The 133,097-nt window shown below is 33.4% G+C and overlaps 5 protein-coding genes across 5 annotated transcripts; 3 read left to right on the forward strand and 2 right to left on the reverse strand.

The window, feature by feature from the left end:
- The first annotated feature begins 2,181 nt into the window (after positions 1–2,181).
- Positions 2,182–8,000, forward strand: Lsm12a (LSM12 homolog a). The gene is made up of 3 exons (XM_090118715.1): positions 2,182–2,598; positions 6,241–6,378; positions 7,151–8,000. The coding sequence occupies exons 1-3, from the start codon at positions 2,296–2,298 to the stop codon at positions 7,262–7,264; spliced, it is 555 nt and encodes a 184-aa protein (XP_089974841.1). The 5' UTR covers positions 2,182–2,295; the 3' UTR covers positions 7,265–8,000.
- Positions 8,001–12,732: 4,732 nt separating this feature from the next.
- On the reverse strand, positions 12,733–46,181 carry LOC149895602 (intersectin-1-like). The gene is made up of 28 exons (XM_090118718.1): positions 46,062–46,181; positions 43,699–43,821; positions 41,534–41,632; positions 41,040–41,118; positions 39,137–40,054; positions 38,315–38,405; positions 37,449–37,600; positions 36,229–36,331; positions 35,420–35,549; positions 32,861–32,971; positions 31,572–31,636; positions 30,038–30,220; positions 29,332–29,443; positions 28,987–29,064; positions 27,223–27,418; positions 26,436–26,513; positions 25,615–25,715; positions 24,277–24,340; positions 23,828–23,932; positions 22,412–22,474; positions 22,076–22,208; positions 19,868–20,012; positions 18,629–18,685; positions 17,595–17,761; positions 16,677–16,812; positions 15,462–15,551; positions 14,153–14,261; positions 12,733–13,234 (listed from the first exon to the last, which is right to left on the reverse strand). The coding sequence occupies exons 2-28, from the start codon at positions 43,819–43,821 to the stop codon at positions 13,173–13,175; spliced, it is 3,750 nt and encodes a 1,249-aa protein (XP_089974844.1). The 5' UTR covers positions 46,062–46,181; the 3' UTR covers positions 12,733–13,172.
- A 268-nt stretch (positions 46,182–46,449) lies between these two features.
- On the forward strand, positions 46,450–51,675 carry galla-2 (MIP18 family protein galla-2). Its single transcript, XM_090118716.1, has 2 exons — positions 46,450–46,827; positions 50,475–51,675. The coding sequence occupies exons 1-2, from the start codon at positions 46,554–46,556 to the stop codon at positions 50,663–50,665; spliced, it is 465 nt and encodes a 154-aa protein (XP_089974842.1). The 5' UTR covers positions 46,450–46,553; the 3' UTR covers positions 50,666–51,675.
- Positions 51,676–68,362: 16,687 nt separating this feature from the next.
- On the reverse strand, positions 68,363–106,856 carry LOC149895604 (cytoplasmic aconitate hydratase-like). The gene is made up of 22 exons (XM_090118719.1): positions 106,722–106,856; positions 105,090–105,185; positions 103,828–103,991; positions 103,103–103,248; positions 98,803–98,872; positions 98,172–98,234; positions 97,463–97,589; positions 96,915–97,045; positions 96,222–96,393; positions 95,721–95,821; positions 94,911–95,027; positions 81,136–81,298; positions 79,872–79,972; positions 78,879–78,998; positions 77,509–77,665; positions 75,949–76,055; positions 75,542–75,670; positions 74,644–74,780; positions 74,297–74,470; positions 73,725–73,821; positions 69,687–69,872; positions 68,363–68,939 (listed from the first exon to the last, which is right to left on the reverse strand). Exons 1-22 carry the CDS (start codon positions 106,726–106,728, stop codon positions 68,829–68,831), a joined length of 2,676 nt encoding a protein of 891 aa, XP_089974845.1. The 5' UTR covers positions 106,729–106,856; the 3' UTR covers positions 68,363–68,828.
- A 2,844-nt stretch (positions 106,857–109,700) lies between these two features.
- LOC149895605 (ran GTPase-activating protein-like) lies at positions 109,701–119,820 on the forward strand. Its single transcript, XM_090118704.1, has 12 exons — positions 109,701–109,904; positions 110,220–110,407; positions 110,994–111,128; positions 112,613–112,765; positions 113,298–113,467; positions 114,266–114,368; positions 114,853–114,964; positions 115,739–115,834; positions 116,347–116,475; positions 117,968–118,077; positions 118,927–119,112; positions 119,622–119,820. Exons 1-12 carry the CDS (start codon positions 109,793–109,795, stop codon positions 119,811–119,813), a joined length of 1,686 nt encoding a protein of 561 aa, XP_089974830.1. The 5' UTR covers positions 109,701–109,792; the 3' UTR covers positions 119,814–119,820.
- The last annotated feature ends 13,277 nt before the right edge of the window (positions 119,821–133,097 follow it).

Consider the following 133,097-nt stretch of genomic DNA (forward strand, 5'->3'; position numbering starts at 1 on the left):
GGATATATTTTGCTGGTCTCATCGTTTTGTCATAAGTCTATAATTTTTGGTTTTGATTCGGTGTGTTCCAATTATTTTGTTTTAAATGTGAAAGTACCTGGTTTGGCTCCTGGGCTATAATAATAATATATTATAAAATAATTTATGTTAAAATTTTGCAATTATGCTAAATTTAATAGCACTTAATATAAAATTGTGTATTAAATTCAATTATTTCTAAAAAATATTGTTTTTGATTTGCATGAAAAGTATAATTTTGGTTTCTTGTAAAATTTCAAGGTTTTTTTTATTATTTTTTGTTCTTTTGTGGTTTATTTAGCGGAACACAATTCTAAAAACGTTGCCATATAAAAAAATCTGTCAGTTTAATAGAAAAATCTAGAAAAAATGTAGTAAAATTACTGTGATGTTACTGCTTTTAATACCATGCGTCTCAAATGGAAATTGTTTCATTTTTATATATTATTATTATATAATTATAATATATTTTATTTAGAGAATATAATATTTAAGTTGTAGTTTTAGTTAATATTTATGTTACGTGTCGTGTGATAGCCCTTTTGAAGTTTATCGAAAAAAATAGTACTTTTGGTCGGTTGTTAGGGAGCGTTTAAGTATTACGTATTAAGTAATTTTAAAAGATTTTTGAATCCCCCTTAGTAATCATAACGTTTTACGAGGACCCTCCCTAAATTGCATTACGTAATACTTGAACGCCCCCTTACACAAATAATGTAAATATATGTCACACTCATAATCATTAATGTTAAGCGCTTGAAGTAATTCAATAAATACGCATTTTAATAAATTGAGTTTTTTATTTGGTGACTACTAACTGCGCCCCGCGGTTTCACCTGCATTGCTCCGATCCTGTTGGTCTTAACGTGATGATAACTAGCCTTCGTCGATGAATGGGCTATCTAACACCGAAATAATTTTTCAAATCGGACCAGTAGTTCCTGAGATTAGCGCATTCAAACAAACAAACAAACTCTTCAGTTTTATAATATTAGTATAGATTTATACATTACCTAATACAAAACTTCCGTACACATTTAGAGAGGTTTTATCCATCCGTTTTTATTACACATAAACACCATTGAGATATACATATGGAGACGACACCGCCTACATAACTTATGTTCCGCTCAACATACGCCATATGGCGTAACTGCACGCTCATTTTTTATTTGTTTTAAAGTGAAACGCATCAAATATGCCTTCGTGTGTGTTACGATATTGCACAAATAATACGGAAAAGTGCAAAGGAATAACTTTCATCGGTAAGTAGTAAGTACCTAACTAGATAATAATTTTTAAAACTTAGAGCAAAAAAATGGCGCACAGATTTTGTTCGTGGTGTCTCCTCCATACGTAGTAATATTATCTCAATGATTTAAACAAAAACTATATAACTAGGCGCTAATAATCGAATTCTTTCAGTCGTGAAATTAAATAATATTTTCCATTACCACGGACCACCTCCCATAATCGATTCATAAAGCGTGAAAAATAAACATAAATCGTATAGGTACATAGCGACGAATTCACAGGACGAATTGTTTTAGCGTTGAGAGGATGGATGTAATTTTTTCACACAAAGTCTACTAAAAGGATTTTGATGTTCCTGGCTTTTACTGCTAGTTGTATTATTAAATATACATGTAAAAGGTTGTTTATTGTCTTTCTTTCGCATCACAACTTCAATTTTTGTGTTCGGCAACCTTAAAGCATTAAACCATGCTCTAAATCGGCAAGAGATGTTATAAGTATACCTAGACATTTTTTTTACCGCAGGAATACCGCAGGCTACATCTGTTTCAGTTCTGGTGACCCTGCGGACGAAACCGCGGGAAATAGGAAACTAAAAATTATTCAATCCCAACATTTGTTTATAAACGCATAAGCGCTGTGTTAAATATATGAAATCAATAAATAACACTTTAAAAACTTGAATGATAATGAAGAATTAGCGTGGATTTAATTCATTAAAAGGCTTTTATCTACGTTTTTACGCTATAATCGATACAAAACCTACGCCATAAAATAAAATAAACCGTTCTTGCTAAGATTCTTGCTGAAAAAACCTTTTTTTATATTTATCAAAGACAATTATTTTTAGAACTGGCAACTCAACACAACTTTTTTGTTATCTGTTGTTATTTAGACCATCCCTTCACTGTCACTTCCAAACCTATCATTAAAATTGATATTGCCATCACTCCATGGCGGATAGAAATTAGAAGTTACAACAAAACATTTAAACACAACAAATTGTTCTAAATTAACAAAAAAATGTCCACAGTCGTGTCTGACTGTTTCACTATCGGCAGTATAGTTGCGACTCGGACGTGTTACAATGAAGAAATCGAGGGTGAAGTGTTAGCTTTTGATCCCCAAACGAAAATGCTCATACTGAAATGTCCCTCTTCCAGTGGTAATCCGAAGCGCCACGATGTAAATATCGTCAATTTATCGCTTGTGAGCGACGTGCAGATTAAAAAGGAAGTCACTACAGTGCCAGAGCCACCCCAATCTCTCAATTTGCACAGGCTAAACACACGAGTTAGAAATTCGATAGAAAACAAACGCAGATTGGTAAGCAATACATAACCATTAAGATTTAATGACTTTTACGAACTTAAATGTTACATGATGTTCGAAATGACGAAAGATACGATGTTTTTGTGATATAAAATGTGTTTGTTCCATTGATTTATAAATTAAATAACATCGATTTATTATGGATCAAACTCAATCAATTTTATACTTTTTAAATACTTTTTTATGTAGACGAACACTGCATTCAGCTTTCTAAAGAATAAAATCTGTAATATCAATAATAATTGACCACTATGTCTACACTAATATTATAAAGAGGAAAACTTTGTTTGTTTGATTGTAATGAATAGGCTCATAAACTACTGGACCAATTTTAAAAATTCTTTCACCATTCGAAAGCTTCATTATCCACGAGTAATATAGGATAGGTTTTATCCCGGAAATTCCACGGGAATGGGAACTATGCGAGTTTTTCTATGAAATCGCGGGCGGAGCCGCCGGCGGAAAGCTAGTCTTAATATCTGTGGTGTTTGGTATATACCTCGTAAGTGCAAAAATGGCCATTTTTTGTTTTCTGGCCATCTATACTGATAAAAACGTCCTCTTTCGTTTGGTCTATGTCACATAAGCCTACTGATAGTAGAAATACCTTAAATAGGTTGTATCAAAACCCCTTAAGTACAAAAAAAAATATTTTTATTTGATACAAATATATTAATATAACTTAACATAGACTTTTAAAACGAATACTCAATCAACGAACGGCCATTTACAACGTAAGAGCACTTAACATAATTAGACCAAACTTGAATAATTATTATCATCACTTATCTTATTTGTACCAAATCAAATAAAATTATTTGTGAACTTACCAGGTCTTCTCCCGTATTTAAATATAACGTTATTTGGCACATAATTTAAATCTTCAGACATTAGGTCCGAAGCCTGGACTGATCTATAAAGAAACATGCATGTGATGCAAGATCTCTTAGACTTAGTGTGTTCAGAAACGTTTACCAATCTTTAAATCGATTTAAAGATCGGAACATAAGGCAACATTTCACTATGAAACTAAAAGATAAAGCTGTTTGTTTACAGATTCCAAATTTAACTGCATCTGTAGCCTTTTATAAAAGAAACTTTGGACTTTTAATTTAAAAATCCGCAAAGTTACTACTAAACGAACATTCCATTATGTTATGTATGAAGGTGCAGGTGCTCAAAGAGGTGCGGATGAAATCGCATCATGCTTATAGCATTTTATTAACGGTTTGGCAGAAGAAGTAGAGTAGCTTATTTTATATTCAGTGTTGTCCAGGTCAAAAACGGTATAATATCTTGCTTGTTAAGCAGATATTGAAAGATTCATTCAAAAAAGAAACAGCACCATCTCCGTTCCCCGAGATAAATGAAAATGATCAGCAATCGCCATGATGTAAAATTAATGAATGAATCTGACTTCTTTCCAGTTTCGAAACTATTGGCTACCTACTCATTTTATCAAAAGAAATACTGCAACAGACAAAACTATATTTGGTTAGAACTTTTTTTTCTGGTTGTTGTATGAAAAGTCTAATGACGTAGATTTTAAATACTCCTTGAGTGAAAATGAAGAGTTTCTGTATTTCTGGTTTAAGAAAACTGAGAAAAGAGAGAAGTCTCCGAAGTGGCTTTGCCATTGGCCTCTAATGAGCCTATCAATATCGATGCTCTGGAATTCAAAGATCTCTTAGATCTCCTGCCAATAAGTGATCCAATTTATGATGATTATTTCAAATCATTGTCTCATGGTCCAACTAGAAACAATCTTATGACTTTCAGTGACAGTGATGACGACTATGAATGAATGTTGTAGTGGTAGTGGTGGTGGTGGCTCGTAACTATTTGCAGGGTAAGGGCATCTTCTCACAAGGAGAAGGCATGAGCAGTAATCACCACGCTTGTTCACTGCTGGTTGGTGATTTCAGACTAAAATCCCGGTTTCCATCACGATGTTTTTCTGTTATTAGAAATGATGATGTTTTCTTGTTATAGAAGATGTATCTCTGGTTATTAGAGAATCTACTTATGCATCCGAAAAAGACACATTGGTACATGTCGGTTGATGGGATCGATCCCGCAGCATGTAGCACGGCAGGCAAGCGAACTACCGTGACTTCTGAACCACACACACACACACACTACTTTTAGGATTTTACTTTGTAGAGAGAGCATTAGAGAATTGCATATTGCACGAAAATCACAAAATTTCCTGGCTTTTTTATGTGTAGGTACTTATTTGTGGCAAATCACACTCCTATTCGTTTTTGTTATTATATAAGGTTAAATCTATTTGTATGGAAGACGTTTCCCCATAATATTTGTTTTTTAATGTCTGTTTATGTCTCCGTCGAAAAAAAATGAAAAATCCTTTCCATTAAGGTAAAAATAGGAATAAATACTAATTAAGAGTAGAAATAAATATGCTCTAATCCACTTAAGTACACACGTTTTAGACATTTTCACATCATTTTCACATTTTTTTCTTTTGGTACAAACATGTTAAGTAACAATTACTCTTGAACTAGAACATTTTTTTTATTTTTTTTATAAGTGTTCAAAACTTGAACATAATAAACATTTAAATACCATAAATTTGTTTTACTCAAGATTTTATTCCGATCTGTAGCAACAGGGTGGCAACCGTGAAAACTTTCAAACGCTTATACTCAAAAATCACCATTTTGCACTTAAGTGGTACGTACCAAATACCACAGATATATATAAATCTCGTGTCACAATGTTTGTCCTCAATGGACTCCTAAACCACTTAACCGATTATAATAAAATTCGCACACCATGTGCAGTTCGATCCAACTTGAGAGATAGGATAGTTTAAACATGTAGGTACCACGGGCGAAGCCGGGGCGGACCGCTAGTATTATATAAAAATATACTTTCACTTAAGACAACATAATAATCTGATCATCTTAGAAAGTATTTTATCATAGTAATCGATTTGTCATGATTACATTTGTTTCTTCCCATTGGAAATATTGTAAAAGCATTGACTATTCATAAATTGGTGGAATAGAAAAGTAAGCTAGGTGTGTGGTACTTGGTTTAATATATTAAGACCTGTATTTACTATGCCGAATTATAGAGAAAACTGATTTTGGAAACTCAAAGAATTTGCATGTGTAGTTTATTTTATATGAAAACTAAACATAAAATTAAAGAACAATATTACAGAGAGGACAGGTTTGATTGTTGTTTTTTTAAACTATTGTGCCAATTTGAACAATTTTCATCCACAAGCAAAGCAAATGCCTAAGCGGGCATGAGTGGTCAGTTTTTAACAACAAAGTGCAGTTGGCAGCATTGCATGTTGTAGTTGATTATGAAATGTTCTTGTCTGAGAAGCAACAACATTTAAACATAGTTTCTACCAATAATGTTGAAAAACTGTTCTGAACTGTTCAACAATTACTTACTATAACTAAAAGGCTATTTTCAATGCAATATCATTTAATTTTTTTCCTTATTCCATTGTTGCCTCTTTTGCTCACAATAGTTGAATCACGCCAGCTCACTTTGACGTCTCATTGTGTGTGTAAGTGTGACGTTTTTGAAGATCGAATTTTGTGCTGGTAACCTTTTTACTTATACTATCATTGTAAACATATATTTCATTTGCAGGTATCAGCGCTCTCCGCCTGCCTAGACCCAGAAGGTCAGAGGCTATTCCTCGCGATCGCTCGAGTGATAGACAATGTCTCGTGGGCCGGCCAGAGCATAAGAGTGTATAACGAAGTCACCATCACACCCCCTTATAAAGTATGTACTTGTGTATTAATAAATTTATTTTGTGTGTGAGTTTGTCACTGAATTTCTCGGAAAATGGCTGATGAATGGTGATTATTCAATTGCTTAAGTGCACTTAATGATAGTTAAAATGGTCAATTGGTTAAGTGCATTTTAATAATAATCTGGTATTGAAAGTTAAGCTATTGAGTAAAGATAAATCAACTTTTTAAAATAATAATTTGAAAATATTAAAAAAATTAATTCTTGTTTGTGCGATTACACTGTAATAATTATCTATGAAAATTAATCTATACAATTTTTGTCTGTGTTTGTTCCGACTATTCTCTGTAACTGCTGGACCGATTTGACAGGACTTTCACTGACAGATAGACACTATAATAAGCATTAACTTAGGGCTACTTTTTATTCTGATATTTTATTAGGATTAAAAGGAAAAAACTTATTTACACGGGTGAAACCGAGGGATGCTATACTTATACCCCGGCTGAATCTATACTATAATATTATAAAGCTGAAGAGTTTGTTTGTTTGAACGCTAATCTCAGGAACTACTGATCTGATTTGAAAAATTCTTTCGGTGTTAGATAGCCCATTTATCAAGGAAGGCTATAGGTATAGACTATATTATATCATCACATTAGGACCAACAAGAGAGGAGCAATGCGGGTGAAACCGCGGAGCACAGCTAGTAAACGATAAAAAAACATACAGCAAAATCATATTATTTATGAGATTAAATTTAATTTATTATTCAGATATTTTTATCACTTTTCCATTCCAGGTAGAGAATGTAATAGGAGAACACGATTCGAAATCGTTCAAGTATATAAAGAAATTCGTCGAGAGACACTGGCGGGACCATCGCGAGCACGCAGCGACGTCGGCAGCGCAATAATTATTTAATTAACGTTTCATTTGTAATGCTGAGATTTACAATAAATAAAGATATCTTTTTGTTCTGTTACAATTATTGAAAAATCGAAAAAAAAAAATTTTCAAGTTTGACATACGTCATGTCATTTTGACAGATGACGTTTTGTTTGGCGGGAATTTTAGTTTTTTTTTTTAGATGAAATTAGATTAAAATTTCAGTAAATGAAGCAATTACTTTTAGAAATAGTTTCCGTTCAGCACAAAATTTCTTAGCATTACAAATGAGATTATATTTTATTTTCCAAAGATGTTTTACGGGACAGCTAATGAATTGTTAAATCAATGAGTATATTTATTTGGTTTTTATTTTTTAATGTTCTTGCATGTGTTTTCTGCAAAATGAGTTTTTCCGAAAAGTAAATATTTCTTGTTCACTGTTGAACAGTGAAGTTTCAAAATATTTTATTGTATATATCTAATCTTTTCTGTCATTCATCTAAGTGCTGTGTTAGAGAGAGATGAATAGCGTTCCTTGGTTTGTTCAAAAACTCAGCCCTCCATCTCTTTCTAGCTAAGTATATTATTAAGTGATGGAAAGAGATAGATATCGTATTAGTTGAAATTATGGTTCTTTGAACTTTAGTACTTTTTAATTTTTATTGTAATTAAACTATTTAAATTCGTGTAATTTTAGTTTTAGAGTTCCGTAAAATGTTATCTTCAACATCAAAACAAATAAATGTACATATTTATTATCATGCTGCAGTTTTATTACGTATTTTCCTCTTCACTACATAGTATAAAACAAAGTCGCTTTCTCTGTCCCTATTTCCCTATGTCCCTTTGTATGCTTAAATCTTTAAACTACGCAACGGATTTAGATGCGGTTATTTTTAATAGATAGAGTGATTCAAGAGGAAGGTTTTAGTATATAATTTATTAGGTTTTAGACAAAGCGGGCGAAGCCGCGGGCGATAAGCTAGTTTTAGTAATTTACTTATCCTATCAAACCTACAATATCTATGTTTGATTATGTACCTTATTTACTTCAAGACATATGGACTGACATTTTAGAATCTACGAGATATACATAATTACTTAATAAAAAAAAATAGGTATTTGTTTTCCCTTCCATCTATGATTATGTCACCGTAAAATTGTTAACACGGTTACATTACCTTCACGCAGAAATCTATTCCTCGTATAAAAAAAATTGTGTAAGTTACACCACTCGAGAACGGCTGAACAGATTTTGATAATTTTTTGTTTTGTTGGTTTTGTATCTGCTCGGATTTGCATAATAATAATTAATACTGTAGAATATTGGAAGATTTATAATAAATAAGTTCACACAGCCGGAGCCAGGGTGAGCAGGTAGTTAATAATTAATTTTGGAAAAACGAAAAATCGACATCATCGGTGGTTTTGTAGAAAAAAAATATTCAAGAAAAAAATTGTACAATCCACAACAAACCTCTTACGGCTCACCATTAAGAATTATTATCAAATTTCATACTTCTCAAACTGGATCATTCTAGAAAAGTAAATAAATACAGTAGGTAGTTACTCATATTTAAATAATACATAGGTTCTATAATTAATATACAACTTAAAAAAAAATACAAATATGGCGCCTATTATGTATTTTGAGTTGACTAAAACATTCGCGTCACAAGCAAATTCATAGTTACAACATGGTTACAACTTTTCCAATCATCATTAATCAGACATAAAAAAAAATCCTGGTAACCCCTTTACATCTACAGCCTACCTAAACATTTAAATGATCAATCTTTCTTTACCATATCAAACTACATAAATAATAAATAAAACTGCCTCGGTAGGATTCGGTGAACCTAATCATTAAATTAATATTAAATATATACATCTGTTAAAAGTAAGCTGTTTTTATTTTTTGGTGCTTCTAACTTCTACAACAATCACATCACTGAAAATAAAATTACATAATGAACGATCGTTTTAAACATTTTATTCTATTTTTACGTTCTATTTTGTACGAAACCACAGGGTTACGAACTGTATAACTGATGGTTTTCGTATTAGAAGGTCCCCAATAATATCGCCGCCAAAATAATTATGAAAATCATTCAAGTTTGCCCACAGTAGCACAGATTATTAAAGTCGTTCGGTACTCTAATAAATTGAGTGTTGAGATACTGAAGTACCTACACTTATTTTCGTTTTGAAATTTTTAATCTACGATCCAAAATTATTGATTTGCCTCGCCAAAATGTGGCTACGCTTTTGTACTAGGTACCTACTCAATCTCCTGGTAAAACCCTGCACATTGTGTATACTGTATACTATCTTGGTTGATGTAAAATTGCATGATTTCAAAATGATGATTTTAAAAGGGCAAGTAATTACAGAATTTCCAACCGGCTCTTGTATGTAGAAACTGCTTTCTGAACCGGTGATAAGATTTAAATTTGAGTTGAGTTTTGACGATTCAAAAGCGCTTCTGAAGGAAGTGTAGTTAATTTAATAAAATATGTTTGAGTTTGAGATTTGAGTTTTATGATGAAATTTTGTTGACTTACTGATAAATTTGCTTACTCTATCAATCTTTTTTTCTGATTTCTTTCATCCAATTTTTACATGGGGTCATATACCATTCACCATACATTAAAAAGAGCTACTTTATCATTACATAAACTAATATTTTAATATATTATTTTGATATTTTTGTTTATTGCTTACTTTTCTCGTTTGATAAAAGGTGGCGCTGTATGTTTAAGCTGTGTGTTTGGGGAAGCTTTGATGAAACGCGAATTTTGTCAAATTACATCTCCTGAGAGTTATGTATTGGTAATTTTGAGTGTAAAGCGCGTCACACACTTATATTAAAGTATCTTAAGTATCCGGTATCAGCGTTCTGACCATCATTTTTCTTTTTGTCATTGCGTACTAAGACCCCTGTAGAACCGCCATCCTGTTACAAATGACCCACAAAATTTCGGGTCATATTCGGGTGCTTAAGAATTGTATATACAGGGTGTAATCGTTAAGTGTGCACAGGCGATTATTCCGTAACCATTACAGATATCAAAAAACTTAAAACTGATATTGAAAGTACTTAACCTAATGAGTAAAATGGCCATAAAATTTTTTTAAAAATAAAACGAGAAATATCTAAAAAATTAACTTGAAACCCTCCCATACATTTAGTATGAGAAACGAATATCCCATGTACATGGGTTGATCCAAAAGTAATGATAATCAATATTAAACGAGGTCATTACAATTAAAATATGTAATTATGTATTTCACTAGATAGTCTTCTAACTAGATAATATACTTTGATATTTTTTTTCCTAAACTTAGAAAAAAAAACTTTGACTTCATCCACAAAAACCCCTCTACTACGGTCATCACTTCGCTGTCGTCATAAAATTTCTTGCCTAAGGTGTTTCTTGTGCCCAGGAAAGAGATAGAAATAACTAGGAGCTAGATCTAACAAACAGGGTGGGTGTTAAAGCATTTGGAATGCCGATTTTTGAATGACAGCCATTGCAACTGACGCTTTATGGTCTGGTGCGTTGTCTTGGTGAAACAACACTCAAGCCCGCAGTTTGCCGTGTCTCTTTTTTTTACTAACCTACCGCAATCTTTTAATTTGGTCTATGTAGTAAGAGCCCAATATAGTGGCTACCTTCTTAAAATATTCCACCATACTTATGCCTTCAGCGTCCCAAAAAACTACAGCTTTAATCTATCCCACTAATTTTCACTGTGAATTTCTTCATCGTCACTTTGGAAGCTCGCATCCAAGCCATTGATGGTTTCTTGGATTCAGCATTAACATGGTGAACCTGGGTAACGTCCATGGTCACAAATCGTGACAAAAAAATATTCTGATCTTATTAAAAATTTAGAAATTCACTCTTTAAATGTCGCATCGTTGTTTCTTCTTTTCGTCGGGAAACATTCTGGCACTCACGGTTCACATTCAAATTAATCTAAATACTTGGAGACGTGGCCTGTTTATATGATTTTTTTGTGATAACTTAGTGAGTAAATGAGCAAGCAAAAAACATTTATTTTATATTTTTATGTGCACAGGAAATACCCAATTATCATTACTTTTGAATCAGCCTAGTACATTTGATATGAAACATTTTAGTTTTTTCTTAATTTTTTGGTTTTCTGCTTTAATAACTTCGCAAATTTGAAGGGAAGTTCATTTAGAAACTGTAAATAGAGCTCCTCATTGTATTGCACAATGAGGACATGACTTCTAAAATCTCCTATGAATACAAAATGTATGGGAAATAAAATGTATGGGAGCGTTTAATGTAACATTTTTAGATATTTCTCGTTTTATTTTTTAAAATTTATTATGGCCATTTTACTCATTAGGTTAAGTACTTTCGATATCAGTTTAAAGTTTTTTGATATCTGCAATAGTTACGGAATAATCGCTTGTGCACACTTAACGATTACACCCTGTATACTCTTTTTTAATGTTTTTTTAAGTATATGGGAGTCTTTGTTTGTTTTATGTCATATCCATATTAATATAACAAATACAAAAGCGTGTTTTAAATGTTGGTTGGCTTTCACATTGCATTGGAGAGATTTAATGATATGATTTTAGTGTCTGGAGATAGTCAGGACTCAGGAGGCTAGTTTTTATCGGAGTGTAACATCTTATTACCATGAAAATATCTATCACGATGAGCATTTGATTCACTTCGGAATTTATAAATTCCGATAGATGGCGCTTGTTCTGTGTTCCTTTGACCAATACCTTCCTAGTTTAAATAAATTAGTTTCATTTATAGCTTTTGTGTAAACACATTAACATGAAATATAACATACTTCTGGTCAGCTTTGAAGTGAAACTTCTTTAGGCTCGTTGAGAGTTAAATTTCAAGGTCATGGCAATACCGCACGTAATGGAGTAAGGGTACGATTTTGAATCTTGCCAAAGAGTTTTACTTTTGACACGTGTGCTCGGCACACACGCTTTTTTATATACTAAAACTAACGGTTGGCCCCGGCTTCGTCTGCCGTTCATACATCCTTTAGTACCCAGCGATCACGTGCTTATTCAATAGTGAGATAATTTATGAAATTGAAAAAGCAGTTCTTGAGATTAGCGTGTTCAAACATACACTCTTTAGCATTATATTAAGTATAGAAGTTGAGTGAAGGTATCCTATCCTATCCTACTATGTAATTAATTATTATTATAAATGCGAAAGTTTGTGAGGATGGAATACATCCATTAGTCTTAATCGGTTAAGTATTTGCGCATTATACACATACGTGTATAATGCGCAAATACTGAACCGATTAAGACGAAATTTAGCACACATTTAGAGGGTAACTTGGATTAACACATATAATAGGTTTTATCCCGGAAATCCCACGGGAACGGGAACAAGGCGGGTTTTTATTTGAAAACGCGGGCGAAGCTGCGAGCGGAAAGATAATATAAATAAAACACACAAAATTCATTTCTAATCATTTATTTCGAGTAACATCTACACAAACTTCTACATATAAGATAAATTATGAATGAAATTTGAAAGAATACAATATTATAATACTTTTATTCAAATACAATAACATAGTTCCAACTTCTGGATAGGTTCTTTTTAACTTATCTGTCAGTTACGTATTTTAACATCAAAATGTGTTAGATAGGCTATCAGTAACTTTATCAACAAGACAAAATGCTTTATTATAATATTTTAATGGTGAAAAACAGGTACATTTCTGATTACGCAAAACGCATTTTTTGCTTATTTTTCATTATAAAATGAACATTTATTTTTTGTTGTCTATAATTTCTCTAAAATAGCATATTTTTATTCAAGCTATATTAATTATTTTTAACATGACAATGACTAAAAGCGAAGTGATTACTAAATAAATATTATAATTATATAATATTAATAGGTTTAATTCACTAATTTCGTCACGTAGTTGCTTGGAAACAGACCCGTCATGCCTCGTAGTTCCCCTGTAAAGAAAAATATATTATTTTTAAACATTTTCACATGAATTAATGAATGAATGAATGATTGAGTGAACGATTTTTCAAGAAGAGAAATTTATTCTATTATGACAAAAATATCAAAATTCATAGTATGTATTTTCTTGTGTTTGATTTTGCGCGAGTGTTTGACATTTGGAAATTAAAGATGTTAACGGATTTTAAACGCGGTTTTTTCGCGCGGAAATAAATCGCATTTAAAATCCGCTATTAATGTTTTTTTTCTAAATATCAAAATACACCATTATGTATATTTATTATATTAAAGTTTTAGTTAAGAAATAAAATGGATTATCAAATAATTAAGAGAATATCAAGGTTTACATACATGATAATATGTTATTTTAGAAGCGCAGCTAAGGCAAGGTTAGTAAAATGATAAATTATTTTAGTTTTAAGATATTTGTGAATAATTCATTATTCACAAAACGAAAAATTGAGTATATATAAATTGAACGAAAGAATGAGTGATACATTGAATGACTGAAGTTTGTGAGAATGAATGATCGAATGTGTTAAGGAATTAAAGGATGAATAAATGACTGATTAAATGAAAGAATTAATAGATGAATGATGACTAATTAATAGAATAATTAATGACAGAATAAATAAATTTATACATGAATGTCTGGCAAATAAATAACGATGATTTGGTGATGATATTTAATTGTAAAGCGTCAAGTATGAGAGAACGAATTTTTATTTATTTATGTATAACACTTTATTGCACAAACTAAATTATGATAAAAATAATATAATTACAAATTAATGAACGAATGAATCTCTGTGTTGTTAATAATATAATAAAATCACGAATAAATTAGCTAGACTGCATGACAAGTTAATAATTCACCGAATGAACGAACGAATGAATGAATGAATTACCTTGCCACCAGTCCGGATCTTGACTGCGGTCGGTAACAGCTATAATATCGTCCTTCTCAAAACTTAATTCGTCAGCATTTTGTGCCGTGTACGGGTATAGAGCTATCACCTGTTAGTGAATGAACGAATGAGTTAATAAGCATCGGTCTTACCACAAAACAATTTAAACACAGTCTCGTGAAGATACTATAATATTTTATGTTAAGATTCGCTAATATAAAATATTACAGTATCTTAAGGTATCCGGTATCAGCGTTCTGACCATCATTTTTCTTTTTGTCATTGCGTAGACCCCTGTAGAACCGCCATACTGTTACAAATGACCCCAAATTTTGTATCAGTATCTCCCGGCCTATAGATGGCTTATCGCTTGGTATCTTTATTGAAGGTAAAATATATATTATCTTCGTCGTGTGTTATGGCTCATAGGATTTGTATGGCGAGCGATAATCGGAAATATGCTCTAAGATAATGTATATTTTACATTATCTTCACCGTGTGTGATGCGCTTAACTTTAAACCAGGGATCAGGGGCCTTAGACAAAGTAACAATTAAAAAACGATAACGAAGTTAGAAAAGGCAAAAATGTATGGGATTGACATACGCCGCGTTAGATCACGTGGTCTATCTAATGTCAATCCCATACATTTTTCCTTTTCTAACTTCGTTATCGTTTTTTAATTGTTACTTTGTCTAAGGCCCCTGTCACTTTAATAGTTGTCTATGTGAAACACGACAAAACAGATTAGAGAGAATCCGCGCGAAGTTAAACCCTGTCTAAAGTTTTTTGTGGTAAGACAGTTATATTTTATTGAAGTGAAACTTCTTTAGGCGCGTTGAGAGTAAAATTTCAAGGTCGAGCGTCACGTCATGGAGTAAGGTGATTTTGGTATCTTTGAATCATGCTAGAGAAGTTTCACTTCTGACACGTGTGCTTAGCACACACGCTCTTTTTTGTTAACACGAGTTAGTTAAAAAGCATACAATATAAATAAGATTTAGGAAGATTATAGATTGAGTGAACGAATGATGTTATAAATAAATTATGTTTGGTAATATCTTGGTATTTGCATTTTTATAGCATAGAATATATATTTTTTTAATCAATAGCATGTATGCAAGTGTGAAATTAGTCACTTATTATTTAGTATTTAAATTTAAAACTATCATGATAGAGAATTTCTTAAACCATAATATTGACCAAAACCTTTCCATTCTTTTTTTAATGGGTTAGGTACAGAGCTTAAAAACTAAAATTACATAGATTTTATTAATTTTAAATACATGATGTTATATTATCAATTTTACCTTATCGATAACAGTTTCCGCTGGCAATGCGTCCATTTTGGATGAAACGGGCGTAGTCCGACCTGAAGTGCGTCCAGACGATTGTAATACCTGAGTAAAAATAACGGGTTTAAATCGGGATTTTTGTGTTTTTTTTTGACGTCATTTTTGAAATATTTTGTAAAAAAAGGCAGTGTGTTGTGATAGTGTAAGCTTTTATCTTAATTTATGTGTGTGTGTGCTTTTGTTTCTCAAAATACACAGAACTATCTGTTGAATTTGATGTTTTTTTCTTTTATGGCATTCAAATCTACATATATATAAATGAAACCCAATTCGCGTTGTCACGGCATCACGTGTGAACGGCTGAACCGATTTCGATAATTCTTTTTTAATATAATCCTTGAAGTACGAGGATGGTTCTTATGAAAAAGAAACCATATATATTTATCACGGGCAAAGCCGGGGCGGACCGCTAGTGCTTCATAAATATAAATTTATAAAGAATAGATAAAAATCGATCACTCCGATAGATCTTTCATCTCCTTGGTACAGTGGTTGACGCGTGAGCGTAGAACCGCGGGGTCCTGGGTTCGATTCCCGGTGGAGACGAAGAAAAAATTGTCTCGGTCTGACAGGACACAGAAGGCTGATCACCTACTTGTCTCTAAAGAAAATCGATCAGTGAAACAGATGTATAATGCATCTGCCCCTTACCCCACTAGGGGACATGGGACTTTGCTTTGTAATAGACTACAGGCTCATGTTGAAAAATTTATGGGTCATTTGAAATTACCTATTCTTTCGAATTCTCATCTGCACTCAGTTGGACAGCTTAGAAGTGACGGTATAGTGCTGAATCTTATTATTTTATGCTCTTACTAGCTTTCCGCCCGCGGCTTCGACCGCGTTTTCAAAGAAAAACCCGCATAGATCCCGTTCCCGTGGGATTTCCGGGATAAAACCTATCCTATGTGTTAATCCAAGTTACCTTCTATACGTGTGCTAAATTTCATTGTTATGGGTTCCGTAGTATTTGCGTGAAAGAGTAACAAACATCCATATTCCATACATCCATACATCCATACTTACAAACTTTCGCCTTTATAATATGTAGTAACAGGATAATAGTAATAGGATAGGATATCGTTCTATATAGGTCACCTGGTGGTTCAAATGACCCATAAATTTTTCAACATGGGCCTGTAGTCTATATGTGTGTGTCTGTTTACTCACCTTCACATAGCTGGCTGGAAACCAGCCACTTTGCCGGTTTCTACCCTTTGCCTGCAACTCCCCCTCCCACCACCCACTATCGGCCTTCTTGCGGACGATTAAAAGCTGACCCTTCATTAGGGACAGTTGTTCAGCGCTGAAAATTATACGGAATATTAAAAATCGTATGGAAACCATTGAGTTACTATGTACTACGTACTAGAGAGGACATCGCTACTACACTATTTGTTAAACGAGAGCGTCAATCGTCTCAAACCAATTTTTGCGCGAAATTCTACAATTTGCCTGCGACATATACATTCTATAGTAGAGCCATTTTAATAGGCAACATTTGACAGTTCAACAAAATTCAACAACGTAACCTAGTAACGACGACATAGAATAACATGATATTTCGTTTTGTTAGAACTGCAAATTTGCTTAACTTTTTTCAATTACGATTACATATTTATAATAATAATGACCGATACAAGTAATTTTAAGATTTCATTTTACTGATAAACCATTCTAAACATAATAAACAATTTCTGAATTTAAGAACTGACGTCGCTACAATTTTGTGTCAATAAACCTTTTTTCTTTTTAAATACCAGAGATGTTACTTTAAAAATCGAAATCTGACATCTATAATCGAATGCATTGAATAATTATGAATAAAAATCATCATAAATTAATAAATTCGATTGTCAAATGTTTCAAATCCGTATCGATTAATTCACTTTAATCGATGTTTTTAAGCAGGTTACCTCTCTTCGAAGATAAAATTGATAGACGTCAAATGTTGCCTATTAAATTGGCTCGACTATAGTATCATATTGCTTTGTGTAGTATTGTGTAGTGTTGCAGTGCGTAGTGTAGTGTGGCTTCGTGAAGTGAAATATGTTGTGACATTGTATGTGTATGTGTGTACACACTTACCTAGTGGCCGTATAATTAGCAAGTGCCTGTGCGACTTCCTTAGCCCGTCTGCCGGCAGCGGAGTCCCGGCCGGAGTCCCGTCGCATCGCTGACGAAGGCCTAACGACACTGTCTGTTATGTTGGCTACCTCTGATGATATGGGCGTGGAGGATTTTTGTTCCTCCCTCTGGAATATTATTTGTTAAATTAGAAAAATCTAATTTCAATGAATACCGGATTCACCCAGTCGAAAGTTATGAGGTAACAAACAAAAAAATAAAAAGACGTGTGGCACTCGGGGACTGCCGCGGTAAAGCTATTGCATGCTATGCCTTCAAGCCACACCTCCGAGCCCGTCGGAGTGGGGAGCGTGAGGTTTTTTCGTTACGGAATTTCTCGATTCGGTCCCCGCGCTCAAGGCCCGCGATAGAAGCTATGCAATAGCTTTAAAACTCAATCGCATATATTTATTTATATTTTTTTAAGTAAATAGATAAATTAGTAAGGTTAGTTGGAATAGCTGGGGCCCCAGACAGTTAATAAAATACAGAAATATATCTTCAAATGCCCGTGCTTTAAAGAACTTAACATATAAAGAAACCAGAAATTTATTGTCAATAGGTGCACATTAGGGCTCATAAAATCTAAATACACTAACGAAAAAAAAATTTGTTAATACAATAATTTTAAATGCAGGCGGCATTATTACCATATAAATGCACAAAAGCGAGGTTTATGGTAATAATGCCGCCCTAATTACATTTTAAAATACCTTCTGTTAGTATTTTATATAATTATTCAAATTCAAATTAAAATTCTTTATTGAAGTGAAACTTCTTTATCGGGGTTGGAAAAAAATTTAGTGTAACATTTTTCCGTTACGCGCCATCTTTTTCTTATCCCTACCACGTGTGATTCGACGTATTTCTGTAAAGTTGCATATAGTAAATTATTTTTTGAAAAATATGGTCATAAAGAAGTTTCACTTCTTACGTGTGTACACTAGTACACGCACACATTTTTTTATTCATTCATTCATTCGTTCACAACTAACCATTATATCCACGGGTTCATGTTGGGGCTCCGCCACAGACTGCGCCGGGGGCTCCAGCTGAGGTACCAATATGTTTATTTTAATTATTTTATAAATAAGCTTTTCGCCCGCGGCTTCGCCCGCATTTGCAATACCCACACAGTTCTCGTTCTAGTTGAGTCAATTTTATCTTTGTAAATTTCATTCAAATCGGTTCATTAGTTTCGGCGTGAAGAGTTAATGACATACAGACAGAGTTACTTTCGCAATTATAATATGTTTAAGCATGGTAGGGAAGTAAGGGTAACAAACTTAACTCTTTATGAGCATTAATAAAGGCCTCTTCGAATTAATATGTATAAAATAACAACACAAATAAGTCTAACAAGCAATTCATACGTGGTAAATGCGAAATCTTCATAAATTTTGACTTCAACATAATGAGATGAATGTAAAATTTAATACTAACATACGAAATACTGTAATTTTATCTCACTTTCTCCCTAAATCTTATGAATTGGCTTTTCATTTTTCAATTGGAATTTTTTACTGCCGGTTTTTCACCGACTTTCAAATCACAACGATATTAAAGAAGCTTACACATCAACAAACACTTTCACATCTATTTCATAATAAATCTGTAGAAGGGTCAATTCTGTACATTGAAAATATTGAAAAAATAAATAGTAGGGGGTGTTACTGGATCGATACCAAACTTAAATATGTGAATGCGCGGCTGAAACCGCGCGGAGCAGCTAGTTATAAATATACATAAGAAAGAAAGAAAGAAAGAAAGAAGAAAGAAACATTTTGGTTATAAAAAATAACATTTTGGTTTCATCAAAAAAACTGTGAACGCACTGATCCTGCGGTGGGAATTAGTACTACCACGATACCTTTTCTATAGTAACGTAAATACAACGTAGTAATGATATCACCTATACATTGAGGTATTATTACTAGAGAGGACAAACAAAATCTGATGGCGGAGCGGTCCCGCTAGTGAGTCACACACTTTGTAGATATTCTGCCTCTTTATCTTATTAAAAAAATATGAATAAACTTATCAATTAAAACCAATCAATGTAACAAAAACAATTGGGTTTGAGACGATTGACTCTAACTCCTGTTAAAAATAGTGTAGTACCGATGTCCTCTCTAGTACGTAGTACATGTAACTCAATGCTCTTATACTACTTATTTCAAAACGAAAGGAACATCCTACAAGTGACATAGACATTCATTCACTCATTCACTCACCGGCATCTCGGGCTCCGGTTGGGGCTCCGCTTGCACCTCAACTTGGGGCTCCGGCTCGGGCTCCCGGGCCTCCGGTATCGCCGACATTAGTTCATCACCCGTCGTTGTGTCTTTTGTTACGTAGTTTGACGGGAATATACCGGTTCTGGAATTTTTTTTAATAACTCTATTGTGTCGTGGACCGATCGGGCCGTTCGGGGCTCAATGGGTTAATATGTATTTCATGCATTCAAAAAATATCGTAAGTACATAGTTGTTTTTTTCTTACAATTCATTCAGTCACTTATAATGATGCTCAAACTGACAGACTGACAGTAAAAAAAAAACATTATTAGATAAAAGCGTAAAATACTTTTTTAAAAATATTTTTAAAGTCATTAAGTGCCATATCACACTAGCGGATTGCGAGCGGTTTCAAAGCGGAGCGGGTGCGCAACGAATACGTTGCGGGCGCGCAACGAACACGCCGCGGTTGCGCAGCGAATTCGTTGCGGACGCGTCATTTTGTATACTCTCGCACAAAAGCCAGCCCTTCCGCCTTGCCTAACTTCCATTCAATATTTCCATCGTTTCTGTAGCACTCAATTTTTTAACCGTACTGTGGAAATGCACTTACTTAACAGTTAACTAAAGATGTAATAACAACTGGAGTTGTTAAAAAAAGGTGCTATAAAATTGAATTACTAGGACTTTTAGAATGTACCATACATTCCAAAAGTATGTAACGACTGACCAGTATAATCTCTCCCATAGCAACGTATGTTATAAAGAGATTTTGTGAACCTAATTATGAGCAAAGTGATAGTGAGTTGCTGGTTGCTTGATAAAATTTTCTATTCACTGCTATTTATCTAATAATAAGATAGCCCTGTTTTAGTTAAGGAGCTTTAACATTTATTTCACTAATGAACTTTCTTAATGAGCAATTAAGTTATCTGATTGCATTTCGACCAAGATTTAATAGATAAAACAATACCCTAAACATTAACATGTTATGAAACTCGTAAAAAATAATGATCTCATAATTATTATACTATCACAAGTTATAAGTAACAACCAGCACGGATTCCATTTTGTTAATGAGTGTACATGACTGCGACGTAAACGTTGCGCATCTGCCACGCGTCCGCAACGAATTCGCTGCGCAACCGCAACGTATTCGTTGCGCACCCGCTCCGCTTTGAAACCGCTCGCAATCCGCTAGTGTGATATGTCACTAAATCATTTATGCACGTATAAACCTTTGTAATGTCACTCTGATACTGCCGGAAAAAATTGATTTCTTTTCATTCATTCCAAATTACCTTAATTAACGATTTATAATTAATGCTTTTTCTCTTAGTTTAATATTTCAAAAGTCTGTATTAGTTTTAAGTATTTGGCTCCCTTGCAACAGATATCAATTGTACAAGTGAGTTTTTTCTTTTACTTTTTCTATTTATGTTCGCTGTGAGACGTAGAAGAAACAATTGTAAATGTTATCATTGTTTATGTCATTCATTTATGTATATAATTGTTTCTGTAAGGGCCGATTTTTCAATGCTTGGATAAAACTTATTCGTCGAATAATGTATAAAAATACCATTTTAAAAACGTATTCTAATTGCCCGTATTCGACAGTTTACTTGACATTTTAATATTATCGTGTAATACTTTATTGGACGGATAAGTTTTATCCAAGCATTGAAAAATCGGCCCTAAGATTTCCAAATAAATAAATAATTTCATTCATTCACTCACCTGATATACGATACCGGACCTGACAGTATTTTATGATTTTTATAAAAAAAATCTCATTCACACAATCAACCAAAGCAAAACCCATTGAAAACCATTAAAATTGAACGAACGAATGAACGAAAGACTTTCATTCATTCATTCATCAACTGCTGAAATTATGTCTTTATTTTTTTTCTGTATTCACTCATTTAATTGTAGCAACATTAAAACTGAATCGCGCAAGAGAAATGTTTTCGCTACAGAGCATAAAATATACAACTTTCCGACATCATTCATTGGGGCTTTAGCGGCCGGTCAGTCGAGTACACTGGTCGAGGATCCTGGCTTTTTCAATGGATGAATTCCACCTTTTCACACGATGCTAACTTGTAGAGAACTTTCTTTCTTTAAGTCACTCATTAACTCACCCCACCCACTCACTCACTAACTCACCCACCCACTCACCCACTCACCCACTCACTAACTCACCGCACGCCAATCCTGCCGGTCCACCAGTCCCCATCTCTCCGTATCACCTCTATTCTCTCTCCGGCCTCGAATGTCAAGTCCCCGGGTTCGGTTGAAGCGTATGGATACGCGGCTATGTAGAAATCTCCGCCTTCTAGAGAGAGAGAGAGAGAGTTTAATAATAAAAGATGTATAAATAGAGGTTCAAGGCTAGTTACTAATAATTTAAAAGATTGAATAAACAGTGAAGAAACAAAATTATTAAATATCATATTCAATATTACACTATTTAAAATTAGTCCAAGAAACAATAATAATCTTTTATATAAAGTCGGTTAAAATTAAAAATAAACTCACCAACTGCAGGCATGGCTCCACCCAAATCGCTTGCTATTTCTGGCTCTGGCACTTCCGCTATACCTGAAAACATTTGAATGAATGAACGAATAAATGAACGAATGAAGGAGCGAATTGATGAATAAATTATTGAATAATAGTTCAAAAAAACTTATTGCAATAACTAAATTACAATTTATAAAATGTTTTCACAAACTTAAATTGTAATTTCAACTAAGTTTTTGAAGTGAAACTTCTTTATCGGGATTGGACAAAAATTTAGTGTAACATTTTTGCGTTACGCCGTCCGCGTGACATTTTTGCGTTACGCCGTAGGAGTGACATTTTTGCGTTACGACATACTCGTGACATTTTTAAGGTCATAAAGAAGTTTCACTTCTTACGTGTGTACTCTAGTACACGCATACATTTTTGTTATTTATGCAGTGATTGTAACGATAAATACTTCAATACCGACGCACGGAGAAAGATGGAGTGAGTTTAAATTTGTGATAATGATAAAAATCATATACTATATGTATATGATTTTTATCATTATTTATATATAATTATAATTTTAATAATTATAATTTATAATTAATATGAATACCTAACATAATTGTTATAAAATATGTAATTATTTGATGTCGTAGCTGCCCATAATTTTTTTTAACAATTTAATATGTTTGTCAAGCAATGATGACAATGATGAGGAAATACTTTTACAGCTTTAAAAACATGGTCGTGTTCGCAAAAACATGTGTTTGTGTAGAATTTATTAAAGTTCTTGTTATTAATATAACTAGCGACCCGCCCCGGCTTCGCACGGGTGCAATGCTGATACTAAATACACTACAGAAAAACTGTGAACGTTGTTTATAATAACATAGCGGCCCGCTCCGGCTTCGCACGGGTATAAAATAAAATCATACGGTGTAAAGGGCCATATAGATCTATATTAAATGATCAATGTATTCAAGGTATTTAATTGGTTAAGGATTAATGCTGTATTGGTTAAAATCGCTTCGAAAATTAGCCATTATTTGTCGTAAAAAGTAAATGACAAAAAAAAGTTATTGTGGGTTATCCATAAGAGATAGACATATACCATCGCGGACTTTTCTGTAGACCTTTTCAATGTGTATAATACTTAGTACATTATTTTGATAAAACTCGTAGGGTTCAGCCTGCGTTTGCAATGTAAGCGGAATAAATGTAATTATTTACGACATCACATTAGAAACCTCAAAAATAACAGTACTCCTCCACTATTTAATGGATGTTATTATACATATAAACCTTCCTCTTGAATCATTCTATCTATTAAAAAAAACCGCATCAAAATCCATTGCGTAGTTTCAAAGATTTAAGCGTACAAAGGGACATAGGGACAGGGAAAGCGACTTTGTTTTATACTATGTAGTGATATCCACCTACCCTCCAATTGTGTTTTAGTTTCCACAGGCTCTAATGTTTCTGTGTACACAGAGGGAGTAGTTGTCAAATCTTCCACGTAAGACTCCGGGAACCAACCGGTTTGACCTGAAAATATATAATATTGAAATAAGTATATCTATACTAGTATTATAAAGCTGAAAAGTTTGTTTATTTGAACGCACTAATCTCGGGAACAACTGGTACGATTTGAAAAATTCTTTTGTTGTTAGATAGCCCATCAATAGTTGTTTTCTTGATCACTTAGTAAATGAAGTAAAGAAAAGAATTAGCAATAGAGTCAAAAAAAATAACCACTATTTTTAATAAACACTGAAAAATTACAAATAATTTGTATAAGCTTACATTTCGTTCATTCGCTCACTATTACACGATATTAATTAAATAAAAAAATAATAAGTAAATAAATAAATAATTTAATATTATCTAACCTCTAGCGGAGCCCCATTTCCATCCGGGCTCTGCGTCACCCCTCGGGGCTTCGGCTTCGAATACCTTAAAAAAAATACAGAATAAAACATTGAGATATACATATGGAGACGACACCGCCAACATCACTTATGTTCCGCTCAACATACGCCATATGGCGTAACTGCACGCTCATTTTTTATTTGTTTTAAAGTGAAACGCATCAAATATGCCTTCGTGTGTGTTACGATATTGCACAAATAATACGGAAAAGTGACTAACATAACTTTTCATCGGTAAGTACCTAACTAGATAATAATTTTTAAAACTTAGAGCAAAAAAATGGCGCACAGATTTTGTTCGTGGTGTCTCCTCCATACATAGTAATATTATCTCAATGCAATAAAATTGGATTTTCTTAGTAAGTATTGTATTTAAAAATAACATGCGTGCGGTGTGTCCCTTAGACACGTAAAACTGAAAGAATAGAATAAATTCGATCGCTCTGGCGGGTCACGAGTGGCTGAGTTGGTCAGGCATCCGCCCCGGAATGGCGCGAAAGGATGCGGGTTCGAGTCCCGCTGAGTGATCGAATTTTTTCTAAATTTATATTTATAAAGCACTAGGTTTCTGCCCGCGGCTTCGCCCGCGCATAGAAAAACCCGCATAGTTCCCGGTCCCGTGGGATTTCCAGGATTGCGTCATTTTCCCGGGATAAAAAGTAGCCTATGTCCTTTCTCGGGTATCAAAATATCTCCATACCAAATTTCATGAAAATTGGTTCAGTAGTCTAGTCGTGTTTGAGTAACAGAGAGACAGACAGAGTTACTTTCACATTTATGATATTAGTATGGATTTGAATGCCATAAAACCAAAAATATCAATTTCAATCTCAAAAAATCTTATAATAAATCATCTAGATTCAAGGTAAATGAATAATACCAAACCAAATATCTCTGTTCCTAATACGTTTCGAGATTTATGTCCATAATAACTTTTGCTCACAATATATTGCTCTTTTAAAAAATCCAAGTATCATCACTGGCCGCGAAAGTTCATCACGACGCCATCTTTACCCAAATCTCTTTCTGTGTGTATCATCTACACTAATATTACAAATGCGAAAGTAACTCTGTCTGTCTGTTTGTTACTTAATCACGCCTTAACTACTGAACCAATTTGCATGAAATTTGGTAAAGAGATATTTTGAAAGGACATAGGATAGGTTTTATCCCGGAAAACCCTCGGGAACGGGAACTATGCGTATTTCTCTTTGACTGCGCGGGCGATGCCGCGGGTGGAAAGCTAGTAGGTTATATTTTATTTTGTTTTATAGTGTCTATAGTAATAATTAATCTTACCAAATCACCCGGCTGTAAGCTCAACTCGTCAACCGTTCTCGCGGCGAATTCATACACGCACCGCCATCTTGGATTCGCTTGTGACGTCACCGCTTCTGTTGCTGTTCACATCAAATCAAATATCAAAATCAAATGTTCAATGTATTGTATAATTGTTAAGGATATATATTTTTATATTTATGAAAGATACTTTATGCACGCGTAATTTTTAACCGACTTCAAAAAAAAGGAGGAGGTTATCAATTCGGCCAGTATGTTTTTTTTTTATGTATGTACACCGATTACTCCGTGGTTTCTGAACCGATTTACGTGATTCTTTTTTTGTTCGATGCGGGATGGTGTGAGAATTGGTCCCATAAAAATTTTATTCGGATAGGCCCAGTAGTTTTTATTTTATGAGCATTTTTGTCTATATTTGTAAATGTTGCAAGTGCAAGTTTGAAGTCGGTTGTTTTTGACGCAGTTATCACTTGTTATTTATTTAGGTACATTAGGAACATTAATAGATTGTTATAATAATGCACGTTAGAATCAGTCATAGCTGTAATAAGAATGTAGAAACTAACATTATTATTTTTTCGATTTCTTGAATAATTTTGCATCTTATGTAAAAGATGATGATTATATGAAAAAATTATAATTATAAAGTTGATTCCAGACAAAATTAGATCACAATTTTATATTCTATCTGTGTTTGTGTGCATAAATGTGACACATCTGTGCATACATTATTTTGTGTCTCAGTGTGTGTGTATGGGGTGTGACCATTTATATGTCTGGGTATATATACATATTTGTTTGTATGTCTGTCTGTAACTCACCAGTAGTGGGTTCAGCGTCACCCCAATCGGCAGCGGCCGGTGTTGCCCACGCTTCTTCATTCGTACCCCATGCTGCGTCTGTTTATATTTGTTTATTTATTTTCATTATTTGTTATCAAAGTAATTTTTCTAGTAATAAGAGAAAGGGTCCAATAAACTATCACGGCCTTACTAATAAAAAGTTAAACAATGGATAAATTTACCACTAACAAAACTTATTATTTTACTTGACTTTTGCACGCCTCATAAGCGAAGCGTTGAGGTGGGTACTACTGTCACTTCGCGCAAAACATCTGATTTTTCAAACTTAAAATGTCTTTATGTATCATACATTGCACTTGTAAGATAATACATATACACACATATTAAGAAAAAACACTATTTTTAACGTTCATGATATTTTTGATGTCATTTTTGTTATTTAAACTAGTTAAAAAACAGTTTAAAAAAGTTCTGTCTTGGACGTCCGTGTGTCTGTATGTGCGGATCCTTTTTCTTGTTAACACGATAGCGACCGAAATACTTTACTAATCGAGTCTTTTTTTTTCTCTTACGCTTGAGTATGCTCAGGAATAGAACCCTTTCATTTTTCAGGGTCTGATTCGATGTGGTTTAATTGTTATTAAATAAACAAAAATAATAATTAATAAATAATTATTAAAAAAAAATTATGAGGCGTGCACTTTTGGATTTTCCAAACTATTTATTTATTTTAACTACTCTAAACTCTCTAACTTTATTACTCACTAACCAACTAACTCAATCAATCCCTAGCCAACTAACTCACCAGAACCCCAAGCCGCCTCAGCAGGTGCAGTGCTCCTGCTAGCTTCGTATTCGCTTCGCTTCGCTTCGTATAACTGCCAAACGGCGCTACACTTCTCGATGAGTTGTTCAACATTCGCTGATAGATCGGCGAGTTGTTGTTTGTTCGTTTCGAGGTCGGAACGCTTCGAATCGACTATCGCTTTCGCTGCTTCGACCTTGTGGAGAAATAAGTATACATAAATAGTGTTATTTTTTGGTATTTAAACCAATTTATATGAGAAAAGAATGCGTAAAGACAGAAATTTTTAATTTCAGAAGCATTTTTTTTAAATTAAAATTGACAACATTTCAAAATTTTAAGCTACTTATTTTTTTATTTTAATGAAAACTAGATCAAAAATTATTATACACGTATTTTTTGCTTTTTCTAAATATGGAAGTTTTCATTCATCTTTTTGGGTTTTAAAATCATCTCATTCTAAAATGTCGTAAGCGCCAAATGACGTCATACATACGGAGGAATACATTTTTTCCTTTGCCACATACCTAGTTTAAATTAAAAAAAAATCTTGACAGTTTACATTTTGGCACATTTGTCACTTTGATTCGTCAAGCTTTGTAAATATTGTTATTTGTTATTTGCTGATCCAAATTTTAAACAAAAGAAACTTATTCACAAGTACTGATGATGATGACTTTATGCAGGATTTGTTAAGGGGTGCTGAAAATTTCTGGGAAACAAATATACTATCCCAAAAACGTTGGAAAGTGTTAAATAAATACAACTTTTAGTAAGTAAACAAAGTCTTTTATTTCAAGAAAATTATGAACACTATAGGCACTATTTGTATAATATAAATGAATTGGTCCAACTCCAATCAAATAAACATCACGCTAATGAGATTAAATTAGAAAACCAAAACACAATAACACGATTTAAAAGTTTGTTTACATGAATAATTCACAAAAATGACATTAATATGAAATTTGACACATGCCATACCCTGTAAATGTCAGTGATAGTTTTTTTTTTTAAATTAGGCTAATGCGCATTTTTATTCCTCCGTATGTATGACGTCATCATCACATTTATCGTTTTTATTTAATTTCTCTTAAAATATGCGATTAAAAAATGAAATAATTTTTTTTCTGTAATCGCAAGAGCAAAATAAAGAAACGGTTTTTTTCTTTCATGGCCTTATAAAAAATGAAATGTTGTCAATTGTAAAATACTATTTCCGTCATAACTTTTATTTTAATAGCGTAATAGGTTTTGATAAATTTAAAACAATACAATAATTAAGTCCCGAATTGCAATTTTTTTCTATTCTTTAAATTATCAAAAACCAATTCTTTAGTCATCCACATTATAAATAATTTTATTGAAGTGAAACTTCTTTATCGGGGTTGGAAAAAAATTTAGTGTAACATTTTTTCGTTACGCGTGATATTTTTCCGTTACGCGCCATCTTATTCTTAAGAACAAGATAGGGTTAACCCTACCACGCGTGATTCGACGTATTTCTGTCAAGTTGCTTATAGTAAATTATTTTTTGAAAAATAAGGTCATAAAGAAGTTTCACTTCTTACGTGTGTACACTAGTACACGCACACATTTTTTTTATTGTAGTGTTTAAATTATAAAAAATAGTTTTATCCATTTAGCAGTATATTATTTGCTTTTTTTAACTTAAGACAAGTAATAAATACAAAAAACCAAATTCAATTTAAAAACTAATTATTGTTTTGACAAAATAATATCAAATGAAAATATAAAACTTACCTTTTCACGAAGCTGTTTCAATGTAACCTCCATCATGCTTAATTTCCCATCTTCACCGGCGCCTTCTGATGCTTTGGCCTGAAGAAATAAAATAAAATAATATATTTTAACAATATACATAAAACATTTTTCATATTCAGTATTCATATTCACAGTTCCTCTTAAAAGCAGTCTGACATTTTCAATAATTAATTGTTACGAAAACAAATTTTAATATACCTTCAAATATTTTTTTTTAATTTCAATTTCAAATAAAAAAGAATTAGAAATTGTTTCAAATCTGATTTGAATTTGAATTCAAATTTGTTTTTTTTTTATTTGAATTCAAATTCAAATTTAATTTACCTTAGCGTCCAAATCAGCTTTCTCTTTGTTCAACGCAATTTGCTTCGCGTTCAATTCCTTCACACGAGCTTTAAGTTGTTGCATTTCGGACATATTTGCGTCTCTGTCTGACCTGTAATATAAAATTTGAATTAAATGAATGAAAGAATGAATTAATGAACGAATGAATGAATGACACCATTTGCACATATTTAAGGCGGTTCAATCTATACTAATGTTATAAAGCTGAATAGTTTGTTTTTTTGAACTAATCTCGGGAACTGCTGGTCCGATTTGATAAATTCTTTCAGTGTTAGATAGCTCATGTATCGAGGAAGGCTATAGGCTATATAACATCACGCTAAGACCAACAGGAGTGGAGCCAAGCGGGTGAAACCGCAGAGCGCAGCTAGTGTATGTAAGTAATTGTGAAAAATTTATTTATTATTTATTTATTTAATCATTTATTTTACCACATCATTTAATATTACAAAGTACAGTATAATATATATCTGTTTGGATGCGAAGTACAAAAGGTGAACTTATCGCTTAAAAGCGATTTCTTCCAGGCCAAATTTGTATGTCAATTGTTTGCCAAATTGTGTGGGGTAATTTTTAAATGATGTGATCTTGTGTCTAGTGTACAGTGTAGTGTACAGTTTAGTGTACAGTGTAGTGTACAGTTTAGTGTATAGTGTAGTGTACTATGTCATGTCACTACACTTACCGCATAGCGTCTATAGTGCACTTGGCGGTAGCAACCGCAGTGCGAGTCTCCCTTATATCCTTGGCCAAGTTCCCGGCTCTAAGGTTGACTGCGCCAAGTTCGCCGGAAAGCGCTTGGCTACGAGCTTTCAGACTGAGCACTTTGCTTTGCTCCTCTGTACGGAGGGATTCTAGTTCCCGCGTTCTGGAGGCGAAATTATTGAGTCAAACGATGGAAATGGAATTAAACCGAACAATTAAATCAAGGGAAACGCAATGGTATTGAAATTAAATCAACAAATGAGACAATCGAAAAAAAGACGTGTGTCACTCGGGGACTGCCGCGGTAAAGCTATTGCATGCTATGCCTTCAAGCCACACCTCCGCGCCCGTCGGAGTGGGAAGCGTGAGGTTTTTTCGTTACGGAATTTCTGAATTCGGTCCCCGCGCTCAAGGCCCGCGATAGAAGCTATGCAATAGCTTAAAAAAAGCATTTATATTCGACGCCGAAACCGCATCAAACATTCATAATTTGGAAGGTAACCCTACATCCATTTAATTAGATAGGCCCTTGATTGAATACAATCAATTCATTTAAATTCGATTCGATTCCAATGAAATCGAACGAGATGAAATTAATTGTTTATTTCACACACTATCGCACATCAATTTAAATCTTATCAAATGGAAAACAATTAAATAAAATCAATAACCAAATTTATAAAGTAATGGACAAATTATAGAATATGATATTGCACGCCTCATAAGCGAAGCGTTGAGGTGGGTACTACTGTCACTTCGCGCAAAACATCTGATTTTTCAAACTTAAAATGTCTTTATGTATCATACATTGCACTTGTAAGATAATACATACACACACATATTAAGAAAAAACACTATTTTTAACATTCATGATATTTTTGATGTCATTTTTGTTATTTAAACTAGTTAAAAAAACAGTTTAAAAAAGTTCTGTCTTGGACGTCCGTGTGTCTGTATGTGCGGAGGATTTTCTTGTTAACACGATAGCGACCGAAATACTTTACTAATCGAGTCTTTTTTTTCTCTTACGCTTGAGTATGCTCAGGAATAGAACCCTTTCATTTTTCAGGGTCTGATTCGATGTGGTTTAATTGTTATTAAATAAACAAAAATAATAATTAATAAATAATTATTAAAAAAAAATTATGAGGCGTGCACTTTTGGATTTTCCAAATTATTTTTGTTTTATGGCATTCAATAAACGTAATCAAAATGTTTCAGATGTAGAAAATGTCAATTTTAATTTTTAACCGTTTATCTTTTAAAGTGAAATTTCAACTGAAAGGCGACTTTTTTGGTATCTTGAATTGCCAAATACGTTTCACTTCTGACACGTGTGCTCGGCTTACACGCTCTTTTGGTGATATGTACAAAAATTTCATAATTTTAACCCTACAATATGTTTTTGTTAATTTATTTAACTGTATAATAAATATAACTTAATAAAAAAATAACTTAACTAAAACTTAAATAACTTAACTTATTAATTTATTTTATAATAAAGTAATTATCACCTCTTCTTCTCCCACTCCAATTGACACTGTCTCTCCATCTCTTTTCTAGCCGCTTCACGTTTTTCCTGAAAAATGATTAAACCTATACAGCCGTACAAATAAACGAGTTATAACATTTTATGCAAAGAATAAACTAAGAACAAGGAAAAATCATACAAATAAACACGAAATAAATGTAACCTAGTATAACTTCGTAATAAGTATTCATACTAATGCTATTCCGTCCTTATTACGGCTACCACCCTAGTATAAGTCTGACATAACCGAGTTATAACATATCTTTTAATACATTGTGCTGTGTTTTACAAGTTTTAGAAGCAATTTTCAATCTAAATTTGAGATAATAGCAATGAGAGTAATACGAGAAGTAGAAAAAGTTGAGCAAATTAATAATTTCATTACGTACCTATTGAAATGGATAATTTTGTATGAAATGTCAAAATATACGAAATTATGAAAAACCCTTTTGATATTTATAATGATTTATTTATTTACAACATGCGCCAAACCATACATACTGATACATAAAACTTATTTCTAAACTTATCACAATAATATACACTTTCGTTGAAAATATAAATCTTCTAAGCTTGGAGTTGTATGTTTTGAGTAGGTACCAGTTATTTGGCAACTCTCTATCTCAAGGTGGGCTTATCTTCTGTTCTCCAGATATTGGATAGCGTTATCTATCATTTGCTTGCATATTTAATGATATATATATGTATTTAAATTATTTCCAATAAATATTTAAAAAATAAATAAACAGAACATCGTATGATGAAACTTCACAACAAATTCGATGAAGTCAAACGAGCGTCAGCAAAATGACAGCACCAAGGCTTAACCGTAGACAATTTCAATGTTTTTCATAATTTTGTGAATGAATTGCGACGTTGCCGCTTTGCGCCTATTGCATAGCGTGAGCATAGTTACATCGAAGTTATTCCAAATTTATTTGTAAGAAATTATGACATCCTTATTCTTTATTTATTCTTATCATATCTATGCATTGCATAAGGTTTGAATAAGCAAGTTTTTATTTGTACGGCTGTTAATATATATAAATGGAAATTTCTAATCGGAGAAACCTTTATTTATTTATTTATATAAAACCATTTCTACCGATGACTGACTGATTTTTCTGTCTTTTGATTGAAATTTAACTGATATAGATTACATTTTTATTTGAAAGCTGGCGCTTTCCGCTAAATCTCATTTAAAATTTACTGATATTTTGAAAGCGATTTATTTTTTTGTAAAAAAAATAATATTTTATTGTAATCACTAACCTGTTCTTCTTTCTGTTTCCTTAGCAACTCTTCCTGTTCCTTCTTCTGCGCTTCGAGTCGCATCTTCTCTTTCTTCTCTGCTTCTTCTCTCTCTTTCCGTTCTCTTTCCGCCTGTTAGAAGAGTTAGTAAGAAAATGTTTGATATAAAAAAGGATACATTTGCTTTAAAGAAACCGTATCTCAATAGTTGCAATATTGGACGTTGTACATTGGGTAATAGCTAAAAACCACAAAATATATATTTTTTTTATAAAATTTTTAATATCACAATAAATCATTTGAATTTGAATTTTCTAATAATTTCTAATAAAAATTTTCTGTGATCCTATATTACTACACTATTTGCTCTTATGACTATTTCCAATCCTAAACATGCTTTAGCAGATAAACCTAGAAGTGTATTATAAAACCCACACTCAAAAATATTTTGTATTAACAATACTTTATAAGTAACTCCAGATATAAAGAAATTTAGTTGAGAATATTGCTATAATTTCAACAAAATAATAAACATCATTCAAAACGGTTTAATCTTTCTTGAGTGATAACTGATAACTATAATTGTATAATTTTTCATAATTTAAGTTTTTATTTTATTAAAATAAATATCTCATAAAGCATTGTTATAAAAACTAAAAAAACCTAATAATTAGAAATTAATGATTTTAACGGATTTTAAACGCGATTTATTCATTCTATTATTGGAGTGAAACTTCTTTATCGGGGTTGGAAAAAAATTTAGTGTAACATTTTTTCGTTACGCGTGACATTTTTCCGTTACGCGCCATCTTTTTCTTATCCCTACCACGCGTGATTCGTCGTACTTCTGTAAAGATGCATATAGTAAATTATTTTTTGAAAAATAAGGTCATAAAGAAGTTTCACTTCTTACGTGTGTACACTAGTACACGCACACATTTTTTTATCCCTACGTATCGCACACTTTGAAGCGAGCGTGGTCACGGTGATAATAATATAATGAATATACCGTGTTGAAATCAGTTTAAATCATTAATTTTTAAAGAAAATACCAAGACCTAGTAAATGTTTCGTGCTTAAAACGTAAATGAAACCTAAATAAATCTATGTGCAACTAGCCCAAATGTGACACTAAAATATAGTTATACTTTTATACATTATTTTTAATTCATGTTTAGTTAAGCTATTGCGTAGCTTCTATCGCGGGCCTTGAGCGCGGGGACCGAATAGAGAAATTCCGTAATGAAAAAACCTCACGCTCCCCACTCCGACTGGCTCGGAGGTGTGGCTTGAAGACATAGCATGCAATAGCTTTCCCGCGGCAGTCCCCGAGTGACACACGTCTTTTTTTTATAGAACTTTGAAGTGTTGTTAACAAATATCGAATACATTTTGACATTTTATTAATATATTTGACTAGCTTTCCGCCCGCGGCTTCTCCCGCTTAGTCTTAAAAGTAATCTATACTAATATTATAAAGCTGAAGAGTTTGTTTGTTTGAACTCGCTAATCTCGGGAACTACTGGTCCGATTTGAAAAATTATTTCGGTGTTAGATACCCCATTTATCAAGGAAGGTTATAGGCTATATATCATCACGCTAAGACCAACAGGAGCGGAGCCACGCGGGTGACCGCGAAGCGCAGCTAGTAAGTTATATACTAAAACCTTCCTCTTGAATCACTCTATCTATTAAAAAAACTGCATCAAAATCCATTGCGTAGTTTTAAAGATTTAGGGCCGATTTTTTAATGCTTGGATAAAACTTATCCGTCCAATAAAGTATTACACGATAATATTAAAATGTCACGTAAACTGTCAAATACGGGCAATTAGAATACGTTTTTAAAATGGTCGTTTTATACATTATTCGACGAATAAGTTTTATCCAAGCATTGAAAAATCGGCCCTTAAGCATATATAGGGACAGAGAATGCGACTTTGTTTTATACTATGTAGTGATTTTATAGGCACAAATAATTTTCAATATCAAAGATAAACTAAACATGAATTAAACGTATGTTAAAGTGTTATATTAAATCTACGTTCAAACGTTCACCTCCTCCTCCTGAATGCAGAAAATTTAAACAATCTTGAATAAAACACGATTAAAATATCTCAAATATTTTTAAATAATACTAGTTTGGTCTCTTATAAAATAGTCACAAAAATTAAAAACAAAATGAGAAAAAAAATATTCACTCTTATTATCTCTTCTTGCGAAAAGGTCGATATTTGATACATTTTTTCCTGAAAATCGTACATTAAATCAATGTCGCACTTATTTGCACAACTCCACAATGTAACTCTTCTTTTCTCTTTTTTTCGATAATTTTTTATACCATACCATCACATATTTCATCTTACACTATGCATATACCAATATTTTTATGTAGAATACCAAATATAACATCATACGTCAAAACCACACAATTGTACACACTTCCTACAATCTCTTCTTAACTCCTACCATATCTTTTCAAATCTTATCATCTCCAACTATAGCAACATTTTCGTTCATCTTCAAACATCTTACCATCCCATCTCCACCCATCTCTTACTATCTCTTTCCATCTCTTACCTTCTCCTTCATCTGCACATCAGCCAATTGCGACCGTCTCCTCTCCAACTCCGCCTGTCCTCTCGCCAAGTTCTCTTTCCTTCTCTCTTCGTAGGATTTAGCGCTTGTGTTACTTGTTACTGAATCGCGTCTAAAAGTTAAATAGAATTAGACTTATTGCTGATTTTCCGGGATATAACCTGGGAAATGCTGCTTACTATCTACAACACGTGAGCTATTTGACTATGTTAGCCTAAAAATAATAATAATTTTTTAATATTTTAATCGTTAAATACTAGCTTTTGCCTATAGCTTCGCCCGCGTAAAAAAAGGAATACCCATATAGTTCCGGGCTAAAACCTTTGCTATGTCCTTTCTAAGGTCTCAAGCTAGCTCTGTACCAAATTTGAAGTAAATCCATGCAGTAGTTTCAGAGTTTAGCCAGGACATACATACGAACATACAAAAATTCTAAAAACTATATTTTTGGCTTCGGTATCTATTGTAGATCACGCCCCAAGTATTCTTTTGAAGTAATATTCAATGTATAGTTTTGACTTTCCTACGATTTTATTTTATGTATAGACTAGCATTCTGCCCGCGGCTTCACCCGCGTTTCCAAAGAAAAACCCGCATTGTTCCCGTTCCCGTGGGATTTCCGGGATAAAACCTATTCTATATGTTAATACAAGTTACCCTCTATATACGTGCTAAATTTCATTGTAATCGGTTCAGTATTTGTATATATTTGCGTGAAAGAGTAACAAACATACATACACATACATCCATCCTCACAAACTTTCGCATTTATAATATTAGTAGGATATTACCTAAAAGTGGGTGGTATCATTTCCGGCGGTAGTTTAGCCGGTGGGGCTTCACCTTGAGTCGCTCGTTCACACAAATACATCGCTAATACGAATTCTTCGCAACCTGTGAACAATTCAACATTTATAGGGTTCCGTACCCAAACGGTAAAACGGGAACCTTATTAATAAGCCTCCGCTGTGTGTCTGTCTGTCTCCAGGCTGAATCTCATAAACCGTGATAACGCTTAAAAGCTGAAATTTTCACAAATGATGTATTTCCGTTGCCGCTATAACAACAAATACTAATTTTTTTTTTAAATTAAAATTAAGGGGGTTGGTCCATTCGTACGCAAGTCCGACTCGCACTTGGCCGGTGTTTTTATTTTTTTTTTTATTTATTTTTATTATTAACATGAAAATTATTTACAAATCTAGTTATGTTCGCTATCTATAAACAGACATAGATAGATCTTTTACGCACGCTTATATTAGCTTCACCTGTATGGTTGAAAAATTGTCAGAGCTGCGTTGTATAAAAAAAAAGCCGGGTTGCACTGGGGGAGTGCCGGCAGAAGTGAAAACTTGATTATTAACGTTGAGCATGTTTGATATTTTGGAATGGTATCCGTCTTACGCTTTTTCGATCAGGTCACGTGTCCTGACGCGAGTTTAAGATTTTATACCCATTACAGAAAAAGTGCTCAACGCCGCTAAAGAAGTTTTCACTTCAAAAAAACTTGAGCGATGTCAAGGGACATCCGGATGGAACGAAGTGTTAAGTTAGAGAGAGACAGACAGAGAACCACGCGCACGCCGCACAACTCTAGCAAAAAGTGTCGTGACAACTTTTCGTAACAATTTTTTCTGTCTAGCCCCCTTTCACAACACGCTAAGGAACTTCGTTCTAACACTCATTGAAATTGAATTCAATTCAATTCTCTCTTTAAAAATTAGCACCTTATTACGTTGCAGTAATTTTCAAAAGCTATTATTTAAGGCAATTAGGAAACTCTGCCTTATATATGTGTAGGCAGAGTTTTGTTTATTGTACATCAATGATATTAAATATAAGAACTGTTTCATAAAAAAGTAACTAAAAACCCCATTTTTAACTCGCATAGTTCTTTATCAATAAAACCTAACCAAAATCGCCTATTTTCGATTTCGAATCGACTTTGACTGACCACAAAAACACTTGCCAAAAATGGCCTTTTTTTTCGTCATCGGTTAATACAACTTACCCAACTTCCCATCACAGTCCAAATCAGCCAATGCCCATATTTGGGCCAGCGTTTGTTGCGGTAGTCTCGACTGTAACATTATGGACCTGGCTTGAGCGCCGGAGACTGAACCAGATTTGGCCTTGTCTGTTGCGTTGAAGAGTTGTGTGTATCTGTAATATTCAAAATCTAGCTGTTGGTCTTATTGTGATGATATATACCCTATAGCCTTCCTCGATAAATGGGCTATCTAACACCGAAAGAATTTTTCCAATCGGACCAGTAGTTGCTGAGATTAGCGCGTTCAAACAAACAAACAAACAAGCTTTATAATATTACTAGCGGTCCGCCCCGGCTTCGCCCGTGGTACATATTTACGTTTTCTCTACATAAAAACCATCCTCGTACTTCAAGAAATATAATATAAAAAGAATTATCGAAATCGGTCCACCCGTTCACGCGTGATGCCGTGACCAAGGAAAACGGGTTTCATTTTTATATATATAGATTAACATGGCACATCTAAATATGGCTAATTAAGTAATTAGCTACATTTTTTGAGTCACTTTTTTTTTAAATAGAATATATACAATATAAAATAGTATTTGAATGTTGAAGCCACATTTTGTGTGCCGTTTGAAGATGGAATGTTGTGTTTATAATCTATCTACACATTTATAGACAAAATATCATAGTGTTCAAAAATATTAAATTAAAGTCGGTGGCATTGAATATAAATCTATAAAGATTATATTTGTATAATATTTAAAAGATAACTAAATATTTGACAAAAAGTATGAGAAAGGGTTAATTTGACTTTGATCCCCTTCTTAGGTGAATTACATTATAGTAAATATACCAAAAACGATGCGATTTTATATACTCACTTCAACTTCTGTTGTTGCGGTATATTCCACTCCACGGGGGGTGGACTGACCACACCCATAGGCACGTCTGTAGGACTTGTCACTACAGACCCTGTTAGTTAAAAAGTATTATTTATAAGTATTTATTCGTATAAATAGTATGGTGAGAGTTATATCGAAAGTATTATCTATATAAGTATTTATTTAAAATTATATATGTCTGTTTATCAGCCATCTGGTTTCCATAACACAAGCGAAAGCTTAGTATGGGATCAGATCGTGCCGTGTGGGAAAATTATCCTGAAATATTTATTAATTATCTTTAGAAATTAAAGATTTTAACGGATTTTAAACGCGATTTATTCATTATATTATTATTCCGACGCACACTTTGCAGCGAGCGTCTACGTCTTGACGGTCATTAAAAAAATGCTATTTTTGTATATTTTTACTCAAACCTAAGAGCTCCCAACTTTTCAGTCAAACTTCGAACGTAAATTATTCTGTTTCGGTTTTGGCCTAGTCAATTCTAGAAGTGACCCCAAAACTCGGTCAAGCGTCGACCTAATTTTTTATTGAAACAAAAAACATTAAAATTAATGCCTCACCATGTCAGAAAAATTATTAATTTTTCATTTTAAATTACTTATATACTTTAACAAAATATAAATGTTTGTAACGAATTGACTTAAAAAGTGCTGGACGTATTGAAATTAAATTTTACAGTAATATATGTCTATACTTCAGAATAACACATGAGCAATAGAAATAATTGTTTTCGAAACCGCGATATATACAGCTATTTAATAAATAAATAAATAATATTAATTAAAAAAAACTCACCAGGCTTAGAAAACGACTCGCTCTTGACCGCCGTAATAGGCGTAGACGTAATTGGTTGTCCGGGAATCGAACCTACTACACTTGGCGTACCATTCTTCGGTGGACTAACTATAGATGCAACTGTTGTTCCAGATGGCAGGGGTTGGCCCATCGCTAGTGGCGGATTGGCCATTGTTGGCGATTGGCCGAGCTGCGGCAGTGGCGAAGGTTGGGCCACCGGTTGGGCCAACGGTGGTGTCGGTTGTGTTAATGGTACAACTGGAGGTTGGGCCAAGGGTTGGACCACGGGTTGGCTCATGATTGGAGCTGTGCTTATCAAGGATTGCGACATTGGCACAGTTTGGGCAAGCGATGTCGACATTAACGGTTGCGAAGTTGGTATTAGGGGTTGGGACGACGGAATAAGCGGCTGTGACGTCATTAGAGGCTGTGACGTCATCATGGGCTGTGACGTCATCATGGGTTGTGACGTCATTAGGGGTTGTGACGTCATCGGCATTGGTGGTATAATTGGCTGGCTTGTGTTTACAAGCGGTTGCGATGACATGAGTGGTTGACTTGTCATTAGGGGTTGATTTGACATAAGGGGTTGTGATGACATAGGTGGTTGATTTGTCATTAGGGGTTGATTTGACATTAGGGGTTGATTAGACATGAGGGTTTGATTTGACATGAGGGGTTGAGATGACTGAGTTATACCCACTAGGGGTTGATTCATTAGGGGTTGCTGGTTAATCAGGGGTTGCGGGGGTAAAGGTGGGGTTGGTTTGACCCCCGATATCAGATCTGGGACCGGTTTTGGGCCAAGGGACATATCTCCGAGGAGCGATTGAGATGGGGACAAACCAGATATAAGGGGTTGGGTTGCTGGCATTGGTGGGACGGGGGGTTTTGGAGGGGGAAAGTTCTGTTTTGGCCCTGTGAATGAAAAGAAAAATATATCAATATCACTTAATTATCTATTACATTTTACTGTACGGTTAAATAAAATAATATAAAATAGTTGCCATGAAATAATATTGTATACTACGTACTTAGTAACATGTACTTTTTTATATTATTATGCTATACTAGATTTCCGCCCGCGGCTTCGCCCGCGTTTTCAAAGGAAAACCCGCATAGTTCCCGTTCCCGTGGGATTTCCGGGATAAAACCTATCCTATGTGTAAATCCAAGTTACCCTCTATATGTGTGCTAAATTTCATTGTAATCGGTTCAGTAGTTTTTACGTGAAAGAGTAACAAACATCCATACATCCATACTTACAAACTTTCGCCTTTATAATAATATTAAGATATACTTGCGCTAAAGTATTATTTTTGGAATTAATCTATACTTAATAATACAAAGCTGAAAAGTTTGTTTGTTTTAACGCGCTAATCTAAAGAACTACTGGTTCGATTTGAAAAATTATTTCGGTGTGGGATAGCCAATTTATCTAGGGAGGCCCGAGGCTATTGGCTAGGCTATATCATTACGCTAAGACGATCAGGAGCGAAGTAATGTGAGTTAAACCGCGGGGCACAGCTAGTCAATGATATATTTGCGTTAAATTATTATTTTTGTAATTAATGATCATATGATAAAAAAAAAATCTGATTAACTACACGGACATTGTGTATATTTGCATGTCAATATATGACTCATAATATAACTCATAATCCATACTAATATTATAAATGCGAAAGTAACTCTGTCTGTCTGTCTGTTACTCAATCACGCCTAAACTACTGAACCAATTTGCATGAAATTTGGTATGGAGATATTTTGATACCCGAGAAAGGACATAGGCTACCTTTTATTGCGAAATAATAATATGTACCACGGGCGAGGCCGGGGCGGACCTCTAGTAGTATATACAGAATTTATTATTTCTGATACATATTATTAAATAGGTACTTACCAGTAGGACTGAGAGAGGCAAGTAAAGATGGCGGAAGGCCCTTCGGTATTTCGATGCCGCGTAGTTTTAAATTGATTATCTGTAATCAAAGAAATAATAATACTTTAGTAACCTTAAATTCCAAATAAGTAAGAACCATGTTAAAGTTATATAATATTTGAATTCATGTTATGTATTTATAAATATAAAAATGGAGCAAAATGGTTGCGTACAAAGCTTTTTGAAGTGAAACTTCTTTAGGCGCGTTGAGAGTAAAATTTCAAGGTCGCGTCATGGCAATACCGTCACGTCGTGGAGTAAGGCGACGATTTCGATATCTTTGAATATTGCCAAGGAAGTTTCACTTCTGCCACGTGTGCTCGGCACACACGCTCATTTTGTTTTATATCTACCTAATTTAATATTTTATAAAAAATATTTTTTTTCCTAACTTACAAAATGAAAAATGTTGTCTTTCTTATTAACATAATATTTGTGTAAGTGTATGTGCATACCTTGCAAGCGATAGAAAATTCTTTCAAATCCAATTTCCCATCAGCATTGGTGTCTGCTAACGTCCATATCTGCCCCAATATTGGTGGAGGCAGTTGGGACTGAAAACATAAATTATCGATGTAAATGTAAAGAGAAAATATATTTATACTGCACTAGCTGCGCTCCGCGGTTTCACCCGCATGGCTCGACCGCTACTGTTGGTCTTAGCGTGATTATATAATATTATAGCCTTACTCGATGAATGGGCTATCTAACACCGAAAGAATTTTTCAAATTGGATCAGTAGTTCCTAAGATTAGCGCGTTCAAACAAATAAACAAACAAACTCTACAGCTTTATAATATTAGTTTTTAGATACAAATAAACGCAAATCAAATATTTTCTCCATCTATTGTTAGTTTACATTCTTAATAGTTAACTCATTAATTTACTCTTAAGTACGTACAGCAATAATATTTTCACTTGATCCTTCATAATATTCACTTTAAATAACCTCCTTCCCCAAAATAATATCTATAGGTAGGTACATAATATTATAATAATTAATGGCGCCGATATGACGAAGCGCAATATTCATCGTCAAACTATTATCGACATTGTCCTCATTGAAATAAGATTCAAAAACGCGCAGCGCGCTACCTTTCGCGTGTGACACATCGATGCTCCCCGAAATAAATTGTTATTTGATTTTGAATTTTATACCAATGAAAACTATGTCGAAAATAGTTTGACAATGAAAAATACGCTGCGATGCGCTTCGCCATAATTATCTGCGCCGAGCCTAAAAAAAAAAAGAATTTGGTCGACAACATTTTACATAAGACCGCGCGGCAACAGCGCACTAGCCGCGCGAAAAAGGCGCGGACTGGCAACGTAGCATGTAAGGTAGCATGCGTATTGAAATTGCATTGTTTGAAGTTGCAATAATATTATTAAAACATTCTAAAACTAAATGTTATTAGTGTTTTGTCCAAATTTGAAATTGTATTTTGCTAAATAAATTGTGAATTGTAATGAAGGTATTGTTGTCGTATTGTTACTATTAGATACTGTATCAAAATATTATACTTCAAGCATTTCGACTTTCCAAATATCCAATGCACTTTTCATTCAAATTTATCCTCAATAGCCTTTAAAATAATAATAATAATAATTTCTTTCTTTCTTTTCAGAACAAAAAAAAATCTCTCATTCATAGGTACTTAGCTATTTATTTCACTTCACTACATATAGGTAGTAAATGTTAAAATATGTTATGACGGACGATTTTAAGTGCCTCTAGAAGTCTAATTGAATCTATACTAATATTATAAAGCTGAAGAGTTTGTTTGTTTGAACGCGCTAATCTCAGGAACTACTGGTCCGATTTGAAAAATTCTTTCGGTGTTAGATAGCCCATTTATCGAGGAAGGTTCGGCGCTCTGCGGTTTCACCCGCATGGCTACGCTCCTGTTGGTCTTAGCGTGATTATATAATATAGCCTATAGCCTTCCTCAATAAATGGGCTATCTAACACCGAAAAAATTTTCAAATCGGACCAGTAGTTCCTGAGATTAGCGCATTCAAACAAACTCTTCAGCTTTATAATCTATACTTATAATAAATCTGTAGAGAGGCCAATTCTGTACATGAAATATATTTAAAAAAAAACTATGAAGGGGTGATAAGGGATCGCTACTGATGCCAAAAATGCAATCAGTAAAATTTTTGTCTGTCTGTCTGTCTGTCTGTCTGTCTGTATATTCGTTATAGAAACAAAAACTACACGACGGATTTTAACGAAATTTGGCACAATTATTCTTCATACTCCTGGGCAGGTTATAGTAAAAGAATCATGTAAATCGGTGTAGAAACACCAAAGTTATACATGAAATTCGCTATAAGTCATCGCGCGTGAATAACATGCCATAAGGATTATTTTTGTGTATCAGTTGCCGCGTTCGACGCGCTTCGCGGCGGGAGCTATAAAAAGGCGGCGGGTCCGCACCCGTTTCGCGTTGTCACGGCATCACGTGTGAACGGCTGAACCGATTTCGATAATTCTTTTCTATTATATTCCTTGAAGTACGAGGATGGTTCTTATGTAGAGAAAACGTAAATATGTACCACGGGCGAAGCCGGGGCGGACCGCTAGTATTAGTATAAATTCGTTCACTCCACATACCTGCAGCATGAATCGTTTCGCCTGTTCTCCAGTAAGGATTCCATTAACGGGCCCCAAATTGCGGAAATGTTCCGCAAACTTTGCATGCTCGTGCGGTAGAATTGTCCAGGGGTCGGCCGCCATCTGTAAATAATAATGACAACTAATGAGCCGCAATTCACAAAATGTAGTGTGATTATTTATATTTTATTTTATTGTTTGTAACCAGGGTATGTGTGGTGTGGTGGAGTTGAAGACAATAAATTATTTCTTTCATTCCTTCTAATTACAAAGATCTCTTTATAATAAACTAGCGGTCCGCCCCGGCTTCGCCCGTGGTACATATGAAAAATAGATGTTGGCCGATTCTCAGACTTACCCGATATGCACAGAAAATTTCATGAGAATCGGTCCACCCGTTTCGGAGGAGTATGCAGACTAACATTGTGACACGAGAATTTTATATATAAGAAGAAAGATAAATTATACTAACAATAAAATTGGAGTGTCTGTTTGTAATATTAAAATAATAACCACTTCTGACTAAATGCATGTGGAATGTGGATGTATATATGGTAAATACACCAAAAATTTTAATTTTATGAATTTTTGTCTATCCTTCAGATCCGGCCGTTCTGGAATGGCTGGACTGATATTGACGAAACTTTCAGTGATAGCTGATACAATAAGCAGTAACTTAGGCTACTTCTTAACTTGATAATTCATAAGTATTAGGGTTAAAAGGAAAACTTATTTACACCAGTGCAGTGTAACCATAGGACGCAGCTAGTAATGGAGCTTAAACCTCATGAATTATGGTATTATCAACAATCCTTGATAAGTGTACAAAGTTTGAATTAAATCTGTCCGTTTAAAGTGGGCCAATATCAAGTGTAAAGGTAAATCTAAGTCGGTTACATACAAACATACAGGTGAAGCTAGCAAAAGTGTGTAAAAAATTAAAATGTGTTGAGTGTGAGTCAAAATTGCATCATTTTAAAAATTTAGAGCAAACGGACCAATCTGACAATTGACTGATCATCTATATCTGTATTAAACTCAAAGGTGACTGATATAGTGATCTTTCAACGCACAGCCCAAACCACTGGACATGCAGGTAGATGTTAGGACGTAGGCATCCGCTAAGAAAGGATTTCCCGAAATTCTTGCGGGAACAGGGATGCACATACAAAGTCGTGAGCGGAAGCTAGTTTTTAATAAAGTTTTAAATGATTTTGTTTTTATCATTCTTTGTGTTTGATTAAGGCTTATAAAGAAATAAATTTCATAAATATAAGAATTGAGATAAATGAGAACCTTCAAGTTTAAGCTGGGTGGGGCTGTGATCATGGCCATTAGATTGAATGTGAAATGTCTTTAATTATAATTGTGTTACTTTTATCTTCACAGATTCATAGAATACTAGATTGACTATGTTCTAAATATTTTAATAGAAATGAACTTATGCAAAATGCCTATAAAACATACACCTTTTATATTTACTTACCATTTAGTTTTTGAAAAAGGAACTGGTTTTTTTTTTCTGGCGCAAAAATTAAGAATATACCAAAGCTGTTAGGTTCGAATTTCGAAACAGTTATGGTCCGGGAGCCAGCAGCAGATTTTATGACCAAGTTCCTCTCAAGCGGTAATTAGTAAAATGCATCAAAGTATAGTATTATGAAGCCTCGTGAACGTCAGCTGGAGCTCGGTTGGGGGGAAGAGCGGTTGTAGCCTCCCGTATCAGCTGACGGTTTTTCCACCAAGATACAGCCAGCTGACATATATATTTATCCACAGTTACATATAAGCTATCATCAGGTAAATTTTTGTTTGAGAGGAAATAACGGAAAATAAATTTTTCTTTAAATTTAACTTTCATGTTCGAGACACCAGCTGACGTATAATACACCATGTTGTAACCAGCTGACTATTTTTTTTCGTTGAGATATTGGGTTAGCTACAATTTGACAAATTTTTAGCTGAGAGGAAATGAATGAATGAATGTATTTTTTTCCTATGTGCGTGGGAGGCTCACCCCCCCAACCGAGCGCCAGCTGACGTTCACGAGGCTTTATAATACTATACTCTCATGCGTCTGACGAATTATCTCTTGAGAGGAAATAGTTAACCAAATTTGCACCTGGCTCCCTAACCATTAGTTAAGAAAACGAGATATTTTCTCATCAGCCAAACTCTACCAGAAGACTAAAGCACTTATTATCCTAATTTCTAGCATTTAATATTAAAAAGGTATACCAAGTCACACCCTATAAATTTGGTACTGCGTAAACATTAACAAAATTGAAGTAAATTGTGTTTTGGAATTCAAATTATAATGTACTGTTACTAAAACACTATTTAAATATCTTATCTAAACTTACATTTTATTCTGTATCCTCTTGTATCAACAATAACGCCCCTTTTAACACTTTTTAAAAGTTTAAAGAGAAATTCTGGAATCTGGGCTTTCTCGAATCTGTATTGATCGGACTTAACTGTCATATTCGAATGACATAACAGCTGATAACGTTTAAAAATTATTGTTTTGTGTTTATCAAAAACATTTTTTTAATTTCTAATTTTAACATCATGGCAAAATGTTAATTGACAAATTATATATACGTAACGAAATTTAAATAATATTAACTGAGAAATACTTGAAATGTAAATTAAAAAATATTTAGTTTTATATCTCGTCCGTATTTCTAAATTTCTGAACGTTTCCGATCCCTTCTATGTCAATCACACGCCTCGGCTATTGACAAATGACAATTGACATATTTTTATTTTCAACTTTGATCAGCATTTCGTCTCATTGCGTTTGCATAATTTTGAAAAATATTACCCTATTAATAAAGCCGATAAACACAAAAATGAAAGTAGCAGACAACGTGAATCCAAATGTGTACGAAAAAGGTTCAGCCAGAGAGCTAACTCGAGCCGATTTTGACGAAAATATCGCAGATGAATTTGACACTCGAGAAGTATTTGATTTAATACGCAATATTTGCGATCCAGAGCACCCTTTATCATTGGAGGAGCTTCGAGTTGTAGAAGAAAGTAACATCCAAGTTGATAATGAAAATAATGCCGTGCATGTTTTTTTTACGCCGACTATACCACATTGCAGTATGGCCACCTTGATCGGTATGTTTAATTGTTTAACCTTATTTAATAACTAGCCGCTCGTCAATCCCGGGCTAATCCGTAATAGAAACGAAATAATATAGCATATGTGACTGTGACTAGGGACTCGGATTACTGCTGTTGAAAGAATTTTAAAATCGGTACCTACATTAGCTTTTTTTTTGTTATTCATTGGGTACATAAATACTATAGGCGGCAAGTAACTATAGCGTTAAATTAAATGTAGAGATGATTATTGTGCAATGTGCATAGTTACTGTCGCGCCCATCATTATATTATTCAGATGCCTTATATTTAACTTCTTACTTAGGTTTGGGCCAGCACTGAAATATTATGCTGAAAATTATTGCTTATAATACAAACAAAAATACAATGTGTGTGTCCCTCTGTTTCTCTAGTAGATTTTTTACAAATGGGATGATTTGTTTGCTCATAATTGTAAAATGTAATTGTAAAAGTTTGCAGGGTGTAATCGTTAAGTGTGCACAGGCGATTTTTCCGTAAGCATTACAGATAACAAAAAACTTTAAACTGATATCGAAAGTACTTAACCTAATGAGTAAAATGACCGTAATAAATTTTTAAAAATAAATCGAGAAATATCAAAAAAATTATCTTTAAACCCTCCCATACATTAAGTATGAAATATGAATATCCCATATACATTTAATAAGAAAGATTTTAGCTTTCTTTTTCTTTTTTGGTTTTCTGCTTTAATTACTTCGAATTATTGCAAATTTGAAGTGGCAATTTCCACGCTCTTTCCGGACATTTTCACGCATTTTCCGGATATTTTCCGGGGATTTTCCGAGCATTTTCCGGGCATTTTCCCACGCTTTTTTCAGACATTTTCACGCATTTTCCGGATATTTTCCAGGCATTACCCAGGCATATTCCAGGGATTTTCCAGGCATTTTCCCGCCTTTTCCGGACATTTCCACGCATTTTCCGTATATTTTCCAGACATTTCAATGACATTTTCCGGTTATTTTCCGGGATTTTCCCAGGCATTTACCGGGGATTTTCCGAGCATTTCCCTGGGATTTTCCGGATGTTTCCAGACATTTTCCGGACATTTCCCTGGCATTTTCCGTAGATTTTCGAGGCATTTTCCACGCATTTCCCAGACATTTTCCGGACATTTCTCAGGCATTTTCCGGGGATCTTCCAGAAATTTCCCAGGCATTGTCCGGGGATTTTCCGAGCATTTCCCGGGGATTTTCCAGGCATTTTCCACGCTCCTCCCGGACATTTTCACGCATTTTCCGGATATTTTCCGGACATTTTCACGCATTTTCCGGATATTTTCCAGACATTTTCACGCATTTTCCGGATATTTTCCAGGGATTTTCCAGGCATTTTCCACGGTTTTTCCGAAAGTTTCCACGCATTTTCCGGATATTTTCCGGACATTTTCACGCATTTTCCGGATATTTTCCAGGCATTTTCCACGGGTTTTCCGGATATTTCCACGCCATTTTCCACGGTTTTTCCGGAAATTTCCACGCATTTTCCGGATATTTTCCAGACGTTTCCGAGCATTTCCCAGGCATTTTCCGGTTATTTTCCGGGAATTTCCAAGGCATTGTCCGGGGATTTTCCGAGCATTTCCCGGGGATTTTTCGGATGTTTTCCAGACATTTTCAGGGAAATGTCCGGAAAATGCCTGGAAAATATCTGGAAAATACCCGGATAATTCATACTTAATGTATGGGAGGGTTTAAAGATAATTTTTTTGATATTTCTCGATTTATTTTTAAAAATTGATTACGGCCATTTTACTCATTAGGTTAAGTACTTTCGATATCAGTTTAAAGTTTTTTGTTATCTGTAATACTTACGGAAAAATCGCCTGTGCACACTTAACGATTACACCCTGTGTATTATAATTTGTCTGGACGTTAATCTATACACATATTATAAGGCTGAAGAGTTTGTTTGTTTGCACGCGCCAATATCAGGAACTACTGATATATAGCTTCCTTCCTCGACGAATGGGCTATCTAACACTGAAAGAATTTTTCAAATTGGAACAGTATTTCCTGAGATTAGCGCGTTCAAACAAACAAACAAACTCTTCATCTTTGTAATATTAAGTATAGGTAATTGAATGTTGTACCATAGAAATTGATAAGCTATTAACTATTTGTGTGTATCAACCGCCTAGAAATAAATTGGATGATCAAAATCTGTTCTTTCGAAAGTTACTGTCCTAATAAGAAAAAATAGTAATATGCTGTGACTTAAATATATACACTCACATTTTATAAAATTTTTCAAAACAGATCAGTAGTTCCTGAGATTAACGCGTTCAAACAAACATACAAACTATTCAGCTTTATAATATTAGTATAGATACAGGAAGTTAGGAAGATATGTATTACTTTTTATAACATATAGCACCATATAGAAAGTTTTTGAACGAAGAACAACGTATTAGAGATTAAGCATTATTTCATACTAGCTTCCACCCACGACTTTGTACGTGCATCCCCGTTTTTCCCCGTTCCCGCAAGAATTTCGGGAAATCCTTTCTTAGCGGATGCCTACGTCCTAACATCTACCTGCATGCCAAATTTCAGCCCGATACGTCCAGTGGTTTGGGCTGTGCGTTGATAGATCACTATATTAGTCACCTTTGAGTTTTATATATTTAGATGTAAGTAATAGAACACTCGTTTATCTAGTTTTATAGGAAATTTCTAAATTTTAATCAAACGTAACTAGCTTAAATTAATAAAATTAAACATCTTTTAAGTGAAGTCTGACTTCTGAGTGTTGGCAGTCTGGACAACAAATTAGAAACAGCACGGTTCGGGTGTTCCAAAGTCAAAACGGAAAACCTGTTGAAATACCGCCAATATTTCTTTCTTCCACAAATATATTCAACGTTTTTTAACATGGTTAATTATGGTGTTATATGAATTTGCCAGTCACTTCAATTCACGGCGTAAACTGACTGGGAATAAGAGGCCATAATAAGGCCCCAGATCGTGGCGTGTGTGAAAATTGTATGTTAATTATTATTATATGTATATACTAGCTTACCGCCCGCGGCTTCGCCCGCTTTGTCTAAAACCTAATAAATTATACACTAAAACCTTCCTCTTGAATCACTCTATCTATTAAAAAAACCGCATCAAAATCCGTTTCGTAGTTTTAAAAATTTAAGCATACAAAGGGACATAGGGACAGAGAAAGCGACTTTGTTTTATACTATGTAGTGATTGTACATTTATAATTATATTTTGTCTTTTCCTAACGCCTTATTTTTTGCTCACCCTCCTCCTTTAAATGTCTTTCCCGCATTACTTACGGTAGCCTGGAAGAGATCGCTACCTAGCGATAAGGCCACCGTTTGTAAATATTTTCCTCTTATCTTTATGTATCTCTATTTATTTTGTGTGTTGAATTAAATAAATCTATACCTATTAATATTATAAAGAGGAAAGGTTTGTCATTATGTATGTATGGTTTTCACGCATAAACTACTGGACCGATTTTGATGAAATTTGGCACAGATAATCTTTAGACCCTGAGAAAAAACATAGGCTACCTTTTATTGCGAAATATGTACCACGGGCGAAGCCGTGGTGGACCGCTAGTAATAAATAAAATTGTCCTGATATATTTATTTCTAATTCCAGGTCTATCAATCCGGGTGCAACTGCTCCGCTCTCTGCCGAGCCGTTTCAAAGTGACAGTCGAAGTGACAGAGGGAACACATGTATCGGAACATGCAGTTAATAAACAATTAGCGGATAAAGAAAGAATCGCAGCCGCTTTGGAGAACAAGAATCTGTTGCAAATTATAAATCAGTGTGTGAGGTCGTTGTGATTTATTAATACTAGCTGTGCCCCGCGGCTTCGGCCGCTTTGTCTAAAACCTAATCTATACTATCTATGCTAATATTATAAAGCTGAAGAGTTTGATTGTTTGTTTGAACGCGCTAATCTCGGGAACATTGCTCCGCCTGTTGGTCTTAGCGTGATGATATATTATAATATATACTAGATTTCCGCTCGCGGCTTCGCCCGCGTTTTCAAAGGAAAATCCGCATAGTTCCCGTTCCCGTGGGATTTCCGGGATAAAACCTATCCTATGTGTTAATCCAAGTTACCCTCTATATGTGTGCTAAATTTCATTGTAATCGGTTAAGTAGTTTTTACGTGAAAGAGTAACAAACATCCATACATCCATACTTACAAACTTTCGCCTTTATAATAGTACTAGATTTCCGCCCGCGGCTTCGCCCGCGTTTTCAAAGAAAAACCCGCATAGTTCCAGTTCCCGTGGGATTTCCGGGATGAAACCTATCCTATGTGTTAATCCAAGTTACCCTCTATATGTGTGCTAAATTTCATTGTAATCAGTTCAGTAGTTTTTGCGTGAAAGAGTAACAAACATCCATACAAACCTTTATAATAGTATTAAGATAGCCTTCCTCGATAAATGGACTATCTAACACCGAAAGAATTTTTCAAATCGGACCTGAAGTTCTTGAGATTAGCGCGTTCAAACAAACAAACTCTTCAGCTTTATAATATTAATAAAAATATAGTATAAATAAGATTTTTTTAATTGCAGAAAAGAGCATAAATGCAATAGAGATACATAAAGATTAAGTAATGCGTAATGCGTAATGAATTGAAATATTAGTATTTGTGATATATGTCGCAGTGAATTGATTAAACCAGCCGTTTCATTAATAACCTAGGCCCTTTCGGTACTATTTATTATTTAATAACTATTTGAACGATCTCTGGACCAATTTGCAACTACAGAACTGATTTGAATGAAATTAGGTGCAAAGATAGTTTGACCTAAGGCAGGACTACACCTGAGAATATCGTGTATGTATTTTAAAATAATTTGGAAAATCCAAAAGTGCACGCCTCATAATTTTTTTTTAATAAATATTTATTAATTATTATTTTTGTTTATTTAATAACAATTAAACCACATCGAATCAGACCCTGAAAAATGAAAGGGTTCTATTCCTGAGCATACTCAAGCGTAAGAGAAAAAAAAAGACTCGATTAGTAAAGTATTTCGGTCGCTATCGTGTTAACAAGAAAAAGGATCCGCACATACAGACACACGGACGTCCAAGACAGAACTTTTTTAAACTGTTTTTTAACTCGTTTAAATAACAAAAATGACATCAAAAATATCATGAACGTTAAAAATAGTGTTTTTTCTTAATATGTGTGTATGTATTATCTTACAAGTGCAATGTATGATACATAAAGACATTTTAAGTTTGAAAAATCAGATATTTTGCGCGAAGTGACAGTAGTACCCACCTCAACGCTTCGCTTATGAGGCGTGCAATATCATCTTTTAAGAAATGTCAATAAAGAGCCTAGGCTATTAATCAGTTGACTGTGACATACCCACTCAAGCATACCAACACACCGTTTTTACAAATTTGATTAAAAATATTATTGTATAGCTGACTGATGATATATGACTGACCGGTTGGCTTGGTTGGTAGTGACCCTGTCTTCCAAGCCAGAGGTCGTGGCTTCAATTCCCACCCGGGGCAAATATTTGTGTGATAAACATAGATGTTTGCTCTGTGTCTGGGTGTTAATTATCTATATAAGTATGTATTTTTTTTTTTTTTTTTTTTTTATGTATGTGTAAATGCAATCTGTTCATAGAACATTCAGCACTTGGTTATGAATGTATTGAGACTTGTAGGGCGAGCGATCCAGTGATGCCAGCCGTTATTACTTTTTTTTTTTTTTTTTTTTTTCTTTTCTTATAAATCTATGGGAGCTTTTCTTTTAAGTCTTTGGAATCTTGTGTCGTTTTTCATTAAATCCATGGCCAAAGCATTGGGATGTTTATCAAGTCTTTTTTTGTAGGAGCTCATAGAGTGCTTGATTTCGTCTTTAACTGTTCGAATTTTAAGATCGTGGTGTAACTGTTGGTTTGTAACATACCAAGGAGCGTTTGTGATTAGTCTAAGCATTTTCGATTGAAACCTTTGCAAAATTTCGATATTGGAGTTGGAAGCAGTTCCCCATAACTGGATCCCATAGGTCCAGATTGGTTTAATGATGCTTTTGTACAAAAGTAATTTATTTTCCAACGAGAGTTTAGATTTTTTGTTGAGGAGCCAGTACATTTTTCTCAGTTGAATGCCAAGGGCTTTACGTTTAGTAAAAATATGTGTTCTCCATGTGAGTCTGCGATCCAGATAGATGCCAAGGTATTTCGCGCCATCGGCCTGAGGAATAGGTACACCATTGAGAGACACTTGTGAGCACGAGCCGTAACGAGTCGCAAATGTTACCTGTACAGACTTCTTTTCATTGGCTTTAATTCGCCAGGTTGATAACCAATCTGTAATTTTATCAAGACAGACTTGGAGGTTTTCACTAGCTTGTACTGGATTTTCGTGGATCGCTAGGGCTGCAGTGTCGTCAGCAAAAGTTCCAATTACCACGCCATCTGTCATGGGCAAATCTGCTGTAAATAGCAGGTACAGTGTAGGACCGAGTACACTTCCTTGGGGAACTCCGGCGTGAGCTTTGTGAAGGGTCGTAACATATTCTCCTTGCCTTACTTGGTAGTGTCTGTCCTCTAGATAGGACTTGAGAAATATGAAGTGATTCGTTGGTAATTTAGTTTTTATTTTATATAGTAGGCCCTGATGCCAGACTCTATCAAAAGCCTGTGATATGTCAAGAAACACTGCACTGCAGTATTTTTTGGCCTCGTAAGCTTTGTGAATTTTTTCTACCAGTCGGTGAATTTGTTCTGTGGTTCCATGTTTTTGTCTAAATCCGAATTGGTGGTCCGGTATGATTTTGTTTTCTTCTATAACTAAGTTCAACCTTTTCAAGTAAAGAATCTCTATTACCTTGGAAAGAGTAGGAAGCAAACTTATCGGCCTGTAAGACGACACTTCTTCTGGAGCCTTACCAGGTTTCAGGATCAATATGACCTGTGCCACTTTCCATTGCCGTGGGAAAATGCCTCTCGATATTATACAGTTGAACAACTGAGTCAAAAATATTAATGCTGAGTCTGGTAGTTCTTTCAGCGTTTTAACAGTTATGAGGTCATATCCAGGAGCTTTATTCTGTTTCAGAGTTTTTATAACTGCTATAAGTTCACCCTTTTTTATTTTCTTTATTGGGAGATCAAGCTGGTAGGGATCATCAATGCTTTTAAGGCGATTCATCATATCGGTTGTCATAATTTTTTGACAAGGATTTGGAACAAAGACTTCCTTTAGATGAGACGCAAAGGTTTCTCCCTTCTCTGGATCACTCTTTGCCCATGTGCCATCTTTTTTCCGATTAGGGTGCTTGTGACTGATGGGTCTTTTCAGCTTCTTTACGGTTTTCCAGAGCGAATAGTCACTTGAAGCCTTGGCGTCCAGATTACGCAAGTGACATTCGATATTGTCGTCTCGTGCAGTTTGAAGTAGTTTTTTGAGCTTGGCTGATAAGGTATTAAGACGTCTTTTGTCATTTGGGTATCTGGTTTGCTGCCACAGTTTACGCGCTCTTCGCTTCTCCGCTAACAGCTCACGAATGGGCATTGGACAGTCCACTTTGTCATACCTTTTCGAAGCAGGAGTGCTGCTCCAGGCTGCATTCTGAACACAGTAATTAAAATGTTCTACACCTTGTTCTATGTCTTCTTGGGTTTTCAGTGGTAACTTAAGGTTTATACAGGACTCTACACTTCTGCGAAACATATCCCAATCAGTATTTTTACCATGCAGCCGTGTCACAGGTTCAGTTCTAATAATTTTTTCAGATATTTCCACCAGCACTACACTGTGATCTGATGACAGATCTAGAGAGGATTCGCATTTACAGTTACTTAATGGAATGCCTTTTATGACACAGAAGTCTACCAAGTCTGGAATTTTTCTTGGGTCTGTTGGCCAGTAAGTTGGTTCACTACTAGACACCGTTTCTAATTGGAGGTCATTTAAGGCTGCCTGAAGCTGTCTTCCTTTCGGAGTGGTTAAGCGTGATCCCCAGAGAGTGTTTTTGGAGTTGTAGTCCCCACCTGCAATGAATCTGGGTCCCAATGATCTGAAGAAGCGGATATAATCTTCTTTTTTTAAATTATGTTTTGGTGGAGAGTACAGTGCAGTGACTGTAAGATTACCACGCCAGTCTTCAACAACTACACTTGTCCCTTGTATTTCAGGAGTGCTATATTTATGTGTCTCATAGTGTATTGTCTCATAGTCTCAAGTATGTATTTAAAATTATATATGTATATTTATCAGCCATCTGGTTTCCATAACACAAGCGAAAGCTTAGTATGTGATCAGATCGTGCCGTTTGTGAAAATTGTCCTGAAATATTTATTTATTTTTCAGCAAACTACATAGCATATGTAAAAATATAGTACTTTAAGTAAAAACGAATCTTTTTTAATACAAAAAGTATTTTTCAGTTTTGCAAAACAATCAAAATATATATTTCTGGTAAATCTTTTGTAAATGTATGGAATATTTAGTAGTGTGATAAAAAATTGATTAATTATAATGAATCTACTATGTATAATAGTTATATAGGTATGTAAATAAAAGACAAATAAAAATAACGTGTGTTTTATTTTCAACAAAAATTTCACACAAATAATGGATAATTGAACGCACGAAGCGATGTAACTGCTGCGCCGAAAATGATTGCGTCCACGGTGAAGTGATAGCCGCTGTTCGGAGTTGGTGTCTGTAAAGTAAAGTATACACATGTAAGTTAAAAAATAAAGGTCAATCTATAAATAAAAAATGGTATTGAATAGTGAATTTGTATCTTTCTTCTTCATAAAACTAGCTGTGCTGTGCGGTTTTACCCGCATTGCTCCGCTCATGTTGGTCTTAGCGTGATGATATATAGCCTATAGCCTTCCTCGATAAAATGGGCTATCTAATATCGAAAGGATTTTTCAAATCGGACCAGTAGTTCCTGAGATCAGCGCGTTCAAACAAACAATCTCTTTAAAATACATATTACTATTAGTATAGATAAGGGAAAGTTTTTTTTTGATCTTTTAAAATAAACTCAAAAATTATTCGAGCGATATTAAATTTTAAGTACCAAGGAAGCTCTTTTGAATCTCAAATACATTGAAATAGTACACAAGTCCTGCTAATATTATAAATGCGAAAGTTTGTGAGGATGGATGTGTATGTGTATGTTTGTTACTCTTTCACGCAAATACTACTGAACCGATTGCAAAGAAATTTAAAACACATATAGAGGGTCATTTGGATTAACACATATGATAGGTTTTATCCCGGAAATCCCACGAGAACGGGGTCTATGCGGGTTTTTCTTTGAAAACACGGGCGAAGCCGCGGGCGGAAAGCTAGTAATGTAATAAAGAAATACTTACAGTAGCAGAAAGTTTATTTTTCTCACAGCTGATGTCGTCTACAGAAGTTCGAAACAGCTCGATGTCCTTTTTGCTGTTTGTATTTGGTTGGAATTTAAAACTGAAAAAACAATGAAATATTTAAAGCAAGAGTGTATGAAAAAATATATGAGCTACAGACGCATTATTTTTTAAAGTGAAACTTTTATTACATCGTCTCAAACTTTTTGGTCTGTGTAGCGCATGTCGCGTGTATCGCGGCTGCCGAGTAGGTATAGCTACTCGGCAGCCGACCGTCACGCGACATGCGCTACACAAAGCAGTGTTCGGAACTGTTCGAACAGATTCACTTTTACCGTGGTTTCATAAAACCACACAACATTTTTTATTGATCAGAAATCACTACATAGTATAAAACAAAGTCACTTTCTCTGTCCCTATGTCCCTTTGTATGCTTAAATCTTTAAAACTACGCAACGGATTTTCATGCGGTTTTATTTAATAGATAGAGTGATTCAAGAGGAAGGTTTTAGTATATAATTTATTAGGTTTGAGAATTGACAAAGCGGGCGAAGCCGCGGGAGATGAGCTAGTACTAAACTAAGTTTCATAAATTAAGATTGATGAAAAGTCATATTTTGTTACAGAATTTTGTCTACAGTCTTCGAAAATACACGAATTATAAAAAATACCACGTAGTAGACCACGCGAGCGATGTCGTGGGCGGGAAGTTAGATTTTAATGACTGCACTAAAAGAAAATAAAAAAATTGCAGTTGATTTTAGAACCTTCTTTATTGAAATCGATTTAAAATAGACTGATGATGATAAATTTAAATAAAATAAATTAAAAAACGCATACTTAGTCCGCATTCTTGCTACGGGTTTTTCTACAAAAACAGTCGAATTGTCTGTTGAATTCGTCTTCTCGATCATATTTTCACCGCTGTCGGATTTATAATCTACAAAGAAGTAATTTATTAGACTAACTAGTTTATCGCTTCAATTTATATAAATATACAACTAACTGTGAACTATATCTGTGAACGAAATTTCATTAAAATTGGTCCAGTTGTTTAGGTGTAAATGCGTAACAGACACATAGTTCGATTATTTCGCATAAATTATTATAATGCACAGTAAGAGCAAGTGAATATAAAATCGACAAGTACATATCATAAAACTATGGAGGAGTTCAATTGAATAAAAACTAAAAATAATACCCATAAGTGGTCATACCCATAATTTTAAATTATTGTTGTCTTTCTGTCTGTTGCACGGTATTCATGCAAAAAGTACTGGACGGATTTTGATTGTACTTTTTTTGTTATATTAGTAATAAGTCCTCAGCAACATAACTTTACGCTATAATTAATTATTTTAATTATTTAATTTTCGCACCCGCGAATGGCACATCTCGTATTAAATCACTACATAGTATAAAACAAAGTCGCTGTCTCTGTCCCTATGTCCGGGTCCCTTAAAAATACACAACGGACTTTGATGTGTTTTTTTATGTTATAAAGAAAGGTTTTAGTCTATACTAATATTATAAAGAGGAAAGGTTTGTATGTATGTATGTATGGTTTTCACGCATAAACTACTGGACCGATTTTGATGAAATTTGGCACAGATAATCTTTAGACCCTGAGAAAGAACATAGGCTACCTTTTATTGCGAAATATGTACCACGGGCGAAGCCGGGGCGGACCGCTAGTATATTATAATTTATTATGTTTTAGACAAAGCGGGCGAAGCCGCGGGCGGAAAGCTAGTACCTAATATAATTTTTGAGTGATGTAACTACATACAAATATACAATTTTTTTTACATGTAGTAAGTACCTATATTGTAATTACCAGAAGAATCCTTGTAAATTTCAGCGAGTTCCTTTTCAATTCGCGCCTCTTCGTCTTCTTGACTAGCGCCATCTAGTTTGTCAATGTCCTTTGGTTTATTTAGTTCCTGAAAATATAAATTGAAGTTGGTCAAAATCAAAAGGAGTCGGTTACATACAAACACACAGGTGACAGGTGAAGCTTAAAAGCGTGTTAAAAACATCATGTACAAAGCAAAATTGCCATTAAATAAAAAAATAATTATAAAATAGCTAAGACAAAGAAAAAAACGCTTTTATACAGTTTAAAAGCAACAGCTAAATTGGTCACCCATCCAATTTATGACCGTGCCAAACGTTGCTTAACCTTGATTTTTATTATAAACTAGCGGTCCGCCCCGGCTTCGCCCGTGGTACATGTTTACGTTTTCTCTACATAAGAACCATCCTCGTACTTCAAGGAATATAATAAAAAAAGAATTATCGAAATCGGTCCACCCGTTCTCGAGTTATGCGCTTACCAACACATTTTGCGATTCATTTTTATATATAAGAAGATTACTTTAGAGCGACAATAGAAATTCATCATCACTCGAAGTAGTTAGTAAAATAATTTTTAACTAAAAAATAAAAAATTACATTAATTAGGTATTTAATTTCAAAGACTGCTAAAGTACCTAGGTACTTATAAAATTATGTACGGTAAGATTCACGAAAGAAAAATGACCACGGCGCAGAAGGCATATTTTAGGTTCCTATGTACAACATTAAAATATTATTTTGTCTTAAGTCTTTTCTTCATGAGTGAACGTGTGCAGACGGCCGCCATTTGTTGTCATCTTTTGTGAATCGTACTGTACGTTATCGACTTTTTACTTTTTAGTATTTAACTATGTGGTGATATTCTGAACCGATTTTAATAAGGTTTTCTTTATACACAAGTATTTTACATTCAACTATTTCGTAGCTTACCGGTTGTCTAGCTATATCCTTCTTGGTGGCAACTTGTATGGTGGTAGATGTTACATCGTCATCATTTTCGACGGATGGCTCCTCTTCCAAGTCCGCTGGTAACTCTGTTTTATTGTAGAATTACGATGTAGAAAGGATTTAAAATATAATCATTCTTCCTACTTCCTACTATCCCTACTAATATTATAAATGCGAAAATAACTCTGTCTGTCTGTTACGCTTTCCCGCTTGAACCTCTTAACCGATTTTGATGAAATTTGGCACAGACAATCTTTAGACCCTGAGAAAGAACATAGGCTACCTTTTATCAAAATACCACGCGGGCGAAGCCGCGGGCGGAAGCTAGTAATAGGTACATATTATAAATGCGAAAGTTTGTGAGGATGGATGTATGTGTATGTGTTTGTATGTTTGTTACTCTTTCACGCTAATACTACTGAACCAATTCAAATGAAATTTAGAACGCCTAACTTGGATTAACACATGGGATAGGTTATATCCCGGAAATCCCACGGGAACGGGAGTTATGCGGGTTTTTTTTTGAAAACGTGGGCGTAGCCGCGGCTGGAAAGCTAGTATATATTATAGACTATTCACAACTGTGAATGTGTGTTTGTAAATTTATATCTTGCATTTACGTCGGGATTGGAGCGATTTTATGGTATTATACATATATCTAGTCACAAAAATCTATGTACTTATAGGACAAATTAAAAAAGTTGACATGATATTTAAAGAGCAACTAGAGTTTCTTGCCGACTCTTCTCTATAGAAAATGCGTTCTGGTAAATTTAAAATTGTGTGTTTTGATGATTCAACAGCTTCTGAAGGAAGTCGAGTTGAATGAAACGTCTGAGTTTGAATATATATGTCGCAGGCAAGTTGTATAATCTCGCCGTTTACAAATGCTCGGCATTTTGTAAAATGCTTAGGATTTACTTTTTCAAAAATTCTACAAAAATACGGTCGCGAGCCGACGGAGCCCCACTTTGTGGGGCTTCTATTTCTGTGTAGTTTTAAAAACAAGAACTTAACCTAACCCACCCCCTTATCCAAACAAAAAATACGGCATATTACAAAATGCCGAGCTTTTGAAAACGGCGAAATAATACAATTTGCCTGCGACATATACATAAAAGCTAACATACCTTTTACAGGAGCGCCAATTTCAATTATCTCCCTACCCAAAGATTCGGTAAGTGATTTGGTATTCGTCTTACAATGTACATAACTTGTAATACATATAAAATATATTATTAACACACGCATTGTTATTTTGTCGCAGTGGGCAATTGTTTTCGAAACCAACTGGAGTTTAGTTTTTGTAATTGATATTTTTTATTTTGGTATCACAGATTCAGTGATTTACCTTTTTATACTTGTATGTATTATCTGTGTAAGGGACGTTATCTATACTAGAATATTATAAAGCTGATGAGTTTGTTTGTTTGTTTGAACGCGCTAATCTCAGGAACTACTGATCCGATTTGAAAAATTCTTTCGGTATTAGATAGCCCATTTATCGAGGAAGGCTATAGGCCATATATCCTCACGCTAAGACACAGGAGCGGAGCAATGCGGGTGAAACCGTGGGGCACAGCTAGTAAAAGATAAAAGTGATACTTAGTTATAAGGAAAGTAAACTTAATAACAGTCTATTGACAACGCACAGTGCAAAATACTATGGTTAGGAATTAGGATCTTTAAATTGTTTACTATGTATTCTATAGTATGTACTTACAAGGTATGTTTTTATCAATCAACTAGCGGTCCGCCCCGGCTTCGCCCGTGGTACCTACATGTTTATGTTTTTTTTCATAAGAATCATCCTCGTACTTCAAGGAATAGATACCGCAGCGCACGCGATGACAGAATTTTTATTAAGGAATTTTTTACACCTTGGGTTACATTATTGCATTTTTGGTAAGGATCTCTAATTTTTTGAAAATGCAATATAGCCTATGTTGCTCAGTGAAGATGCAGCTTTCTAATGGTAAAAGAATTTTTGAAATCGGGCCAGTAGTTTATGCGTGAAAACCATACCTACATACATACATAATTACAAACCTTTTCTCTTTATAATATTAGTATAGACCTTTTTATAATATGCCAAATTAATCAACTAAACCAAGATTGTCAGGAATATTTGGGGCGTGATTACAGTCGATATCGAAGCCACTGGCGAGAAGATAGTAAGAAAAAGCAAAATTTAATTTAGCCCATGCAACGTAGTGATTGTTAAATAAAAGGTCCGAGAAAATATGATGAGCGGTTTTATTGAACAACGAACAATGAATAATAGCGCAATCGTACAAGTGTCAAAGAATCAAAGTGACAACAGATAATATATGAAATGAAAACTATTTATTATCTATGTTTATACTTCACATCTCCCTTTCTTTGTAAACAAACTAAACAACCATAACAAACCAAACTTTTTTTTTTTTTTTTTTTTTTTAAATATATGTATACACTATGAATGAACATTTTTATTTAAAGTATTAAATTTCTTTATTTTTACTTATCCAGTAATTAAAAAATTATATCTATCATATGATTATATAACAAGATACATGGCAAAGCATTCAGTTCTAATTAACAATGTTAATGTAAATGATTACTGAACAAGTTCTTATAAAATTATAGTAAACAAGTTATAATTAACTGATACTTAATGTTAATGATTAAGATACATGAAATAGTACTACAGTACTTATTGTTTTTTAACAATATTAGAGATTGAGTTTATTAATAGGTTTTATAGGTCTACCATATCTTGAGACTTGTGGTGCAGTCGCTGGTTGTGTCACCATATTAGAACTCTGTGTATTATTAGAGCTAAGCATCTCTCGCATCTCTGATGGATGTGTAGTTGTTGGGGTTGTTGCAGGAACACCCGGTGATTGAGTTTGAGCTGGCATCTGTTGTACTACTGGTTCTTCTGTGTATTTAGTTTCAGGTACAGCTATTCTGTTGCTGGGAATATCAGCTTGTGTCTTGTGCAAATGACTTAAGTTTCTTCGTAAAATTTGTCCTTTATCTGTTTGTATAATAACAGATCTTGGTAGATTTTTGGGCTTCTCTATTACTCTCGCCCCTTCCCAGTGTTGGTGAGCTACCTTGTGTCTGATTTTATCATTAATTTCCAAATTTACTGGTCTTGTAGTATGTTTATTACTGTAATTGGCCTGTTTCTCTCTTAATGTCTGTAGTTCAGTTGTGACTCCTTGTATGATTTTTGGTTTTAAATATTTGTCACTTACAGGTATTGGTGATCTTGTAATTCTGCTGAAAAGTCGTTGGTTAGGTGAGCCTAATAGGTCATTTCTAGGTGTATTTCTCCAGTTCAGTAACGCAAGCTGCACGTCTGACTTGTCAATGCTGCATTTTTTTAGTATGTTTTTTGCTGTTTGAACTGCTCTTTCAGCAAGTCCATTACCTTGATGGTGATGTGGACTAGATGTGACATGGTTAAATCTCCATTCTTTTTGAAAGGTCTTAAATTCTCTAGACATATATTGTGTTCCATTGTCAGTTTGTAACTCTTCTGGTATACCATGGGTAGAAAACCATCTTTTAAGTTGTTCAATCACTTCATATGACGACTGGCTTTTTAGCTCTTGAAAATCAATATATCCAGAGTAGCTGTCACATATAACAAGGTAAGTTTTTCCTTTTAATTCAAATAAATCTGAAGCAATTATTTGCCATGGAAGTGTAGGAAGCTTTTTAACTAAGACTGTGTCTTTAATGTTATCTCTTTGTGTTTGTTCGCAGACGGTGCACCCTTTAACTAGCTTTATGATATCATTATATTGTCCTTTCCAATAAAGAAATTGTCGAGCTCTTCTCAAACAGCTGTGTATACCAAGATGTCCTTGATGAATATTTTTTAACATTTTAGGGATTTGTGATGCCGGAACAACAATCTTATCACCTTTGAATATAATTCCTTTCAGATAGCTCAATTCTTCTTTAAAGTTAAAATAGTGTTGTAGTTCTGTAGGTAGTTCTTTCATGGTTTCAGGAAATCCTTGCTTTATAGTCTTCATTAGTAACTGTAAATGTTGATCTTCTTTAGTAGCCTTAATTAATTCTTCTTTAGCATCTAGAGACATAGGTAGTATAACTGCGATTTTTAAGTTTTCTTCTGGATCATATCTCAAGTTAGACGCATCACAGTCTCGACTAAGGAAGTCTGCTAATGGAATTTCAGTTCCCTTTTTGAATAATACCTTGGGTGAGTATGGTGCTAAGTTAAACATTATTCGTTGAAGTCTTGCGGGGGCTGATTGTATGTTTTTCTTAAATATTGTCTCTAGTGGTTTATGGTCGGATTCTACTGTCAGTTGTTTACCATAAACATATTCATGAAATTTCTTACATCCAAACAGTATGGCGAGCGCTTCTTTTTCTATCTGTGGATAATTCTGTTCAGATTTGGTCAATGCTCTTGCTCCATAGGCTACTGGTTGTCCTTCTTGGAGAAGTGCAGCTCCGAGATTTTTTGAGCTTGCATCTACAGACAATGTTACAGGTTTGTTGACATCATATAGTCTCAATACTGGGGGATTTTGAAGCACTTGTTTTATTTTATCAAGAGCTTTTTCATGATGAATTTCCCATGTAAAGCTTGTATTCTTGTGTAACAGGTCTCTAAGTGGATTTGTCAAATCCGACATGTTAGGGATAAATTTATTGAGATATGTAATCATTCCTAACAGTCTCTGTAACTCGGTTTTATTTGTAGGTTTTTTCATTGCCTGAATAGCTTCTACTTTGCCTGGGTCTGCTTCTAAACCTTTAGCTGAAATAATGTGTCCCAGAAATTTTATCTTGGTTGCTTCAAAGATGCACTTGTCTTTGTTAAGTTTGAAGCCAGATTTCTTTAATATTTCAATGACTTTGTCAACAGTTTTGCGTAGTTCTTCTTTAGTTTTTGCATGTATAAAAATATCATCGATCGATACTCTCACATTTTTTATATTACTGAGTAGATTTGTTAATATTTCTTGGAATATTTCTGGTGCTGATGAAACTCCAAATGGAAGTCTCTTGAAAGAATATCTTCCCCATGGGGTAGCGAATGTTAATATTTTTTGTGTTCTTTCTGATAGTCTAATTTGCCAGAACCCCTTTGTGCAGTCTAATAATGCAAAGAATTTAGAACCTTGAATATCAGCTGAAATTTCTTCTATAGTTGTGAGTGGAAAATGACGTCTGAGGATATTTTTATTGACATCTGATGGATCTATACAGATTCTTATTTTGTCCTTTTGTCTGACAACTACCATAGGACTCACAGCAGGAGTTGGCTCCGTTTCTGGTTTTATGACATCTAACTTTACCATCCTGTCAAGTTCTTGCTTAACTTCGGCTCTTATAGCATGGGGTACTCTTCTTGACGGTTTAATCTCAAGCTTTGGGTTCTCAATTAGGTCAATATCATACACATAATCTTTATAACAGCCTAATCCTTCAAATATATTATCAGTATATTGGCTCACCTTCAATGTTTTGACTCTTGCGACAAGTCCTAATTTTTCACAGGTCTCAAGTCCTAGGATTGGAGAAACTTTTTCTTCAACTACTTTGAATATTATTTTTGTTTCTTCATTCTTTAATTTACATAGTAGCTCTGTTTCACCTAGAACTGCCATCTTGTCTTCTGTGTAGCTTATTAAATTTTTTGTTCGGCTTGGTTTCAAAATTGCCTTTGTTTTGTTCATCAAGTGTCTTGGTAACACATTGCACTCTGCTCCTGTGTCTAGTTTGACTGTAATCCTTAAATTGCCAACTTGTAATTTTTCTGTCCAGTTTTTCTTTTCTCCAGACCTTATAGCGGATATGTACACTTCATCTTCGGATTGAGAGCTTTCTTCTACTGCGTTTACTCTATTTTTCTGTTTGTAATTATTATGTTTCATTTTTGTGCGACACATATTAGCAAAATGACCCTGTTTGGAACATTTGGTACAAGATTTGTTAAAAGCTGGGCACTCTCTACTTTTATGGTTAGTACCACATCTTCGGCAGTCAAAAGTCTTGTTTTCGTTAGATCTTTTATTTTTCACAGCAAAAACTTTATTTTTACTATCAAATTCATCTAATTGTTTAGATGCTTGTTCACTAGTTTTGCAGATCGTTATTGCTTTTGTCAAGTCCAAATTTTCTTCCGTTAGTAATTTTTCTCTAACCTGATTTGATCTAATTCCAAAAACGATTTTATCCTTTATCATTTCATCCAGTAAGTTGTTAAATTCGCATTTACTTGCTTGAGTTTTTATTTTGATTAAAAATTCATTAAATACTTCGTCCTCGTTTTGTTCGATCTTAAAGAATACATATCGTTCAAAAGATATGTTCTTTTTCGGCGCGAAATATTCTTTGAATTTATTTTTAATGATTTCAATATCATTTTTTTCCGCGTCGACAAGGTTAAAACTGTTAAATATTTCGATGGCGTCTGGGCCTATGACCGCCATAAAAGTTGCTGCCTGGATTGCGGCTGGTTTTTTGTCTAATTGTATTGCTGTGGCATACCAGTCAAATTGTTGCACCCACCTTGTCCAACACGTTGACTTGTCGGCGTCAATTAATTGTAGGTTAGCTGGCGGCTTTATTCCAGCCACTGCGTCGGATGTCGTCATTTCACAGCTTTCTCATATATTTTCTTATTACATACTTTACAACCGCTTCTGACACCATGCAACGTAGTGATTGTTAAATAAAAGGTCCGAGAAAATATGATGAGCGGTTTTATTGAGCAACGAACAATGAATAATAGCGCAATCGTACAAGTGTCAAAGAATCAAAGTGACAACAGATAATATATGAAATGAAAACTATTTATTATCTATGTTTATACTTCACAGCCCAGCTAGTTAAAAATGATATTTCAACAGTGGAAAACCCACCACCACACACTCTACCGGAAAAGTCAGTCAACGACAACCGTTTGTAGTTAAATTAAATAGGTTTTAAAACAGCGTAGCTATAGTTTAATGTCGTCTTGCGTGTGATCGCTTTTGAGTCGTGTTGGTGTTCGATCCCGTCAGTTTCTTTCATTTATTTACTCTTTAATACAACTAAACGGACTTAGGTACTAAAATTAAAAATATATTATGTATAAACTATGTGAGATTGTTTATTGTTATTGGAATAATGTATTGTTATATATATCTAGATTCATCATGTTCAATTTATTAACAGGTCTATGTGTAATATAACTATTTACTGATTTAAAGCATTTTCATAATTTATCAGTGCGTCCACCATGCGTATAAGGTACATGAAATTTTTAACTAGATGGCGCTGAACGCCTAAGATTATATTTCTATGCATGTTTATCTACAACTAGCGGTCCGCCCCGGCTTCGCCCGTGGTACATATTTACGTTTTCTCAACATAAGAACCATCCTCGTACTTCAAGGAATACAATAAAAAAGAATTATCGAAATCGGTTCAGCCGTTCACACGTGATGCCGTGACAACGCGATTCGGGTTTCATTTTTATATATTTATCTATAATATAAAAATGAATCGCAAAATGTGTTGGTCGCCTATGACGACAACCGCGGTTGAATCGATGTCGTTAATTATTTTTTTATAATATTCCTTGAAGTACGAGGATGGTTCTTATGGCAAGAAAATGTAAACATGTACCACGGACGATGCCGCGGCCGGGGCGGATCGCTAGTAGATTATGTAGTAAGATTACTAGTCCTAAGTACTTCAACTTGCTTCTAATATTATTAGAGCTAGCGCGCACGAGCAACTTTGTCTCCGCAACTATTTTGTCTCTCCACCTATGGGCTAGTATGAAAGTGCGCGCATGTAGCGACGCAACTCCCCATACAATTGATGGGAGAGACAAAATAGTTGCGGAGACAAAGTTGCTCGTGCGCGCTAGCTCTTATTATTTGTGAAAATAGATGAATAGTAATAATCCAATGTTTTTAATGTGTGTTATCAAACTAGGCTAGGTTCATATTATTTTCTAGTATACCGGTGCTTTTCCACCAATAATGTGCGAGGATTTGTAGCGAGGAATGTTTGTAAATAACCAATAGTATCGTTTCAAACGCTAAACGCTTTTAAACTAAATGAAGCATGAATGGTTTTTACAAAAACATTCCTCGCTACACATTCTCGCACATTTCATTACAAATTGGTTCAGCAGTTTTGCCGAAACATTTTTTTTTTATAAGCCTTTTTAACAACCAATTCATTTGTAAGTAAAGCAAAGGATAGGTTTTAAGGTAAGGAGAGAGATGAAATAAAACACGTAATAACAAATTAATAATTTTATTTCTAATATATTTCACTTATCCTAATATCCACTACCAATAAAATATTTTTATAACAAGGAATACATATAACTTTATAAAAAGTATCTTAAAAACTGGCTTACCACAAAAAACTTTAGACAGGGTTTAACTTCGCGCGGGTTCTCTTTAATCTGGTTTTGTCGTATTTCACAAGTGACAGATCCCTGGTTTAAAGTTAGACTGTTTTTAAATTGTTTTGTGGTAATGTCATTAGTATTTAATAAAAGATATTCGTTCATCCAGAACTTTCGACTGGATGAACGAATTTTGGTAATAAATTTTTGAAGTGAAAACTTGTTTAGCGGCGTTGAGCACTTTTTCTGTAATGGGTATAAAATCTTAAACTCGCGTCAGGACACGTGACCTGATCGAAAAAGCGTAAGACGGATACCATTCCAAAATATCAAACATGCTCAACGTTAATAATCAAGTTTTCACTTCTGCCGGCACTCCCCCAGTGCAACCCGTCTTTTTTATGTGAATCTCACTAAAACAGTTTTTTGAATTATTAATATTGGCACAGAACTAAATTAAAAGAAAAAATAGTCCCAACTTTATACCCTTAAAATTTTAACTACATTTCTAAAGTTAAGCAACGTGACGAGCGGTTTAGAAATGGATGGGTCTTTAAATATATTTTTTTGTTTTGAATAAATAAAATAATTTATTTGTACTAATAGTTGTGTTTGGTTAGATCATTATAAATTCGTTTTTTAAGTTAAGAAATATAAGAAAAAATTGAGTACCACTTATACTAACGTATTTTTTTTATTGAGCCCATTAAGCGCGTCACACACGGTGAAGATACTATAATATTTTATCTTAAGATACTGTTATATTTTATATTACAGTATCTTAACGCATCCGGTATCAGCGTTCGGACCATCATTTTTCTTTTTGTCATTGCGTACTAAGACTCCTGTAGAACCGCCATCCTGTTACAAATGATCCACAAAATTTCGCGTCATTTGTAACAGGATGGCGGTTCTACAGGGGTCTTAATATCCGTAGGGGTCCGAACGCTGATACCGGATGCGTTAAGATACTGTGATATAAAATATAACAGTATCTTAAGATAAAATATTATACATAGTATCTTCACCGTGTGTGACGCGCTTTATGAGAAATAAGGTTATAATAGTTCCCGTATACTTTTGAATATTTTGCATTTGACACAGAAACACCATTTTTTTCGTAATTTCAAAATCGATTATAATTTTTATATATTATGTTGATATATTTAAAATGTTCTAGAACTGTACATGTTGAATTGTGTTTCTTTAAATATTTACGTATTGTATAAATTCCGATGAAGTTAAACTATGGTGTTTATCATTTTTATTCATACAAAATACTAGTTTTCACATACAAAAATAATTCATACATAAAAACCATTACATAAATGAACCAATATTTTTTTACAAATATGAAGTTTAATCAATTACAAAAAAACCAATACACCAAAAAAAAAATTTTTTTTTTCTCAAAAAATGTGGGTAGTTTTACAACATCTTCCTTATCATATTGTTCAAAATGCCGCCATGTCTGAAGTAACTGAGGTCCACTTCAGTATCGTACCGCACTTTCACTTGGAAGGACGTTCCGTTGTCCACCTGCAGAGAAAATAATAAATAAATAATAGGCATAAATTTATATTTATAAAGCACTAGCGGTCCGCCCCGGCTTCGCCCGTGGATGTACCACGTATTTACGTTTTCTCTACATAAGAACCATCCTCGTACTTCAAGGAATATTATATTAAATTAGAGAATTATCGAAATCGGTCCACCCGTTCACGCGTGATGCCGTGACCAAGGGAAATAGGGATTATTTTTTATATATAGAGAATTGAATGCCATAAAACAAAAAATACCAAATATTTTTATGCAGTTTTTCAATTACAGTACGATTATTCGAATTAATTGGGACCGGGCTAATCTCAGGAACAACTGGTCCGATTTGAAAAATTCTTCGGTGTTAGATAGCCCATTTATCGAGGAAGGCTAGGCTATATATCATCACGCTAAGACCAACAAGAGCGGAGCAATGCGGGCGAAACCGCACAGCACAGCTAGTAATATAATAATCACACAAATATTAATGATAACCACACTATTAAACTTACAGCAAACTAAACTCACTCTTACTCTAAAACACACTCATTCCACAGAAAATTTACTCCAACTCACACTCACTCTAAAAATCTCACTTTGACTCATATTAATTACAATTCTAATTTCTATACAACTTATTAAAATCTAACTTTAAAAATACACTCATTCCACAGAAAACTCCAACTCACACTCACTCCATAAAATCTCACTCCAACTCACACTAATTACATTTTTTTCTTTTTTTACCTTAACATCAAGCAACTGATGAGTTTTCAGGTTTTCCGGCACTTCAATATTGAACATTTCCTTCCCGGTCAGTCCCAGGGTATCCGCGTTTTGCCCGGGCAGAAACTGTAGGGGCATAACGCCCATACCGACTAGGTTTGACCGGTGAATTCGCTCGAAAGATTCGGCTATAACTGCTTTTATGCCCTGGGAATAGAAAGAAGGGAAAAATTAGATTTTTTTTGTGTAAGAAGGCTAGGGTATTAAGTATTGGAAAATTTTAAAACTAGGTTAGTTTTTTTATGAGACTTTTTTTTAAATAGAAGGCGGGATTCGAACCCGCGTCTTTCACCTTAGTTTGTTATGTTAAGGGTTAGGTATAAGTGGGTTACTGATACATTTATTTAATATTAGAGGTCCGCCCCGGCTTCGCCTGTGGTACATATTTCGCAATAAAAGGTAGCCTATGTCCTTTCTCGGGTATCAAAATATATCCATACCAAATTTCATGCAAATTGGTTCAGTAGTTTAGGCGTGATTGAGTAGGGAATGCAATCCCGACTCGAGATTGCAAATTCGGGATCCCGCGGGATTAGAAATATCAATCCCGCGGGATCCCGGAATTTTCGGGATCCCGTCTAATTTAAAAAAAATGTTGAGTTCAGATGACTGAAAAAGCTAATAACTGCTTGTTTGTCATTTGTAAGGTTAACTCAAATAACATATTACTCGAAAGAAAATAAAAACCTTTATTTTTTAATCTTACCAACTAAATAATAATCAGGTTGTAAGGAAATTAACGAAGGTAAATTAGGTAATCAAAACAATAAGCTTATTTCAAGGGAATTAGGAAAAAGAGTGATTTTGAAAATGTTAAATGACTCCTTAAAAAACAATGGGTATTAATAGTTTCATCTGCTAAACGGCATCTAATGTCCGTTGCAATGTACCCCGCTGCTGAGAATGCCCTCTCCGACTCAACGCTGATTGGCAACAGCGTGGCGATTCGCCACTGGCGAAGCAATTATACAGGGTGTAATCGTTAAGTGTGCACATGCGATTATTCCGTAACTATTGCAGATATCAAAAAACTTTAAACTGATAACGAAAGCCCTTTACCTAACGAGTAAAATGACATTATTAACTTTTTACTAATAAAACGAGAAATATCCAAAAATGTTACTTGAAACGCTCCCATATATTTAGTATGAAATATGACTATTTCATACATTTAATATGAAAGTTCATTCAGAAACTGTAAATAGAGCTCGATGTGGAATACAATGGTATTCCATATCGAGGATGCCATTTCGAACATTTGCTTTGAATACAACATGTATGGGAAATCAAATGTATGGGAGCGTTTCATGTAACATTTTTGGATATTTCTCGTTTTACTTTAAAAAAGTTCTTATTGTCATTTTACTCATTAGGTATAGTACTTTCAATATCAGTTTAAAGTTTTTTGATATCTATAATAGTTACGGAATAATCGCCTGTGCACACTTAACGATTACACCCAGTATGCAAACTGCAAAAATCGCCCCCTTGTTCCTCCACACTCAAACAAATCCATTTCTTTTAGATTCTAATTGGTAGATTCTAATTTGTCTAAGCTCGTGGACGTAGATATACGTGCAAAAGGACTTTTAGAAGCCGCTTGCGCCCCGAGTGGTTGTGTGTTGCGTCGCTGACCACTGCCACCCAATCCCGTCAATCTCGAACGGGATCTCGTCATATGATGCGTCGGGATTGATCCCGAAAAATTACACGAGATCTCGCGAGATCGGGATCCCGCGGGATCGGGATTGCATTCCCTATGATTGAGCAACAGACAGACAGACAGAGTTACTTTCGCATTTATAATATTAGTATGGATATACTAATTAATATTAATAAATCCGACTTGTATTAAAATTATAAATTGCCGTATTATTAAGAATGAAAAGAGAAAGTCATCAAAAAGTGAAAGATTCTTGGATAAAACACTGAACTAAACAAATTTTTCACACATATCTTGAAAGAATTTCTTAAACTTAATAAAACATTATTTTTTTTTTTAATATTTTGGGACAATTTTCACACAAGGCACAATCTGATCCCATACTAAGCTTTCGCTTGTGTTATGGAAACCAGATGGCTGATAAACATACATATACAGGGTGTCCCAAAACTCAACGTCAAGCCAAAACAGGGCGATAGGATTGATTGTAACCATCATGAGAAAAATCTGAAAAAAAATCTATTCCATGCAGTTTGAAAAATATGGGCATTTAAGAAAAACCTAAAAATTTGGTCAACCTGTAACTATTTTTCGGTTATTTTGGTTAATTTTTATTATTTTTGTTCATTTAAACTTTGGAACCGTAACCCTAAATAACATTTCTAGAACCACAGTCAAAAATAATGACACAATTGCCCCAAGTTTCCTTGAATTGAAGACTATTTGTTAAACTATGAATTTAAAATTTTCAAAATTTGTCGACTTTGACGGCCCCTCCTTTAAAAAAAATGTACTAGAGTATCTTGGCAAGTGCCATTAAAAGTTGGCGCATTTAATCAGGATTGTAAAATAGTACAATACTTGTTAGTTTCATACTAAAAAAAATGAATGAAAAAATAAAAACCTCAAGTAACCCGATTTTTGCTAACCCATTTTATTTAGTTAAAATGTTTTTCATTCGCACAAACTCTTTGTAGGTTCTTAGTTTTACGGCAAAATGATGAGAGAGATGGATAGTGGACATGTTTGCCATGAGTGAGCGAGACAGATAGTGACGCCGTTTCGTTCCGATCGTGTTTAGTGCAAGTAAGAGATTTCCTTGACCAGGAATATCCGGGAAGGTGGATTGGACGTTCAGGCACTATCTCGTGGCCAGCCCGTTCCCCAGATTTAAATCCCCTGGATTTTTTTATTGGGGCGTTCTCCAAGAAAAAGTTTATTCAAAGCCCATTGAGCGAGTAGCCGAGCTGCGTGAACGAATTTCTCAAGCTGCTGAGGACACCAACTCTCGAGGATATGCCCGGCTAATAAGTAAATCTTTTTTAAGAAGATGTAGGGCGTGTATTGAGGCTGATGGTAAACAATTTGAACATTTATTGTAATAAAAAATGTTATTTCCCTATCTGACTTTTATTTCAATAAACCTAAAGTAAACTAGGTCAAGATTTTTAATTATTTTTTTAATTTTACTTACTTTTGTTGACTTTGGTAAAAGTGGCGTCACTATCTGTCTCGCTCACTCATGGCAAACATGTCCACTATCCATCTCTCTTATCATTTTGCCGTAAAACTAAGAACCTACCAAGAGTTTGTGCGAATAAAAAACATTTTAACTGAATAAAATGGGTTAGCAAAAATCGGGTTACTTGAGGTTTTTATTTTTTCATTCATTTTTTTTAGTATGAAACTAACAAGTATTGTACTTTTTTACAATCCTGATTAAATGCGCCAACTTTTAATGGCACTTGCCAAGATACTCTAGTACATTTTTTTTAAAGGAGGGGCCGTCAAAGTCGACAAATTTTGAAAATTTTAAATTCATAGTTTAACAAATAGTCTTCAATTCAAGGAAACTTGGGGCAATTGTGTCATTATTTTTGACTGTGGTTCTAGAAATGTTATTTAGGGTTACGGTTCCAAAGTTTAAATGAACAAAAATAATAAAAATTAACCAAAATAACCGAAAAATAGTTACAGGTTGACCAAATTTTTAGGTTTTTCTTAAATGCCCATATTTTTCAAACTGCATGGAATAGATTTTTTTTCAGATTTTTCTCATGATGGTTACAATCAATCCTATCGCCCTGTTTTGGCTTGACGTTGAGTTTTGGGACACCCTGTATAAATATAATTTTAAATAAATACTTATATAGATATTCAGCACCCAGACACAGAGCAAACATCTATGTTCATCACACAAATATTTGCCCCGGGTGGGAATCGAACCCACGACCTCTGGGCTTGGAAGGCAGGGCCACTACCAAGCCAATAGGTCAGTCAAATTTCCTACATAAGCTCACCAATATAAAAACCTATATTTCTGACATGAAACTTACCAATAAATATGGACCCTTCGCTGCCCAGTCTCGACTCGAACCGCTACCATAGTCTTTGCCCACTATTGCAATTAGGGGCACATTTTCTTTCGCGTATCTAGAAGGAATATTTTTAATTATTAATAGCGGAAATATTATTATAATGCGGGAATCATGGTGTTTATAAAATGTTTATTTAAATATGTATATGATTACAACGGCGAAATATATTTTTTTTATTTAATATTCATATTTGGCTAATTATAAATTAGTGCAAATTAACAGTTTCCCCAAGTGCCTATACACAAAATTGCCCCAAAGTGCCCCTAACCCAAAATAGCTACCAAAATTGCACGTTATACGAAATTGCCCAAAGTGCCCCTAATAAAAATTTGCCCCAATAGTGCTCCTAAACACAAATTTGCCCCAAAGTGCCCCTTAACATAATTATGCCCCAACGTGCCCACAAAACACAAATTTGCCCCAAAAGTGCCTTCTTATCCATATCTGCCCCATAAGTGCCCCTAAACACAAATTTGCCCCAAAGTGCCCCTAACACAAATTTGCCCCTAATTTTGCCCCAATAGCCTTACCTCTCAGCAGCATCAAATATATCCATACTATCGCCACTCGGTATATGAACAGTTTTCGGTCCCGGCGCGGCGGCCATCTTGTTCACGATACGAATGTTCGCGAACGTGCCTCGCGACATTACCGCGTCGTTGCCTCGCCTCGAACCGTACGAGTTGAATTCGCGGGGGGTTAAACTGGGCATAAAAATATCATATTTGATAAGACAGTAATTAAAAAAAAATTGACGTAATTTTGTTGTTTAAGTATTTTTTACGTGATGAGTGTATGCAAAACTACAAGTCTCTTCGCGCTTAGTATACTAATAGTGGGACACCCTGTATAAACATGTAATAAATAAATAACTCACCCTCTACTAGCTAAATATCTAGCGGCCGGCGAGTTTCTAGCTATAGAGCCGGCGGGTGAGATGTGGTCTGTTGTTACAGAATCACCCAGTAAGAGCAGACACCTGGCGCCTACTATACTTTTGATTGGGGGTAATTCCTGAAAATGTTTAAATATTGAAGTTTTATGTGGTGTTATAGTATTAAAATCTGAATAAAATGCTTATTTTGAGAACTTTTGATGAGTAGACAATTTATGTGTTCATATTTGCGGGTAGATGCTGAAAATTTTATTTAAAAAGTATTTTTTTATGGGTAAGTTTGTGATATTATTTATAGTTTTGGGGGTAGTTGCTAAAACGTTCATTATTTATGAGTGTATGCATGTGTGCATTATGTGATAGTTGGTCAAAATAGTTTTAAGAATAATTTAAAGAAGTTGTTTATTTAATTAAAAGCAAATGTTAGGATGCTGGAGTTGCTCATTTTTTTATTTGTTTTGTTATTTTTATGTATTTATTATGCACACAGGGACACGTTGATGGTGCAATTTAGATTTAAAAACCAAATGTGTTACGATAATGTTGTATTATTATTTTTGAAATTGTACCTGTGTGCTCTCCAAATGAATTAATAAATAAATAAAATTTTATTGCAATAATTTACTGCAGCAGCTAGCAGTTTCGAGTTATTGTATAAAAAATTTATTATTAGGGTGGTACTTGAAAAATTAATCTTTTTAATTTGGGGGTAGCTGTGGAAAAGTTTTTCAATACATTTATTTACTCCACGACATTTTAACTGATAAACACAAACATTATTTTTTTTTATAAAACAAAGTATCCAATATAAAAAATCTTTACCTATTTAAGTGTAAATACAAATAAAAATATTAATCGAAAAAATTATATTTTCTTATACCTTAGTCATGCCATCGAAAAATGGTGGTTTCTTGATGTATGTGGAATTAGGGTCCCATCCGTACAATTTTCCTTTCGGCACGTCCAGGGTCTGCCATGATGGAGAGCCTTGCTCTATTTTCGCGTATACCTGTTGAAAGTAAGTAGTTAGTTGTAGTAAGTAGTAGTTGTTGGTAGTGGTGGGAAGTAGTAATAATCTATCTATACTTCTATACTAATATTATAAAGAGGAAAAGTTTGTAATTATGTATGTATGGTTTTCACGCATAAACCTCTCAACCGATTTTGATGAAATTTGGCACAGACAATCTTTAGACCCTGAGAAAGAACATAGACTACCTTTTATTGCAAAATATGTACCACGGGCGAAGCCGGGGCGGACCGCTAGTATTAATAAATAATACTTACCTCCTTAAACATGCCGGGAATGACGTATTTATTTTCGACCTCTTGAATTTCAGCGCGAGTAGGCCAAATGTCCCTCAGGAACACAGGAGAGCCGTCAGGGCGCTTACCTGTTGACAATTTATTATTTTTATAATATTTTTTGAAACTAACTACCTTCATATTTGGAAATTAATTTCTACCAAGAATCGGCGAGAAATAAAGTTTCTTTGTACAATGTTCATACAAGTCAATGGGGTAACTTTTTCAACATCTTGATATTTCTAGTAAACTTATGTGTCAGTTAAAATGATAATTTATAGAAAAATAATCCTAAATAGTCTCACCAAAAGTTCTTGTTCATCAAATTTTTAACAAAAATTTTTTTTTATCATTCTAGATCGCGCATCATCTTTGCAGAAATACCAGGACACCGAGGTTGTTATAATTTCTTCATATCTTTTAAAATAAAAAATGTATGCGTGTACTAGAGTACACACGTAAGAAGTGAAACTTCTTTATGACCTTAAAAATGTCACGAGTATGGCGTAACGCAAAAATGTCACGCGTACGGCGTAACCATGGAACTATAGTCATGGCGTAACGCAAAAATGTCACGCGTACGGCGTAACGCAAAAATGTAACACTAAATTTTTGTCCAACCCCGATAAAGAAGTTTCACTTCAAAAAAAATGCGGAGTTTAACCAACTTTTTTGCACCAAAATTTATAATTTTCCACCTTTATAACCTAACAAAAGTACCAGGGCACCATACACTATGAGCAGGTTGAAATAATTTTGGTCGAATTTCCCTATGATTTATCCTGTAAAGTACCAGGGCACTATACACTTTTATAGTAGGGGAGGCAAAGAGGGGATTTTGGGATTTACTCGAGCGCGTCAGATTACTATAAGGGACGGTACCTTAGCTATTCATTAGTACCTCTAGAGTCTAGTCAATATGAGCAGTTATGGTTGGTGGGTGCGCTCAGGGGCCCCGCTGGAAAATTTGAATAATCCATAATTCCCTAAGGTTGAGCTCGAATCGTCAGATTAGCGAAATGGGGACTTCTTATATTGTAATTAACCCCCCCATATATTAATCTGACGCGCTCGAATAATATTACTTTAATTTTTTACCCTTTCTTCATAGCGATTAAATCGCCACTTAAATCGTCAGATTAACGTATACTTTTTTTCAGTGACGTCCTGGAGCATGCAAAATATCAATATCTAACGCGCTTGAGTATTTCCAAGCCAATTTTTTTTTTTTTTAAATTAAAAAAAATCAAAAAACCCTTCCCCACCGCTAAAAGTGAAAACATTATAGGACCTTTTTTTCTCGCTATGGTCTAATCTACCAATTCTAATAGGTTCCCGTGACGCTCGAGTAAATCCACATTTAGCATCCTGGGCTTCCCTACTATTAGGAGATTGGAACTATCTTTTTTCTTTTTTAAGTCAAATTTCCCTACGATTCATACTGTAAAGTACCAGGGCACCATACATTACGAGGAAATTGAACTATCTTTTATCCATTTTAAGTCGAATTTCCCTGTAAACTACCAGGCTATCAGAACTCACCAAGCGGCTGGGTCACAAAGTCTATATCCACAGTGGAAGCGAGCGCGTACGCGATCACCAGCAGCGGGGACGCGAGGTAGTTGGCGCGAGTGTTGGGGTGAATGCGACCTTCGAAGTTGCGGTTGCCGGATAGCACGCCGCAGCATACTAGCTCGTTCTGTGGTGTGGATAAATCTTAATATATATAAATCTCGTGTCACAATGTTTGTTCTCAATGGACTCCTAAACCACTTAACCGATTATAATAAAATTCGCACACCATGTGCAGTTCGATCCAACTTGAGAGATAGGATAGTTTAAACATGTAGGTACCACGGGCGAAGCCGGGGCGGACCGCTAGTTGAAATATAAATATACTGAATCCATACTAATATTATAAATGCGAAAGTAACTCTGTCTGTCTGTCTGTTACTCAATCACGCCTTAACTACTGAACCAATTTGCATGAAATTTGGTATGAAGATATTTTGATGCCCGAGAAAGGACATAGGCTACTTTTTATCCCGGCAAAATGACGCAATCCCGGAAATCCCACGGGAACGGGAAATATGCAGGTTTTTCTTTGACTGCGCGGGCGAAGCCGCGGGCGGAAACCTAGTAAATAAATATTTCAGGACAATTTTTCACACACGGCACAATCTGATCCCATACTAAGCTTTCGCTTGTGTTATGGAATCCAGATGGCTGATAAACATAGATTTTTAAATAAATACTGATATAAATAATTAATACCCAGACACAGAGCAAACATCTATGTTCATCACACTAATATTTGCCCTGGGTGGGAATTGAACCCACGACCTCTGGCTTGAAAGGCAGGGTCACTACCAACCAAGCCAACCGGTCAGTCATACCGGAAACGTCGTAAAGAAACGATTAAATGTATTTATGAACAATAAATATATATTTAACAATAAACTACTGTCACATTAATTGTCTTATTATTGGTATTCCTTTTTATTGGCGTATTGTTTTGTTAAAGTTAATTATAAATATTGTAATACAAATAGCTGTAAGGAATCTATGTATGTAAAAAATAAAATAAAATAAATAGATAACATTAAAGAACGAATAATTCAATGATATTCCTATATTTACCATTAGGTGAACGATTTAATAAATTGTAAATTACAATACAAATGGTTAATCTTTATTAAATAACATTAATTAATGTACAATCATAAAAATAAATTGTTTTCAATAAAAAAACAATGATGTTTCACATAGTGCTTTTTTGTTAGCAAAATATTTTTAAATTGACACAATAAATTTTTTAATTCAAGCTGTTTTTATTATTTCTCCTAAGTCCCAATAAACAGAAAAAAGATAATTTTACATAAAATAAATAAATTAAATTTTAAAATCCTTACCTTTTCAATAGTATTAGCGATATTATCGTCAATCGGACCAGAGTTACCAATACATGTCATACATCCGTAGCCGACGACGTTGAAACCGAGTTTCTCCAAGTATGGAATAACTCCGGATTCCTGTAAATATTGAAGTAAAACTTTTTTAGGCGCGACTAGGGAGTAACTCAGATGTTGTTTTTTGTGACGGAAGTAACGCTTACGCGTCTGTGTAGTTTCCGCCATTTAAAAATAATAATTCTGATTGGTTGTAAGTATATGTCATATACTACACGCTTCTTGACTTATACGCCAGCTAGTGGCAAATATCATAATCAATTAGGATTATTTATTTTCAAATTTTCAAACGGATCAATTGTGAATGAAAAATTCAACAGTTTTAAAAACATTATTTTAAATTGCAAAATTTTTTGAAAATCTCTAAATATATTACTTAATCTTATTTATTACTTTTAAAATAAGTAAATTAAAAATAAATTTTCTGACAATTGCGACATTTTATAATATTCAATAACAAGGTTATATTGACATGTGCGTTTTACTTCAATCGCGCGTAAAGGTTACACGCACACACTTTTTTGTATGTTTGTCACTGCGTTTCACAGAAATTATGAACAATAAGTAATTAACGATTTAAAATTAAAATTTGCACATTTCCTCAAAAAGTAATCCTATATTATAAATGCGAAAGTAACTCTGTCTGTCTGTTACGCTTTCCCGCTTAAACCTCTCAACCGATTTTGATGCATTTTAGCACAATCTTAAGACCCTGAGAAAGAACATAGGCTACCTTTTATTGCAAAAAAACACCACGCGGGCGAAGCCGCGGGCGGAAGCTAGTTCTAATATAAACATGTAATAAATTTATCTACTAATGTGTTCAGCTTTGGCATTTCCAAACAGAATGAAAACGTACATTCCAGTGTTTTCTTTACTCAAATCAAATACTTTACACAACTTAAATACATTTTTAAATATATTTTTTCTACCTACCCTCAAATAATAGGTCACCACTCCAGAACCAGGCGATAGAGATGTCTTGATATAAGGTAGCACACTAAGGCCATTCTCCACTGCCTTCTTTGCTAGGAGACCTAAGAAAGAAATGTTATTAGAGTACATGTACTTGAAATTTGTGAATAAAAGAATGCTATATAGACATTGAAAAGGTTTAACGGATTTAAAATTCGCTTTAAATCTGTTTAATCGTTGCGTTAGGATTTTTGCAGTATTATTTTGAGTTTCGGTATATCACCAGCTCCAAGCAAAAAAAAAAGTGTGTGCGTGTAACCTTTACGCGCGATTGAAGTAAAACGCACATGTCAATATAACCTTGTTATTGAATATTATAAAATGTCGCAATTGTCAGAAAATTTATTTTTAATTTACTTATTTTAAAAGTAATAAATAAACAAGTATATTTAGAGATTTTCAAAAAAATTTGCAATTTAAAATAATGTTTTTAAAACTGTTGAATTTTTCATTCACTTTGCTATTCACAATTGATCCGTTTGAAAATTTGAAAATAAATAATCCTAATTGATTATGATATTTGCCACTAGCTGGCGTATAAGTCAAGAAGCGTGTAGTATATGACATATACTTACAACCAATCAGAATTATTATTTTTAAATGGCGGAAACTACACAGCGTTACTTCCGTCAGAAAAAAAATCTGAGTTACTCCCTAGTCGCGCCTAAAGAAGTTTTACTTCAAAAACAAAACTTATTGCTTCAGTTTTAACTGTATATGTACAAGTATCTCACCAACTTTAATCAAAATGTAAGGTTTTGGAAATGTTATTAAAAACGTGGTCTATGTTCATTTAAATTTGAGTGAAGATTATGAGTTTAGGTACCTACTACTCTACTACTCAAAGCATGCAACGATAGTTTAATTTTAATCCCCCGGAATCACAGACACAATAGAAAATCTATTGTGTCGTGGCCCGATCGGGCCGCTCGGTGGTCAAGGGGATAAATTCAAGTATGACCACATAAAACAATATTTGGTAAAGTAATTAATTATTTTAAGGGCCGATTTTTCAATGCTTGGATAAAACTTTTCCGTCCAATAAAGTATTACACGGTAATATTAAAATGTCACGTAAACTGTCAAATACGGGCAATTAGAATACGTTTTTAAAATGGTAGTTTTATACATTATTCGACGAATAAGTTTTATCCAAGCATTGAAATTTAAGTCTAGCTTTAAGTTTAAGTACTATTTAGTATTACACAATTATTCTAGCACTCACCAGCCCCCAGCATAACGCTCGGATTCGACGTGTTCGTACACGACGTGATAGCCGCTATGATGACAGACCCATGGTTGATGGTGTACTCCTTGCCATCGCTGAAGGAGAAACTTCCCGAAGCGGATAATTGGTTTGGGGACAGGCCGAAGCCTTTGAAACCGATCTGAGTGAACGAATGAACGATTGAATGAAAATTTATATATTTATAACATTTATTTCAGGTAACAGACAATAAATTGTACAGAACCATAGAATAAATACCTGACAGACTAACATGCATATTATAATAATTTATAACTAAAACTAAGAATATACTAATAAGTAATTAAAAGCACAACATATTACACCACACCATATCCGTACTAATATTATAAAGCTCAAGAGTTTGTTTGTTTCAACGCGCTAATCTCAGGAACTACTGGTCCGATTTGAATAATTTCGGCGTTAGATAGCCCATTTATCAAGGAAGGCTAGACTGTATATCATCACGCTAAGACCAATAGGAGCGGAGCAATGCGGGTGAAACCGTGGAGCACAGCTAGTAACAATTAATAAAACGATCCAGATTTTTTCTGTTTATATAACAAGATATATACAAAAAAAAACAGTGGGACAAGGGGCGTTTATATTCGTCCCAAGCCCCCCACTATGGGACATAGGGTCCAAATTAAATCTGGGTCAAATTAAAACAATCGTTTACACGCCCCTGACATACATACACACGGAAATGTCGTATAATTATAAATATAGCTAACTCAGCATTTTTATATTGCCTTGAATACGATGTACTAGTTTTCGCCCGCGGATTTTTTTGCTGATTTTTAATTAATTTGGTTTTAATCCTACTAATATTATAAATGCGAATGTTTGTGAGGATGTGTGTGTGTGTTTGTTACCCTTTCACGCAAATTCTACTGAACCGATTACAATGAAATTTAGCACACATATAGAGGGTAACTTGGATTAACACATAGGATAGGTTTTATCCCGGAAATCCCACGGGAACGGGAACTATGCGGGTTTTTCTTTGACAACGCGGGCGAAGCCGCGGGCGAAAACCTAGTTCTAAATAAAGGTTTATTTTAAAATATAGACCAGTTATTATTTGTATTAAGGTAAGTATCTTATTTATAAATATTTTTTTACTATTTTTAACAAAATAATTACAGGATTATTATCTATTACATTATATTAGAAAAACAAACACATTAGATACTACATGTTTGTACTCACTCTGGCTTTGTCTCAGTTAAAATCATGACAAACAAATGTATTAATGATGTTTACGAACTACCTGTTTGTCAAATTTCATTAAAAACAATTTAGTTCTTTTTGTGTAACTGAAGAATATCAAACCTATTGATATAGTTATACTAGCGGTCCGCCCCGGCTTCGCCCGTGGTACATATTTCGCAATAAAAGGTAGCCTATGTTCTTTCTCAGGGTCTAAAGATTATCTGTGCCAAATTTCATCAAAATCGGTCCAGTAGTTTATGCGTGAAAACCATACATACATACATACATACAAACCTTTCCTCTTTATAATATTAGTATAGATTTAAACGGATGAATCGATTTTAACAAAACCCTGTTAGCTGATACAAAGAGTAATGTTAAGATTATAGAAAAACAGAAAGTTTATATCTATTCAAATCATGGGCGTAGCCACGGTGGGGCAGGGTGGGGCGCTTGCCCCACCCTGGCTCTGACCTGGAAGGTACCTAACCAAATCTAAAAAACTTAATTATCTAGGTACCGAACTTAATATCCGTTAAAAAATTCTCACTCGAAAGTTGTCAGTCGACACAAAAAACTTGCGCTTCTATGTTGCATGATTTAAACCACCTTTGGTGACAGAAAAAGTAGTGTAGTAGTATTACCCCATTTAATAAAGCCGTTTTCATTTAGCCAAATTCGCACTAAATTTCCCATCCAATTTCACTTTTGTTTTAGGTTAAGGGTCACTTACTGACCATAAAAGTACAAAAAGATGACAGATCCAGGTGGAGCTTCGCTCGCAATTTAAAATAAAAGTTTTTGGCTGATATCTCGGAAACTATCTACTTTAAGGCAAAAAATATTTGAATTTTTTTTAAGATAGTAAAATTTTACTTTTTTCATACGTTGTAAACTTTTTTGTAAAACTTTCCGTTTACGATTTAAGGCCTATTTAATGAGCCGGTTAATCGTTTTTGGCAAGTAACTCTTTAAATATTGGATTAATCAATGAAATGCATATATCCATTTTTTAGGATTACTTTATTTGAAACTTTTTTTCTAATGCTTTTTGAGTTATTTAACGTTTAATGTTGGATTACCGAGCGAAAAATAGAAAATTTCAAGGTATGTATGTTTCGTATATAATATGTATTTCGTATAACTAAATAATATTGAGTAGTTATTTTATATTCGGATGCAAGAATAAAATAAAAGGAAATGAAAGGAAAATATTTAAAAAAATGTATTAAAAAAATTTCTATACAAAGTAAAAAAAATCAAAAATCCACTTGCATTGGAAATTTCTTCTTCGTTTTCATTACATCCGTAAAAAAACTTCTGGCCTGCCACGTCACCCACCGAGCGGCGGCATTTCTTACGTACATTGAACGTACAACAAACAAAAGTTGTAGAGAATAAAGTTATCTAAAAACTACATACATGCATTTTATTGGTTAATCCAATATTTTACGAGTTATTAACCAAAAAAGATAAACCGGTTCATTAAATAGTCCATAAACCGTAAGCAGTAAGTTTTACAAAAAAGTTAACAAAATATAAAAGATGTGAAATTTTATTTTCTACAAAAAAGTCTGTGTAACTTTTGCCCTAAAGTGGATAGTTTTCGAGAGATCGGTCAAAAACTATAAGATTGCGAGCAAAGCTCCACCTGTATCTATCAGCATTTTGTGTTTTTATGGTCAATAAGTGACCCTTAACCTAAAACAAAAATGAAATTGAATCGGAAGTGCGAGGTTAATTGCTTTATTTACTGTGTTATGTCTACCATTTTAAACTTAGAGCAATTAAGTTTAAAATGGTAGACATTATTAAATTAGATTAATGCTCTAAGATTTGAAATGGTTTATTTTTCCATTTACATAGACATGTTTAGGATAAAAAGGAATCATATTATTGTACTAGCTTCCGCCCGCGACTCCGTCCGTGCGGAAAAATTAAGAAAGTTATGATTTTTTTTCTACGTATTTTTCCAGGATAAAAAGTATTCCATTTTATGCCCAGGATAATAAGGTATAATTATACCAAGTTTCATCGAAATCGAACCGTTAGTTTTCACGTGATGCCTGAACATACAGACGGACAAATTTTTTTTAATCACATATTTGGGTTTGGTACCGATCCAGTAACGCCCCCTGCTATTTATTTTTTGAATATTTTTTTAATTAAATAAAAATTAAATTAAAATTAATTGACCCTTCTACAGATTTATTATATGTATAGATTAGGGATGAAATTTGCAACATAAACGACTGTATCTTTTGTGTTGATTTATTCATTATTATTTCAGCTTGATACCGCCATGCGTTCTTGAAAAAAAGGTATTTTTGTCTGTCAACACCCTTTTCCTCAGGAACGCGTGGGAGGTATCAAGCTGAAATTTATATCGAATACTCAAGTCTACGGTCTCTTATAGCTGTGAAAAAATGAAAATCAAAAGATACAGCCGTTTTATGCTGCAAATTATCGCAAATTTCGACATTCGCAAGGGAATCAAAACCTACATCGTGAACACAGTCTTGAAATTTGGTTAAAAGCAATGTCTTATAGCACAGATAAAGGAAAAATTGCTAAAACATACATTTTACAGTTACAACATAATAAAAAGTAGGTTTGTTCGGAGCCCTCAGTGCGCGACTCCGACTCGCACTTGGCCGGTTTTTTTTTTTGCCCCACCCTGTGCCCATGGCTAGCTACGCCCATGATTCAAATTCAAATTATTTGCAAGAATTATTATTAAACTACTGAACCGTTTTGAATAAAACTCAGCATGTAGATAGATTCTGGAAGAACATATAGGCTACATTAATTCCCTAATCTAGCTCTATTTATTATCATGTAAAAATAAAAACCCTACGTTAATTCTAATTAAAATCTATCTCAGCACCAAATTTCATGAAATTCCGTTCCGCCGTTTCTACTTAAAAAAAAAATAACAAAAATTCATACATATGTGACACTCATTATTATAAAACTGACCTCAATAAAAAAAATGATGAACAGACAAACAGAAATATATATAAAATATTATTTATAGTATTGTTAGGAAGAGAAATTGCTGTGTTCGCAAAATCAATGTTTTGATTCATCGAGATTTATATTATAAGTTTAATTTTACTTAAGTTAGGTAGTTGTGTTATATTCTCAAATTCTTGGTATGTATGTTAATTTATTTTTTAATTAGTTAAATTATTAAACTAATTTTGGTGCGGTTTTGCTAATGTGGTAAGCTACATTATTACAGTTAGTATATATTTTTAACCGACTTAAAAAAAGATCTCAATAATTTTGTTTCTTTCTGTTTTAATTAAGTTAAATTTATAATATAAATTACATAAAAAATATGATTATTACAGTTTTGCTTCCTCTTCTAGCTAGTTTTTAATAAGACTGAACCGATTATGATAGACTTTTACAGGCAAATAGATGGTATTTATAATAAACAATAACATTATTTTTTTGGTATCCTCTAAAACTGTTGAACAGCAAGTACACACAAATGCCTTTTATAAAAAAGAACTATTATTTTAACGTCCTAAACAAGCAAAAAACGATATTTTATTATTTTTGAACAAACATTCCTCAAAACAAAGTATTTAATTTTTTCTGTCTTTCTTAACAATTCTGTTTATTTTTTTTATTTTTCTAAACAAGTGTCGACCTAATTAGGGATTAACACTAATTTATTATTTAAAAAAATAACGTATTTTGTTACAAAAATACTAATTAACCATTAAGCAAATTGTTATCATTATTTTTCGCAAAATATCAAAAGCTCAAAAATATTTTTACCAACTGTGTTAGAAAATGTTATGTTTTTCGAGTGCATTAATATGTATTATGTTGTACTTATGTTTTTACTCATCATCTATACATATAATAGATCTGTAGAAGGGTCAATTCTGAACATTGAAAATATTGAAAAAATAAATAATAGGGGGCGTTACTGGATCGACACCAAACCTAAATATGTGATAAAAAATTTTTTTGTCTGTCTGTCTGTATGTTCAGACATCACGTAAAAACTAACGGTTCGATTTCGATGAAACTTGGTACAATTATACCTTATTATCCTGGGCATAAAATGGGATACTTTTTATCCTGAAAAGATTCGTAGAAAAAAAATTAATCTTAAATTTTCCGCGCGGACGGAGTCGCGGGCGGAAGCTAGTTTACAATAATTTTATGAATACTTAATAGGTATTCTTTGTTTATTGAGATTATATTCAAAAACTACTCGACCGATTTAAATAAAATGTTTGGCTATTGTATATGGCTACATCTTTACGAAGTAATATTGGCTTAATAGTTATTTTATCCAGGGTTGGCCCCGGAGCAAAGGCAAAAGGCAATGTCCTACTAATATTATAAATGCGAAAGTTTGTGAGGATATACATACTATGTGTATGTATGTTTGTCTTTCTCTTTCATGCAAATATTACTGAACCGATTGCAATGTAATTAAGCATACATATAGACTAACTTGGATTAACACATAGGATAGGTTTTATCCCGGATATCCCACGGGAACGGAAACTATGCGGGTTTTTCTTTGAAAACGCGGGAGAAATCGCGGGCGGAGAGCTCGTATGTAATAATGTGACTTCTAAGAGCTAGCTTATAGCTTACTTCTAGCTTATGTAGTAAGTCCTAAGAAGTAAACTGCTTCATATCTCACAAATGGTAAAAAAAATGATGTGGGACTTATTCAATTCGTTATTTACTTTAACTCTATTCATTTAATACTAGCGGTCCGCCCCGGCTTCGCCCGTGGTACATATTTCGCAATAAAAGGTAGCCTATGTTCTTTCTCAGGGTCTAAAGATTGTCTGTGCCAAATTTCATCAAAATCGGTCCAGTAGTTTATGCGTGTGAAAACCATACATACATACATAATTACAAAACTTTCCTCTTTATAATATTAGTATAGAAAAACACCACAAAACATTATCTTCATTTGAATTTTATCAAAAAAATCAATCAAAATTGTAACCACAAATTATCAGTATGCGGTTTGTTTAATTGCTACAAATTTTATAAATATAAAATTAATATTATTACATAATTATTGTGTTAAAAATACATATTGTGTTGAGGTATTTTATTCAATTTGCAGAATATTCAAGACGTTCGTATTTGTTTAAAATTATATATATATATACAGTGAAACTTGGTTAAGTGGGACCTGGATAAGTGAGAAACCTCCATAACTGGAACTCATGCTGAGGTCCCAACACTTTAGCACTGAATTACCTCTGTTAGTGGGACGAGCTAAACCTCTATATCTGGGATTTGTTCTTTCGATTTATCATCATAGTTACCTCTATAACTGAGACAGCAAGTAAATTTTACATGCATAAACCTCTGTAACTGAGATAACATTGTTTGTTTACTCATTCTTATTCAACCCACAAATTCCACACGTAATTCCAAGTACGTAAGTACAAATTTTGAGCTTCAATTACCTTCAGTTTTAGTTTCGCTTTACTATCATACAGATGTTTATTTGAAAAATGTCAAAACGAAAGCTACAATCGTTATCACCCCTCTGTAAATGAGACAGATATTTATTTATACCTGTATATCTGAGACACTGGGTAAGTGGAATACCTCTATAAGTGAAACGACATTGCAGGTCCCTTGATGTCTCACTTAACCAGGTTTCACTGTATGTATGTTTATCAGCCTGGTTTCCATAACACAAGTGTGAGCTTAGTATGGGATCAGATCGTGTCGTGTGTGAAATATGTCCTGAAATATTTATTTATTTGATAAATGTTGTAAAATTTTAATGGTGACCATGCTCGCTGCAAAGTGTGCGAAACGTCGGGATAATAATAGGGTTAATAAATCGAGTTTAAAATCCGTTAAAATCTATTAATATTTAATACATATGGTGTTTTAACCGACTTGTAAGAAAGGAGGTTTTTGTTCAATCGATTGTGTTGTTATCTATAATATTATAAAGAGTTAAAGTGAATTTGTGAGTTTGTGTTATTGTAGGTGGAAATATCTGCAACTAGTGAATCGATTTTAAAATTTATTTTACTAATAGAAAGCCTAAATAAAAAAATGTCTCGGTCTGGCAGGACACAGAAGGCTGATCACCTATTTGTCCCTGAAGAAAGTCGATCATTGAAACAGATGTATAATGCATCTGCCCCTTACCCCACTAGGGGACATGGGACTTCACTTTCATAGAAAGCCTCGTTAGACTTCGGAGACTTCAGCACAGTAATTTCAAAATTTTCACAATCTGACCAATATATTAACTCCAGTATTAAACATACATACATACAATTTCGCCTATAAACCACTATATGAAAAACACAAAATTAACTTTCCCTAAAAATCAAAATCAGTTCCAGGCATCACCCCAAACATACATAGAAAACAATCCATTCCCACATATGTTTACCTATTTTTTTTTTTGGTGGCAAATAAATGCATTTGAATTTGAACATATCCCCGTGAGAAACATTAATTAATTAAAAACTTCCAAAGAAAACAATTAAGTAAACAAAATCATTAGAAAATTAATGATTAATCCCCTTAATTATATTATTTGCAAATACCCTCAATTATCATTAGGTAATGATGCTTATTCGCGTATAAATACTCATGATTTGATTAAAATCAATCAGTATCAAATACGCATTCATTCGGTAAACATCTATACTTATAACATTATTAATTTGCAAGCTGTAGAATTTGTTTGTTTGTTTGAACGCGTTAATCTCAGGAACTACTAATCCGATTTGAAAAATTATTTCGGTGTTAGATAGCCTATTTATCGAGGAAGGCTATATATCATCACGCTAAGACCAACAGGAGCGGAGCAATGCGGGTAAAACCGCGGAGCACAGCTAGTAAGTGATATCTACAATTCTATGTTTACAGTTGTTTAATAATCATAATAGTGTGACAGTTAGTGTATGTGAGTGTAGTTTTATTTAAGGTAAGTTAGTTTTATAGTCACTCAGTAGTTATATGTCACTGAGTGTACTCAATTTCTTGTAATAACCAACTCATTGACGATTTATAGTGAGGAATAAAGCTAACTCAGAAGACACGTTATCTTGTTATTTAGAGGCAGTAGTTACTAACTCAGTAGGCATGTACAAATTCTGTCACTGGGTGTGTAATTACTGCCACTGAGTGACTTTTTCATCAGTTGCTTGTTCATAAGTACTGCTTCAGAGAGTCAGTGGTCACTCACTCAGTGGACATGTATTATATTCTGTCACTGGGTATGTGATTACTGTTTTTCTATGGCCATTTCGTCTAATGTATTGTTTTTCTTTTGTGTTCTTGGAATCTTATTAGAATACCTTGTCTTTAAGAGATAGTAGTCAGTCACTCATTAGACATGTTTAACATTCTGTCACTGGGTGTCTGATTATTGTCACTCCTTGACAATTTCATCTTTGTCCAACATAGAATATTAAATTTTGTGTTGTTGCATAGTTCATTTCTTAAACATTGTCTTCGAGAGGTAGTAGTCAGCCACTCAGTTGACATGTTTAATATTCTGTCACTGGGTGTCTGATTATTGTCACTTAATGACGATTTCATCTTTGTGCAATTTATTAATTATCCGACGCATTGTTTTATCAGTTTTAAATCATGTAACACAAATATTTTAGTTAAACTGTGTGTTTGCTTAATTATGGAGTAATTATAATCTTCGGAGGATAGTAGGTAATCACGCAATGAGATTTTTGGCATATAAAACCGGAACGATATTTCAAAATAAATTGCACTGTCTTTGAGAGATAGTAGTTAGTCGCTCAGTAGACATGTTTTACATTCTGTCACTGGGTGTTTGATTGCTGCTTTTTTATGACTTACTCATCATTTATTATTATCAAGAAAGTTTCTACAAGAGAATATTTCAGTATCCAAACCAAAGGGTTTGATTATTTACGTTCAATCAGTATAGTCTATAATGAACGGTTGTCACACACTCAGTAGGCATGTACTACATTCTGTCACTGGGTGTTTGAAAACTGCTTTTTTAGACTATTTCATCGGTTCATTTGTTGATATTATTCAAATAATTACCTAAAAATGTGTACTTTATTACAATATTTAAATTCTTATTAAAATGTGTAATTAGTGTCTTTAAGAGGCGGTAGCCACTCACTCAGCAGACATGTTTTATATTCTGTCACTGGGTGTCTGTTTACTGTCACTTACAGACAATTTATTCAGTGTAATGCAATTGAAATATGTTTATTCATGCGATCTACATATATTATCATTGAGAGGTGGTGGTCACTCACTCAGCAGACATGTTTTATATTCTGTCACTGGGTGTGTGATTACTGTCACTCATTGGTTATTGCATCTAAGTTGCAATAAAAAAATTGGTTGTCTGTAAAGTCGGTTTACTGACGATAGAACGTGAAATTGAACGTGACAACGTCTTAAGGCCGATTGTGCTTCTTTGTCGCTCGTTCCGCGCTCTCGCTTGCACTTCAAGCCTTACATGGAACGCCTCAGAGCGAGGTAACGCTGCATGAGTCATGTTTTTTCGAGCGTGCAGCCGGCTCAATCGAATTATAAGACGATGTCACGTCAAAAAATAACTAAAAAACACGCTTTAATACGACGATATTTTTGTGTCGTCGCCGATTCTTGAGAAGTGTGAGGTGTGTGCGAGTTCTTGAGAGGTTGAATTCAATCATTTATTTATTATTTTATTCAGGAAAATATTGACAATTTTTAAATACTAAACAATAAAAAATACACTTCTTTCCGGTTAAGGTGGGTCGAAATCGAATTTAAGAGTCGGTAACGAATACCTATATGAATATACGAATAATATACAGGTGAACCTAATGAGCTTGTTAAAAATGTCTTGAACTGAGGGTAGTCAGTCACTCAGTTGACATGTGCTATATTCTGTCACTGGGTGTCTAATTACTGTCACGGTCAGACGTTATCTCCTGGGAACTATTTTAACAATCTTTGAAGCCTTCATCTGATAATTTTGTTATAAAGGACAGTGATTACTCATTCGGTGGACATGTTTTATATTCTGTCACTGGGTATTTGATTACTGCTTTTTATGGCTGACTCATCTGTGCTTTTTATTTATTAACGTTTTTTTTAACACTATTGTGCTGCCAACATAACAACCCATATATTTTTCTTGAGTGTGTTTAATTATAAGGAATCTTGTAATAGTGTATTTTTTATTATTATAAATTTACTTTTTATCAAAATTTGCAGAGTAGCAGTAGTCACTCACTCAGTAGACATGTTTAATATTCTGTCACTGGGTTTTTGATTACTGTCACTTGGCGAACAATTCGTCTGGAATTTATTTATTATTTAATTTTTGTAAGAAGAGGCCATAAAGCAATGTTCATAATTGCAGGTATGATAACTTTTTCTCTATGACATATTTTTCAAGAAATATAAGAATCTCTTGCAAGTTGAAAATTTCACATTTACCAATATAACTGTATATACTTAACTTGTTATATTAATATCATTTACGTTTATTTCATCGTTTGTATCATTAAGTGGCGGTAGTAACTCACTCAGTTGACATGTTTTGTATTCTGTCACTGGGTATGTTATTACTATCACTTATTGATCATTTCTCCAGAAGCATATCAGATAACATTATTATGAACTAGCTGTGCTACGCGGTTTCACCTGCATTGCTCCGCTCTTGTTGGTCTTAACGTGATGATTTATATCATTACTATATTATTACAGCCTTCCTCGATAAATGGGCTATCTAACACCGAAAGAATTTTGCAAATCGGACCAGAAGTTCCTAAGATTAGCGCGTTCAAATAAACAAACTCTTCAGCTTTTTAATATTAGTATAGATTATTATGAATTTGTTTTTATTTTTGTTGCTTCATGCGTTTTATTCGTCTTTAATGTAAGAATATTGTCTGGGAGAGAAAGTAGTGACTCACTCAGTGGACATGTTTTATATTCTGTCACTGGGTATGTTATTACTGTCGCTTCGTGGATATTTTATGCTTCAGTCATCAGTATTGTGTATATTATGTTATTTATAAATGTGGCTAAAGAGTAGCTTAGGCTACCTTTTTTAACGCGATAAATTATTTTTATTCCTAGGGTAATTTCCTATACGCGGGTAAATCCGCGGACGGAAAGCTGGTTCAAGTATGTGATATAATGCAAATTTATGTGTTTATCTGATTACATTGTTAATATATGATCTGCCTTCAAAGCCAGAGGTCGTGGGTTCGATTCCCACCCGGGGCAAATATTAATTGTGTGATGAACATAGATGTTTGCTCTGTGTCTGGGTGTTAATTATCTATATAAGTATTTATTTAAAATTATATATGTATGTTTATCAGCCATCTGGTTTCCATAACACAAGCGAAAGCTTAGTATGGGATCAGATCGTACCGTGTGTGCAAAAAAAGTGTGTAAAATTGTCCTGAAATATTTATTTATTTATTTATGTATTGTGTCTCATAAAAGTTTTCTATGTATAAATATTTTGTGTGGACGAGACAGTAGTTAGTAACGCAGTAGACATGTAATTTTAATTCTGTCACTGGGTGTCTGATTACCGCTTCTTCATGACTTATTCGACGATATATTGAAAACTAATTTAGCTTATTATGTTGTTATATTGCCTTCAAGATCATTTAGAAAAGAAAAAAATAATGATTGACTCTCCATCTCCCCGTGACCACGCTCGCTGTAAAGTTTTCGATATGTCGGGAAAATGACATAATGAATAAATCGCGTATAAAATCCGTTAACAAGTCTTTAATTTCTAAATGATTGACTGTAAGAAACAGTTATCACTCACTCAGTAAACATGCTATAAATTCTGTCACTGGGTATTTGAAAACTGCATTTTACACGACCTATATACGTTATTTTATTCAAACTTTGAAGAAGAAAAAGAAGCCCATCTTATTTATTTGTGTATGTGTGATTATTATTTTTCAACTTTTCAGTGTATTATTAAATTAATATCAAGAAAAAATGTAAATCTGTCTGTGAGAGAAAGTATTCACTCACTCAGTTGACATGTTATCAATTCTGTCACTGGGTATTTGAAAACTGCTTTTTACACGACCTATATACGTTATTTTATACTCAAACTTTAAATAAGAAAAAGAAGCCCATCTTTTATTTATTTGTGTATGTGTGATTATTATTTTACAACTTTTCTGTGTATTATATAATTAATATCAAGAAAATCTGTCTGTGAGAGAAAGTATTCACTCACTCAGTTGACATGTTATCAATTCTGTCACTGGGTATTTGATTACTGCTTTTTACACGACCAACTCATCTGTGTACATTATTTTATATTCATATTTATTAGATGTTTTTGTAAGTATGTATGTTTTTAGTTTTCTATGGTGTTAGACGTAACTTTTGATTTAATATTTTTGTGGATGAATAGTTGTCACTATTTCCTGTCAAAACATATGCTAGCTTTAGAATACTATAAAATGCCGCGTTCCTTTGACTCGTGGCGCATTCGTACGAATCGTGCCTAGGGGCTCGGACGTTGTTTATACGACGTTCGACCCAACTACCCTCACTTTGCTAATAGTCTTGACTTGCTGCGATTTGTTATCAACTACCTACATCAATCAGGTAGCTGTGTAGAATCGCAGTACATTCTTATTACATTCAAACTAATATTTAACCCGGTCTCGCGAGTAATTTCTTACAATGGAGTTTCTTGCCGATTCTTCTCCATAGATACTGCTTTCCGAATCGGTGGTAAATGTTAAAAACATGTTATGACGATTCAAAAACGCTTCTAGAAGAAGTCTAATTGAATAAATAAATGTTTGAGTTTGAGTTTTTATTACAATGAAAATTATTGCTGTGATTATTTTGTTAGCAAGGAAATCAATTAGGAAGAATAATATACTTTGCCTCGATTTTACATAAAATAAATAAATATATCATGACAATTTTCACACACGGCACGATCTGATCCCATGCTAAGCTTTCGTTTGTATTATGGAAACCAGATGGCTGATAAACAACAATATATAATTTTAAATAAATACTTATATAGATAATTAACACCCAGACACAGAGCAAACATCTATGTTCATCACACAAATATTTGCTCCGGGTGGGAATCGAACCCACGACCTCTGGCTTGGAAGGCAGGGCCACTACCAATCAAGCCAACCGGTCAGTCAAAATACTTTATTTGATCGTTTTTATTACTTTTGTATACATTTACGGTCTTACTTATAAAATGTTACCATTCGCTTTGCAATGGATTAGTTATTGCAATAACCTGTCTTGTATTTATGATTGACGTTTCATGTGAGCAAGAGCAGGACACAGCTATGGTAGAAAATGGTAGAAATTTATCCATTGTTTAACTTTTTATTAGTAAGGCCGTTAATTTTCTGAGAGGGTAGGTTGTCACTCACTCAACTCACACCAACTCACTCAACTTACACGAACTCACTCAACTCACACCTACCCACTCAACTCACACCAACTCACTCAACTCACACCAACTCACTCAACTCACACCAACTCACCTTATTAGTCAAGCACTGCGCGAAGTCCACCTTCATCTCGGACACGGAAACACGGTCCTGCGGTCGTTTTGGTCCACTCACTGACGTCACGACCGTTGATAGGTCCAGTTCGACTATCTGTAATATTATTATGTTTTTTTATTAAGAACTGTTTAATACAAGTAAACTTAAGCTGATATTAATATAGTTAAGTAGTTTCAAGTTCATATAGGCCGTAAATTAAAGTTAGTTTTAGATCTTTTAACTGTAACTACATTGTTGCCTGAAATAGATAAAAAAAATAACCGATATTGTGGCGATTATACAACAAAAATGTAACGTTTATTTTTGTTATTTACAAATATTTAATACAAGTTAATGTGAAGTTTGATAGCAATAGTATTCAAAAAAATCATTCACTCAATCGTTAATTCACTAAAAATATGTTTAGTGAATGAGTGATTCAGATATTTGTAATGTTCCTTGAAGTACGAGGATGGTTCTTATGTAGAGAAAACGTAAACATGTACCACGAGCGAAGCCGGGGCGGGCCGCTAGTATATAATATAAGTAACTCATAAATGTTATCTATATACAATAATAAAAGGATATTTTTAAAAATTATTACATTGTTTCTTTTAAATAATATTATGAGAAAATTATATGCAATAACCCAGTAATGCTAAGTTTACTGTAGGTCAATATTTTTTTTATTAGTTTTTACCGAAATCATTGATGAACAAACATTTAGTTATTTTTATCCTATCGTAAGATAAAATTACATTTTAATATGTAGGATATATATCTTTTTGTAAGTACGTTCACACATACCTCAGAAAACACTGGATCTTGTTCCGGATTCGTGTAGTCTCTAAACTGTTTTGTCGCTTTCAAATATTCTCTTATTATGTTAATTTTTTCAGCGGGCCGATCTGGAATAAAATATTATAATAATTATTTATATTATTCTAAATCATGTACATATTTTTGATAAAAAAATTTGAAATGTCACTCAAGAACGGGTGAACGGATTTTGATTAAGTAATTTTTGTTTGTTGAATTATAGAATCATCACTTGTAAAATGAATTAGTGTGTTTCTACATGATATATGAATTTTTATGTATTTTACGAATTTTTCAACTTGATTATGATGACTTATTGAGTTTGAGTAGATGGATTTTTTATACTTTGTTGTTGAGTTTGAGTGTGATTAACACATAATTTTGAGTTTGAGTACTATTACCATAAGTGATATCGTACATGTGTTTTATTATTATGATTGTGAGTTTGAGTTTGAGTACGACTTAAGTGACTATTGAGTAGATACTCACTGGTCTGGGACAAATAATCCAGCGATCTCTCATCAACGGGGAAATGTGCCACAGTTGCCCCAAACTCGGGGCACATGTTGGCCACAGTTGCCCTATCGGCTATACTTAGGGCAGATACACCGGGACCGAAGAATTCAACGAACTTGCCCACCACACCTAGGGAACGGAGGTGCTGGAAGTGATGGGATTTTGTTGAGTGATACATAATTAAAAAAATAACAAGAATGTTATCAAAATACTTTGCAGAAAGGATGTTAATAAATTATATCGTAAAAAATATAATATAAATTAATTTACAATTTTAACTTTATAAAAATAGACATGCAATTTCTAGGTCATATATTATGTAAAAACATTTTAATATTCCTCTATTCATTTCTTCATTCATTCATTCACAAACCTTAGTAATAGTTCAGTAGACGTTGCCATAGAGTTCAATTAAAATTTTACTTAATTCATTCATTCCTACAATAACCTTAGTAATAGTCAGTACAATATCATTAGATATAGCCATAGGTTTCAATTTAAAAATATCTTAATTAATTCATTCATTCATTCCTTCAATCATTCATTCTATCACTTACCTTAGTAATAGTAATCACAAGGTCAGTAGACGTAGCCATAGGCTTCAATTTAAAAATATCTTAAATAATTCATTCATTCCGTCATTCATTCATTCATTCACTCACTAACCTTAGTAATAGTAAGCACAAGGTCAGTAGACGTAGCCATAGGGTTCAATTCCCCACTAAGTTTATATCCCACTACTTTTGGTAGTAACATGCTCGTCGCTTGACCTAACATTACAGCTTCCGCTTCAATACCTGTAAATATAATTTAAAATAATAATTAAAAAATCTATACTTTATATTATAATCTATACTTTAAAAAAGCTAAATAGTTTGTTGGTTTGAACGCGGTAATCTCGGAAACTACTGGTCCGATTTGAAAAATTCTTTCAGTGTTAGATAGCCCATTTATCGAGGAAGGCTATAGGCTATATATCATTACGCTAAGACCAACAGGAGCGGAGCAATGCGGGTGAAACCGCGGAGCACAACAAGTTATTTTAATAAAGAAATACTTAGGATGAGTTAAAATTTGCAAATTTTTGTGACGTTGCAAGGAAAAGTTAGGAAAGATTTGTTTTTTTTTAGTTTGAGTTGGCGTAGAGATTGAGTTCTGGTTTGACTATAAGTTAAATATGATATGAGTTTGAGTAAGACTTGAGTTCAACTCACCCCCCGCGCCCCATCCCACGACTCCAAGCCCATTTATCATGGTTGTATGACTGTCAGTGCCAACAACAGAGTCGGGGTATAAAATATCATCCGTGAATACCACGCGGGCTAAATACTCCAAGTTCACCTGAAAAATAAATCAAATCAAGTATAAAAATTAATTGAAATAGAATGATTTAAAATAAGAGCCGAAGAGAGAGTTTCTTGCCGGTTCTTCTCCGTAGATACTGCTTTCCGAATCGGTGGTAAATGTTACAAATATGTAATGACGTTTCAAAAGTGCTTCTAGAAGAACTAAGAAGTCTAATTGAATAAATAAATGTTTGAGTTTGAGTTTGAGCCTTCAAAATTAGTTCATCGGAAAGTTCTCGAGATACCCGAAAAAAAAATAGTCAAATTAATAAAAGCGTGTAAGAATACAATTTACTCATTATAATTTTCATATTATTATAGGTATAAATTTATATTTATTATAGGTATTAAAATAAAACATAAATGAAACATGAATGAATGGAAATTACACACTTATAAAAAACACTCATTCAGAAAAAAACACTCAAAATTTTCATAAGTACAAGTGCAAACAACCTCTTATTTCCAGACGGATATCCTTTATATGGTATCTGATCTTTTATAGACCACATATTGACTTATTTTTTATAATTTTTAAAATAAAAATCTAATAAATAGTACAATAAAATATATTTACCTGATGTACAATGCCTGAACCAGGAGGTACTATCATCATATTGTTGAATGCTTGCGCTCCCCACTAGAGAAAAATTGAGTTCATTTAATAAATATCACTACATAGTATAAAACAAAGTCGCTTTCTCTGTCCCTATGTCCATATGTATGCTTAAATCTTTAAAACTACGCAACGGATTTTGATGCGGTTTTTTTAATAGATAGAGTGATTCAAGAGGAAGGTTTTGTATATAATTTATTAGGTTTTAGACAAAGCGGGCAAAGCCGCGGGCGGTAAGCTAGTATAAAATAATAATATAAATATATTAAGAAACTCATTAAAATATATCTATTGTAATAATTATCATATAAATAATCTATAATAAAATAAATCTATAGTATTAAAACGTGAACGTCTGTCTGTATGTTACACTTACAGCTAAATTACTGTACTAATTTCGATGAAATTTCGAATAAAACAGTTAGAACCAGGATCTAAAATAGGCAACTGTTATTATTTGTTTATTATTATAAATAAATGTCATTAATTTTTTAATTCCTGAAATATTTTTCAATATTTCGCTGTGATAAAAATTTAATAGTCTTTTTTTACAGTCGGTTAAAATATACGATAAAATAATGTAAAGACTTACCTTCAAAAATTGGAATCTCTCCTTGTTCCTTTCAAATTCAAGCTCTTGGTTCTTATTTAAAGCATCGGTGCTGAAATTTATTAAAATTTATTAAAAATTATTTTAACTACTAGCGGTCCGCCCCGGCTTCGCCCGTGGTACATATTTCGCAATAAAAGGTAGCCTATGTTCTTTCTCAGGGTCTAAAGATTGTCTGTGCCAAATTTCATCAAAATCGGTTAAGAGGTTTAAGCGGGAAAGCGTAACAGACAGACGGAGTTACTTTCGGATTTATAACATTAGTAGGATAACATAATCCTACTAATGTTATAAATGCAAAAGTTTGTGAGGATGGATGTGTGTGTGTGTGTGTTTGTTACTGAACCAATTACAATGAAATTTAACACACATATAGAGGGTAACTTGGATTAACACATAGGATAGGTTTTATCCCTTAAATCCCACGGGAACGGGAACTATCTGGGTTTTCCTTTGAAAACGCGGGCGAAGCCGCGGGCGGAAAGCTAGTAGATAATAAAAGCGAAAGAAAGATAAGATAGTAAAAGCGATAAGGCCACCCTTTGCTGTTTCTGTTAAAGTTTATTTTCAAAGTCATAAAGCATTTTCATTCATTCATTCATTCATATATAACTAGTGGTCCGCCCCGGCTTCGCCCGTGGTACATATTTTGCAATATAGCCTATGTCCTTTCTCGGGTATCAAAATATCTCCATACCAAATTTCATGCAAATTGGTTCAGTAGTTTAGGCGTGATTGAGTAACAGACAGAGTTACTTTCGCATTTATAATCATCAATCAATACATATAATAAAATTCTAGAAAAGTGGTGTCTGTACAATGAAAATTCAAAATATGTAAAAAAAAATTAGCAGGGGTTATTACTAAATCGATCCCAAACCCAAAACTGTTGTTAAAAAAATTTTTGTCTGTTTGTCTGTTTGTCGGTTTGTCTGTTTGTCTGTATGTTTGAACACGCTAATCTCAGAAACGGCTTATCCGATTTAGATGCGGTTTTCACTAATATATTGTGGTAAGCTTCATTTAACATTTAGTGTTTATTTCATGTCAATCGGTTCATAAATAAAAAAGTTATGACCATTTAAGTAATCACAGCGAACATTTGCTAAGGCATTCTATACATGAATTACTTTATTACGTAAATTATACGCTAAAGTTATTCCTTGACATGTCCAGATGATCATATCGAAAGTCCCCAAGCGTGGGGGGGGTGGTTATGCTGAGGGGGTAGTAGGGGGGGTCAAAGGAACTTTATTTAGATTTTTGCTCATAAGACTAAAACCTGCACAAATATGTAGCATTATGGTTACTTCTAGGTAAATTTTCTATATAAAAGGTCTTTGAAATTATGTCGTAGGTATTATTTTTAACCCCCGACGCAAAAAGAGGGGTGTTATGTCCGCTATGTGTGTATTGCGTGTCTGTCTGTGCCACCGTAGCTCGCTAACGGGTAATACCAATTAGATGCGTTTTTTTGTTACATTAGTTGTTTATTATATTATACAGGGTGTAATCGTTAAGTGTGCACAGGCGATTATTCCGTAACTATTACATATATCAAAAAACTTTAAACTGATATCGAAAGTACTTAACCTAATGAGTAAAATGGCCATAATAAATTTTAAAAAATAATACGAGAAATATCTAAAAAATTAACTTTAAACCCTCCCATACATTTAGTATGAGATATGAATATCCCATGTACATGGGTTGATCCAAAAGTAATGATAATCAATATTAAACAAGGTCATTACAGTTAAAATAATTATGTATTTCTCTAGATAGTCTTCTAACTAGATAATATACTTCGATATTTTTTTTTCCTTAACTTAGAAAAAAAAAACTTTGACTTCATCTACAAAAACCCCTCAAAATCGGCCATCACTTCGCTGTCGTCTTAAAATTTCTTGTATCGACGGTGTTTCCTGTGCCAAGGTAAGAGATAGAATTAACTAGGAGCTAGATCTTACAAACAGGGTGGGTGTTCAAGCATTTTCAATGCCGATTTTTGATTGGCAGCCATCGCAACTGACGCTTTGTGATCTGGTGCGTTGTCTTGGTGAACCAACATTCAAGACCGAAGTTTGCCATGTCTCTTTTTCTTACTAACCTACCCGCAATCTTTTAATTTGGTCTGTGTAGTAAGAGCCCTGTGTAGTAGTGGCTACCTTCTTAAAATATTCCACATTTCTTCAGCGTCCCAAAAAACTACGGCTTTAATCTATCCCACTAATTTTCACTTTGAAAATCTTCACCGTCACTTTGGAAGCTCGCATCCAGGCCATTGATTGTTTCTTGGTTTCAGCATAAACATGGTGAACCCAGGTAACGCCCATGGTCACAAATCGTGACAAAAAATTATCCTGATCTCATTAAAAATTTAGAAATTCACCCTCTAAATGTCGAATCGTTGTTTCTTCTTTTCGTCGGGAAACATTCTGGCTCGCACTGTTCACATTAAAATTAATGTTAATACTTGGAAACGTGGCCTGTAGATATAATTTTTTTGTGATAACTTAGTGATTACATGAGCAAGCATAAAACATTTATTTTATATTTTTATGTGCTCAGGAAATACCCAATTATCATTACTTTTGGATCAACCTATACATTTAATATGAAAGATTTTAGCTTTTTTTTTTGTTTTTTTTGGTTTTCTGCTTTAATTACTTCGCAAATTTGGAGGGAAGTTCATTTAGAAACTGTAAATAGACCTCCTCATTGTATTGCACAATAAGGACGTCACTTCGAAAATCTACTATGAATACAAAATGTATGGGAAATAAATTGTATGGGAGCGTTTAATGTAACATTTTTGGTTATTTCTCGTTTTATTTTTAAAAATTTATTATGGCCATTTTACTCGTTAGGTTAAGTACTTTCGATATCAGTTTAAAGTTTTTTGATATCTGCAATAGTTACGGAATAATCGCTTGTGCACACTTAACGATTACACCCTGTATAGGGGTAAGTGGGAATGAAAAAACGAATGTTAGTTGTTAATGTAGGTTGTTAATGTAGGTTATACCCAAGTGATATATCAAATGAAAATAGACGACATGTCAGAAACAATTAGTCAAATTTTATCAAAATCGGTTCATCCATTTATTTGATATAGGGGTAAAAGTGGGAATAAATAAATGAATTTTATCAAATATACTCAAGTGACGTATCTAATGAAAGACATGACGTGTAAAGTACAATAAGACATATTTTATCAAAATTGGTTCATCCATTTATTGGATAAAAGTGGCAATAAAAGTATATAGAGGGGTAAAAGTGGGAATTAAAAATACGAATGTTGTCTGTTATACCCAAGTGATATATCAAATGAAAAAAGATGACCTGTCAGAAACAATTAAGTAGTCCAATGTTATCAAAATCGGTTCATCCATTTATTTGATATAGGGGTAAATAAATTTTATCAAATATACTCAAGTGACTTATCTAATGAAAGACATGACGTGTAAAGTACAATAAGACATATTTTATCAAAATTGGTTCATCCATTTATTGGATATAGGTATAAAAGTGGGAATAAAAGTTGTCAAATAATATACCCAAGTGCCATATCAAATGAAAGGGCATGACCTGACGTGAGAAGTATGATGAGGCATATTTAATCAAAATCGGTTCATCCATTTATTGATTTATAGCGGTAAAAGTGGGAATGAATAATCGAATGTGGTCAAATAATATAATCAAGCGGCATATCAAATGACGTGTGAATTACAATTAGTCATGTTTTATCAAAATTGGTTAATCTGTTTATTACATATAGGGCACCTTAGGGGTGATAGTGGGGATAAATAATCCAAATGGAGTAGGTACCAAACGAAAGGATATGACATGTACATAATATATAGGTATGATTAGACATGGTTTAGATCAAAATCGGTTCTGCCATTTACTAGGGGTGAAAGGGAAAAGTTGAACGTCTGTGAAAGTAGAAGGAATATGGGAGCGGGAGAATAACCACATCCTGGAAATTTTGAACTCTTCTGTACCTACCTAAGTTTTATACCTAGCTCAGTTTAGTAATAAATTTTACTAACAGTTCTTTTGTGTTATTATTTATTTTATTTCTTAACTTTATAATAATGTGTAAGTACTTATAATTTAGTTGTATATGATAGTACGTGTTTCAAGACGTGTTTACTCAATAATTGTGTGTTAAGTAGTAACTACTATGCAGTCACTATTCCACGCGGACGAAGTCGCGGGCACAGCTAGTATTATATAAGTATATAAGTACCTATATAAGTATGGATGTTAAATATACCTTCTAGAAAAATCAACTTGCACGGAATGATCTATAACCAGATCGGCTGGGCAGATCGGATTGATCTTATCTGGATCACCTCCTAGATCCTTTACAGCATCACGCATCGCTGCGAAATCAACCACTGCCGGTACTCCTGTTAAATCCTGGAATATTTGGAAATTTATTAGTACTTTCTTGATTTTTTTGTTTTATTTTACGCAAGTATTATGCCCGCGGCTTCGCCCGCTTTGTCAAAAAACCAAATAAATTATATACTAAAACCTTCCTCTTGAATCACTGTATCTATTAAAAAAAACCGCATCAAAATCCGTTGCGTAGTTTAAAAGATTTAAGCATACATAGGGACAGAAAAAGCGACTTTGTTTTATACTATGTAGTGATTATACACAAGAATTTAAAGACTAACGGATTTTAAACGCGAAAATGTTTTGATGGTCATAAAAATTGTTTCACAATATCAGTAAAGTCAACGGGTAAAGTGCTTAAAATTACGGTATAAATAATATCTATACTTATATTATAAAGCTGAAGAGTTTGTTTGCACGCGCTAATCTCGGGAACTACTGGTCCGATTTGAAATATTATTTCGGTGTTAGATAGCCCATTTATCGAGGAAGGCTATAGGCTATATATTATCACGCTAAGACCAACAGGAGCAACACGCGGGTGAAACCGCAGAGCACAGCTAGTCAAATATAAAAAAAATTAATAAAAATATATACCTGCAGAATAACCCTAGCGGGTTTAAAAGCAACTTCAACATCATCAGTTTTCTGGTTCACTTCCCAGTTCAATACATTCTCGACATCCTGCGGTAATACTTGAAAACCATCGCAGTTACGAACACATGACTCTAGGAGTACCCTGATGCTGTAGGGCAGACGATCTGGAATGAATGAAGGAACAAATGAATGAATGAATGAATAAAAAGTGTATTTAATATAATTCAAATTCAAATCATCTATCGCATACCAATACATTTTACACACATATTAGCAACCTTATGCAGGTATTGCAATACAATCATATATTTAAATCACGTACATTAACATTTTACAATAATCATATTAAAAATAAAAATAATGAAAAATGATAATATATAATTTAATCCGTCCGGAATTATACATATAATAAAGTGGGTATTTAGATTTATATTGCTTTATCAAAAGAATATAGTCAAAGTATCAGAATGGGGTCTTTTTTATGTTTTCGAACACAAACAAAAAGATAATGTTGATGAATGAAAATAAGAGCGTGTGTGCAGACTGCCGAGCACACGTGTCAAAAGTGATACTTCTTTTCCCAAAATCGTCTCCTTACTCCATGACGTGACGGTATAGCCATGACGCGACCTTGAAATTTTACTCTCAACGCGCCTAAAGAAGTATCACTTCAAAACAATATACAACTGAATTCAGTATGTCCATTTATTTTGAAGTCAGTTGAAAAAACATTATTTACATTAAAACAACAAGAATATTTATTATACATGTATACTAAGCGCGAAGGGACTTGTAGTTTTACACTGATCACGTAAAAAATACTTAAACAACAAAATTACGTCAAAATTTTTTTGCTAAATTTTCCTGAAAATCCATGTTTTCTTCTCTAACTTCGCGCAGCCGGCATATACCGCTTCTCTAATGCGTCTGGAATTTTATAAGTATTTTTTACGTACTCAGCATATGCAAAACTATTACCTCATTTGAGCTTAGTATACCAACAGTGGGACACCCCTATATTATTTTTTTTTTTTTTTTTATTATTATTATATCTGCGATCAGTCGCTAGACTATAAGCGGATATGTTGAAGGCGCGTCTGGCAGGAAGGATGCTGCTCCCATCGGAGTCCACCCTTTATTTTATCGGGCTTGGTAGCCGGCAGTGTTGGCTAGTCAAAAATGTCTCGTCGCACCCCTATATTATTACTATTAATTAATTAGCACTAACTACTAACATTTGTAGCAATTATTACAACACTTACCATATTTATCTCCAAGTGCGACTACATCATAGTATTTATAAGTCTTTCCGTTAACTTCCAAAGTCTTCAACAACTTGTTGTATGGGTTGTTTGGGACTGCAAATAAAACAGTACTTTAAAAATATGAACTTAATATGTATCTTGTACTTAGGGCAAAAACTTTAAATACATTAATAATAGTAACAAGTTGAATCTATCATTCTGCTATAAAATAATATGCAAAAGGTTAAATTTTAATGAAAAAATACATTATTCTTTTTTTTTCATTACATTCTGTGTTAAATAAAAAAAAATATGTTCCATGTTTAAAAGGTTAGCTTTTTAATTAAATCAAGTCTCATTAGTCATTGCCTATTAAAAATATCTCTCATAAAACATAATTATCAACAGTGAATTGGCAATATTAAATTTAAAAACATTTTTTTTTTTATTGAATATTTGTACTCCAATAATTAAAATATTAAATGTAATAATATTTCAAAATTAATAGAGTAATTAATTCTACTTCTCTCTGACATAATTTTAACAATTAAAGGGAAAATATTAGAAGACTAATATAATTTACTAATTATAGTTCCGCCTCAAGAATTAAGCAATATATTTCCTTAATTTCAATATTGTTTAATAATCAATTATTGCACGCCTCATAAGCGAAGCGTTGAGGTGGGTACTACTGTCACTTCGCGCAAAACATCTGATTTTTCAAACTTAAAATGTCTTTATGTATCATACATTGCACTTGTAAGATAATACATACACACACATATTAAGAAAAAACACTATTTTTAACGTTCATGATATTTTTGATGTCATTTTTGTTATTTAAACTAGTTAAAAAACAGTTTAAAAAAGTTTTGTCTTGGACGTCCGTGTGTCTGTATGTGCGGATCCTTTTTCTTGTTAACACGATAGCGACCGAAATACTTTACTAATCGAGTCTTTTTTTTTCTCTTACGCTTGAGTATACTCAGGAATAGAACCCTTTCATTTTTCAGGGTCTGATTCGATGTGGTTTAATTGTTATTAAATAAACAAAAATAATAATTAATAAATATTTATTAAAAAAAAATTATGAGGCGTGCACTTTTGGATTTTACAAATTATTTTTTATCTTTATGCTTCTGTGACATAAAATAGCTATAAAACATCTTTATCTGTGCTAAGGCTATTTTTTTTTACTTAAAGTTAGATCAAGGTCTTATCAATGGTTATCATCATAAAGTAATAAAAATAGATATACTATAAAACTTCTATAAAATTGTAATAGAAACGAAATTTAGTACAAAACTAATTTACATTTTTATGCATAAATTTATGAAACAAATTTAAATATTAACGCCGACTTTGACCTCCAATACCGAATCGTAATTGATAGTGTACCTTAGGGTTTAAAGGTTAATTGAATATTTAAATCATAGTTGTACCTACAAAGTTAAGCACAAAATAAACATCATATAACAGTTGATAGGTTAAGTGCGATAAATACATTCGATAAACAGAAGTCATGAGATTCCTCTCGCAAAATGATAAGATAAAAGAAAAATAATTTATGCAGGAAAATGAAATGGAATGTTGATAGAATGATAACAGATAGTGCTATTCGAAATTTGAAAAATTAAAAAAAATACGCACCCGCCATGACTCCGTGCTGAAAAGTCACGTATGATTTAGGGATCGTTGCACACTGAAGTATTTATCAAATTTTCTATAATAACGTCGCGTAAATACCGAACGTACGTCGTGAGATTTATTCACGCAACTGCAAAGAGTAGGATTAGGACGGATTAGGATTAGATGATGTCATTGACAGTGACATTGACGTTAAACCATATTTATTCTGTGAAGCAAATGAGTAAAACACGGAAACATAAATTTCCAAAAAAATATATGAAGAGAATATGAAGAAAACTTGATATAATACTATTATTAAGGGTATATTATATTATTTATCTATACTTAATATTATAAAGCTAAAGAGTTTGTTTGTTTGTTTGAACGCGCAAATCTCAGGAGCTACTGGTCCGATTTGAAAAATTCTTTCGCTGTTAGATAGCCCATAGGCTATAATATATCATCACGCTAAGACCAACAGGAGGGTAGTCACGTGGGTGAAACCGCGGGGTGCAGCTAGTTATAAGATATATTTTCTATCTACCCTCTATAATGTTAGAACACGTTTATCAAACAAAAGTTACAAGCAAGAACGTTACTTATACGATGCGAAGTGAATGAATCTACTGCCGTATTTTTCCAGTCACTGAAACAAAATCCTGGTAAGTTAAAAAATCAAACGTTTGGTAATATTTACCATCATCATCAGCGTTGGTTAAAATATTATATTGTACTGAATTTCTATAGCGGCGTTTATATATTCTATCAAATTTTAAGATTGGATGTAATAATAGTTACCTACTCAGAATTAGGAATTTAACATTTATTACGTTTCGAACATCTCTATTTCTTAAATAAACACATTCGTGCGAATAGAGAGCTGAATAGGTAAAGTCCGGTCGCGGAGCAGAAAGAATTTCGTACAATGACCTCTTTACCTACTGACAGTGGCCACAAACATTTTTGAATGAAGTGCAGTTTACATGAAATATTTTGAGGAGAAAATGTTTTTTACTAATTTATTAAATAAATGTCCTTTATTCATTTACAATACTTATTAGTTAGTAACATTTTAACTTTTTCAATAATCACGATATATTATATAAAAAAAGTGTGCGTGTACACACATAAGAAGTGAAACTTCTTTATGACCTTATTTTTCAAAAAATAATTTACTATGTAGGTACAATATTACAGAAATACGTAAGTCTAACACGCGATTTCGACTTAGGCGGATTTTGATTGGACATAAAGAGTTTGAGGTTTATTCTTATAAATGTTGAATTCACAAAATCATAGTGTTGCCGCTCGATAGTCCACTATCGATAGTCTATCGATTAACTATCGATAGTTGGGGAAAAGCAATAGTATCGATAGCACTATCGATACTATCGATAGTGTCGATACTATCGATAGTATCGATAGTCCTATAAGCGTAAATACTATCGACACATAGCAATACCATCGATAGTATCGATACTATCGAAGCTCAATATCGAACGAACTATCGATACTATCGATAGTGTCAATACTATCGAAGCTCAATATCGAACGAACTATCGATACTATCGATAGTGTCGATACTATCGATAATATCGTCCCATCGATAGTGACCTTTTTCTCGATAGTATTGCTTTATCAATAATATTATAGTGGATGACAGAGAACTAGATGTTAGAACTAGATGTCTCTTTATTACAACGATTAAACCAAATACTAGTCTTAACTTTTAAACTGAGTCATAATATGGGTCGGTGGCACTGACTGACCCATTATACCAAGAAATCGTGAACAATACTATTGCACAATTTACTACTATCGATAGCTCAAAACTATCGATAGTATCAGTACTATCGATAGTATCGATTGTAGTTGCAATATTCAGTAGCAATAGTATCGATACTATCGACAGTATCGATAGTATAGCAACTATTGGCAATCAATACTATCGATTTTATCGATACTATTGCAGTTCATCAATAGTATTCCATGATTAACGCTATCGATAGTATCGATAGTATCGATAATATCGATACTATCGATAGTGCTATCGATATTCTGACTTATTTTCAAGGTCAACTATCGATAGTCAAACTATCGATAGTTCGGCAACACTACAAAATCATAATTGAACATCTGACACCAATCAAGCAAACACAAACCTTACGCTCTCAGGTTAAAGGTTTACAATCCCTAAGGACGGCGGTCATTGCACCTGTGCGAGCAAGACAGATTATTTTTACAAGGGAGTGACAGTGACAGGTAATAACAGGTTAATGTACGAAATTCTTCCTGCTCCGCGACCGGACTTTAGGCAAATTACAGACACAATTGTATAAACAGGATGAAAAAGGATAAAGGAAAGGAAAAATATTATATGCATGTTCACCTTTATTATTTGCACAAATGTGTTTATTTAGGAAATAGAAGGGAAATAGACCCCGTTTTCCAATTACAGCACTAGAGCGCATTATGCGGCATAATGCTTAACGTTGAATGTTCCAACTACAGCAACGCTTCGCACAATCGAGCACTAGAAAAAGTAATGCGCGTGAATTGATGCGTGCAATCGATTTATCGTTAGTAATTATTAATTGTTGGAAAAAAATTTAAAGCTTTCGTTTCATTGTAGTTTTTTCGAAATAATCAAAGTTAATTCAAATTGTGTTAAAATATAAATATAAACATGGATGAATGTACAAACATTGAAAAAAATGTTAATGAAATAATCAAAATCCAAATTACTTAAAATAACCGTAAATATTTATCAACCAATTATTATGTATACCACTTTATTTACACATTAATGAGGTTATTGCTAACTCTGTGAAATTTTTATTTCAACACTGAACTTAGCGCAACCTGCTGGTGCGTTTCACGCATAATTCGGCATTGTGCGGCACTGAGTCGCATTATGCTCTGTAATTGGAAAACAGCCAGAGATTTTCTGAACGTGTCTTAACCTTGTCACACTGACAAACTTCATATTTTAACTGACATACAAGTGAAGTTTAAAAAAATCCGTTGTGTTTTTATTGTTATCGTGTTTTTTACGCATTTTACGTATATTAATTATTATTTTAAGTGCAAAAATGGCTTCTTTTGATTTAAACGCAATAAGTTCAGCATTAAATGACCCAGGAAGAACCGTGAGCGGTGTAGATTTTTCTGGAAGATCGCTAAAATTGGACACCGAGCAAGATGGTTTGTAGCTTTCTTCTTGTTATTTGTTTGCAAATTAGGTTTAGAAACGTTTACAGCTTTATATGTTAAAATATATTCATATTATTTAATGCAGTCTATAAATTATTGGCGGGAAGCTTTATTATTTGTTACATAACCTCAAATTCATGGGCATCCAAACATTTTTTTTGTACGAAATACAAAATGTCATGGTATTATTTAATATTTACTGTTTGTTGCGATTATTGTTATTTTTATTTGATAGTATTGGTTTAAGCTATGACTTAACTACATTTATAGTACAAATTTAACAAACTTTGCTTTTTATACGTTCAGCGAAACCGATCATCGACGCAATCAACGCTTGTCCCAATCTCCAATACCTAACACTTACGGGTAACACGCTTGGTGTCGCCGCTGCGAAGGCGATCGCTAAAGCTCTAGAGAATCACCCAGAATTGAAGACGGCGAGATTCTCAGATATGTTCACGGGGAGAATGAAGACAGAGATACCGCCAGCGTTGGTGAGTTTTATGTTATGTGTAATTTTTGTTTTATCGAATGTGTTGATCTCAGAAACTACAAAAAATTACTCAACCTGTTTAGTGTTTGATATCTTTTATTAACTTATTAACAAAGGTTATCAATGGTAACATAAGTGTTATACAATTACAGTTTATATAATTTATATGCACAATAATTAAATATGATTGAAATTGGATAAATCTTCAAATTTTTATTGATATGAAAAGCTTTAACATTTGCGTCATTTTTAAATTATTATATAACATTTCAGAGTCTCTGTGCACTAAATAATATTAACTGTACATTTATAAACCAGGTAGTAATTTTTTTCGAAAAAATCGCATTTTTTTTGTCAATTTTACATTATTTGAAAATATTTATAAATTATGCGCAATTATAAATACTATAATAATAACTTATTTTAAATCTTTTAGTCGTTTGATTGAAAGTCTCTACTCGTTAGACATAATATGTCTAAACACTAACAAACTTTTGCCTTTAAACATTTGAGTTACAGGATAAATAAATACATTTTTAAACCTTCGCATTTATAATATAACCAAACTGAATATACATTTATTCCAGTCAGCTCTAGGCGACGGTATGATACAAGCAGGCGCTCGGCTCATATCACTAGATCTAAGTGACAACGCATTTGGGCCTATTGGTGTGGAAGGGTTAGCGAAGCTATTGCAGAGTGACGTGTGTTCGCAACTACAGGTATGTTTTATTGACGTGACAACGTCTTATAACTCGATAGAGCCGGCTGCACGCACGAAAAAATATGACTCATGCGGCGTTACTTCGCTCTGAGGCGTTCCATGTAAGGCTTGAAGTGCAAGCGAGAGCGCGGAACGAGCGACAAAGAAGCATAATCGGACGTTCACGTTCAACTAGTCACGTCACGTTCAACTATCGTCAGTAAACCGGCTTTACAGAAAACTTTTTTTTTAAAATTTTTTTTAACTATATTTCCGCCCGCGGCTTTACCCATTTTGTCTAACAGATATTTATACCGAGATCTTTAATTGAATGAATTAATTAATGAAGGAATAAATTAATGTGTGAATGAATGAACTATTAAATAAATGGCTGAACGAAACAAATGAATGAATGAATAATGTACAATACTGTACTGTACTGAATAAAAATACAAGAAATCATTTACACATAATAATTTTCCATACTTTCAAGAGTTACAACTAAACAACAACAGTTTAGGTATAACCGGAGGTCACTTATTGGCCAAAGCCCTATCAGACGGTCCAAAGATATTTATAGAACAATCTATGAATGAATGAATAAGTGGTTTAACCAATTAATAAATGGCTGAATGACACATGAATGAATGATGTACAATATAAAAAATGACTATAACAAGTTGTTTTACATATTATTAATTTAATTTCCATATTTTCAGGAATTACGACTAAACAACAACAGTTTAGGTATAACATAATTCATAATTCATAATTCTTTATTTAGGTTAAACATGGTATTTTTAGATGTTACATTTTTACTTATAGTAGGTACAACATGTTTAGCCGTCATTAAAAAACAGCATGCAAATTTTATAATTTTATATAAAACAATGGGTCCAATTAAATTATCAAATGTTAATTACAAAATTATTACTTATATCATATAAATTAGCTTGTCAATTATAATGTTATTTCTCGTCATCAAAAAATTCTTTAATACTGTAGAAGGACCGATTAGTTAGCCATTCTCCTAATGCTTTTTTACATAATTTGCCATTATTATTTTTAAATTTATTAGGTACGTGATTATAAATTTTAATACACATAAAAATACAATTTTTATTATACAACTTTAGTCGAGGATTTTCATCTAAAGTAAGTTTATTAGGATCCCTACGACTACGATCATTTATATAAGAAGCCTTTTTGAAAAGATGCAGATTTTTTGATACAAACATACAAACATCGTAAATGTAGAGTGACGGAAGCGGCAATAGCCCAAGTTTTTTAAACAGGCGGACGGTTATTGGCCAAAGCCCTATCAGCTAGTCCAAAGGAATTAAAGATATTCATAGCTGGATCTTTGAATAAATGAATGCGTGAATAAATAATTGAATGAATGAATGAACGACGTGAATGAAGAAATGAACGAATTAAACATACTATATATAAAAAATGGACTACAATAAATTGTTCTAAATATTATTTTTTCCATACTTTCAGGAATTACGACTAAACAATAATGGTTTAGGTATAACAGGCGGACGGTTATTGGCCAAAGCCCTATCAGCTAGTCCAAAGAAATTAAAGATATTCATAGCTGGTAGAAATAGATTGGAGAATGATGGGGCTACTGCGTTGGCTGGTGTATTTCAGGTAATGGTTTTATAATTTTTTGTCTTTAATTATGTTATGTAGACATTAGACATACATTATTATTTGGTACTAGCTGTGCTCCGCGGTTTTACCCGCAGTGCTCCGCTCCTTTTGGTCTTAGTGAGATGATTTATAGCCTATAGCATTCCTCGATAAATGGGCTATCGAACACCGAACGAATTTTTCAATTCAGACCAGTAGTTCCCGAGATTAGCGCGTTCAAACAAACAAACTCTTCAGCTTTATAATATTAGTATGGATGTATACAGAAATTAAATTTTAACAAAATTAAACCCTCTTTTTTTACACGCTTTATACATATTAGCTTCACCTGTATGTTTGTTTGTTTGTAACCGACTTCTTTGGGCGCGATTTTGACCCACTTTAAACGGCCAGATTTCTTTCAAACTTTGTAGATTTATTGAGGACCGATGACAATACACTAATTTGATAAAATTTTCTATTTATTAGTTCGGTTTTCTATAAAAAGCGTGTTTTTTAGTTTTTTTAAACTATTATTATTTTCTTTCAGAACATGGGAACGCTAGAAGAGATAGCTATGCCTCAAAACGGTATATACCACGTGGGTATAGCTGCCCTATCGGAAGCATTTAAACAGAACCCGGGACTTTCTTGTTTGAATCTAAACGATAATACCATTGGACCGAAGGGTGCTGCGGCGATTGCTATGGCGCTGCCTAAGTGAGTCAAATTATAGTAAAATTAATTTAGTTAAAATACACTAAATATCCAGGTTAGATTAAACTACTAATATCATTGTATTGTCATCAACCAGTTGTATACAAATATACAGGTGAAAATAATAAAATCGTGTCAAAATCATAAAAATATGCAAATTTGGTAAGATATAAAATCTATTGTCTGGCGATAAAATAGCAATGGTTATAAATATACATAGATATGAAAACAAAATAGTTAATTATGTGTTAAATGTAATTTCATAGAATACGATAATACAGCATTTCACTCATAGAAATAAAGAAAGAAACCCTTTATTCCAACATATAAACGATATTATATACATAGATACCTTTAGTTTTAATAAATTATCGAGAATGCTCGATCATTTTTTATTATATCTAGAAATCGGAAAAAACAGTAAAGGTTTAAACATACTCATGGTTATATTAATTTTAAAACCATAATATACGATTTTATACATTTTTAACCGACTTCAAAAAAAGGAGGAGGTTATCAATTCGGCCGGTATGTTTTTTTTTATGTATTACCGATTACTCCGAGGTTTCTGAACCGATTTACGTGATTCTTTTTTTGTTCGATGCGGGATGGTGTCGAATTGGTCCCTTAAAAATTTTATTCGGATAGGCCCAGTAGTTTTTATTTTATGAGCATTTCTGTCTGTATTTGTAAATGTTGCAAGTGCAAGTTTGAAGTCGGTTGTTTTTAACGCAGTTATCACTTGTTAATACATCAATCTCCAAACAAAATTAAAGTACTATTTACGCAATTTGTTCACAGATTGAAGAATTTGAAATCAATCAATTTTGGAGATTGTTTATTGAAGAGCAAAGGCGCTAGCGCACTCGCTAAGGGATTGAAGGAACATTGTGTACAACTAGAGGTTAGTATTTACATAAAACATACTAGCGGTCCGCCCCGGCTTCGCCCGTGGTACACGTTTACGTTTTCTCTCCATAAGAACCATCCTCGTACTTCAAGGAATATTATAAAAAAAAGAATAACCGAAATCGGTTCAGCCGTTCTCGAGTTTTGCGCTTACCAACACGAAATATTTAATATTTAATATTGGCGAGCTATTGCCACAGTGTCGAACTATAAGCGAACAAATATCTAATCCATTTAATATTATAAATGCGAAAGTAACTCTGTCTGTCTGTCTGTTACTCAATCACGCCTTAACTACTGAACCAATTTGCATGAAATTTGGTATAGAGATATTTTGATACTCGAGAAAGGACATAGGCTACCTTTTATTGCGAAATATGTACCACGGGCGAAGCCGGGGCGGACCACTAGTAGCTAATAATATTTAAATGATTCCTATAAATTTATAATAATTCTAATATAAATATATCTATTTTCAGTCACTAGACATCAGTCACAACGAAATAGGTAGCAACGCTTGTATGGAAGTTGTCGAAGCGTTGGGCTCTCTGCCCGATTGTACTGAACGCTTGAGCAGAGTGGTGTTGGCCGGTGAGTATCTATACTAATATTATAAAGAGTTTGTTTGTTTGAACGCGATTTTCTCAGGAACTACGGTCGTATTTAAAAAATTTTGGTGTTATATAGCCCATTTATCGAGGAAGGCTATAGGCCTATATATTACACGTTAAGAGCAACAGGAGGGGAGGACTGCGGGTATAACCGCGAAGCACAGCTAGTAATAAATAAATATATATAAAACTGGCTGTGCCCCGCGGTTTCACCCGCATTGCTCTGCTCCTGTTGTTCTTAGTGTGATGATATAAATGGGATTAATTCCTCGATAAATGGGACAGAAAAAGCAAATTTGTTTTATATTTGTATTTCTTGTATTAATTTATCTCAAATATTATAAAGCTGAAGAGTTTGTTTGTTTGAACGCACTAATCTCAGGAACTACGGTCCGATTTAAAAAAATCTTTCAGTGTTAGATAGCCCATTTATCGAGGAAGGCTATAGGCTATATAGCATCACGCTAAGACCAACAGGAGCGGAGCAATACGGGTGAAACCGCGCGGCACAGCTAGTTATAAATAATATAATAATAAAAAAAGACGTGTTGCACTGGGGGAGTGCCGGCAGAAGTGAAAACTTGATTATTAACGTTGAGCATGTTTGATATTTTGGAACGTTGAGCATGTTTGGTCTTACGCTTTTTCGATCAACCCACGTGTCCTGACGCGAGTTTAAGATTTTATACCCATTACAGAAAAAGTGCTCAACGCCGCTAAAGAAGTTTTCACTTCAAAAACATTTAATTCACAGGTAACAGTCTAGGCGGTGCTGCGAATAAGAAAACTATAAGGGACAAACTGGGTCCGTCTGCTGAGTTGAGTGATGGTGAGGGAAGCGAGGAGGAATGTGAGTTTGTTTGTTTTATTTATTTATTTATTTATTTAGGACAACTTACAAAACAGACACCATTAAATGATAACAGATAAAAAAGATACAAATAGATAGCCGAGTGTTGTTTTAATTACAAGTTGCCACGGCTTGTTAATCGACAATAAAAAAATATACGATTTATTATATAAAATGAATATTTTGATTTTTAACATAGTCATTTTATGTAATAATATATTAACTAGCGCTTCGCCCCGGCGTCGCCTGTAGTACATGTTTACGTTTTCTCCCATAAGAACCATCAATTAACGAAATCGGTTCAGCCGTTCTCGAGTTATGCGCTTACCAACACATTTTGCGATCCGATTTTTATATTATAGATAACAGAGGGTATTTGGGAAAAAAGTGAATGGTTCAACGATTATCGATTGTAATAATGTGACAAAATATCTATGAGTTTTTCTTTTACACAGCATATCCACTTTCACCTAAAATACATACATATTTATTATTATTTATTTCCCTTACAGATGTATCGGACTCAGATTCCGAAGAATCAGATGAATCTGAGGACAATTCTGAAGACAGTGCGACAGAGGACGCACAGCACATGGATACAGTTAGTGATATAGTACGAGATGTTATACTGGACGATTCTGGTAATTATTTAGAATAGAAACATTTTTTCTTAAAAAAATAGTAGTAGATATTATAATAAATTTGGTCTAGGTACTAAAAATATAATACATCAGCCGTCTTATTACAAAAATATAATGCATCACCTGTCTTATTACAAGAATATAATACACCAGCTGTCTTATTACAAAAATATAATGCATCAGCTGTCTTATTACAAAATTATAATGCATCAGCCGTCTAATTACAAAAATATAATGCATTAGCTGTCTTATTACAAAATTATAATGCATCAGCTGTCTTAATACAAAATTATAATGCATCAGCTGTCTTATTACAAAAATATAATGCATCAGCTGTCTTATTACAAAATTATAATGCATCAGCCGTCCAATTACAAAAATATAATGCATTAGCTGTCTTATTACAAAATTATAATGCATCAGCTGTCTTATTACAAAAATATAATGCATCAGCTGTCTTATTACAAAATTAAAATGCATCAGCCGTCTTATTACAAAAATAGAATGCATCAGCCGTCTTATTACAAAAATAGAATGCATCAGCCGTCTTATTACTAAATTATAATGCATCACCTGTCTTATTACTAGAATATAATACACCAGCTGTCTTATTACAAAATTATAATGCATCAGCCGTCTAATTACAAAAATATAATGCATTAGCTGTCTTATTACAAAATTATAATGCATCAGCTGTCGTATTACAAAAATATAATGCATTAGCTGTCTTATTACAAAATTATAATGCATCAGCTGTCTTATTACAAAAATATAATACATCAGCTGTCTTATTACAAAAATAGAATGCATCAGCCGTCTTATTACTAAATTATAATGCATCAGCTGTCTTATTACAAGAATATAATACATCAGCCGTCTTATTATAAAATCTTAAATCTTAATTGTCTACATGGTTTAATGTTAAAACATGTTTTGTAAATGGTTTTTGAAATCGGTCCAGTAGTTTCTGAGATAAGCGCGATCAAACAAACTCAACAGTTTTATATTTTAAGTATTTATAAAATAGGTGAATTTGTTATTTGTGTTTGAAAAATTTTTTTTCGGAAGGTACTGAAGTGACAGGAGAAAAGATCACAAATTAAAATATATATTTATATGTAGTAGAAAACATACATATAGATAGCTATACAGGGTGTAATCGTTAAGTGTGCACACAGCACACGCGATTATTCCGTAATTATTGCAGATATCAAAAAACTTTAAATTGATATCGAAAGTACTTAACCTAATGAGTAAAATGGTAAGTTTTAAAAAATAAAAGAGCTTTCGATGTAAAATTTTTGGATATTTCCCGTTTTACTTTTAAAAAGTTATAATTGTCATTTTACTCATTAGGCTTTCGATATCAGTTTAAAGTTTTTTGATATCTGCAATAGTTACGGAATAATCGTCTGTGCACACTTAACGATTACACCCTGTATAGTTATAACATTTTCTATTGGACAGTGCATTAATTAATTGTTTTTTTCAGGTGTAGAAGAAGTTGAATCAGATGTGGGTAGATTCATAAAAGAACCAACACTGGAAAACCTACACAAGTTAGGACCAGACGCGGCCAAACTTATTGATGTGCATTTTCAGGTATTCATATTTTATTAACTACCCGCATTGCTCCGCTCCTGTTGGTCTTAGCGTGATGATATATAGCCTATAGCCTTCCTCGATAAATGGGCTATCTAACACGGAAATATTTTTTCTAATCGGGCTAGTAGTTGAGATTAGCGCGTTCAAACAAACAAACTCTTCATCTTTATAATATTAAGTATAGATAAATGATTGACGAATTTTACTCTCGACGCCCTTAAAAAAAATTTTACTTCAATAAAAAAATATCTATATGCGAAAATGTGTTTGTTTATTTATCTTTGCAACGGACAGAAGTAACGATATCTTATGATCTTTGCGTCTTGTAATAGTTAAGAGGCAAGAGGCTTCTTTTTACAACAGTAAAACATCTATTCCAACGGAATTTTTGAAGCTAAAAAAAATGCACGTAAGAAGTAAAACTTCTTTATGACCTTATTAATTAAAAAAAAAATAATTTACTATATGCAACTTTACAGAAATACGTCGAATCACGCGTGGTAGGGATAAGAAAAAGATGGCGCGTAACGGAAAAATGTCAAGCGTAACGAAAAAATGTTACACTAATTTTTTTTCCAACCCCGATAAAGAAGTTTTACTTCAAATATTCTTATACTAGCTTTCCGCCCGCGGCTTCGCCCGCGTTTTCAAAGAAAAACCCGTTCCCGTAGGATTTCCGGGATAAAACCTATCCTATGTCCTTTCTCGGGTATCAAAATATCTCTATACCAAATTTCATGCAAATTGGTTCAGTAGTAAGGTGTGATTGAGTAACGACAGAGTTACTTTCGCATTTATAATATTAGTATGGATTATCTTTAATTTAATAATATAAAAATTTTTCAGTCTATCCACGACCAAGAGAGCCTAATACAAGCGTACGTTGAAGCCCTATGTTGTGTATCTGGTTTATCCAAAGAGAGTCCCACAGCAGCACGAGTTGCAAGGGATCTGTGTCCTATGTTGATAGCGCGGGCTAAACAGCAGTGGTTGTTAGCGAACACTGTTCTGGCAGCTTTACAACTTATTAAGGTAAGAAAAATGCGGAAAAACGACTAAAAACACGACAAAAGGGGAAAAAAATCGTAAAAAAATGACAAAATATGGTGGAAAATTGGCTCAAAATACAGAAAAACGTGGGGAAAATTCGTTAAAAATGGGGAAAACCTAAATTAAAAAGTAAAAAATAAATTGATTTTATTCGACCACTTATACAGCTAATGTATGAAAATTCATTTTTCAGAAAACAGTAAAAATAACATTTTCTTTCAATTATTTTACTAGTTGTTCCTCGTCTAACTGCTTACATAAATCTATAACGGCCTTACTAATAAAAAGTCAAACAATGGATAAATTTCTACCATTTTCTACCATTGCTGTCCTGCTCTTGCTCACATGAATCATAAAAACAAGACAGGTTATTGCAATAACTAATCCATTGTAAAGCGAATGGGTAACATTTTATTAGTAAGACCGTAAAGCAAGATCTTTCAGAAAACACAAAAAAAAACTATTTATTCAATGTAATTTTCTTTTTACAGTCAGAAAACAAAAACTACAAAATACGATGGAGCGTGCCCCCTTGTTACAGCATCATCGCATCACAAATAGACGCTACATACTTTCCCGCGGCTTTGCGTGACACATTACGGTTCTTTATAAGTAGCAAATTGGAAGTTTTGGCGCCAGAAGTTAGAGCGGCTGTGGAAATGTACCCTAATTTGTATACTTGAATAAAATGTTAAGAATATTTTGTGTTTTATTTATTAGCCCTTTGAGTTTGTGTTTGGTAATTTTTTATCTGGAATCGCTATAGTACGTTAGGGTTCGAATCCCGCATATCGATTTTTTGGATTCTCAAAAAAAATTTACAAAATGATAAACATTTGAATGTTTTAATTAAAGTTCTTAATTCTTATCCTATTACAAGTTATGGTAATTCAATAAACTAAAAATCGTTAAAATCCGTATTACTACGGTGTATATGTCGATAGTCGCAGTCAAATTGAATTATTTTGCCGTTTACAAATGCTCGGCATTTTGTAAAATACTGAGGATTTACTTTTTCCAAAATTCTACAAAAAAACGGTCGCGAGCCGACGGAGCCCCACTTGTGTGTAGTTTTAAAAACACGAACCTAACCTAACACTAGAAAAATTTCTGATTACGAATTCTCGACATATTACAAAATGCCGAGCTTTTGTAAACGGCGAAATAATACAAATTGCCTGCGACATATTATACATATAACATGATTTCCTTTTGTCTATATAGATTTTTAATCAAAGTTTTGTTAATACTTTGTTATTTTACCTTCATAAAAAGTGAAAGTTCTTTAAATCTTAAGATATAATATAAATTGTATATAAATAAAGAAATCTTGACAATGTGTAATATTACCTACTTTTTGGGGTTCTGTTTCACGAATATATCGATCAAGAAATCGATAATAATATTATATCGATATTATATCTTTTTTATGTCATGTTATGCTTTTGCTGAACGCATCTGTAATAAATTGACAGTTTGACTTTGACACTTGATCATTGATGAATAATATCGTAGAGTGAGAATGAATTTATTACAGATGCGTTCAGCAAAAGCATAACATGACATAAAAAAGATATAATATCGATATAATATTATTATCGATTTCTTGATCGATATATTCGTGAAACAGAACCCCAAAAAGTAGGTAATATTACACATTGTCAAGATTTCTTTATTTATATACAATTTATATTATATCTTAAGATTTAAAGAACTTTCACTTTTTATGAAGGTAAAATAACAAAGTATTAACAAAACTTTGATTAAAAATCTATATAGACAAAAGGAAATCATGTTATATGTATAATATGTCGCAGGCAATTTGTATTATTTCGCCGTTTACAAAAGCTCGGCATTTTGTAATATGTCGAGAATTCGTAATCAGAAATTTTTCTAGTGTTAGGTTAGGTTCGTGTTTTTAAAACTACACACAAGTGGGGCTCCGTCGGCTCGCGACCGTTTTTTTGTAGAATTTTGGAAAAAGTAAATCCTCAGTATTTTACAAAATGCCGAGCATTTGTAAACGGCAAAATAATTCAATTTGACTGCGACTATCGACATATACACCGTAGTAATACGGATTTTAACGATTTTTAGTTTATTGAATTACCATAACTTGTAATAGGATAAGAATTAAGAACTTTAATTAAAACATTCAAATGTTTATCATTTTGTAAATTTTTTTTGAGAATCCAAAAAATCGATATGCGGGATTCGAACCCTAACGTACTATAGCGATTCCAGATAAAAAATTACCAAACACAAACTCAAAGGGCTAATAAATAAAACACAAAATATTCTTAACATTTTATTCAAGTATACAAATTAGGGTACATTTCCACAGCCGCTCTAACTTCTGGCGCCAAAACTTCCAATTTGCTACTTATAAAGAACCGTAATGTGTCACGCAAAGCCGCGGGAAAGTATGTAGCGTCTATTTGTGATGCGATGATGCTGTAACAAGGGGGCACGCTCCATCGTATTTTGTAGTTTTTGTTTTCTGACTGTAAAAAGAAAATTACATTGAATAAATAGTTTTTTTTTGTGTTTTCTGAAAGATCTTGCTTTACGGTCTTACTAATAAAATGTTACCCATTCGCTTTACAATGGATTAGTTATTGCAATAACCTGTCTTGTTTTTATGATTCATGTGAGCAAGAGCAGGACAGCAATGGTAGAAAATGGTAGAAATTTATCCATTGTTTGACTTTTTATTAGTAAGGCCGTTATAGATTTATGTAAGCAGTTAGACGAGGAACAACTAGTAAAATAATTGAAAGAAAATGTTATTTTTACTGTTTTCTGAAAAATGAATTTTCATACATTAGCTGTATAAGTGGTTTCGCTGTCTGCCCGTTTCTATGCAGGCTTAAAATTTTAAAACTACATGACGGATTTTGATGTGGTTTTTTTTTAATAGATAGAGTGATTCAAGAGGAAGTGTGTATGCCTATATCTCTATCTATGTAACAAATTGCATACATATCGAATCAGCTGATTTTGCGTAAAATACAAACATACATCCATACTTTCCTACTTTCGCGTTTATAATAATATTAAATAGTTTTTTATCGTACCTAATCTGACATTTGATGACGTCACGAAGCATCAAAGTCAAAAATGTCATATCATTTAATTAGAATACACAAATGTCAGTCACTTAACAATATGACAGGGTCGGGGTGCCCTACCCTTGTATAGTATGTACAGTCGGGCAGGCAATGCGTGGTAGAATATATTTATTTATAATAATTGACAACAGATATTAACTATTTATTTATTTATTTATTTATTATACAATATATATTTAGAAAGAAAGAACGTTTATAGCGAATGTGAAAAGCACACGTGTCAGAAGTGAAACTTCTTTGGAGATTCAAAGATACCATAATAGTCACCTTACTCCATGACGTGACGGCACTGCCATGACGTGACCTTGAAATTTTTCTCAACGCACCTAAACGCGTTTCACTTCAAAAACAAGTTAAAAAAAAGTAAAAATATTTTTATTCACAACTAGCTGTTCCGCGCGGTTTCACCCGCATTGCTCCGCTCCTGTTGGTCTTAGCGTGATGATATATAGCTTAGAGCCTTTCTCGATAATAGGGCTATCTAACACCGAAAGAATTTTTCAAATCGGACCAGGAGTTCCTGAGATTAGCGCGTTCAAACAAACAAACTCTTCAGCTTTATAATATTAGCATAGATAATAGCAAAACTACTTTTCCACACAACTGTACTTTCCACAGAATTGAATCTTAATACCGCCGAGGCCGATTAGATTACATCAATTTCGGGGCGTGTGTATTTTGAATCAAAAAAACATGGCGCCCCGCTGGTTGCATGCATCCCTCAAATCTTTTGTTTTAAAATCGCGGTACGCATTCGTTGATTAATAATTTGGAGTGTTTTTTAGATTGGTGGGAATAAATGCACTGTTTTATGAGTTCATTTATTCCCACCAATCTAAAAAAACTCGTTCGCGTGAACTTTTTGATAAAGACGTAGTAAGCTATTGTTATGCCATAAAATAAATATTAATTTGTCCTTGAAATAAATTTAAAATATACATATACTCACACACACACATACACTCATACACTGACGAATACACATCTTCATTCTCACAAACACACCTGCTATCTAGAATTTTGTACTATTTTTTTTTTATTTTTTTACTTTGGATCAAAGAGTTTATGTAAACTTTGTTTGTACACTGGGGTAGAAGCCTTTGAAAATAATGAAAAGATAAAAAAAATCGCAGTCGGATGAAACCCATTAGAAAAGGAGGGGAATATGATAAAAATGTAAGGAAAAATAAATTACGGTCAATCCGAGTTCGGGAAGCGGGAGGGGGGAGCTTTAAAGAGAAAAAAATGGTTTCTCTCGATTTCCGACAAAACTACAAGTCCTATAGAAAAAAGTTCAATGGCAAAGTTGTAGGTAATTAAAAGTTCTACAACTTTTGTATTCACAATTTTTCACATAACCTAAAAATTTAGGTGAAAAATTCAAAAAACCAAGTTTTTGGTCTTTTATTTCTATCTACTTCAAAATTTATTTTTTTTCTACGAAATTTGGTGGAAACTTACTTTATTATGTCCCAAATACACTGTAATTTATTTGATTGAAAATATTTATTTTTTCGCCTTATTTTGAATTAATACCAAAAAAACAACCTAATTTTCAATCGAAAAGTCACCCGTCAAAATATCAGCTTTTTTCAAAAACTTGGGGTGCCTTTTATTCATTGAAATCTCTACTTTCATATGGTGTAAAAAAATAAACACCATCATAGTAAATGTTCTCAGGAAATGCATACAAACAGTCTGAAAATTAGCTTTTACTAAATCAGGCACACTTATTGAACTCTATATCTTCTCTTGTATCGGCTTTTCGGTAATATTTCAAAAGAAAAATAATTATCTGTTCTAAGTTTAATATTTTACAGCATATTCAAAAGCAAAATGATGTCGATAAAAACATTTCAGGTAGTTCGAGAAGTGTGCCTGATTTAGTAAAAGCTCATTTTCACACTGTTTGTATGCATTTCCTGAGAACATTTACTATGGTGGTGTTTATTTTTTTTACACCATATGAAAGTAGAGATTTCAATAGTAGTAAAAAATATATATAATAAGCTTATACTTACTACTAGTACCGCTAGTAAAAAATATATATAATAAGCTTATAGGTAGGTAGCTTTTCCCGCGTAGTCGAAGGAAATTCCTATGGGAAAATGTTTCAACGCGGTGAAAAGTAGACGATTTCAGGAGTGATAGATTATCATCAGTTACAAAAAATCATCATGAAATCGCTACGTTACGTTTAAAAAATGCGTAAGAACGTGTTTAAATAAACTAAGAACTAACTCAAACTCTCTTATTTATTCAATTAAACTTCTAGAAGCACTTGAATCGTCATATCACATTTTAACTTACCACCGATTCGGAAAGCAGTATCTATGGAGAAGAATCGGCAAGAAACTTCATAGTTGCTCTTTTAAAATCATGTCATTATTACAATTTAATTTTACAAAATATGTAACTGCATGTGCATACATATATCATAAACAGAATTAAACTAAAAAAAAGACAAGCAAACAAACACACTTGCATTTATAATATCAGTAATAAATACGAAAAAATACTTTACACTACAGTGATTGCCTCTACTCGCCCAACGCACTGTGAAAAGGGCCAAAAACATAAGTAAAAATCTGTTTAAAAGCGACAGATGCCTAAGAGTCAAATCTAATCATTACTAGATTTTTAAAACCAATTTATCACAAATTGGTTAAAACATTTCAACCCTTGAATAAATGGATTATCGAAGGGTGGTGATATGGGGTTGATGGTTGAATGGAAAAATGTTATGTGAAGAAGATTAGGTTTTAAACCGACTGCAAGAAAGGTTAGGGGGCGAAGCCGCGAGTACAAGATAGTAATCTATCATATGCTTCCTTGAAACACAAATTTAAAAAAAAATTCTAAATTTTTTATTCGGAACATACATAAACTAGTTACATAAACCAATAGACTAGAGTAGATAATTTTTGAAACAAAAAAAAATCGCAGTCGGATGAAACCCATTAGAAAAGGAGGGGAATATGATAAAAATGTAAGGAAAAATAAATTACGGTCAATCCGAGTTCGGGAAGCGGGAGGGGGGAGCTTTAAAGAGAAAAAAATGGTTTCTCTCGATTTCCGACAAAACTACAAGTCCTATAGAAAAAAGTTCAATGGCAAAGTTGTAGGTAATTAAAAGTTCTACAACTTTTGTATTCACAATTTTTTCACATAACTTAAAAATTTAGGTGAAAAATTCAAAAAACCAAGTTTTTGGTCTTTTATTTCTATCTACTTCAAAATTTATTTTTTTTCTACGAAATTTGGTGGAAACTTACTTTATTATGTCCTAAATACACTGTAATTTATTTGATTGAAAATATTTATTTTTTCGCCTTATTTTGAATTAATACCAAAAAAACAACCTAATTTTCAATCGAAAAGTCACCCGTCAAAATATCAGCTTTTTTCAAAAACTTGGGGTGCCTTTTATTCATTGAAATCTCTACTTTCATATGGTGTAAAAAAAATAAACACCACCATAGTAAATGTTCTCAGGAAATGCATACAAACAGTGTGAAAATGAGCTTTTACTAAATCAGGCACACTTCTCGAACTACCTGAAATGTTTTTATCGACATCATTTTGCTTTTGAATATGCTGTAAAATATTAAACTTAGAACAGATAATTATTTTTCTTTTGAAATATTACCGAAAAGCCGATACAAGAGAAGATATAGAGTTCAATAAGTGTGCCTGATTTAGTAAAAGCTAATTTTCAGACTGTTTGTATGCATTTCCTGAGAACATTTACTATGATGGTGTTTATTTTTTTACACCATATGAAAGTAGAGATTTCAATGAATAAAAGGCACCCCAAGTTTTTGAAAAAAGCTGATATTTTGACGGGTGACTTTTCGATTGAAAATTAGGTTGTTTTTTTGGTATTAATTCAAAATAAGGCGAAAAAATAAATATTTTCAATCAAATAAATTACAGTGTATTTGGGACATAATAAAGTAAGTTTCCACCAAATTTCGTAGAAAAAAAATAAATTTTGAAGTAGATAGAAATAAAAGACCAAAAACTTGGTTTTTTGAATTTTTCACCTAAATTTTTAGGTTATGTGAAAAATTGTGAATACAAAAGTTGTAGAACTTTTAATTACCTACAACTTTGCCATTGAACTTTTTTCTATAGGACTTGTAGTTTTGTCGGAAATCGAGAGAAACCATTTTTTTCTCTTTAAAGCTCCCCCCTCCCGCTTCCCGAACTCGGATTGACCGTAATTTATTTTTCCTTACATTTTTATCATATTCCCCTCCTTTTCTAATGGGTTTCATCCGACTGCGATTTTTTTTATCTTTTCATTATTTTCAAAGGCTTCTACCCCAGTGTACAAACAAAGTTTACATAAACTCTTTGATCCAAAGTAAAAAAATAAAAAAAAAATAGTACAAAATTCTAGATAGCAGGTGTGTTTGTGAGAATGAAGATGTGTATTCGTCAGTGTATGAGTGTATGTGTGTGTGTGAGTATATGTATATTTTAAATTTATTTCAAGGACAAATTAATATTTATTTTATGGCATAACAATAGCTTACTACGTCTTTATCAAAAAGTTCACGCGAACGAGTTTTTTTAGATTGGTGGGAATAAATGAACTCATAAAACAGTGCATTTATTCCCACCAATCTAAAAAACACTCCAAATTATTAATCAACGAATGCGTACCGCGATTTTAAAACAAAAGATTTGAGGGATGCATGCAACCAGCGGGGCGCCATGTTTTTTTGATTCAAAATACACACGCCCCGAAATTGATGTAATCTAATCGGCCTCGGCGGTATTAAGATTCAATTCTGTGGAAAGTACAGTTGTGTGGAAAAGTAGTTTTGCTATTATCTATGCTAATATTATAAAGCTGAAGAGTTTGTTTGTTTGAACGCGCTAATCTCAGGAACTCCTGGTCCGATTTGAAAAATTCTTTCGGTGTTAGATAGCCCTATTATCGAGAAAGGCTCTAAGCTATATATCATCACGCTAAGACCAACAGGAGCGGAGCAATGCGGGTGAAACCGCGCGGAACAGCTAGTTGTGAATAAAAATATTTTTACTTTTTTTTAACTTGTTTTTGAAGTGAAACGCGTTTAGGTGCGTTGAGAAAAATTTCAAGGTCACGTCATGGCAGTGCCGTCACGTCATGGAGTAAGGTGACTATTATGGTATCTTTGAATCTCCAAAGAAGTTTCACTTCTGACACGTGTGCTTTTCACATTCGCTATAAACGTTCTTTCTTTCTAAATATATATTGTATAATAAATAAATAAATAAATAAATAGTTAATATCTGTTGTCAATTATTATAAATAAATATATTCTACCACGCATTGCCTGCCCGACTGTACATACTATACAAGGGTAGGGCACCCCGACCCTGTCATATTGTTAAGTGACTGACATTTGTGTATTCTAATTAAATGATATGACATTTTTGACTTTGATGCTTCGTGACGTCATCAAATGTCAGATTAGGTACGATAAAAAACTATTTAATATTATTATAAACGCGAAAGTAGGAAAGTATGGATGTATGTTTGTATTTTACGCAAAATCAGCTGATTCGATATGTATGCAATTTGTTACATAGATAGAGATATAGGCATACACACTTCCTCTTGAATCACTCTATCTATTAAAAAAAAACCACATCAAAATCCGTCATGTAGTTTTAAAATTTTAAGCCTGCATAGAAACGGGCAGACAGCGAAAGCGACGTTTTTTTACTATGTAGTGATGGTAGAGTCTGGAGTCTGGACTTACATATTTTAATACTAGCGGTCCGCCCCGGCTTCGCCCGTGGTACATATGAAAAATAGATGTTGGCCGATTCTCAGACTTACCCGATATGCACAGAAAATTTCATGAGAATCGGTCCACCCGTTTCGGAGGAGTATGCAGACTAACATTGTGACACGAGAATTTTATATATAAGATATTATAAACTAAAAACGTTTTCTTTTTGTCGCAACGAAGCGATTTTATGATATGACTTATGACTAGCTAACCGCCCGCGGCTTCGCCCGCTTTGTCTAAAACCCAATAAATTATATACTAAAACCTTCCTCTTGAATCACTCTATCTATTTAAAAAAACCGCATCGAAATCCGTTGCGTAGTTTTAAAGATTTATGCATACATAGGGATATCGGGACAGAGGAAAGCGACTTTGTTTTATACTATCTATGTAGTGAGTAGTGATGTGTTATTGTTGTACTTAAGCTACAAGCCACCAAACAGATTTGATAATAATGGACTTTTTATCGAAAACTATACTTAGGTACTCTTGCTTTTCGCTTAAAATATTAACAAAAGTACATACAACGCATTCATAATATTATAGAGCAGGACCTACATATTGTTATTATAGACTAAAAGTGTTTGCTTTTTGTCGCAACAGAAAATTTCTATTTAGCTTCTTATTACCGCGATGAAACACCCTCCCATGGGAATTTTCTTTGACCAAGCGGGTAAAGCCGCGGGCGGAAACTAGTTATTTATATTATGTTCAAATCATCCCTTTATTTGAGGTATTACAGTTTGGTCACGGCACGATCTGATCCCATACTAAGCTTTCGCTTGTGTTACGGAAACCAGATGGCTGATAAACATACATATATAATTTTAAATAAATACTTATATAGATAATTAACACCCAGATATAGAGCAAACATCGATGTTCATCACACAAATATTTGCATATATGTATATAAGTGAAAAATGAATATAACTATATTAAAGTATAATATTGAAAAGAAAATCAATTAGTAAAACAGATGTGTAATGCATCTGCCCCTTAGGCCTTAAGGGCTTGGTCTAGTAGTGCAAACAAATGCATCCTGTCATCCTATATGTAAATAATACAAATGTACTAAGGGAAAGTTGCTCCACTTAATTTTTAAAAATTAAATCATTCGTATGCATAATTTAATATTCGCAATAAGTACCAGAAATGACAATTTGAAACAATTTTCGTGAAAATTACACCAGGTGATTTTGTTTATCAGTACACAAAATTTGCGAATACGTTCTATTGATATCTTCAAATGCATAACTCTATACATTTTTTTCGACCTAAGTTTCTTAGTGAAAGTTGTTCAGTTTAACTAATAAAACGGATAAACAAATTTTGTATATAATAAAAAAAATGTAATGTTTGTGTTAAAAAATTATAAAATAGAAAAATACGCAAATGAAAACAAAAGATATTTATTTCTGACTAGCTTCCGCCCGCGACTCCGTCCGCGCGGATGTCGGTCTTCGCGTCTTCTACAGATTTATTATATTATGTATAATATATAGATTTATATTGATAAACCTAATAAATATTTTGCTAGCATTCTGATGCTTTATCGGTTGCACTGGATTTATCTCTTTTTTTTTTCAATCGCTTGAATGATATAGGATGGGATGGGTCCTTGATGGGCATCGAATGCTGAAGTCTCGAATCAATCAATTCTGACAGTAGGCAATTTATGTAAAATCTTGATAATGGTCCATCATTTTATTTTGCCTAAACGTTACATAATTTTTTATATATTCTATTTTTAACGAATGATTCACTCCAGTCCAAACAGCAAATAAGCAGACTTCTGCTTCTGCAACGTTTAGTTGCAGAAGCAGAAGTCTGCTTATTTGTATTTCAAAAGTGTTATTTTTTGCATTGTATTTCAAATATTAATTTTTTTATTTTTAACCGCATCTTCCGCATTCATGTCTTTTGCCGGAATTGGACATTTAACTTCTACTAGTCCCATTTTCCCTTTTTGATATGGGAGTGTATAAAGTAAATTTTTTAGATATTTCTCGTTATACTTTTAAAAAGTTATTATTGTCATTTTGCTCATTAGGTAAAGTAATTTCGATATCAGTTTTAAGTTTTTTGATACCTGCAATAATAACGTCATAATCGCCTGCACATACTTAACGATTACACCCTGTATACAATCCACCATCCACATTCATAATGTTTTCCTGTCCTCCTCTCCTTTACGCTGTTCACCGATACATTTTAAATGAGTAAATCTGCTACCACTGAAGGATGTTTCATTGTGATCAGCAAATTTTCACCACTGTTGTCGATTATTTGTTTTTCATTTTTAATCAGCAATTGGGAATCATCAGTTTTGTTTTTTGCAGATTGGTGATGTACCCTAACAATACGTCGAAAAGGGAAAGCATCAACGAATTATCGTTTTCGTCCTCTTTTTATTATTCTTCGCGTCTCTGTTACTTGTGTTTGTTTAGTTCTCAACACCCACTGAATTTTCTATGTTATTGTGATCTTCCATTACATCTGAGTTTTGATGATGTGATGATAATCCATTCGTTTTAATATTGGTACTTAGAGTTGGTGGACTAAACTAGAAATGGCGGACTAAATTTGTCAGCGCGTCTGTAAGATCAGAATATAAAACCAACATCCTGTATTTTAGTTACAAAATTAATAATCAAACAACATGCCGCTACGTTGAAAATGACTAGAAGAAAAAATTAAAACACCTCGGCATATAATTTTGGAGTAAACAAATCATTTTCCCCGTATGGGGATTTCCCCGGATGAACTTGGGAAGTTCAAGTTCTCAATACAAGTTTATATTATATTTCGTATTTCTCAAACGAAAAATAAACATTTTTGGAACTTCAAAAAAATATATATTATAAGAAAATTTATGAGCTTACTTTAGTTTTAAAGAAATATACATCCCTTTACTGACACCCCGTAAAATAAAGAAATTGTTGCCAATCACCTTTGCAATCTATTTGGTTTCATTAACTTTATGTTCGAAGATAATTTTTTTTCTAGTAGTTACACGCGTATTTTTTTCGTTTATTTTCCATATCGAAATGAAATGTTTAAAAATACGAATATTTGCACAAAACTAAGATAAAAATAATCAATTAACAAAAATATTAAATTTAATGAAGTAGAGCAACTTTCACTTCGGTATGAAGGAAAATCGAGCGTAGAGCACACGTCAGAACGCTCCGGCCCAAGGAGCGCGACTAAAGAAATTCGCTAGGATTTTTCCTAATTATTTTAAATATTTTTTTAATATTTAAAGAATTATCAAAATTAAAAAAAAAATTTTTTTAAAGGATTAATACTCATTGGTCTTCAACCAACTCGAATAAAATTAATGGAAAAAATAACTTTTAGCAGTATTTATCAATAGATTTTGTAAGGCAAAAACTGGGAAATTTAATGAATTTATAACGTTTTAATTAAGAAAATCATAAGTTTTTCGGCAATTGTATTCAGCAGTTTTTAATAACGACTATATAAGGATAATAATGCGCTGATCAGATTGTGTAAATTGTAATCGGTTGCAACGTAGTGAGTGCACAAACTTAGCTCGAAATGTCTTTGGGGGAAAGAGACTTATCTTGAAGGCCTGATTAAGGTAACATAAAGTAACTTTATAAATGTGAAAAAATTCACGCGCATTGCGTATATAACACTAATTGATAAACAAGAAAAAAAAATTCAGTTTATCATTTCATTAGCCGGGAAAAAATTGTCAAATAACTTGTTGAAAACGCAATTTTGCTAGACTGCAGCCTTAACCCACAAGGGGGCATAGTACTTGCTCGTAATTATTATTGAAGGGATATATACATAATTGCTTATAATTAAAACAGTTTAAAACTCTTCTTCTCTACTCTACTATGGGTAATTACATAATAAATAATCTAATTCAGAGATAGATATCTCTACTAATATTATAAAGCTGAAGAGTTTGTTTGTTACGTGTTAATCTCAGGAATCAGGGGTCTGAATTGAAAAAATATTTCACTGTTAGATAGTCCCTTTATTGAGGAAGGCTATAGGCACAGCAGTATTACAATATTTATTACTGTGCTATAGGCTATATTAATTATTATATCATCACGCTTACAGGAATAGGAGCAAAGTAATGCGAGTAAAACCGTAGGGCACAGCTAGTTCTTTATATATAGATAATTATTATTGGTTTTATTTACGTTATAGTTTTTAACTCTACTATTTCTCTACTCTACTATAGATATATTCTATCTCTATATTTATATAAATATATAAATAAATATTTAGTATCTATATGTAGACCGTTTCCTTGGTGGTTGACGCGTGAGCGGAGAACCGAGGGGTCCTGGGTTCGATTCCCGTTGGAGACGAAGAAAAAAAAAATGTCTCGGTCTGGTAGGACACAGAAGGCTGATCATCTACTTGTCCCTAAAGAAAATCAATCAGTGAAACAGAAGTATGCATAACGCATCTGCCCCTTACCCCACTTGGGGACATGGGACTTCACTTTTTATACGTAGGTAGTAGTATTCGTCTGTGGACCTAATTTTATTGAAGAATTAAATAAGTATTTCATAAAAAGCATTTTAAATCAATGTACCTATAACAAGCAAGATTGGCTTAGTACAAGTCTATATCCAATTTGTTATATAAACCGATAAATTTGCGACTATCAAATACACACAACCCATCAATAGAAACACACCAATTAACTAATACATTTAAATTGTAAAAACAATGAAAATAAATAAAAATTAATTCGGTTTCCATGTTCTGTGCTGAGGCTTTCACGGGATGTTCTGTCCTACTTGTTTGTATGGAAAAAGTGTGCTGTTTCACTCGCACACTCGTTGGCTTGAATATTGAACGGCCGATGCTACCGGGGTGGGTTGTAGTGAGGGGTAGTTTTATCGACTGTCGATAGTTTGCTGATTGAATGTCGATAAAATGCCGGTAGCAAGTGGTAAGTTTATGTTATGACCGTGTTTCTAGAAGAAGTCGAATTGAATGTAAGCGTGTTTAATGGTGTAGAGCTCGAGGTATCGTGGTTTCAATT

Source organism: Colias eurytheme, chromosome 31 (genome assembly GCF_061535395.1).
Source record: "Colias eurytheme isolate Ceu_HAF_F1 chromosome 31, ilColEury1 Martin Lab GWU primary, whole genome shotgun sequence".
Taxonomy (NCBI): Eukaryota; Metazoa; Arthropoda; class Insecta; order Lepidoptera; family Pieridae; genus Colias; species Colias eurytheme.

What these genes read in the sequence shown, in the direction of transcription:
- Lsm12a (XM_090118715.1), top strand. Translation starts at nt 2,296, where the DNA reads ATGTCCACAGTCGTGTCTGACTGTTTCACTATCGGCAGTATAGTTGCG. An exon ending in TAGAAAACAAACGCAGATTG is followed by an intron (nt 2,599 to 6,240) that starts GTAAGCAATACA and finishes TTTCATTTGCAG; the next exon opens with GTATCAGCGCTCTCCGCCTG. An exon ending in CCATCACACCCCCTTATAAA is followed by an intron (nt 6,379 to 7,150) that starts GTATGTACTTGT and finishes TTTCCATTCCAG; the next exon opens with GTAGAGAATGTAATAGGAGA.
- LOC149895602 (XM_090118718.1), bottom strand. Translation starts at nt 43,821, where the DNA reads ATGGCGGCCGACCCCTGGACAATTCTACCGCACGAGCATGCAAAGTTT. An exon ending in ACCGGCAGGATTGGCGTGCG is followed by an intron (nt 20,013 to 22,075) that starts GTGAGTTAGTGA and finishes AAAAAATTCCAG; the next exon opens with AACCGGTATATTCCCGTCAA. An exon ending in AGATCCGGACTGGTGGCAAG is followed by an intron (nt 13,235 to 14,152) that starts GTAATTCATTCA and finishes TTTTCTTTACAG; the next exon opens with GGGAACTACGAGGCATGACG.
- galla-2 (XM_090118716.1), top strand. Translation starts at nt 46,554, where the DNA reads ATGAAAGTAGCAGACAACGTGAATCCAAATGTGTACGAAAAAGGTTCA. An exon ending in CAGTATGGCCACCTTGATCG is followed by an intron (nt 46,828 to 50,474) that starts GTATGTTTAATT and finishes TTCTAATTCCAG; the next exon opens with GTCTATCAATCCGGGTGCAA.
- LOC149895604 (XM_090118719.1), bottom strand. An exon ending in TGGTGACCTATTATTTGAGG is followed by an intron (nt 78,999 to 79,871) that starts GTAGGTAGAAAA and finishes CAATATTTACAG; the next exon opens with GAATCCGGAGTTATTCCATA. An exon ending in CTTTGTGACCCAGCCGCTTG is followed by an intron (nt 76,056 to 77,508) that starts GTGAGTTCTGAT and finishes AATTGTCAACAG; the next exon opens with GTAAGCGCCCTGACGGCTCT.
- LOC149895605 (XM_090118704.1), top strand. Translation starts at nt 109,793, where the DNA reads ATGGCTTCTTTTGATTTAAACGCAATAAGTTCAGCATTAAATGACCCA. An exon ending in ATTGGACACCGAGCAAGATG is followed by an intron (nt 109,905 to 110,219) that starts GTTTGTAGCTTT and finishes TTATACGTTCAG; the next exon opens with CGAAACCGATCATCGACGCA. An exon ending in CAGAGATACCGCCAGCGTTG is followed by an intron (nt 110,408 to 110,993) that starts GTGAGTTTTATG and finishes CATTTATTCCAG; the next exon opens with TCAGCTCTAGGCGACGGTAT.